This window comes from Anguilla rostrata, chromosome 3 (assembly GCF_018555375.3).
Source record: "Anguilla rostrata isolate EN2019 chromosome 3, ASM1855537v3, whole genome shotgun sequence".
Lineage (NCBI taxonomy): Eukaryota > Metazoa > Chordata > Actinopteri > Anguilliformes > Anguillidae > Anguilla > Anguilla rostrata.
This window is the reverse complement of record NC_057935.1, coordinates 16,171,208-16,315,386: the sequence shown is the minus strand read 5'-3', so window position 1 is coordinate 16,315,386 and position 144,179 is coordinate 16,171,208. Positions and strand designations below refer to the sequence as shown.

Sequence of the window (144,179 nt, the reverse complement as noted above, 5' to 3'; positions counted from 1 at the left end):
CACATATAAATTCTATATATTGTTAAAAGCGAAAATAAGAACCATGGACCGCAGCTCAATTAATTCTGGGGATGGATTGTTTTCTAAATTTGAAAACTGGGGAGACAAACATGGACAGTTATTTATCCAGAATCTCATTTGTATACAAGGCATCACAGAAAGATTGTTTTTATTCATTATCAATAGGCACCTTATGTGGACTGTCATCTTACAAGCTAATAACTTGATCTTTGCAAAGTATGCCTAACTCAAAATCAATGATAATATGTCTAATTCATATTACAGGCCATTGGGCATGGTGTGTAACATGCAGTAATAAATGCAGTCATTTGTTGCTATGGACAATTAGACTAATGCTTTAAATATTTTAATTCAATATCCAATGCAACATAATGGATCATAGGTCTTGATGTATCAATTAGATGAGAAAAAAAGGAAAGAAAGGGTCTCTGTATTAATGTTGTTCTCATTATTGTGCAGCTGAATATGGATGCAAAGCTGTATTACCCATCTGAAGTGATTTCTAATGCAGAACAATGGTTTTAATGCCCTGTCTTTGGACGGGCAGTGCCTGAATATGATCAATACAATCAAGTGTTTCACTGAGAAGGCTCCGTACCTGCTGCTGGGTCACAGCCTTAAAGCAGTCTTTGCCTGCAAAGAATATGCAGCAAAGTACTAAACATGACTACTTTCATTTACATAATGTTCATATGTCCCAAACATTATAATGCCCTGATATTGGAGGGGGGGGGGGGGGCGTGTATAAAAAGTGCTGTCATTTTTACATGGTGAAAGCAATGTGTACTTTAACAATGTGTGATCTGATCACAAATCTAAAATTTGAGTACAAAGTCAAAACAAAGTCAAAACATTATAAAATCTGTTTTTGTCACAAACATTATGGAGCTCGCTGTATCTGATTTCATGGATACCTCTGGCCATGTATCAACATCAATAGTTCTGCTTAAAGGGAAAGTCCATGGGTTAAGCACTTTTGTTTAACAGACAGGCTATTATGGGCTGCATATGGCCCTTGAAATGAGCCCAGATTTCCTGACGGCTCATTCTCACATTTATTACACCTTTCGGTAATGCCCATTTCGGTTACATTATGACCATGGAACTCGTGACTATAAATACTTCTGAATGTAAAACAGATTTTGCCTCTGAAATGAATACAATTATGTAATTCTGCAATATTTCCTTTTGATCCTATGAAAGCCTATCTTGGCTATCTTCCACGTTCCTCCCCAGTCTATTTGAAGAAGAGAGTTAAGCAGAAGTTCCATCTTTCAGCACTGTGGAATGGTTCCTGCGTGAGTCAACCGTTTAGCTTATATTCCCATGGAGCACGTAAAGCCCAAGAAACAGCTGCCAAAAGATGGGGTTAATCCCTTGTGTTCAGCACTGGATGTATCTATATAAGCTACAGGGAAAAAGTGGATACTTGATATCTTCCACACAAGGGGATGTACAGTATGTGTGTCAATGCATGTGCAATACACACACAGCATACGTGCCTGGAAACACTCTCCACATTTAAAAATAAATTGATTTATAAATTGCACTTCTACTCATTATTAAAGTGAAAGCAATGCAATGGAGAGGCTGGGCATAGAGAAATTGGATCATGCAGAGAGAGAGGGCCTTGCACTAGAGTGGTGTGTTTGATCTTAGTTCATGGAATCCTTCTTTACGAAGCCGGAGGGAATGCAATTTGCCACGCTGTGGAAAAATCACTTTCAGGGATAATCCCCTTTGAAACTACACAAAGGCTGTGCACATGTGGGTGTAGATATTTGTGTCTCTTCTCCACCCTGTTGATGCAAATCTGTCATTGTGATCTTTCTTAGTTTGAGTGAGCAGGAATGGGCAGGTTGGAACTGGAAGTGGGTTGAGAGACCATGTCTATATGGTTAAAGTGGCTGGGGCATGCTAAAGATGCTAACGGGGTATGCTAAAGCCCCATTACCAAACATATCACGCAACATACAAGGTGTCCCGCATCTTTGGAAGAGAATAACTGTAAAAAGAAACTGCACTGTCAGCTTTTACTCTGGAACTTCACATGCAGAACAACTCCACATCCAGTAAAAATTGCTCTACCTCGCAGAGCTCTTCAGTGTGGTCTTTATGTAAATCCACTGTACCACCTCCTTACTGTAAAACACTGGGAAACTTGTGCACAGGGTTGTGGGTGATTATTTCTCTGTCTGAGGTATGGCTGAGCGGCTAGTACGATGGGTGCCCTACAGACAGAGTTTTACAGTTACAGCTGCCCTATGTTCCTCAGCATGAAGGGAAATGCTTCATGAATAATGGTATGTGTGAACGAGCATGCTGTGCCCTGTATGAACTGTTATTTTCGTTAATGGACTGTTATTGCATCATAATGCATTGTCATTTATTTGGAACTGCATCCAAAAAATTGAGATTAAAGTTAAAATGAAGATGACTTCACGGATGGGGTGGCTGTATTAAATGTTGTTCAGGCACTAAACTGTAAATAAAAAAATTTTAAAAACACCCAACCGGCCAATTTGAAAAGTATAGCTTTAGATTTACAAACTTCCAGCTCTGCTTTCACATCTAGAGAGATTAAGTACAAGCAGTGTTGATTGTGGCAGAGACAAAGGCATACATTAATGCGTTAAAATAAATTAAGAAAAACACTTCTGCACATGGCAAACTCACCTCTGCCAGTGTCAGAAATTAATGACGTTTTACTTTCTGGAAAGTACAGTTATATTTCTCAGGATGAATTAAGATGTGCTGTGAGCACGAAATGACCCGTGACTCTCAGCACTTGCGATTTTCAATGAGGCGTGTGAGGCCAAACCAGGCAAGGAAGGTGGTTGGAATTCAAGCTCACGCTTTTCTCACCTCTGAATCTCCGGGGTCTAATCGAGAGGTGGGTGCAGCGCTGTGGAAAATATGTCTGCCTATTCCTGACCCTAAAAATGAATGAGAAAGAAACAACCGGATTTCAAGCCTCAGTGTGTCCTCTGTGTGCACTCACGGCGTGCAGGTATTTTAGAGTCGGCCTAAAGTTAAGTGGCTTCACATGTATTGTCACGTCTGAGAATGGCGTTTTTCATAATGTGTTAAGTCATTCTTCATAAAGCATTGCATTTGCTTATGAATGATTCATAAAAATAAAGAACTGACACTTATGGCAAATGGTAGAGTCTCTTAAATAAAGTAAATTTTCCTCACTTAAATAAAGTACATGTACCTTCTCTTAGTACATTTCCCCAGCCTCTTAGTCTAACCAAAACCAAACTGCGTAAGGGACTCAGAAGCCTGTGAGTATAAGCCTTCTAATCTCAGATAGGGCTCTATCATTGTACTCTTGAACAATAAGGCTAAACATTGAGCTTTTCAGGAGTAGTATAACATAGACCAATCTAATTTATCCAATTTAAATGCGCACAGCTTCATTAAGCTGGCCCAATCTTGAAACATTTAAAAAATCTTTTTTTTACAGACTTCATCTCCGTTATGCCTACCCCCTTCTTCCTGCAGATATAGGCTGTGTCCAAGCTGCAAAGTTAAAAGTTAATGCCCTCAGCTGTAACAGTAAACATTGATCTGTGATGTCATTCTGTCTTCAAAGTGTGCCTTTTGAGGTTCCTTTACTGTAACGACGCTACCTTCAGAGGAAGGTGCTGTCTAAGGATGCAGGCAGCGAGGCAGCTGCCTTCGTATTGAGACAGAGCCATAGTGTGTATTTTTCAATGTTACCAATGTGGCCAATCTCCTGTATCGACTCAATCTCATTGATCAATCAAAGCCAGCTGGGTTCGACTGCATTGACTTTTCTCTTGCTCACAGTGCCTTTGATTGGCTCCCCTATGGCCCAACTGTTTGACCTCTCCTTTGAAAGCACCCTGCAGTTCCCACACCTTTGAAGCCTGCCTGCACCCTTCCTCTGTCTGTGAGAGGTCAAGGAGTGACCTCTGTAACCTCTCACCAGGCCCAGCCTGTATTTCTGCTGCAAAGCATCCCAGCAACAGCAACAGAGAGGGTTGCTGGTGTTGGGGAGGGGGGTTGAGTGATTTCCGGAGTCTAATCACAGTCTGTCTGATGATCGATAGTGGCTCTGCAGAGACATACAGTAGCTTCCACACGGGCATCACGTAGGGTTGTCACATGTCCACTTTTAAATAACAGCCTGGTTTTCAGCCTCCTTGTCAATGTGGCAAGCCATATTTGCAGTGGCATTTCAATATAAATGAAGGGCCAGATTTACTAAAGAAATTTTTTAAGAAAACATTTGCTGCGTTGTGGCAATGATACCAACACATTAACGGCAGATTTACAGAGACTTGTTCTATTTAGGCAATTTAAAAAAATTCAGTGCCCTCATTTGCAATTTTTGGGGAAACCCATAACGAGTGTCAGAAACAATATGGGATGCTTACACATCCAGATAACAAGTTGCTGAGAAACCAGTGCAAAGCAACCAGGCACAAAAAGCAAGGCACTGGAGACACAAGAGAAGGCGTATGTAATCAGAATCAGAATCAGAATCAGAATCAGAATCGAATTTATTGCCAAGTACATTTACACATACGAGGAATTTGCTTTGGTCAACACACCGAGGCAGCCATCTGCGGCGCCAACTTATTAGATGAGAAATGAGAGGACAGGAGGAAGGAGGAGGAAGAAAAACAGTCCTTTCAAATGAAACTTGAAGGGCACTCTTTCTTGAAACGAAGAAAACCTCCACATAGGCACATCATGTAATACATACAAACCCAAACATTACAACAAAACTGAAGCTGCAATGTGGTAGGGGGTAGGGTGTCGGGAGGGAAGTGTCGCAGCACAGACACTGGGTGTAGGTGCACAGCCCTTTACAGCCGCAGCGCATCAACCTCAGCAGTGCACTGTAACGGGGCAGAGAAGGGGCGGGTGGAGCCAAAAACTTGTGAGTAGGATTTGGTGCTCTTTGTGTTTGACCATGTGCGCTGGTGCTTAACAGTCCATGACATCCACTCCAACCACATCCAACATAGTAGACATAATCTTGCCTGAATATCTTAAATCTACATCAAGAAGACAGGTGCATGCAGCCCGTTTTTGGTATTATCAATGATAAAGGATTGTTAAAGTCAATATAGTGTCAGTATGGGTTGATGTTCTGCCAGGACAAAAATATGTTTCCATATGAAAAAGAGGCCTAACATTTCATATCAGACAGGTAATGTGAATAATTGCTTGTTTAAGTCCTTCTACCTGAGGAGTTAGAGCAGCAGCATCAAGCCAAACATCTCCAAGCAGCTGCATCACTGCCCCTGATTAGGACCCACCCTGCTGTTTCATACATGACAGGGGAGCAGATGTAAATGCATCCTTTATATTGCTTAAGTGACAGCTGCTTTTCCCTTTTGCGTTGTGCACATCAGAAACTGCTGAATCTATCGTGTGTAGACAGCAGCGCACAGCTGGTATTAATATGAGAAATAGCCCTTAACTGAGTCCAGCAGGCCACCACTTCAATGCATCTTCCACTTCAAAGCAAAACTCATTAAGGCTTTTTTTGATTTGAATCACATCAAAGTCTACATTTCAACACAGTACTCATGGGGTCTCTTCATCACTCTAATGCAGCAGCACACGACTCATGGTATTCCTCTCTCAATCTACTACACCAATGTACTGCTCACATTGTTTCTCCATGAATCTAATGCACCAGCTCACTACTCATGGTGCTCCAAATGTCTGTGTGTTTTAGGTGTGGTGTTACAAATGCGTTCCTTACTGGCTCGTTTTTTACTGTCTGCTATAGTTAATGTGTGAGAAACGGTTGCAACATAAAATGGTGTATAGCCCACTGCAGTGTTTAGAAAGAAAACTCAGAACTGCTGCTGGCGTTGAACCCGGTCCTAAGTGTGGGTCTTACCTGAATCTTCCTGGCCACAGTGAAGTCTAATCCGGTTCGAGTAACTTTTATTTTGCATTGTGTTTCATAACACTGTTTCTCTCAACCATGTCAAATTTATTTCCTTAGTATCCATCCATAATTTTCACAATATTTCAGAATTTTTTTCATGTCATGCTCTTCATCTGCCACTCTGTTAATCTGAAGCACTGCTCACCTGAAAACCCTTCTTTGATGCCAAAAGCACTTAATACTGTATGAGGGGTCATCTGTCCTATAAACTGACCATAATCTCATATAGCAATTCCTATAGTACCATAGGAAGTGCTATATAGGCCACACATTTAAGAGAGTAAAACAAAAAAACAAAAGCAAAAAACAGCCAAGCTTTCAATGTATTGATGTGGGAATTGAATTTAAATGGCTGTTGAAGTACATATATTTTTTTAAATGTTATTTTAAAACATGTTTTTCTAGATGCAGGTATCCTCACAGGAGGTAGGAGCAGCACTTTGTCTTAATGAAAAGCTTATTTCGTCTGTCGATTATGTCTTTGTGGTAATTGGACGCTGGCTTTTGCAGTGTTCCGAGACTGGAATAACCGATCGGCTGCCAATAGGGATTTGAGACTAGAACAGAGGAGCAAATGAGAAAAGGAAACCAAAGATCGGTTTAATCTCCCCGCTGCTTGGCGTGAGGTGAGGAATTCATTATTTGGGTTGAATCGTATGTCGGAGAAGAATGGAACATCTCCACTCTGGCGTGGCCAATGAGGAACCACATCCCAGGGCCAGCACCCTAACACTGGAGCAGGAGTCTGTAACTCTACAGAGCAGCGTTCTATGGTTTTTTTTTTTTTCACCTTAAAATCGGCCACCATTTTGTAACTGGAACGTTTGTCATTTGCCGCTTAACTGAAATGAGTTATTTTAAGTCGCTTGACAGATGATGCGAGGTCTCTCTTTGTTACAGCTTTAAATTGAGTGAAAGCTGGTGAGCTGTAGAGGATGGATGATGGATAGATGCATGAATATAGATAGCACTCTTCTTGCCTTTATGGAGTTATATTACCTTCCCTGACAGGTGAATATACACCACCCTTTATGTTCCTGAATGCCATCACAGATGGAGAGTTGACAAAGTGGATAGCCATTCCACATTCATTTACAAATGGGCATCAAGAATTAACATTGTTGTTCTGTGCTGTGGTACTGCAATCCTTGTGTGGTGGATGTGATCTGTAGGAGCCACAGGGTAGTGGGATATGATTGGCATACAGTATCATGGGGTGGAGGGCATATCAGAAAGAAAAAAGGCCACAGATCCCAAATTGTTACAGATCTGGTATGATAAATGAATGTGTCCAGAGTGGAGTCCCCTGAGCTGAAGCCCCTGACACTTTTAGAAAAATGTATCATGGGTAGAATAACAAAGGGAACATTACACATTCATCAAAGTCAAGAAACCAACAACTGCATTCCGGGAGTATAGTATATACTTATACTAAGTATTGCTGGAAAACAGATTTAAAAAATAAAATAAAATAAAAAAAGATATTTTCTGGGAAATCTATAGCATAACGTAATTAACGGCTCACTAACCAAAATCAATTAAATGTATGTTCATCAAAAGCCAAGTTTGGCTTGTGGCCCTCCAGGGCTGAAGTGTGATGTATTGTCATTGACTTTGCATCATTAGCAACAACGCGGTCACACCTACCGGTGTAGAGAGCACATGCACCTGGGTTGTGTTAGCTAATCAACCCGAGTGCTTAAAGATGTGTTCTTCTCCATGCTACAAGGAAGAGACTGGGCGTTCCCACTGAGAGAGCATTTCTTTATTTTGGAGCCTTTGAGTTTTGTTTGTCGGAGCACTAGACAGAGAAATGAATGCTGCTGAAAAGTGTTAAGGCTAGGAGCTGCGAGCTGAAAAGCTGTCACTCCGTTTTACTTTCTTTCGTCTTTGTTATTTTAGTTTGTTGTTTTAGTTCATTATTTTTGCACAGAACTCGTGAGGGGGAACGGTGAAGGTGTTTGTTTATTTCATTTCGTGTTGGTGTGGGTGCGCACTCTCTCTTTCCATGTGGCAACCAACGGTGAACACCCAGAACTGCCGCATGTCCCTCCCAGGGATGTCAGACTGGCGTGTGACAGTGGATTTGAAGTTAAGAAATGGAACTCTAACTTCTTTGTGACAGAACATTAGTTGGCACTAACCCCAAGCACACCAAACTACAGACAGAGAGAGAATTGCCCCATGGGAGATATAGAGAGAAAATAGCATTTATCAGAGAGCTGATTCCTGTGGAAAGTCCACTACATTATGGAGAGCCAAAGCCAGGGGGCAGGACTATGCAGAAGGGGGAGGTAGAGAGACCCTCATCGTTAAATCACAGAGCAGGACATTTCTTACCCAGCACCCATTAAACACATGCATATGGCATCCATCTCAGAGGCTCTGTCATTGCATGTGAGATTGCCTTTCATGAGAAGCCATTACACAATGGTATTACACAGAGCTTCCTGTGTGTCATCCATAAAACATGATGAGTGGATGGGAAATGTAGCATGGCTGCAATATTCTAAAGGTGTAATCCAGCTTAATTCATTTTTCCCCCTGTGGTAATAGGACACTGTTCCAGGCAGCAGTGTGTGTGAGGTCATGGAATAGTATATCCATATATCTCAGGGTGCAGCTTATGCAAATGAGCTATTTAAAGCACTGTGATCTCAAAATTTTCCACCTCACCATCGCAGGTTTTTTTATTTTACTCTAACAGAAGCAGAAAAGACAGAAGCAGAGCAGCAATATTCAGGGAACTGGGCCTACACTGAGACCAGCGGTACTCTTTGGCACCCTTGGTTCACTAAAATATGTTGCTGTTCTGTGCTTGGTTTGAATCTTGGCCGTCACCCTACAAGTCACACTAACAATAACAATCATTTTTAAAGTGATCTGCTACTGCAAAGTTCAATGTAGACATTTAGCCAAGTGTTGATTGGTTGCCTGTAATAAATGCCATTGCTAAAATTAAAACAGCTGCAATAATGCATAAAATGTCAAAAGTGAACTCGCATAATGAAAGGTATGGAATTATTTCTGGAAGGTTAGTCAGTGGCTATTTGTAGATAAGGGTTATGGCGTATAAGGAAAATGTGAAGATAAAGTAACTGCTGGCTAGCAAATTGTGGGATGAATGTACCATGCCCTCCCTGCTGGGCTAAATTAATGCTGAAAGCAAACTAATCTCAGCAAGAGCTCTGGCTCCAAACAGATTAGCATCAAACGGGTGTGCTCCAAAACATCAACGGCAGTCTGGGAATCTTGAATGAGAACAGATCGAATTCATTGAGTGATCAAATCAAATCTAATCAAATTTTATTTGTATAGCGTATTTCACAGGAATAGTCGCAATACGCTTCGCAGACAGCCCTGGCATCAGGATGTTGACTGGTGACCAACATGGCCAGTGATGAGAGCTTTCAGTATGCACATCGGCCCAGCACGAATGCCATGTGGGCATGTCACATCGCACGTGCTGGGGTTCAATAAGCACTCCTGTCTTGGGTTGCAGTGGTCACAGTGAACAAGAGTAGGCTGTGCGGTGTAGTGGTTAAAATGCTATGCTAATAACTCAGAGGTTCAGATCCCTGGTAAGGTACCGTTGTTGTGCCAGGTATTTAAGTAAACCATCTGCTATGCAAGTAATCATGTACAAATAGTGTTCTAGTAATTGCTCCCTTTATTTAATTCCTAGTAAACAGGTTGACCTGTCAGTCCATCTGTGAGATTCTCCTACAGGTCTTGTGCTGTGATTCTGAGACCCCCAAAGCCCAGAACCACACTTACGCATACCTATGACCCAGAACCACTCTTACAAAACTTTACTTTTAGGGACACCACAGCCCCACCCACCCCCACATCCCTCATCCCTAGAAAGCTGGTTCATCCTTCACCTGTCATTCCCTTTGTGAGATTCTCTGACAGATCACTGATTTAACTTGTAAACTAATAAGTAGCTACTAAGCCTGTAGTGTGAGCTTTACATTCCAATTTAAGTGTTAATTGCTGATGCAGCCCTACCCTGGTCTCTGGTTCAAGTAACACGTTTTATTGTGGACACTTCTTTTCTCCTGGAGCTCAGAAATTAGCATACAATCTGTCCTAGGTCTTTGTCCTTCATGCATAGTGTTTAGTGCAGCATACTACAGTTAATGCCCTTCTCATTACATGCAATACAGCATTTACATAATAGCTGTAATATTTTACATGCACTCTATTCAAAGCCATCAATTATGGCCAGTATTATTTATAGCATTTTATTAAGAGCTATAATTTTTTTATTACATTTAGCTTGAGAAAATACCTCCCCACCCTAGTGATATTTTCATTTCAAGTATAAATCTGATGAAATAACACTCTTTCATGTCAAGTGTGACTAGTGTATTGCATGTTGCACTTGAAGAGTGTAAATGTAGATCACTGTGAAATTGTTTTATGCGCATTGTTGCCTTTTGTTACCGGTAATATATAACCAATGGGTGCAGTAAACAATTCCAACGTTTTTCCGGTATATAAACACAACGATAAGTATGCCCAGGAGGACCTGCTCTAGAAGAAGACCAGCACAAGACTGTGTGCTCTAGATGGATGACAGCAGGAAGAGGCATAGACTATGTTATCTGCAAACGGGCTCTCTTTGGATACAGTTAAAGCCATCAAGTAACAACACCGATCCCTCACAATGCACACTTAGCCTGGTTTTCTAGCCATAGCTGCCATCACACTGTCTGTCGATCCTCCTGTTTTGCATGGGTTACAAATGAGAGCAGTCAGTCCTTTATGTCTGCAGCAGCTGCAGGTCCTGTTCTGCTGGGGCTCTCCCAAGCATGATAAAATCATTTCCGCCCCACAGTTCTTGTGCTTGGGTAACTATATCAAAGCAGCTGCTGTGATCACTCTAAACTCAATACTGATGATGCTGTCAATGACTTATCAGTTCTGATGGGAAAGTGCCCTTGGCACACGACATTTCAAAGGCCCCATCTTATGATTGGCATAAAATTCAACAGAGCATTCAGTACCATTCTGCTACGCTGCATGTGTGACAGGTGGTACAGGAAAACACACACACACAATACCAGCACATTAACAAATCAGGCGAATCAGCAAGAAATCTGGTTGTCTGGGCAGTGTGGTGAGGGGTGTGGTCATGAAGATTGAATGGTAGTCAAAAGTTGCAGGGTCAGTTTCCAGGGCGGCACTACCACTGTAAGTCGAAGCAAGGCATTTAACCTAAAATCCTAATAATTCAGGTAAAATAACCAGTGACTGAATTTAAACATGTACTGTAATAAATATGCTTACAGCGAAGGTACTGTAGCACCAGAGGGTTTCGGCACTGCGCTTTTCCAAAAAAAAGGACACTATTTTGAGCTATTCCCATGTGGATTAGTATTCTGACCCCAGCCTCATTAATCTGGATGTACGGTAAACGATGCAGCCCATTCTAATCATTGATAAATTAACTGTAGACATCCAGTACACTCATTCATTACAGTTTCTCACATATAAAAAGATTACTTCCTAAATTGTAGATGTGGCAAACACGCCTGCCACAGGCCACCGAAGTGGCTTTCTTTGGGGCCCTCCAGCACAGAGACACAGGGAGATGATGTTAAAACAGTCCACATTTATTCCACGAGGGTTTGGCAAGATGGTATAGCCAAATGAGCAGATGTTAAACCCTGTCATGACAGAGAGCTGCCTGGTGTGGGTGGGGATGGCAGATTTAACCTGTGCGCAGTGATTACCTCACTACGCACAGGTGCAGCCACTCCTGTTCCTGGGTCCAATTAGCCTGGCCAATTATCTAATTCTTCACCAATTATCCAATTGGCCAGGTCTAATTAGCTTGACCCAGGGCAGGTGTGGCTGCTTAAACCAGCCATCCCCACACCACATCAGGCAGCTCTCTGTCATGACAGGGTTTAACATCTGCTCATTTGGCTATACCATCTTGCCAAACCCTCGTGGAATAAATGTGGACTGTTTTAACATCTTCTCCCTGTGTCTCTGTGCTGGAGGGCCCCAAAGAAAGCCACTTCGGTGGCCTGTGGCAGGCGTGTTTGCCACAGTGGCGCCCAACGTGGGGCTCCTCCAGCACAGCAAAGAGGCACAGGAGGGCCAGCCAGGAAGCACACTGGAGGAGGGGCGGCTGAGGTGTTCCCGACAGGGCTTCGGGCGGATCCTCCGGGCCAAAAATGGGGAGCGGAAGATGACCAGGGAGGGGAAGGAGGCAATCCTCAGCTGGGACGCTGAGGAGCTGCACCTGGCCGAGGAGGCAGGTCAGCGACGGGCGGTGCACGAGAGGTGGTCGCGCCGTGAGCTGGACTTGGCCGGGAAGGCGGGTCAGCCACGGGCGGCGCACGAGCGGTGGCCGCGCCGTTTTGCTTCCTTTCTCGTCCGTTTGGTTGTTTTTAGCTCTTTGTTTTGGCCTGGTTGGTTTGCCCGGAGCCCATGAGGGGATAAGCCTGCAGCCGCCCGCCAGCAGAGCCGACTGGCGGCCACCACAGCCACGAGGGTTCCTGGTCCCCAGCACCACAAGGCCAGTCCACCAGCCCACCAGCCCAGCCACCCCACCACAGCCCTGGAACAGCCCAAGCCGGTGACGCCCCCACCAGCCAGCAGAGCAGCCCAGGACTTCCCGTGCTCCAGGAGGGAGGAGGAAGAAGGGCTGCCTTGTCGTCCGAAGGAGGGTCACCGCATGTACTGGACTGTTCCGGGGCCACCCACCCTGACTTTTTTTTTAAATTTTTTAGCGTGTTTGGACTTTTGTTTTTGTTTGTCTTTGGCTTTGTTGGGAGTGCGGGGGTGGGGGGTGGGGTGGGGGGTAGGCTTCGGCCAGTGATTCTCCCTGGCCTCAGTTTGGCGTTGGGGGTATGTGGTGTGGGGATGGCTGGTTTAAGCAGCCACACCTGCCCTGGGTCAAGCTAATTAGACCTGGCCAATTGGATAATTGGTTAATAATTAGATAATTGGCCAGGCTAATTGGACCCAGGAACAGGAGTGGCTGCACCTGTGCGTAGTGAGGTAATCACTGCGCACAGGTTAAATCTGCCATCCCCACCCACATCAGGAGCTTCTCTGTCATGACAGTGTTTGAGATCTGCTCATTTGGCTATACCATCTTGCCAAACCCTCATGGAATAAATGTGGACTGTTTGAACATCTTCTCCCTGTGTCTCTGTGCTGGAGGGCCCCAAGGAAAGCCACTTCGGTGGCCTGTGGCAGGCGTGTTTGCCACAGTAGACCTCCCACATCTGTTTGGTATCACTTTTAAAATCTTTCAAATAAATCAGTGCTATTTATTAGGCTTATTATGTGCCTATAAGACTTCCTTCCTCATTATTAGATTTTGTCTCTCATACACAAAGGCACAGACGTAGCAGCAGCCTGTGAGTTTGTTTGTCCTAGATTTTAAACCAATCAAAATGTATATTACATGTGCACTTAGAAATGGCTTAGATGATTAAATGTTTTAAAAAGAACACAACAATGGACTCCATTTTATTAAGTATGTCACATAGTCCTTGAGAGTATCTGTGAGTTAATTACACTGGTGTTCATTTTTTGTGCCACTTTAAATGGAACCTTGCCAATGTTTGTATCAGGACTTCAATGAACGGGACATTGGAAGCAGTAAACCTCTTATTGAAGCATCAACAGACACAAGAGGGGTTCCTCTGGCATTTTGGACACACACATGCTTTAAAAAGAGCTCTGACTTTAAATAGCAGAATTTTATAGTCTGAACCTTCTCTCTCTATTTGGGCCAAATTCTAATTGTGGGTCGGTTCATTGAGGAACCAGACAAAGGGTTGCCCTGTCATCACAAATCCTCCAATCTTGGGTGATTCACATTCACCACTTTCCAATATTCAAACCAGAACCAGGAGCCCAGCTAGATATGTCTCTTTCTCTCTGTCATATCATGATTTTCTTTCTGAATTTCATCAAATACTTACTTGGTGGTGTGTTTTTGGTGTGTGTTTTCATAATGAGACTGTGGGGAGACATACATAGGTTTACCACACAAAAAGCAGTATACCAAGCTCACATAAACCAAGAATATCAATTATTCAAAAAGGGTAAAATGGGTGGCAACAGCAATAGACACACTCTAGCAGTTCAGCTACAAACAGGCTGTAAATTGTTAAACGGCAGGACCAGTTCTCGGAAACAAAAGGCATAAGCTAGAAATGTACTCAACACAAGCGCATTTCTTTGGCAATAAATCATACAGAATGCAGGCAATACTCACCCAAGAAAGCATACATTCATGAACAGAAACCACAAAGAAATCCTAAGACAACAAAACGCAAGTTCTCCCTTTGAGAGAAAACCACTGGACCACAGCAAAGGTGAGCCCTGTAATGAGTGATTGTGATCAGCTGCTCCTCAATTGGTTCTTCATTGATAATTGTTAATCAGCCCTCTTCACAGTGTGATCCGCTTGCTATTTTATTGAGGGAAACTGAAACTGCATTGTGGCTAACTTAAAACTCCCAACACGGAAGTTGAACCATAGTAGCATGCACAGTGCTGCTAGCATACCTATGCATAATGCAGAGTAATTACATTCAGTGTTAACAATATTCACAGTGAGGTGCATACAGGCTGCACTGTCGTGTGTTTTTCTACAGTGTACAAGAGGAAAGACTATTTGATGAAACAAGGAAGACTATGGGTGAGCCCTACATTTAATTCAGATTGACATATATCCCACTCAAGCCAGATGGACTCACAGATTTTAAATCAGTGAAAGAAAAAGGCCCGGGATGTAATGAGATCTTAACATGTGAGAAATGTAAAAAATGATACAGACACATCCGTCAGATATAATGTAGAAAGAGTGAGAGAAAGTCTTGTGGAGTCATACAGTATTTCTATTTCCCAGTTGGGGGGGCTGTGACAGCAATCTGGTCTTGATATACCACTTTAAATGGAACCACAGGAAGTGGATTATAATGAAGATGTGCCTGTATATATCTCCAGGTATTTTCAAAGGGGAAAGGGTTCCTACTGAGGGCATATAATAGGAGTCCTCGATAGCCCCTTGATCAATGATTTATATTCCGAATATATTTTTATTATTATTTAATCCTCGTTTTACTCAGTTAAAGCTAAAAACCCAGATATAACAATCAAGCTGCAGTAAAACACTAGTGAAACATAAATTATTATGTTTCACTAGTGTTTCGGTGGAGACTGCGCACTATTTTCCAACTTCCTAATTCCAATAATTGTTCAGTACAAAGAGTAGTTTAACTCTGAAGTCAGGCTAGATTGTGCAGCAGATGAACATTAGAGTGTGTCATGCCTGTAATGCGCTCTCACTGGGCGTTATTCCCTTCATCACATGACAGTTTCATCAGTCAGTGATGCCCAGACTCCCTGAGATATGTGCCTGGAAATTATCTGTAGATCTTCAAGAGATGCCATTTAAGAAAATGTTACTTTATCCATTGCTTATTCAGTATTATGAGTTAGACGGCAGCAGGGACTAAATATAAATGTTGTTTTAAAGACTCAAAATAAGAATTTCAAGTCAGGAAGTCAAGTCAGAGTTATGAATAAACCTTGATGTGGGAGGACAGATTCTGGTTTTAATGTCTTCTCTGTGGACCTGCTTGTATTTTTATATGTCAGCATTAATCCAGTAGTGGTCTTCACTTGAGAAAAGCACTGCTTTCCAGTCTTCCGGATGCTTTGAAAAACAATGATGTATTTTGATTAGAAGTAAACACTAAGCCCATGTCATATACAAACATGTTAACATCCACCATAAAACATACATGTTTGTAAGTGTACACTAAAGTGCTTGATGCATGTCTGTCACTAATGTTACCTAATGGCTCTGTGAGTTTCAGACAAAGCCACTGTCAAAGAAAAACATATAACCGTGCATGTCTAAATAAAAAATAGCAAAATGTATCTAATAAATAATAACATATAATTATCCATAATGAGAAACATCTGTTGTGTTGATCCAAATACCAGGGCAGGCAGAAAGGAACCATGTTTAAAATACTAGTAGATTCTTCTCTGTGATCAAATATGTCCTCCCTGCATTCCACATCAATCTATGAGATTATGCATTGGCCTACATACTGTATATCTTAACGATTCTGACAATTCAGTACGTAAACAAAATGTAAAATACACCTGTTCATTAAAAATTTACTTTTTGGCGCAAGAAGCTTTTTGACTGAACCATTTGTCATCCACTATGCCATCCATATACCCTTTTTTCCACTTAAAACACAACATCATTACTTGACATTACTGGCATTATCTATTAGTGAAAATGGCTGACTTGTCCTTGAAACTACTTCTTCTAGCTGACGAGTGTTTTGGTTCCTTCATTCATTCATTCTTTCACTCATTTATTCTTTTTTTTTTAAACCACAACCCTCTATTTGTGAGCAATTCAATATGTCTGCATTTACTGAAGATTATGCATGTCCTTAGCAGACATGTTTGTGTATTGGAGATCTGAAAAACTCATATATCACCATAAATTTCCATTAATATAGCTTGGATATAATCTGTAAACAACCAGGTTTGGGCCTGTACTGAACATTCTTGCCCTACTTATGAAGTATAGCAACAAAGAATAGCATCGCCTCGGATGGGCAGAGAGCTGCATCACAGTAATGATGAAGATTGAGGGGAAAATGACATGATGCTGTTGTCGTGGTGAATAGTTTGCAGTCAATGAGCAAGACAATCAGATTCTTTGAGAGGCTGATAAAAATGAGAAAAATGTTTGGTAAATTTGAGCTATATCAAAATATTGTGTGAAAACACCTTGCTTAGATTAGGAGGATGTGCATATCTACAAACTGCTAGCTGCTCAACATTCAGATCAAGTAACATGAATGAGTTAGCACTGGAAATATTCTTGCCTATCTTTATGATATTCTTTAATGGGCATGATTTTTTTAAAAAATTTTATTTTCTCTCTTTCTTTGATTATTGGTTTTCTTTCCTCTTTAAATGGATAAATGGACTGCATTTATATAGCGCTTTTATCCAAAGCGCTTCACAATTGATGCCTCTCATTCACCAGAGCAGTTAGGGGTTCGGGGTTAGGTGTCTTGCTCAAGGACACTTCGACATGCCCAGGGCGGGGTTTGAACCGGCAACCCTCCGACTGCCAGACAATCGGTCTTACCGCTTGAGCTATGTCGTCTTTTTCTGTTTTGTTCTGGTTTGATTAGGTCATTTTAGTTTATAACTTTGTTACCTCCTCTGCCATTTTGGGCAGAAAAAATAAATAAAAAAATGTGTGTAAATGAGAGATATTTGTAATGAAATAGGCATGCCTGTTTAATCACCTTGTCAGACATCACACAGATTCTTATGAGAAAAACAAACATCCAGTCCAGATTGCATGTATCTACAGACGCAGACCAGAGACAATCACAATAATCACGTCCCGTGAGCTGGAAAATAAAGCCACCAGCCAGTTTCACAATTATACACATCGGGAAATTAACAGTCTGACGATGTTATTCTTCTTAAATGAACAAAAAACCAATCAATAATTCCTGGCATCACATACGAGATAAGAGAAGCATCAGAGTTTATTTTGATCTGTAAAGCAGTGGTGATGATGGACCAAAACGCATGGCCTTAGTGAAAATGCTTTGGGTCTGCCACGGGCCTAAAGGAGCATTAAAGGTGTTCATTTCTTCTCTGAAAAAAATGTCACTGGGTAAAGATGAGGGACCATTATCTTTATTCACTGATATCGTGCATTGCTATAAACTCTACAGTTTTCCATTTGCATTTTTATATATTTTGCAGAGGATGCACAGCTGTCAGTAGGAACCACTGGCAGTCCAACGAATGGTCTATTGTGCAGAAATGACAGTACAGTATATTGCATTGGTGAAAAATCAAGTACTAAACAGTGCTGTTGTGGCAGCTTTTGCTGACAGCAATGGTTTCTGGGTACAGAATAACTGAGGGGGACGGAAACCAAGTAGCAGTGACAATGTCATTTTAGGTTTGTTTGTTGGTAATGCACATATCTTTGTGAATAGCTCCATGAAATGATTGTATCGTGTTCAGTTTGTTGCATTTTTAAAAGATCACAGACATCCTACAGATATAAGATGCAGCTATCAAAGGTTGTGTTGTTCTCTGAAAGAATGCTGGTTATTTTCAGAATTTTCAACATGTTCTTTACTGTTGAATACATATATCACATTCTAACAATCATACAAATGTGTATGTGTGTACACACAAAATACATTACACACATACATTACAATACAGCATCATGTTAATGTGTATATTAATGTGTTGATGTTCTCTGTCAGGATAGAAATTATTTTGCACATCATCATGTGGTGTAAGCTAAAGTCAGACCGTACTCATTATTAAAATTTCCATAACTCATAACAACTGGAGACAATGCTCTTATTATATTAATTCATATTCATTTAGGAATAGGAGGACCGAGATATTTTAATGAGCTGCAGCTGCAGCATGACGCAGTTATTCAGCTGAGGTAGGAGAGCTAGAGAAATCTGTCGTACTTGCAGTGAGGAAGATTGGCTCTGCTGTGAACCTGCAGATCATTTCACATTGTGTGGCTCAGTCAGTAAAGGCTCTCACCACGAGAACAGGCTGATTATTATAGAGCGGTTCAGTCAATAAAAGGTCTCACCATGAAAACAGGCTGATTCTTATAGAGCAGCTCAGTCAGTAAAGGCTCTCACTGTGAGTGCAGGCTGGGTCCTATAGAGCCGTTCAGTAAAAGCTCTCACCTTCAGAATATGGTGGGTCTGGCAGAATGGTTCAGTCAGTAAAGGCTCTCACCACAAGTGCAGGCTATGGTTTATTAGAGAGCGGCTCAGTCAGTACAGACTCTTACCACAAGCGCAGGCTATGTTTTATAGAGCGGCTCAGTCAGTACAGACTCTTAGCACAAGCGCAGACTATGTTTTATAGAGCGGCTCAGTCAGTACAGACTCTTACCACGAGTGCAGTCCGGGTCCTAAATTGCAGCTCAGTCAGTAAAAGCTCTCACCCTGAGTACAGGTTGGGCCCTAAAAAGTGGCTCAGTCAGTAAAAGCTCTCACCACAAGTGCAGGGTGGGTCCTGTAGAGCATTTCACAATGTGTCAACCGTTAATCTGTGCATCACTTTTATAACCCTATTGGCTGGGCTGTGATGTGTGGAAGGGTGGAAAGGTGGAATAATTACCATAAGTGTGTTTTCAAGATTAGATGTATTTATAGTGATTGCCCTGGTGATCACAGCATAAGCTGGCTCCACAGAGAATTCTTGTTCCATCTCCAGCCTTTCTAAAATCACTGCAGGCAAATTTGCAAAGGAAATCAATGTATTACACTGAGTGCTGAAGCTGAGTCAAGGTTTGAATCTTAAGAAATCTGCCTAGTGGTGAGTACATGTTGTTTGAAGTACAGTAGACAAATACCAGGCTGTAGCAGTTGTCAAAGATCTGGGCTGATACACCTTGATGGAGAGCAGGTTGCTGTTACCATTAAGGCCGATCAATTTCATTTCCTTTTGAGGCTTTCTGCAAATTCGACACTTACAACTAAGTTTTCGGTGATTAATAAAAAAAATTAAAAACAAGACAACTGGGATAGGTTTCCAGCACCCCCTGCAACCAGGAATAAGCATGTAGATAATGGATGGATGGATGGTATCATGGCTATTATGTCCATCTGGGTCCTTTAACTGCACTTTCCAATTAGCAGCAATTTAGGCCTTGGAAACAAGCCTCTTTAGTGTAAAGGCGGTTACTAGTCCCTTGCTGAAGCGATATGAATGCGGTTCATCCCTCTGTGTTGTAAAAAGCAGCCCACATCGTAAGCGAGCAGAGCCTTGTACGGGAAATGGGCTCTGGGGTAAATAAGCACCCCTGAGGGAAGGCTGGGAAACAGAGAAGGAACATAAACAGGAAGAGATCAGTAAACCCCTCAGTGGCTTAGAACAAGGAACAAGAAAGATCATCTGCATCTAAATCACTGTCTCATCCTTAACGTCTGGCAGTCACCATCCACGGCTGTACCTATCTCCATATATATGGGGGCGACATAGCTCAGGAGGTAAGTGCGGGTGTCTGGCAGTCGAAGGGTTGCCGGTTCGATCCCTGCCCTGGGCGTGTCGAAGTGTCCCTGACCAAGACCCCTAACTGCTCTGGTGATTGAGAGGCATCAATTGTAACGCGCTTTGGATAAAAGCGCTATATAAATGCAGTCCATTTACTATTTACCATATCCCTCAGAGAAAACATCAAACCAGCACATTTCCGCTATCGTGAATATAAAAAAGAGCATTGAATCTGGACACCTCTGCAGCATGTTTTCTTTAGCTAGCTCTTATTTCCTCCTCATTCACAATGAAGAAGCAGGCAACTCAAATACTTCAAAAAGGACAAATTGGAGCTCTGACGTTGCCAAACTACACAAGTGAATGGGCTCCGATGCTATCCCTGGCACATTAAAGAAGTCATGAGATTACCCCTTGCGCTGTCTGACATTCACTCATTCAATGAAAAGGAAAGCAATTTTTCATCCTCTATTTTAAGTCACTCAATTTCCTGTCATTTCATGTCCGTCCGCTTTATTCATTTTATCAATCTTGTCAGAAATAATCCCTCCATCATGTCCTGTGGCCAAGAAGCTTGTCTTCAGATGTTTTTTGCTGTATTTGCTGTCCCTGATGTGAATAAAGGCTCTATTTTTTCTGGCCGGTGCATTGCGTGTTGCAAGCTGTCACACTGGTGAAACTGTATTTTTGTCATGGATTTTTACACACCTGAGCCATTTGGTAATTTCATGACTCACCATGTGCCAAAGTGGCTTGACTTTGAAATAAATCCCACAAGCAGGAACATTGCATACTTTGCATTTATTGTTCATTGTATTTTTTTAATTCCTGCATTTATTTATATTTTCATTTGTTTATGGCTGTTCTTATACTCCATTGTGGTCCTGGGGTATTGTATTTCTTTTTTTTTTTCTTACACTCATCGGTAATGAGAAGAATGACAATAAACTTGAGTGAACAATCTTTTCATTTTAACTGACTGCAGTTAAAATTGATATCTGCAGTACTGGCACAAATTATGGATAGACTGCATTTATAAACAAGGTTTGATGATTAATTTATTTCAATTAGCAGCAATGTCATTTCTTGAGCCAATCAATTAAGCACTTAAGAACTGAAATTCATTCAAAATCCACTGACACTGCAGCAGTCTTTCAAATTCCTGCTATAGAGCGTAAAATGGTCACTGGCTTACGAGTGAGTGCATCGGAGAATGTGTTACTTTTGTAATGCACCATTCTAAAACAGTACCCCCAAGGATAATGTTTTGAGGTAAGTAAACCCCCAGAAAATAAAAATTGGCAATATTTAAAAAAAAAAAGTTTTTCATGAAATCGATTATGTCATCCTGTGTTTCCCCTGATACAGTAATCCCACTACGACAAATTCCATCCAAGTTTAAAGTTGTTCATTCGCTGCGGGAACGGAGAAGGACAGTTAGCAGAAAGCTTATGCTCCATTGTTAAAATAAAAGCTCCGTTTCAGCAGTCCTTAGCCACCTTTAATCCGAGAGAATCTATGGCATCGCTGAAAGAAAAAGAAAAGACATTTATTCAAAATAAAAAAATTAAAAGAGCACCCCGGTGGTGACAGATGGCCTGTCTGATGTGCTTACAGTGAGAGACTCCAGGGGGCCAGAGGTACTGCTGGTTAGAGGCAGGCATCAGCGCCACGGCGAGAGCCATGTTATCCCCCCGCAGAGACAAGAGCAGGGATTTGCAGAGAGAGACGAGTTATCCCAGCGAGACGCGGCAGAGGGGATTTTTTGCGAGACGGAGGCTCACAGACAGACACACGCCCTTCCTTCTCTCACAAGTCAGTCTGTGTACGCTAAGCGAAGAGAACAGCCGGCTGAGAATCTGCACCGCATACCTACCATTCCATCCACATGCCCGTCCCTGCCTGCAGCCGACCGCTACCTGTATTTTTCAGTGCATTTCTGACTTCTCCAATGGATTATATGCCAAAAAGGCAGCACAGGAGGAGGATGCCTGCAAGCCAGATAAATGATATGTTCCAGTCCCATCAGACAGACTGTATGAAAATTGTGACCTTGATATCCACCAGTGTCATGTGGCAGGCCTGGTGGGTAGGCTGCCTGGAGACTTGGCGCTCAGTGGCCATCTTGTACACTTCCTGCTTAACCACCTTGCACCCTTCCTGTTTTGGCACTTTTTAAATGTATTATTTATTTGTTTGTTTGTTTGTTCATTTATTATTGGTGCCCAACTTGGGGCTAAGAATGTCCTATTCTCACTCTAATTTGAAATGCCCAACTGTCTCCAGTCACTTCTCTAGCATGTATTGCAAACTGAAATTGCAGCGCTCAAAATGAACTTTTCTACCCAGACACAAACAATACAGAAGTTGTTTTTGAAGCTGGACAATTATCTCTGGTGAACAGCGTGAACAAAAAAAGACACTTAATAAGCGTACCTCTGCACTTGAAATACTCTCACACCAGGCTGTTGATCTCTAAGACGGGAGAGGAGGTCAAAATGTGCATCATCTTGGTGTGGAAGAGGGAGCTGAGCGAGACAATTCGACAAGCCCGTTCAAACATCCCCCCGGTCTGTTTCCCTACACTAGCCAGTTGGGAAATTGAGATTGAGAGAGAACACCGTGTTTATCCCAGAAACTATGATTCCAAGCACAGAAAGAAACTGTGAGTGTTCATCTTCAGACCGGTTTAGTATTGGGTTTTCAGTCTAGCCAACCCGTGAGGCAACAAATCTGACACTCACTGAGCATTTGTGATGTTTTTTTGTTTTTTTGAATACCTGCCAATGTCATCAGGTTATCTAACTTGATTAGGGGAACCACACAGCCTTTAGGCGCTAGTATACTCAAAGCGAAACAGAACTCTTTGTACAGAACAACACCTTTTGAACTAGAGATGAACAAAAAGACCCAGTGTTTTGAGTTCATATGGCATGGTGGAAAAGGATGGCATCTCTAGGTTGAATGATAGGCACTATTTTGTGGCCGCCTCATCTGTCAGTGGAAGCAAAACGAAAGCCATGGCAGTTTTAGTTAGGAGAAATCTACGAATAACCATACTGGGCTCCCGTAATGACAATATGGGGAGAATGGCTTTCCTGAAAACTACCATACGTGGTAGGAAAATACCCTTGTTTCAGCATAATTATGCACTTACCATACTGGAAACTAAGTTATTTTCTTCCCTTTCTAAATCCCTTCTTGAACTGACCGAATCTGAAATAATTCTTCGATCAGATAAGAAGGCAGTTATGAACCATGTCTTTGATAGATCCCTAAATGGTGAAAATCATTCCCAGTCCTTAGCTTCAACGGCCCTTTAAGCAATGTGTATTTACTGTGTCTTGTTTCAATGTTGTTTCTTAAAGTTTACGTTTATTTATATTTTAAATATTTTTTCAGTACTTGCACTTGTGTGCACTTTCAATACCTGAGTGAACTGCAGTTTACAAGGTCATATCAGTTCTCAAGAGGAAAAAAGTTTTTTCTACCAATTTGGTTTTGGTTTGATGTTCCTTGGTCATTTGCTCCTGTTTTCAGCACAGAACTCTTCACCATTCTTCAGGGCCTCCTGGCTTGACTGAAGTACATGTTGGATCATATGAGCACAGATCACACATTGAATCCAGCTCCCAAGTATTATCTCAAATGATAACAGCCATCTGAGAATTTTCAACCTGGCTGCCATAGAAACAGAATGATTGCAAAATATCTTTGTAAATTCACGATGAAAACTATGATCAAGTTGGCAAGAGTCGGAAGAAGAAGCCGCTTGTCAGTCACAGTAATGTGTTTATATAAAATTATTTGAAAATGTCTGTATGTCGCAGGGCATGAAAGACTAATGTGTCATGTGATCAAGATAGCCAGCCACCCCTGGATAACACTAGTGCTGGATCTTTGCAGGGAAAGGCTGTCAAGATAAAATGAATAAGAGTCTGACTACAGGCCATGCAAAACAAATTAACAAGTCAGTCTTTGGTCCTATTGATAAGCACATAGATTATGTGCACTGAGTGACAATGAAATCCCGCCAGGCCCCAATAATTTTCCCCGCCCTGCAGCACAAAGAAACCTTTGTCTAGACAGCATCTATTACAATTCCAAGCTCACAGCTTCCTCAGACTGTCAGACATTCGCTGGAGTCAGCTGCTTTTCAGCCAAAATGCACTGATGGGAATCAGACGTAAAGGCAGCGTTATCTCCAGAGATAAGAAAAAAATAGCTTGGCAGTTTTTTCCCTTAGTATATAAATCGGTTTGCCTTAATTGAAACTAATAGCATTGTCAACATTGCATTCACATCTGCAGCATTCTTTGCACCGACAATATAATCTTGCTATTGTGAAGCCTTCCATAACATGATGTAAGTAAATAAATAATGGGTGGGTATTTACATATAAATAAAAAACTGAATGGGTATATAAAATAGTTTCACTTCATTTGAAAATTGAGTTTAGTTAAAACATACAGTTCCCCATTCTGTTGGGAGGGATTTGTGGTTTCCTTGGTAGCAGTGATTGACTCATAATGGATGTATGTTATTCATGAAATGGAACCAATCTCTCAGAAACCCAAAGAGATCCTTCACTTTTATTGTTTTTTTCTGACATGAAGCCAATCAGCTGGATATTAAATGCTGATGTGACATAACCAAGCAGCCACACCGGCATCGAATTGTAAATACAGAAAATTAAATGCAAGATATTTATTTCTGGAAGTAAATTCATGCAAAAGAATTCACTCTCAATGTTCTCCTTTGCATGATCATATCACAAAAATACATGTAAATATATTATATTTTAATAACCAGAAACATTTATGAAAAAATACCCTTTTGGAGAGATTTTTTAAAAATGCCAAAAACAAGTAATCCAAAATTGGCTTCTTCTTCCAAATGCAAAGACAGGTAAACGATCATCATATAGTAAGAAGGCTCTGTCGAGATCTCCCATCTCCATCCACAAAAGTCTTTTTTCTGTAGAAAATGTACACATTGGTTATAATGTGGCCAGATAAAGCAAACAGCGATGCAGAATGTCCTCTGTCTGATTAGATTTTGTTGAGTTCACAAATTTATTTCCGCCAGGTTGTTGTTGGTCACCGCGGGCGACGGCTTGCTCTTCAGCCCCTCCGTCCCGCACTTGGACGTGTCCAGGAAGAGCAGGCGGGGGGCACACAGGCTCAGGACGATCCGCTTGTACTCCTTGCGAAAGTTTTGGTTGAGCAGCCCGTAGACAACGGCGTTGAGGCAACTGTTGAAGTAGGCCATGAAGTAGCTGGTGACGAAGAGCCACTCGGGGATGAGGGGAGCCACCCTCAGCGGGTCGATGGCCACCGCCAGGCCGATAAAGTTGAGCGGCGCCCAGCAAACTGCGAACAAGACAAACACCACAAACATGGTCAGGAAGTTGCGCAGGTCGCCGGGCTTGACCTTCTGCTTGCCGTCCGGCTTGACCCGATGCTTTACCTGGATCACCAAAACCCAGATGCGCAGGTAGCAGAAGGACACCACCAGCAGCGGGATGAGGAAGTGGACGAGCACCACGGCGATGGTGTAGTACGAGCTGACCGTCTGCGCGAAGGTGCAGGAGAAGACCCGCGGGTCGTATTGCAGGGAGCCCACGAAGAAGTTGGGCACGGTGGCGATGGCGGTCAGGGCCCAGGTGAGGCACAGGTAGCAGCAGGTGTTGCGGATGCTGTAGAGCCGGTCGTACTGCAGGCTGTGGCAGATGTAGCAGTAGCGGTTGATGGCGATGGCGGTGATGTTGAAGATGGAGCCGATGACGCTTAGCCCCATGATGAAGCCGCTGATCTGGCAGTGGGTGTCTCCCATGGTCCAGTCGTTGTGGAATATGGCGGTGAGCACCAGGGGGTAGGGGTACACCGCCACCACCAGGTCCGCCACCGACAGGCTGATCACAAAGATGTTCCCTGTGGAGAGGGGAGGGTACATATGAGCGTGAGTGAGCAGGCCACTCAGGAGGCTAATAAGCCATGTATTTAAAATAACAGAATAAAGGCTTTTTTTCATCTGCAACCAATTTATGCCCAACCGAAAATCCAATTCTAAATGCAAAGCCACTGAACGTGGAATATTTGTCAAAAATGTATTAATCTGACCTACTGTGTTATATTAAGAATTGTTATGAACAATTCTCTCTATATGGGCTGTAGTGGCAAGAAGAATAAAAAACTGAAGTTTTATAACACCATGGAAGAATTCATTGCAGGCACTTAATGCATTGGATTTTTGGGCGTTGAAACCAAAACCCCCCTACGCTTGGCTACGACCCCCCCCCCCATAGTCTGTTCTGGCACAGTTTGATTTGAGTATCGAGTATTGACATACTACAAGTATCTTGGATAACAGACACATGTTGCAATGAAAATTTGTTTTATTTTTATTGAATGCCCCTTGTAGTGTACCCAGGATATAATAGCACATATGATTCTTGAGGTCAAGACCAGAATCATGTCCTTTACAGGGGACAAAAATGAATTGCTGGATTTTAGGAGGGTATTTTGATGTGCATCCATGTCCTGCCAGGAGTTTTACTAACGTCTAAAGCACAAAGTGATACAGGGCTGAGCTTTCTAGCCAGCAGGACTGGGAGGTATAAAGCTCTCAATGCACTCAGGGATTATGGGTATCAAATCAGATCCGATTACCAGCTGAGTCCCTAAATGTATTAATGTGATTCTGGAATATATTTTGATGCAATGGATTAAATCCATTTATCACTACAGTTCAAGCTGTCAGTGAGCTCAGTTCCATTTGCAAAGACTTTGAGGGCAGGGATGGTTTAGTTCATATACATAGGGAGTGACACAGATATCATTCCCATTATAAACCACTGGGCTGTATTTCTAAAAGCAAGCGGTGTGTAATTTATTTTTCTTGGGATAATATTTCGTTTTCTTTCCTGGTAGGGATTTAGTGTAAAACTTGCGAAGCCTTTCAGTGACCAAGTTGTTCATTTTTTCTTTTTTCCTTTTTCTGAACAAGACTTTCTCCGAAAGGGTCAATCATAAGACAACACCTACCAACATCACAAGATAAGAAGCTCTAACAGAGCTGTTATTACTTTGGCACTGATACTGCAGCCTTATGGCTGATGGAGAGGATGCATTGTTTGTAAAATAAATATGTTTTTTAAGCAGTGTGTCTGTTTGTGTGTGTGTGTGTGTGTGTGTTTGTGCTGAACAGACTCTGCATTTGGATAAAAATCAACCACTAACAGGGGGTTACTTGGTGGGGGTGTCCAGAGATGTTACATGGAGTCATGGCAGGAATCTGGGCAGCGTAGCACCATGAAAGAGAAAACTTTGAGCACTCATGCAGACATGTGGAGGACCACCCCCTGTGGTAGCATCGCTGCAAAGACTCCTTCCTGTCAGATTCTGTTAAAATGCCTCCAACTGCACAGACATAGCAGCCTAAGACGATGAGATCAGGTCACTCAGGCCCTCAAGGCTTGTCATACACGCTGGACATTGAATGCGTGCTTTGTGCTTAAAAAGCAAAAACAACTTTCCCAAGCCGGATTTTCCGAATCGTTGTGGTGAGGTCCGCAACAGCGCCAACGTGGGTGCGTAATCAGAGTGCTGCAGGCTTGGGGCGTAGGTGAGGGTAATTCAGTTCAGATTAACCAAAACTCTAAATATAGCATGCAAAACAAAGAACAAGCGTGTTTGAGGCAAACTCAATTAATGACGTATATTTTCCATTGGAAAACATTTTGTTTGCATTCATTTTTTTCATCAGTTCTCACACACGTGGGCAGGTTCATTTGGATTCAAAGGAACTGGGTCACCAAGAGATGATGGAGGGGGAAAGGTCTTATGAAGTGTTCTGCTCATATGAAGTGTTCCGTGTGCATCACACATCAATGGCTCTATGAGACTCTTTGATAATAAATAAAATATAAATATCAGAAATATTAACAACAACACATTAAATATGAATATTATTTACAGAGATTTCTTTCTTCTGTTGATTATTAGCATTACATGGTGAGGTCACAAAACCAGCAATGTGGTTCTGATCTGCATTTTGAAATCAGTTCCAAGAGGCACAAGGATGGAGTCTCAAAGTAGTCAACACAGGTTGTTTTCCATTTTTTTTAAATGATCAGTTTCCTTAGTTAGGAACACCCAAACGTACTTCTAGGCCTGTTCCTCCACTGCAACATTCTCATTCAGTTCAAGAGTCCACAGACTAGAATGCGTCTCTGACTAGAACACTTCTCTGCACTGTTCCAATCCAGAACTTCGCTGCTTAAGCCATCAGGTAATAGGCTGACAGCGGTTGCCCAACAAACAAGAAGAGAAATCCCTTGCACAGTAAGATGGACAGCCGACCAAAAACCTCCACCCCTGGGTGGCACTGTGACTGCCTACCGCCACCTCAGTGCACCTGCAGGGCTGCGTCACTCAGCACTGCTCGATGCCACAGGAGTGAAATTCTCTTTGTGCAAGAGAACTCCTACAGTGGAAACTGCACAACAGAAGTAAGGAGGTAATTAAGAAGATGGTTTGCGCGCTTGGATTTCCGCCATAATCTTTATGACAACGATTTATCATTGCGATGATTTTTATGGCTGGGAGCAGAAAGCATTTACAGTAGCTGTGAGTGAGCTTGGCATGAAACGCATGCTGTGGAAAAAGACGGTCAGTAGTAGGGTTGCCAGGTGCTCAGCTTTGAACCGAAATAGCTGGTTTTTAAAATAGTTGTACAGGTCCAGTGTATGATATTGACTGGACAATATAAATGATCGCTCTGGATGTCTGATTGAAATTTGACCCAAAAGAATTTTCCCGATCCATGATCCCAAAATGTGGTCATATTACTGATATACCTTCACCACCAATAGGGCTAGCAGTCTGTCTCTGATATTAATAAACAAACATTTTTTTCTTTTTATAGCTCAATTCCATACCTCATAAATGATACATTTTTGATTCTATTTTATTTTGGTCTCCATAAAATATATTAGGCTTTGCCAAGGACTCTTTGCGGTCCCTGAACCCCATTCTGCAAACCCTGCTTTAGGCTGTTTGGCTCTGGAGGAGTGTGTAGGATGTATGTTCAATGCAGGGCTCTCTCTCTCTCTCTCTCTCTCTCTCTCTCTCTCTCTCACACACACGATTCCCATGCTTTGTGAAGATGGCAACATTCCGACATGCACATGTGCAAATCCTTCCATTTTTGTAGTGAGCACTCCTTCTCTCTTTCGCTTTCTCCTGCTGGAGCAGCAATGGTTGTTGTGTCGCTTGAGGTTCCACAACATGACAACCCAGTTATTATTACAGTCCACTGTACTGACGAGCCTGAGGGAGACAGCTGTGAACGATACTGAAGATAAGCCAGGCAAACCACAGCAAAGCCCTGTTTTCCTATCATCTGATCTGGAAACTGGGCATCCCACTAGGCCCACATTGTCACTCAGGAATGAAATTCTTTTCAGATGGTCTGACGAAACAACAAAGGGCCACAGGGCCAGTTACATGATATATATTTTTGGAAACATTAGCAAGCATTGCTTTCAAATATAGCCTGTTCACTTTGTGAGAGCTAAGACAGCCGATACTGTTTGTTGTACCTTGGCCTCATTTTGATATCAATACTTGTAACAGCAGGCCTAGGTTTTTCCAGTTTTCTTTCATGACTTATACCTAGTGCTTTGTATTTTGATATTTGCATTCGAACGTACCGTTTATGTGAGATGTTGCAGAATTAGGCTTTTGAACCAGTACAACCTCTCAAAAAGAATTAGAAAGCTATGTAATAATGAACTAGATATGTTCAGAGGCCCAGAACAACTTTTAGAACTACCACTGACTATGTATACCAGTAAATACACGTTTATAGCACAATGCTACCCAACATGACAGTGCTGTTGGGCAGTCTTTTCTTGATGCACACAGAGTTGTGAAAGTTCGATGCTTCGGGCAGGGCAAGCTGATTTGTGCAAGGCGACCGGACCGCTCATCTCGTGGAACTGAAGGCCCTGAGTGTGCGAACCTCCAGCGTTTCTCAGGACGCTGACGCAAGCGTGGATCCCTCAGAGCCGCGGCGTGTCCAGGATGTGGCTTCAGTCCAGAGTCTGAGAATCCTCTCCACCGCATCGTTTACTTCCTCCCCTCAGCTCCTCATGCATTTGTGACCTCAGCGCTAAGGACGGCTGGGAAAACTGGGGAGAGTCCTGGATGTTTCGCCCACATGTTTCTTCATTTTCATCACGTTCTTCTCATCTCATTCTATGTACTTTTTGTTCTACGTCTTCCTTCTCCTTCCTCTGTTTTACTAGTAGTGACAGGGGTGTAGTAGGATTGGACACCTGCTGGCTTATATACCTGGTTGCGTTTCATTCTAAGCCCAAACTTTTATTTAGGAAAATGAAAGTTGGTGATGGCCCTCAAATCGACATCAACAAATCGACAGCGTTCTTGCAAGGTCAACAAAAAATGTAAATAAATGGCTGTGGTCATACTGTGCTCTCCCATCTTAATCATCAGTGTTCATTCGTCATAGTTACTGCTGACACAGCATGCTCGCGCGGCCTTGAGACTCATCCAGCCTGTAGAGTCTTTCGGATTTATTTCAGACCACCCCCCCCCACACACACACCCACACACACACACATCGCCATGCATTTCATCATTATTCCCAGTGAAAGTGCATATTCCTGTTTTCCAACAATATAAAATGGAAAATTAACATCCAAAGACTCACCATACAAGCAATAGTGGGGTGAATAATTGCAGTTCAGTTTGGTTTACAGTTCCTGGAGTTTACAACCATGGCTCCAGGCCTGAGCCTTCTCTATGTGGTTGCTCTATGACTTGGACAAATAAAACTTTCAAATTTTTATAAACCGCTATAAAATATTGATGTACAAATTAGACTGGGCATTATATTAGCTCCCCTCAGCCACAAAGACCACTTAACTCTGGTGTCAAGCTGTGGTAGCACATAGCTACACACACGTGCATGCGCACGCACTAAACATTTATGAGGAAAGCAGCATGATGCAGTTCCATACACGGGAACAAAGGTTATGGGCCTCGGAGCCCACAGCTTTACTGTGCGATTTGTCAGCAGGATCTCACTCTGTACTTCAGCACACCAGAAGGTCTGCCTCTGAGGCTGTGTGTGCGTGTGTGTGTGTGTGTGTGTGTGTGTGTGTGTTGGTGTGTTGCGTGCGAGTGGGTGTGCGTGTTGTGGTGGTGTGTTGTGGTGTGTGTGTGTTTTGCGTAGTGGGTGTGCGTGTGTGTGTGTGTGTGTGGTGGTGTGTGTGGTGTGCGTGGTGGTGGTGTGCGTGTGTGTATGTGTGTGTGTGTGTGTGTGTGTGCGTGTGTGTGTGTTTGCGTGCGTACGGTGGGTGTGCGTGTGTGTGTGTGTGTGTACGTGAGAAAGCATAAACTGGATGGTGAAACACGCACCACTTTCCGCTGGGACACTAAAGCATGCTTCTGTCCAGAATGTTCTGGCATGGCTTCCCCCCGCCCCGGGTGCTGTCCTCAGCAGACCTGTAAGGACACTCAGCCAGGTCACTGCTTCAATGCAGATATTTTCATGCCATGCTTCCACGAGCACTTTAAATATCCGGTATACGCGTCTAACATTTCATTTACAGCCATATGTCAACCTTTCCATTGTAATTTTATTTTTTAATTATGAATTTACAGTAGAACCACATTTCAGGAGTACTGAAGCAGAAATGTTCTTGCTTAACCACACAATTAAAGCACTGATGGGAACCTGAGGAGGAATTCGCCGCGGAGGATGTATCTGTGAGACGGGCGGACCGACGGGACTGTGTGAAGGCATGGGGTCTGCTGGGACTCATGAGTGCAGTGAAGCATGAATGAAGGTTTTTATTCATGTCACAGTCGCTCCTGTGTTTCCCCACATAAACGCTTCCCCTTCGCTCGGTCTTACGCAAGCGGCCCATCGAAGCCATGTCACGGTCCTGCCAGCTACCGTCAGCTGACGCATGGCAGGGATAAACAGAGTCCCCCAGCAGAGCCAAGCGTAGCCAAGCGGGGGGGCGGGGGGGTGGAGCTGGAGTTCCTGCACTCTCTGGACAACCAGGGGCCATGTGGGAGGAGTTTCAGTATTCACCAGAGAATCCCTACAGAGGTCATGTGGCTGTTCCCAATTGCGCCCACAGTTGATGGTAAAGTCTGTCTACAATGTCTATGAAATGTGGATCAAACACATGATGGGAAATGTATTACAAATTGCAGAGAACAGTTCAGTATAGCATAACTGTATTCAATTGAATTCATGTATTTATTTTAAAAATAAATATCAGTACATTTGATAATTTATGTATGTAATGTATTTAAGTCTTTCTCTGTGATTATGTCTATTTTAAAGAGGTATAATGAAAATGAACATTCTCCCAAAAATTTTATTCCCATTTCAATGTGTTCCAATTAGGGATGCACATTTTAAATAATTCCTTTGATAAATGATCTTTAATGTTAAAGTGTGAATAATGAATAATTGTTAAGGAAAATTCCATATCGCTCACCAATAAAAATGCAAGTGATGCCACAGGCAATGTACATTTCCTGACTCCAGGCATCATGAATTGGTTTCTTTTCACCCACATTCAAGACACATTTGACAAATAAACCTCAAAAATCACACTATGAAAGCACAGAACGATGTGTACATGTTTAGGTGGCTGTTACATTTAGATAAAAAGGCACCGTAATCCACGCAGTGCTGAGAATTTAGCGTTTCTTCCGTCTGCCTGATACACTGAAGTTGTCTATTGAAACAGTACAGATGTAGCCCAAGGATAGAGTGAGTCTTCATGTGTGTAGCCTAAAAATAAATGAAAGACACAGTTACAAAACTTTATTGTAACTTAATCCTACTGGTAGGTCATTGTTTCAATGGGGCATCGACAAGGCAAAAGGAACATAGAGATAAAGATCTGCACTTGAAATAGATTGAGTCAGCAGGAGAGGGAATGGCCACAAAGATGTAATACACTCTCCAGGTCCAACCCCCAAAGGAAGAAAATTGAAGCAGTCAGTTATAGGTCTGTAAATAACAACAACATTTAGTGATATCTTTAAAACATTGCCATTTTCGAAATTCCAAAAAAGTGACTGTGTGGCATTATGCACTTGGCTAGCAATGGCTAAGGGCACTCACCCACAAAATGACATTGTTAACATTGCTTCTGCAATCAAGCATACAAACTGAAACTGTTTGATTATGGTCAGATAGCTAAAACTTTTCATGGTCATGGACCATAACACAGTTGATGTGGTGCCTTACAAGGGGATTCAGTTTGATATAAGATATCAGGGAATGAGGATTGATATCTCAGGCCACTGAGTTAGATCACACCAGTCTGTGACTGCATAAGGACAGCACTTGAGTCCTATTTGATTTATTTTGCCAATATCTTTGCTGATCTACAGGGAACAACAAATCAGTGTAATTTGCTAACATTATACTAAAGTAGCAATGATAGCTGGCTTTATCTATGATGCGTCCCTATTCAGAACAGTGACAAAGGCGTGATCGTTTCCCACCTTGCTGGTTCCGTCTATGTGCCGATGACGTGTTATTGACCGCACCTGCATCAGTCCCCAGATGTAGCCTATATGTCCAAGCCTCTTTCAGTAGATTAAAATATACAGCTCTGTCTGGTGGATAATTAAAATCATTACTTTTCTCTGAAAGAGGGGCGGAATGTTAGGCGATCCCAAATAAAATTAATCTTTTTAATCAGTAAGCTTGATCAACGTGAATGTGTAATGAAGAATAATCAATCATTGGCTATTCATTGACATTCCTAATTCAAACACACATTCATCCAAAACATAGACAAAGTAATATCAAAGTTTATATTGAACAAACAAAACATGCAGAATAATAAAGGAATTATTACAGAGGCCTTGGTCATCAGGAGAAACTGCTGCACTTTTACCTTTATTTATCTCCTAGTGGCTGCAAGAATGGTAAATGGACTGCATTTATATAGCGCTTTTATCCAAAGTGCTTTACAATTGATGCCTCTCATTCAACAGAGCATTTAGGGGTTAGGTGTCTTGCTCAGGGACACTTCGACACGCCCAGGGCGGGGATCAAACCGACAACCCTCCGACTGCCAGACAACCACTCTTACCTCCTGAGCTATGTCACCCCATAGAACACGGCTAAATTTTGAAAGGGCTTGTCGCACTACCTTTTCTCTACTAGCATTTATGTTCTTCACTCAGGATCTGGTCTCAGGTTTAAAATCATTTTGGCAGGCTTGTCCTCTCCTAGCAAATACTGCAAATCACTCTTTTGACCCTATACTTGATGACTGATATATGAAAGGAGTTAATAACTTTAAGGATCTGTTTATGGACAAGGTGCTTCCATCTTTCCAGCAGTTACAAAGTATCAAAGATCAACGATTTTAAACCAACCTGATGAATTAAACCCTTTGACAACATTTTTAGGTATTATAGATCATAATCTAGTGAAACTCAGTTTAGAATGAAACAAAGTCATCTGTCATTCTTGGGCATGAAGGCTATCAAGGATAAAGTGCATCAAGGTACCCCCATATACCAATAAATATATATTTATAACACAAAGCTCTCCAAAACTACTGACAGCGTAAAAAAAATAGCACAGTCCAGGTCTCTTAAATTCAGAGGAAACATAAAATCACCTCAGAAGCAGCAGGCTAATGTATTTGTTTCAGTTCAGTTGATGCTTCCATTTTGCTGGACAAAATAGATTTAAAAAATAAAGCAAAACTTTAAAACAAGCTGAGCATTCGTTCTGACCTTGGTTTTCATAAAAAGCACTGAATGGCTAAGGCAAAATAAATCACAATCCAGTTTGCTTAAATTAAGCAGGATTTTACCAATCTTCCAGAAATGTCAGTCAATATTTTGTTTCATTACCAGGAAAACTAGCAAGCAAGTTTCTCACATGTTTCAGAGGAAATGCAGAGTGAGCCCATCTGAAAATGGCTTGTTATTCCAAATTGGTGGGAAATGGGTGAGTGGGGGGGGGGGGGGTGGCACTGAAGCATTCTCAGTCCAGAGATTCTTATCAAGAATACTTTTACTAACATTTTCAAATGTTTGACAAAACACCAGCAATGTATTTTTATTAATTATAATGCAGTTATTACTGCTTTATTAAACATAAGTAAACAATACATACATACATACATACATACTTACATACTATTCATAGTTCTGTGCGAATTTTCCAGGACTGAATCTGTAAATTCCAAGTTCCTTCTCTTTGACATTTAGTAACATATATACATAAGTGTTCTTTACATTTTATTCTAAAAGGATAGTTCACTCAATATCTGTCTTAATATATTTTCTTCAATTGGGAATTTGAACACCTATAAAACTGAACAATTTACTATATCACAATCTTCTTAGGATCACAACCATCTTAAGCAGGACATTCATTTCATTCACATGAAATGAAGACAAAGCTTTTCTACACTGTATAGGTCACTTCCACTAAAATTGCTCATTACAAAAATGCAAGGATTTGCACATATGCCTGTCGGAATGTTGCCATCTTCACAAAGCATGGGAATCATGTGAGAGAGAGAAAGAGAGAGAGAGAGAGAGAGAGAGAGAGAGAGAGAACCCGGAATAGGACATATATCCTTCACACTCCTCCACAGCCGAACAGTCTAAAGCAGGATTCGCAAAATGGGGTTCAGGGACCCCAAAGGGTCCTTGGCAAAGCCTGATACATATTATGGAGATCCATATATGGAATAGGAAATGTACCATTGACACACTGCTTACTATATATCAAGGTTGACTGCATACAAAGCATATCATCATATTTATGAAACTCTGGTTGCTCTTGTCAGAGTCTTAAAACTTGTCATTTCACCTTTAAAAAATGAGGACATTTGTTTTCTTTAACCATTTACCCATGGAACAGCAGAGGAACTGTATTCTATAGTTACGCAAGACATGCAAGTTTAATGGCTCCAGTGAAGCAAACTCCTGCCCCTGCTCCCTGAACAACGTCCTCTCCATGAGATGAGGTCGTTAAAATGCGGTTAAATATTTACTTTTCCACAATGGCTGCCGACAGAGAAACATACTTTTCTTTATTTGGTCCACAATTATTTAGTCATAAAAGTACTGGTAAATCTCATAACCCTGGCACACCCATGGAGACATTAACCACTGCAGAACATTTAGACTGACATTCGTTCTGTATGTCAGAGGACAGAAACCTTAGATTTACCTCTTTTCTCATGGCTCATGTCTAAGTGAAAGGAACTTGGGCATTTCCATGAGAAAACATGGGGGGGGGGGATCATAAGCAGTACAAAGATGAAGTGGTAAAAAGTGATCAGATTCACAGCACTGTAAGCTTTACAAATGCAGCATGCAGGTAAAATTTCAGACTGAAATAAATTAATGTATAAATATCATCTGTATTGTGTCTAAAAAATACAATTCTCAGAAACAGCCAAAAACTGTTTTTCATATACTAAAGACTATTATGATTATATCATTTGGGCTTTTGAACCTGCTATTTGGGTTAATGAGTATAAAACTTTGACAGCCAGATTAGAACTTTCAAATGTGAAAATGACAACAACAAAAAAGAACATAGGTATGAGGATTTTGTCCTGATGCCTATTGTAAGAACATCTTACTGAGCAGAACAGTCCAGTCCATATTGGTTTGTCACTTGTGACAATAAATACAGTATTTTAAAAAAGTAAATGCAAATAAAGAACCTGGTTACCTGTCTGTATATGTAGCCTAATCATGTGTCATGCAGCCAGATCAAAACAGCTGAATTCATGACAGTCTTCCCCGGTTTATGATAGTGAGAAATGTACAGTGAGGTGACTGTGAGAGAATGCAGGCCACGTGTTTGATTACCTAATGTGCCAACAGGGCTTTTAAACGGAAGAGGTGTTGTCAACCCCACCCAAACAAATGGAGTCTAAATTTATGTTTCCAGGCAGCCAGACAAAATTGATTCAGTGAGGTCTGAGAAAAAAAGACTGGTGGAACTTTATTTGAATTTATAATATATGAAGGTAAAACAGACAGAAACCTGTGTGTGTCTAACCGTGGCACCACACTGATGTGTGTATGTTGTGCGTCCTGTAGATTGCTGAAAGCAAACATGCTGCTGTCCATCAGGGCATATCTGGAGGACTCCGGATTAATTTGAAACTTTATCAGCTTCGGAAGCAAACACATTCGACTTCATCAGTGTCAGTCTGCCAAGACCTGCCTGCTATCCTTTTACATAAATTACATTTCCATATTTGGTGGAAGAGTTTAACTCACACAAAAACTGGTTGGAACAAGTGCAGAAGTGAAGGCATGTGGGGGGGCTGAGGGATTAACTGAACCCCAAAGCCAATCGCCCACAAATTCAGAGCCAACTGCCCCCGAACCTAGTCACCGGCCAGCCAATTTCACCCATACCTTGAAACTAGCTATCGTCACCTTAAAAATGTCAGATTCCTCAAGCTGTGAGAAAGGAGAATAGTAATTATAACAAAGAGCCAGGTTGTGAAAACGCCTCCTTGTCAGAAAGCAAAACTGGAGGTAAGACACAAATCAAGTCGCTCCACAAACACTCCCCACCCCAACTCCCACCCCCTCCACACCATGAGCTGCAGAGGAAAAGGTGATCCAACTTGGAAACCATCCCATTGTTAGCAAGGGTCTCAGCTTTTCACAGCAGACCAATTGGTCTTAAATTGCATGCAGCACTCACTTTTCCAAGTTCTCAACTTTGCATATTTATAGATGGATTACAGAGACTCCTGTTGGACATCCAAGGAGCTAAAGACAAATTATAGACAGCTGAAGAGAACTATGCATGTAGTTGCTTCTCTGTCTAAGCTCTCAATCTCCCTCTGCATCATGAGGTAGGAAGTCTATACCACAGCAGCATAGTGGAGACTTGAAAAACTTTCTGGAACTTTCTGGAACTCCCATAAGTACCCATGCACTATACAGTGACCTCCAGATAGCTCCTGACACTTATTTGCAATAAAATATAAAAGTATACACATTACATCCTAAAGACTCAGACTACCTACTGCAAGCATTTTTACATTAACAGCAAAACAACATGGTGGGTGGCCAAAACTCTGTTTTTGTGTTACATTTTATACCATAAAGTCCCTCCTAACCCTGTGGAAGATATTACCCACCAGGCCATTTGTTCACATAATGTGTGCAGATCACATTGTAATTTCTGTGTGTTTACTGAAGTTACGTGAACCTGGGTCGGTCAGGTCACCTGTACCTGCTGTGGAAACAATATCCTGGCAGGAGGACAATAAAGTGTCCATCTACTTATCCATCTATTATAAATATCCATCTGCTGGACCATTCCAACCAGTGGTGGTTTGCGATTTTAACTTGTGAGGTGGTAGAGTCAGTAAGTTTTAGGCATCATATATCTCAGCCTGATCTCATATTTTATTTGCTTGGCTCAGTTAACAGAACTTTTCATTGGCAGACAACTCGCATTTGCTTAAACACAACTGATGTAGTTTCGGTTATTTATCTCCTTCACGTAATGCAAAACAGCTTGAAAAAAAACTGACATTGATTTATCATTATAGAGACTCTGGGTGGGTCTCCCTGTAATTTCATACAGCTTTGGATGAAGTCCTAGTATGACTTGCTAACACCATTAAGAAAAGCCCAGCACTTCCCAAAGTCTGCACAGGTTAAATGATCTGTACTTCATAAGGATTCCCTGGATATGGGCACACAGAATGAAGAATAACTATCCATGTGTGCACACTATCAGTGGCCACATGACATGCTACATAAAGAAAAATAAAGCTACTGGAATGTAAAGTTAGGAGAATGGTAATTACTGTTGACTGATGCAGTTAATTCAGCTAATGAATTGCTTAAGGGCAAAGCATTTTTTATTTATTTTGAGAGTACAAAGACAGCACAGAATGATTATGAATGAAATATCCGATGTAGCAGTTAATTATGTCCCACGCATTGGAGATCAATCATTCAATAGTTTCACTGTACTCCGGTGGTCATTATATAGGTCAAGTGCACAAGAATGAAAATGGCGACTTCCAAAGTTCTCAAAATGCCAGGTTTTTGAAATCATTTGTCTTTGCATCTCTTTGCTAAATGAAAGCGGCGCCTGTTATGCCCTGCTAAACTGCCAGATCATCACATTCAATTATGTCATCCAAGCTGAAGCTGATTTAATGTGGTATGCGGTCCGCCTACAGGAGATCGTTTGAGTATCAGCTGAGTGCACGATTGATCCACACCACCATTGAACTAGTGGTGTACACACTGCCAGTGGCCACAAACAAACTGTTAATACAGTTTTTATTTGTTAATTTTGATTTACTTGAGTGTACTTGAGAAGTAAATATGCATAGTAGGGAAGCAACTTGACATGAAAGCTTGATATGAACTAATGAACACGTTGGGAAAAGATGCTGTTCATAACTCAGAATACCCTCTTTTGGGACATCATGGTTGGCTCCCTCCCTCCCCAGTACATTTTGTACAAGACATGATTGTGTGAATAAAATCAGGACAAAACTTTCAGCCAGCCATCAAACAGACATTTGTACCATGTGATACAATACTTTCCTGAGACAACAACAACCTCTTTTTAGCACATAGTAGAACCCTTTAAAAACAAACTCTGTTCAGCACATAAAGAACCCTTTAGCTAAGAGCAGCTAATGTGCCTTCACAATCAGTTAAGTAATGACAGACTGCTGTTGCGTGGATCTTGAGCCATGGCTGTTGCCATTGGTAACACTGTAACTTTGGGTACCAGACATATAATATTAAATTATCTGTTCATCTGGCCTTTACTGAGGGCAATCTACATTGTTTACAGTAACATCATCCATGTATGCAGTTTCCTGTACCTAGTCAAGCATACAGTAGCAGTGCTCAGTGTGAGATATAAACCCACAACCCTCTAGTTACAAACGATGGATACCAACATTTCTCAGCCACAAGAATTCACTGACTGCACTCATCTGGTGCAGTCATGGGGGATTGAGGAAAGGGCATCCATTATAACTACCACCTCACTTCCACCCTGTCCAGCATTCTAAAGCTATTTGCATGCACAGCCTTGCAATTTCTGCAAGATTATGGAACTACCCCACCACTCACACAGACCTGCCATTTTTCCACCAGAGGAGTGAATCATGACATTCAGATCTCCAGAAAATGAATGCTGAGACTAAATAACACATTTGGCTTCTGGCAGACCAAACTCATGATTTTACCCGCTCATGCGCAAAATGCATGCCACTAGTGCAGAATATTACAGTTTAGTCGTCTATAAAATAAGGAGTAGCTATTAATCATCAGAAGCAGGGACAATCTGTCTGGTCACATGCAAATATGTGTCAAAGTCATGTCTACAGTTTGTCCCTGGAACAGGTGTTCATTATGATATCCATGCGCATAGTATAGTTGTCTTTTCACCTGCATCACAGACACACTGTTGTAATAGTAGAGAAACGGCTCAATTTGTCAGGAAGGCACACGAAATTATGGGTTTTAAGATAACGCTCACGCAGTTTAAAGCAGGGCGGATCATTCAATCGGCGCAATGGTGGGTGTGACGGAATGAAAGTCAACAATCCACTCTGTTTAGGAAACTGAAATTCCCCGCAGAGACAGGATGACATCTCTCAAATCAACAGGCATTCTGCCTCAGTCAACCTGTGATTACAAAGCCAACAGGCAAATTGAATGCATTATTCATGAGAGCCCCGTGAATGTTCCCATTCACATCAAACGGGATAAATCACCGCTACTGAACCCCCTACCAAACCCCAGACTTTTGTCTTAGTTCGAACTAAAGGCATTAATGGACTTCCTCCAACTATGATATGAGAACACTCATGATGTTATGAGCATACAGTAATATTATTATAGAATCTGTGATTGTTAATGTCAGCCAATATATGGGCAGTCACAATGTATCATTACTCATAATCTTTAATCATAAAGCACACTGTAGTCATAATGTATGTGAGTTCTTACACATCACTTCAAGAGTTATCGCTTCCAAAATAATTTGTATAAACAAAGAACAAAATAAGTCCCGATGCTCACGCGAAGAACAGCCCAAGTCAACTACTATTTGGAGCATGATCTAATTTATACTCATTATTTCTGCTGGACATATGCACAGACAGGAGAAATGATGCATAGCAAGTAAAGTTAAGCTTCAATTTGATTCAAACTTCGATGATTCTGAACTGCCTCCAGTGATCGTTTTAATTTACCATTATGCCTAAACCCATTTTATTTAAATTGATTTTCAATGGCGCAGTCGTAGGCTATTCAACTTTCTGGAAATGAGTTACAAAGCCTCTTCACATTTTTATAATTGTAGAGAGCAATGCGAATATGTTTTATAAAGTGTCATCACCATACCTGCATTTCTCAGCTTCTTGTTTCTAAACACTGACAAAATAACCAGCAGATTCCCCAGTATGTCAACGATGATGGTAAATATCAGCACGCTGGCCAGCGCTGTTGTCACACCAGCGGACGAGGTCTGCGCCGTGAAGCTGCTCTCATTCGGACCGTGGGGTAGACAATCAACGCAGCTGACGTTATCCTCAAACTCCATATTCACAAATGCGACGCCCCGCGAAAACCAACTTTTTAGATAATATAAATATATTCATTGAGCTGACTGAATTAGTCCGAATACCGAAAACTTTTCGCCATGGACACATATTAATGAAGACTGCGGGTGGAAGCAGCAGTCTGCTGCCGTGTAGTAGCTTAGACACCAGGCTAGCCAATGTTTAATTGCTCGTAAGTAGGGTTAAATAATTATTGCCGACTTATTTTATTTGTTTAAGTCTGGGTGCACGTCCGCCCGCTGTGTCTTCGTCCGCTTTTCTTGAACGTGCCCACAGACATAGATAATTAGCCAATTTAACAGGAACGGTGGCCGTCATTGAAGTAAAATCCTTTGCTGACGGATGAATTAAAATCAATGTGAGGTGGTTGTGATTATTAGATTGGTTAAAACAAGGTATTTAAAAATGCTTGTATTGTCTCCTCTATCTTGAAAACGTGCGGGGTGTTTTTTTTTTTTTTTTCTTGAGAAGTTGATGGATAAACCGACAGACGAAAGTCCAATCGCTGGTAACGCAAACCGGAGGTCCCAAGACGGTGAGTAGGCTATCACGCCCACCAACGGCTTAAAAAGCAGCGATATATCAACCACTTGGGTGTTTTGTGGTGCTCTGGAAATTCGAACCGCCTGTTCTTGTCGGCATTTTAGACACCTATCAAAAGGCTTCAAGACTATGTTTTCGGGTCGTTGTTTTGTAAAACTAACCACAGTATCTCAACGCCCTCCGTGCAAGACTGTGACTTGTGCAGCTCACGCCTTGATTGGAAAGGGGGAAATAGCCCATTGCGCCACTCAGCCAATCGCCGCTGTTACTTGAACTGGGATAATTCTGCACTTTCCATTTTACGGTGCAATTAACTCGCCCATAGCCTACATTTTGGGAATTACATTTTTTATGAACCAACTCCGTGTGAAAACAACAAAAGAAAGCACAGTCGGCATTCCACCGGTCAAATACCTCCTTTAAACAGCAAATAATATAGTCCTCTAATTTACTGTAACTGTACTATAGGCCTTTATTTATATTTTTATGTGAAAAAAGCCAATCACATGTGAAAATGTCCAGTTCATGTGTCACATTTTCTTTTCACATTATTTTAATTCACATGTGAAAATGTTAAATCCACATATGAAATTGTGATTTTCACATATGAAAAGGCAAATTTCACGTGATTATTTCGTAGGGGTAGTTCCCTACTGCGTGTGAATAAGGTCGGCAAATAAATTGCCATAATAAAAGTTATGTAGCGTGCAGTTAAAATGTCATATCAGTCACCCTGAAAATGTATCGACACCTAGAAAGCTCAGCGCTGAGCTCCATCTCAATTAGACCGTTTGTCTCTCTCTCTGTCACCTCCTCTGTCTCATAATTAACTGAAATAACTGCCTGTGCTAATCAATTCATTTGTGTCAATTTGTGTCAGGCTCCAGAAAACTCGTTGCTGTCTAAATGTCCCCCCTTGTGGCAAGTTCGCGCCTTCCACTCGACTGTGGAAGGCAGTGCCATATTTATTCTGTTACAAAATGCAATGGGGTGGTAGGGAGCTCCCATATATTTTGTCCCGAGCCAGAGCCAGAGCCCGAGCCCGAGACCGAGCCAGAGCCAGAGCCCGCCGTTCATCCGTGACGTACCGGTCTGAGGGCCGCCTGACCTTGCCCTCGCATCGCGTTCTCTTAAGACACAAAACATCCCCCCCCCCCTTGAGTAGTGAATGTGAAGAACCATATTCAGGACTGTCAGGATTATCCATTAAGTATATGTCTAATGGAAAAATAATGTGCTAGACACCAGGAGACCTTTAAAACAAGTGGGAAGAGTTCCTTTCTGTAGCCTGTTCAGTGTGTCAAGGATTCATGAGGCAGGCACAGGGAGTGGTAACAGCAAGCTTAATTTAGCCACAGTCAATAAGTCTAATAAGTACCATTGCGTTATCAATTTTACTCAAACACATTCTAATGATTCATTTGTCCATTTAGAAATACCCCACCCCACCCCCCCTCACGGTAACTACATTACAAAAATAATTTCACAGCACAGGGAGTTTAAAAATGAGCACTTCTGCCTTGTTTGAACTACTGTTCTTAAATTTAGCAAACACTGGAACATATAATCAAAGCCTCTTACTCAGCTACACCATACAATTCAGCAAATATTTTCCTGTAAAAAAAATAATAAAAGCTTCCCCACTTTATATTTATGGGTCTCTGCTGACATCTAGTGTTTATGAACAGAATTACACTTTTCAGGATTCATTTCCTCAATTTGTAACCCCTTCTTTCGTTTACAAGATAAAGATACATCCCAATTGAAAAAAACTTTACTGCAACAACAAATTCACCATTGTACAAACTCCCCAGGTGCTTCAAAGACATAAAAATAAATGAACACTCTGGAGATGGCATTTTTCAAATTTATTAGAGGAGGACAATTATGAGGAAAGAGGCTTACATGAATTCTTTAACTTTTTCTTTAAAAATGCACAAAAAGTATCAAACTATCACTGTACAATGTGGGTGGAGGGGGGGGTCACTACGGAAGCAGGTCTTAGCAGGGCCGAGTGTACAACGCATCCCATACAAAACAGCTGCGGCAGAGGCGTCTTCCAGGACACCGAAGTTTAAAAATTGTACAGGCAGAGTTCGTTAAAAAAAAAGAGACAAAGGAGAGGGGGGAAAAAAAAAAACCCACTACATGAAAGGTGAACGGCGGCCGGGTCCTAGCCCCCCCTTTCCTCAGTATCTGCGGCGCTTGTTGGGGCCAAAGTCAGCGGGCCCAGGGGGACCCCTGGGGAACCCCGGCTGGGCCCCAGGCAGGGCATTGTTGCCCACGCCTTCCAGGGGAAAGCGTTCATGCTGTGCCTAGGAGGGGGGTGGAGGGATTGAGTGATGGAAAGAGAGAAGAGATGTAAAAATGCAAGTTATGATGCAATACATTAGGAGGTATATACAGACTATAGACAGATGGCATTGCCCAGGCCAGCCTATGAAGGGAATTGCAGCCATTTTTGAAGCCAGCAATGACAAGTAGGCCGATCCTTTTCTTTGCAGCTGTTATCGCAATGTGCTCACCATTATTGGGTTGGCATCAGTTGGCATGGCGCCTGCTCCGCCGGCCAGATTTGCTGCACCCATAGGGGCTCTGTTCATACCCATGCCTTGCCCTGGAACACACACACAGTGAGTGTACACGGACACGCACACACACACGACTTATAAAAACAGTCAAACTTCCACACACTTACCTGCCATGTGCATTCTCACCTCTTGCTCCCTCTGAAGGACACAACGACAGACCAAGTTAGCCATCAGTTATTCATAAAAGCGAACTGTTTATACAGCACAAAAAATAAACCAACGCTCAGTATTTACATTGTGTCTTATCTACATGTCTTTGCTTGTTTAAAAAAAATAATTGAACGGGGAGAGTTCAATGTGACATCACAAAGTTACCTGAGCAGCTCCAAAGTTTATTTGAAGATCAGTAGAAACGAAAGCATTTATATCCTCTCATACAATCTTTTGTGATAAAGGAGAAACACAGCCACTACAGAAAGTTCACTGCCTGCAGTGTTTCAGTGAACAACCCAGTCACATAATCAAATTAAATATGACCCATTTTTGGAGACCCATGGGCTCCTGAAACGCTGGTCTGAAGCGGGTTTTGAGGGGATGCTGGGAAGGAGAGTTCTATGGGGAGACTCACATTTTCGGGGAACCCAGGCTTGAAGCCCTCTTGCCGACGGGCCATCTCCTCCTCGCGCCTCCTGCGCTCCTCCTCCTGCCGCAGCTCCATCTGCTTCCTCTTCTGCATCTCCTGGTTGTGCATCTCCTCCATCCGGCGGAGCTCCTCCTGCCTCCTCAGCAAATCTGAGAGCGAGAGAGAGAGGCTCACACCAGGGCACGGACGCGTTTGAGCAACACACACCTCCTCTTCTCAGGTTGGAGACAGTGCATCACACACCAGTGTGTGTTCACACATGAAAACAGCTCCGCTTCCTTTCCTTAGGTTCAAGAGACCACGTATCATACACCAGTGTTCACGCACATCTTCACTCACAACCAACAGCCTCCCTTCAAACCGATTCAGCTCATTTCTATGACGAATAATTATAGTTTCACCCAACTGTTACTAAAATTTACTTCACACTGCATTTCATTTATAATACTAAAACCCAGCCACAGGGACAGGTCAGTTTAGGAAAGGGGAGAATAACCAGTGGCTCAGGAGAGTTTAGGGGAGAGTTTCAGGCTTCCCTGGTGGGTTCCTGGGGGCTCACCTTGTCTCATGAGCATGACCTGGTGCTCGTGCTGGGCAGCCTCCAGCTCCGCCTCCAGCTTCTCCCGCGCCTCCTTGATGTTGCGGTCCACCTGGTCGTACTGCTGCTTCTCCATGTCCATCAGGGCCTTCCAGCGCATGGCGTACTCGTACTCGAACGAGCCGGGCTGCGCGAAGCGCGGGGGCTGCTCCCGCTCCCTGTTTAACATCGCGCTGTTTAAAACCACTCCCACACTGCCCAACAGCCACTCCCACACTGCCCAATAAAATATCCCCACTTCCTGTGACTCATTCCAGCGCTGCACTCACTTGTGAAACTGCTGGTTCTTGTTGATGAGCCTCTCCGGCAGCCCTTCTTCCTCATCATACTGCTCCAGAGGCTCCACAGTCACAGGCCTCGGAAAGCTAGGAGACACGGATTACACACGCAACACGGAATAAGCACACGACAAACCTAATGCGCAACACAAGAGGAACATCCGTTTTATTTAAAGTGTCTTACTGCATCAAACGCTTCATTTACCTTTGATGTCTTATGACGCAGACACATAAACCAATATGATATAAAGTCATTTCTAAAAGCTAAGCACTAAGGCAGTTTATAGGGTAAGTTTATAGAGCTGCGCCCCTTATCAGACCCCCAAAGGAAAACAAACTGTTCACGGTGCTGACAGGGAGACGACAGGGTTTCATAAAAAGACAGCGTCATTCTTCCATTACTGCCCTGTTCTGCTGTCTCTACAGAATTTTCCCACAACTACAGAGTTGAAATAGCATCATGTAAACCTTAGGGTTTTCATATACCGTGTAATCATGCTTAGTGTTGTTGGCAATCCGATGTCATGGGGAACAAGTTGCTGTCATTGACGGTGTGGTACACTTGGCACTGAATAAAGATCTTGGAACACTGTGATCATTAAAATGGTCGTGCAAACGCCTTTATCTAATTATCTTCACTGGCATCGTTCCCTGCTTTCTGTTGTCAGGATTGCAAAGCTGAATGCCGTTGTCATTTTATGACATAAGGCCAAAATAATGAGTAAGGAGAATAGCAAAATAGCAAATCCATTCTGGCTCAAATCTGGAGAGAAGGACCGGAAGCAGTCAGTACAGTTTCCATTGAGAAAATGGCGATTATGGACACATTCATCTAAATACCACCATAAATCGATTACTCCTGAGATACAGGTGTGCATGTGAACGCAGTTCGGACAGCCGTGGCAGTCGGGGGCGTAGAAGCCGCACACTCACGCGGTGAGCAGGAAGGCCCCGCCGGAGCAGCGGTCCAGCGCCTTCCGGGCCGGGGGCTTGGCGGTGAACTCCACGATGCCCTTGCCCGTGGGGCGGCCGCGGTCGTCCACGATGACGATGGCGCGCTCCACCTGGCCGAACACGGAGAAGGCCTCCTCCAGCAGCTCGTTGGAGATGTTCTGCGGCAGGTTGCGCACCGACAGGGCCGAGCCCTGGGTGGCGAAGCGCACGCGCAGCTGCCGCCCGTTGAAGGGCGCGTCGTCCAGCTCCACCCGCGCGATCTCCGCCAGGGTCCGCGTCTCCTGGGGACCGGGACAAAGATCGCACGGTGAGGACTGAGGCTTCATTTTCATACATGGAGACCTGCATGTTTTCCCCCCATCTGTTAATTACTTATGATGACTGGATTCTCTGAAAATGGGTGGCAACATAGCATAGCCATTAGGGAACTGATGGTGTACCCTTACACAAGGTAGGCAGCTGGGCATCTCAATGAAGCAAGTCAGGTTGTTTAGATTGACTGCATGCTATAGACCAAGGTGTGCAAGTGGCTCTGGTTAAGAGCTCCCACTAAATGCAATAGAAGGTAATTAAGCTTATAAAGGAAGTTCAGGAGTGCCCGTGCACGTTGTCGAGATTCACACTGCGAAATCGGCTTCGATCGCCCTGTGCAACTCACCAGCCTCACGAATCCGAAGCCTCTGTCCTTATTGATGAATATCTCGGACGGTTTGCCGTACTTGGAGAAGAGAGCGTCCACCTCCTCCTCCGTGGTCCCGGCCGGCAGGTTGCCCACAAACAGCCGGCTGCGTTGCGTGTAAGTCTTCTCGCCCGGTTTCCTGAAGGCCTGGAGATCTATCGTGATGGCAGAGTCTGCGGAGATGAAGAGGCATCATTAGGGCACTCTAAAATAGACTGCCCCAGTCTAGACAAGTCGGACATTCAAATATTATTTATTAAGGGGTGAAAAAAAACGAATGTTCTGTAAAACGAGAAAATAATTTTACATTCTGACTTGTGGGTATCACTCTGAGCTAAGGGGAGTGAAAACCTCTACCATCTAGCAAATGCTACTGGATGACTAGAACTAGCCAATATCACTAGTGTGTGCATCACTTTGAAAAAATGTGTCAGAAAATAAACTGGAACATAATATGAATGTTAAACTAATGAAGCCAAAGCTGCTCCCATTTAGCTTGCCTCGTTAATGACACTGTTTGCAAGCTCTATCCCTCGCTAGATTTATACTCACAGCCTTCTACCCAACAGTCTTATTGGTCAAAGGCTTCGTTTCTCTGAAACGGACACGCTTAGGCCACATTATTTCTTTGACTTTTCAAGTCGGCACTAACATTTTCTCTTTTTGAAAATTAAAGATGGACAGGATTTTCATAAATGCAAAAGTAATCTATGAAAAACAGTCACTGCAGTGAGTGTCATCACCAAAACTTTACAATAGAAAATACTCCGTTCTTTTGATCGCATGTTCTTGCCCAGTAAAACAAACTCCACATGCTCTGTACCAAATGGAAATTTAGGAAACCTAAGGCACGTCAGTAATGGACCTCTGCTTCAAAGCCAATCACTCAAGAGATTCAAATCTGAAGTATTGAAAATGCCTAGGAATCGGTCAAGTAACTTAAAAGCAAAGCACCAAAATGAATATTCAACCAACACCGCCTTGCAGATGTTTTTCAGTGACTGTTAGGACTCAGTTCTAGTTACATGTTGGATTTTTTTTACTGATAGGTAGATAGATAGATAGAAACTTTATTGATCCCGTAGGGAAGTTCCCTTAGGCCATCTGATCGCCATCTGATCGCTTTAAGCCATCTGATCGCCAGATGGCTTAAAGGGTTTGCAAATCACCCAGGTACAGGACGAAAATTTTACAACATATTGGAAATTAATGACACCCTGTACGGGGATCTGTATCTGGAATTCTCGTAACTATTGATAGAAACTTCACTTTCCTGTGCATTCTACTACTTATTTCGTTTTTTTTTTTTCGAACACAACACTAATCCCCTCTCGTTGACGTTGAATCCTTCCATCTCGAGCCTAGGTCAAGTGTCAATGGTCACTATCTTTTTTCATTTAAGCCTATGTATTTATAATAATCTTTAAGCGAGTTATGTTTTATTTTTTGACTGCGCACGGTTGATTGTATTTTTTACTGCCAATGGTAACTGCGGCGTGTAGGTAATAAACGTATGTTGGCTACTTATGTCACCAACATTTTTCAACATTAGAGCATCCCAGTTCAGTGTCTTACTTCCGTCTGGCTGTTTGCTGGTTTCTGCGTGTTGCCCGTTGCTGTCGGGGCCTCGTCTTTGATGGGGTGGTGGGCCATGGTGTCTCGGGGGGCCATGGTTGTGCTGTTCAGGACGGGGGCCTCTGTTGCCTTGCATCCTGCGGCGCTTAGATCAGAGAAATAAATTAAACATAACAGTAACATTAGCGAAGTAGTGCCACTTATCTAGAAGCATCTCCGTGGCGACTGGGCTTATTGTTAAGCACATCTAAGATACCGGGCCATTGTGAAGAATCTTCCCCTATTCTTAAACAAAGAGTCCGTGCACGGTTGGTAGCGAACACCAGCTAGCCAGCTGGATTCGAGCTTATCGCAGTAGTTAGCAGTCTCACTTCGGCCTTATCTCGCGCGGTTTGGGCTATTGCTTGTTGCTTTCCATTTATAGCTATATAGGGAAACATACAACTTTCTGCGAAACATTGCAGCTAGGTTACCATCACACATAACAAAGCATTGCATATTCAAAAGCATCCACAACTAAGCTAATGTAATGTTAAAGAGCTAGCTAAGCAGCCATTTGGCTGATTCACTAATTTACATTTGCAAGTAAGATAGCAACCTCGCTAGTTTTCTACGAATCACCCATTAGTATTTTCTAGAATTATAGGGTTAGGTAAACAAACGCATTTAAAATTTCTAGCATACATGCGCAGCTAGATTCACGAGCTTCCCAGCATTGATTTCCCTCCGGTTAGCTGGCTAACTAGCATTAGCTAGCCAATTGTACTTCCTGAAGTGTAAGAATAACTAAAATTAGCTAGCTGATAAGCTAGCCAAAATTAAAGCATTGGGGAACGTACCTTAGGAGTAGAATTGGCAACAAAAATGCACTATTCTTCCCTTTCAAAAATAATTAAACAATCAATGGGCGACTCAGAAAATGTACCGTAGCCTGCTTTGACCGAAAGAAAGAGGGCTTGACTGAAACATCAACCTACCTTGATAGAAACCAGCTTCACCAATCAGAGTGGCTGGTGGGTAGAATACGTAGTGCGGTAAGTCTTTACGCGAGGGCAGCACATCAATCAAATGCAACTTGCATTTTAATTGGGAGAGGATTCACTTTGCACAACCCCCGAATTTCTCTGGTACCTAAAAGGAGTGTCATTGGTTAGTTTGTTGTTTGAAACAGCTTCAAACTTTTGCTTTAAATTTGGTTTGTGAAAACTGATCCGTGGCTTAGAAATTGAAACTGGTGGTTTTAAAATGGTGGTTAGTCAAATATGATACTTATAATTTACATTGTACACTATATCCTACAATTAAATCCACTCAATTTTAATCCCTTTCCAATGCTATTTAATATCTAAAGTAAGTAGAAAATAATGGTTTTGTTATAATTGGCAATATACGTTATGATAAGGATTTTATTTTTATTTTATTTTTTATTGTTTTATTCTTTTTCCTCAGATAGACCCCCTTGTCTCAGACTGACTGAGTCTGATTCCACAGATAGACTCCCTTGTCTTAGGCAAGTCTTCTCCCACAAGTAATTCCATTGTCTTTATTTGACCATTTCATTTGTCCAACAAGCTCTCTAATTCAAATGTCCCTTGTACATAGAATTATCAATAGTTAATTAACAACAAAGTACTATACTTGTTTCTGAAATATATTTAACAAAAGTAAAATGTGAAGAATGATAATGTGGATCAATACTATCTTTGTTTTATTTTAATCCCAGATTTCCCCCCTATGTTTTTCTGGGTGCTCTAAACCTGATTGAGGCAAAATAAAAGCATTGTTACCTTCTGACCACTAGATGGAGAACAGGTACTGCTGTTGACAACTTGATCATGTATGTTATTTCAGGGATTATTCTTTTTTCTTTTTTTGATATTATTTTCGTTTTAGTGTGTGCCACCTTTTTGTGCAATGAATGATATTTTAGATATATATATATTCCATAAGTATACTTGTTACTTGAAATGTATTTTTTGGTTTTAGGCCACAAACCTCTAAATGCCTCCACATCAGCAATTGTTCAGCTGACTGGACAGCAGCGAGTTCGGTAAGTGTATAAATCATCTGCACAAAAAAACTGTCTGGGCCAATAAAAAGTATACACTAAAACTAAAATAATAACTATATATTCAGAAAAAATGCCTGCAGTTCCAAGTTGTAATAAAAATGAATACATAAAATATTAATTTGAAATGAGTGGGTTGACTCCTAAGCTCCATACCTTCTTAAAAGCCACTAAGAGGAACTGTTCAGTTGGCGAGCCGTGATTTAATTAAAGCTATGCGAAAGGATCATTGTGAAGCCCACAGCAGATGGCAGTATGAACTCTGAAATTAAACACCCACAACTGTTTTACAAGCTTTTTAAATGCGATTCATTTTCTCCCTGCTGTGCTCATCTGTGAAATAACATGTTTGACTAGATTTGTCCAGGATCTACAATGCATTTATTGATGATAAATTTCCCACTGAGCACCAGACAATGTTCATATCAAGGTCAGTTCTCCAAATCTTACCAGTCTAGTTTACCAGTGATGAGACAATAAATATTCAAGCATCTGCTGTTAAGCACTTGTTTGTATGAACCAATAAACACGTTGCTGCCCAAAAAACCTCTGTGATTGGTTCATGTAATGGAGTCAGCGATGGTAGCACCCACTTTAAATGTAGTGGTCCCCTTTCACCATATTCAATTTTAATTCTAATTCGGTATATTCCTTTACTGATGGTAAGTGAATTTGGTATTTTCTATTTAAAAAATCCTCTAAGTCAGGCAAATCCCTTTACTCAAGCTAGCAATCAAAAAAGCATATGTCCATACTCCAGGGTTAGTGAAGTGGACAATGTATGCAATGGAATGGAGTCACAGAAAGTGGCAACAGTGCCCAGGCTTAAAATTTCTCATCCAAAAATCTCGCTGAAATCAATCATCTTGTCCATGTTCACTTGCCTTGTTACCAAGGAGACCACTTTGCACACACAGTACACTGAAAATCATTATTTTACTTGAGGGGGACTGGAGCAAAAATGGCTGTTCTCAAATTACAGTTTCGGGAATATGGTTTAGTATCGTACAATCTTAGCAATGCCTCAGCCAGTCACAAAGAGCAGGCTACATTTATGTAGGATGCTGTTGTTAGAGAGAAGCACTTGGAAGCCAGTGTGGTGGACAGAATGGGGAGTCGATGTCTTGAATACTTTGGAGGTAGCCTCCTCAATAGTCTCATGCTGTGTGGGACCACAGTCCCAGGTAGTATCAATTTGTAACCTTTCCTTGTGTGTCTCACAGCATCTTGACCATTTGGTCGAGCAAATTTAAATATTGGCAGGGAATGTTGAACGGTCCTGCACCTCATGCATTCCTTCTCAATCGTTTCTCTTGAGTGACTCCTTTTCTTCCTGTGCACTCTCCTTGGATTCAGTGACTATAGGTATTTTACACCACAGAAGACCAGGAAGTGTTGTGTGAGAGCCAGTGACTATTTTAAGCCTAAACAGGCCAAACAGTACTATGTGACATGCAGTGACCATTTTACTCCTTACAGGTCACACAGAAGTAATGTAAAGAAATAACACCAATAACACTGACAGACAGAGGAGGGGCATGTCTTTCCCCAGTGGAAATCCTGGAAAGAGCCTTTACTGACAGAACCACTCTGTAGGATGCAGTCCTGGTAAGAGTCTTTACTATATATATATATATATGATATAGATGATTTGGCTCGCTCTGTACTACACTCTACTCCTGATTACAACTAAATTTGTAATCAACAATTCACATGTGGTTAAAGTACACATTCCCAACTTTTATTGAAGGGTATTTTAATACATTTTGGTTTCACCAAGTAGAAATTGCAGCACTGTTTTCATTTGTGAAACATGGTTTGAGGATGTCTGACTGTCAAGGTACTGGCTCACTTGTTTTCATTGATGGTGTAACAGCAACAGAATTAGGTGCTGAAGTGTACAGAAACATATTTTCTGCTCAAGTTCAGGCAAATGCCTCTAAACACATTGGACAGTGTTTCATCCTACTGCAAGACAAAGATCCCAAGCATACCTCTAAAGCAGCAAAGCTAAAAGCTAAAAACAGAGAAATTCTTGACTGGCCAAATCATTCAACTGATCTGAATCCAACTGAGCATGCGTTTTCATAGGCTGAAGAGAAATCATAAGGCAACTAGCAACAAGCAGGAGCTGAAGATGGCTGCTGTACGGGCCTGGCAGAGCATCACCATAGAAGAGACCCAGCACCTGGTGATATCTATGGGTCACAGATTTCAAGCAGTCATCGCATGCAAAGGATTCACGACAAAGTACTAAACATGACTACTTCAATTGACGTTACATTAATATATTAAAATACCCTTGAGTTGAGAATGTGCACTTTAACCACATGTTTTGAATTATTTAATTACAAATAAAAAAAGGTGAGGTACTGACCCAAATCAATCAAATATATAATTGCTGTCTCTGCCTCTCCCCCAAAAATTAATAAATAAGCCCAGTCAAAAAGCTGATGGCTTAACAACTGTTCTCTGGGCCTCATTTCCAGATTAATTAGATCTCTTCCTCCTCCTCTGGGTTCAGCCACCGGTGTAAACACCTCATCAAAGATCACAGCATCGGTTCAGACCCTGTCTCATGTCTTTTTATCTCTTTAGTTTCTGTTCTCCGGGCTGGAAAGAGAGCCACTCTTAAATGAGTGCAGCTCGCCCTCACAGCCCATTTTCTCTGAAAACTTAGGCAATTTGATATTCCTTGCTGTTCCTTCCTTTTGAGTCATGACAATGCAGGAAGGAAATTTTTTTTTTTACCAGGGCAGGTTCAGCTTCTCTCCTTGAGTGCTTTTTAATGACTTCACCATAGAAAATGGCCCTGAGCTGAGGAGAGTCGTATTAAGAGCACATTCAAGACATTCAGGAGCATTCTCGTTAAAACTGAAACACCTGTTTGGTTAAATATGGGAATAAATTTTTCAGTAGCCTGTGACATATTTTCTCTTGCACATTTCTGATTTGCTTTCTTTAAATATAGAAATTAGTTATAGAAAAAAAATGACAGTTTAGCCTGAGGGTGATGCCTGAGAGAGGGACTTGCATGTAAAGAAACTTCTAGAAATTTCCATCCTTGCCCTCTTCTGTTACCTCTGCTCCGTGAGTCGTGTAAGAGGTGGTGAAGTCACAGACAGGAGGAATGCTGCTTTGCTTCTGTAAGTGTCTCCACCCTCAGCCCTGGAGCCATATTGGGGAGCGGGGACAAGGCTCTGCATCCCCCTGAAAACCATGTAGCCTATGCGTAGAATTAGCCTGAGCAGGCCTGGACATAAAATAATGATCAAGCCGATCATTAAACCTGTGACACATGATTCATTCACACTTTATTCATAACACAGTCATTCATTTTTAAACTTATTTTCGAGTCAGTTTTTCCAATCTAAGTTTAATGAACGATTTCTTATTCAAGGAACATAGACAAAGAAACATGGTACTTTGTATTCAGACCAACAGGACCCAGGGCAGAGATGTGAGTTTACAGAACACCGCAAAGAAAATAGGACCTATTACTTTCTGATGGCTCCCTGTTCAAGCTTCCAGATTGAGCTGTTGATTTTAGCTTTAGCCAGTTCCCAAGAGATGGCAAAGACTGTACTTTATAGTACAGCTTCATCTGCCTTTTTAGTTTCCCATGCAGTGTTTTTTTTTATTGTGTAGATGGTTGCATGTCGCAGATGCAGTGGTGTGCGCAATCTAATTTCCAATCAAGAGAGTAATTTACTCAATACCTCCTGCCTGTTTCCATAGTGATTTGGAAGCCATGGGAACGTGGAGCACAGCAGAATTAGGAAGTTCGCTCCCTTCACACACTGTTACTGGCAGATTAAATACACTTCTCTCTCAATGCCTCCACTGTCAGTGACTGATTAAGTACAGCTCTCCTTTCAGTGCTGGCTGTCTTTTTCCATGGTTTTCACCATTGCTGCTAGCTAATGCTAAAAATGGTGGTGGATTACACCACACCTTGAATCCGCCATATTATACAGGCATATTATACAATAATAAACAGGCATGTTCTTTCAAACATGATTTTTCTCTAAGAATAAAAATTGAATGAAGGGTAAAAAAATGCATTCCAGATGTTTGAAATGGTCGGCTGGCACATCAGAATGCAGCCCAAAGAGTCAGTGTCTTCTCTGTGGCAAATTGTGTTTCACACAGTATAATGCTATGCCATGGATGTAACATTTACCTGGAGGGGACATGTTACCGATCTTCAGAGAGGGGGAGGCAGAACTGGGTGTGATGAAAGAGGTAGAGCTGGATGTGATGAAAGGTAGAACTGGATGTGGTGACTGGGGTGAACACTAGAGAGCCAGAGCCCACAGGAGAAATGGAAACTGTTGGCTGCAGAACTGGCTCCCTCATGATTATGTACATTTTGATTGCATGTCTGATATCAAATCAATTTGAAGTGGATAATGACTACTGTTGCTTACATAGTCTGGTAAACTCAAAAAGTATTGCAGTGAAACGGCAAGTTTTAGCTTGCCTGCTTGCCTCACATCATTGACACATCCCTTGTTTTGTACTGTAGTTCTCAGAGAACCAGAAAAGGAGGCAGTGAAACAATTTTCCACCTCCTCCCGACTTGTCCAGACAGGAGGTTTCTCTGAGATGTCATGAATGCATGTGTAGCAATTCTGGACCTCCTAGTAAGAGGAGTTTCGCTCTTGAGAGAAGCAAGCCTGAAAAACCCTCTCATAATTTGATGCTTGCTCTTCATCTGACCTGACAAAACCATTTTACTTAAATGTGCTTGTATTGAAAGAAGAAAAAGGTTGACCTTTTATCAGCCATAAAGTAGTTTGCTCTTGTTAGACCAACGTCTTTCAAAATTGTACCATTGGTGCAGTACCAGCCTTGGTCAAAAAATTACAAGAGGTGAGTCAGACGCAAAATGGTGCCCTCAGAATGAAAATAGAGGCCATTATAACATTATGACCAGAAACAGTAACAGGCGTCAATTAAAAAACCTGGAAAGTGTTAGTGATTAAAATGTTCTCATATTACTGGGGATTATCTGAAATACATGTTCCGCCATTAGTTAGGTGACCTCGTTGCAGTTGGATGGAAGCTATGTGAAATCTGAGCTTGAATTAAATTTGCATCACATTCACAGCTTAAGATCACACTCTGCCCTGTACTCAAGAAATAACTCCCAGCAGTTAATTTTGGGAAAGCGCAGAGATCCATTTCGCTAATTAAATAATGGGACAGGAGAGAAATGATGCTGATGCTAACCGCTGTGTTCATTATGATCTGTAATGAGGAGTGTCTTAGACATGAATGCCAATTTTTCACAGATGGCTGAAACAGAGCCAATCACCGATGGCATGATGAAGATTTTAATTTTGTTGTATATTGTTTTTATTTCATTAAACAATAAAAGTTTGTTATCTCCTCAAGGACATGTCCTGATTCGGTGTCTTTGTTCCACAGGGTCCATGGTTCAGCGTTGTCTTCATGGTATATTCATTTACATTCGCAATATACTGTATGAACATTGTCTTTAGTTTCCAGCTTAGGTTAAATTCGTTATGATCAAATACACTGACTTTTCACAGACTAATCTGGGAAGCTTTCACAACAATATTTTTTTCCCCCCAGGTCTCTTCTGATTTATAATTGTTATGCCTACGACCTACTGTTTTCCCCAATAAAAAAACTGTAAGACAAGAGAACATATTTCTAGATTTAACCGGTACATATGTACGGCTTTGGTAATAGAGCACATGGTGAATCACCTGTGTGCTGGAATAGGTTGGTGTTTCAGAGGAGAAAAAGACATCATTTTCAGCCACAGGAGCCAGTCCTGGATAATGGCTGTAATGTGATTTAGCTCCGCGTGTTAGCATTAGCGCTGGAATTGAAAAAGCCATCACCATCAGCAGAGCTTTGGGGGAGCTTTAGCACCAAGCTAAAAACAGACACGATGGAGGAGGGGGAATTATTCCCCGAAAGAATGGGATGCTCTGAGTGGAAAAAAGAGTGTTTTAACTAAAATGAAGAAAGAGAGAAAAAAATGAAAGAGACTGATGAAAGAGAGTGCGAGGCTGTGAGGTTTTTCTGACACAATCAAGAAAGAGGACACCTGCTCTCATCGCTCTGAGAAAAAGAAAAAAAAGTGAGTTTTTAGGAAGTGCTCAGATGGTGGCTGGGGGTTGCATTAGGAGGAGAGATTTAGTAATGGAAGATGTCATTTACAGTGCCACTGTTGCTGCTGGGATCTGGAGCATAGGTGGGGGCAGGAACAGGGAGATTGTCTCATATGGTGTTTGTGATTGGGCGCTTTCATTTCCCCTAAATCTCTTCTATTATCAGAATATGTTGTCTCAGCTAATTAGTTTAATTCACTTGAGAAAAATGGATCAACACAAGATGGAAGATACTTACAACATTCTTGTTTTACTTAAGTTTGAGGAATCAGATGTGACTTAGAGATATGAACTCTAAATATATCAAACATACACTAGGTCAGGGGGTTTCAGCTGTTTGGGATCCAGGGACCCCAAAATAGGCTGGTTTGAAAAATATTAGGGAAATAATGTGATAAAAATGAAAGGGAGGGGCTGTTGATGGGGGGTAAGGGGTGAGGGAGGGATCTGGGAAATGATGTTCTTGCTGGTCTTTTTTGTCAAAAATAAAATAATGATTGCATCTGTATGTAATTGCACTGTGACTGTTGTTCATATTTGAAGGTGTTGCATTGTGGGTTGTTTCCTCATTACTATTGACAATGTTAGAAAGGTGCAAGCATAGGCTTACAGAGGTAGAGGCTTGAGGCAACAGAGCTTTGAGCTCCATGGTTGCTCCTTCTAACCCTTTAAAAGTACAGCTTTGAGCTTTGTGGTGAGTTATTCCAGACCTTCAACTGTAGAGCATAAAGCTCTGCCCCATGGTTAAATATTCCAGACCATCACTTGTAGAGCTCTGAACTCCATGATTAGTTCTTTCAGACCTTCAACAATATCCATCTGCTCTTATGAAAGAATGAGAGAGTATGCTCAGCTAAGAGGCCATACCTGTTTTTTTTTTTCTCCTGACAGTTGGGCCTAATCTTTTTGCTTGATGTGAGAAAAGCAGAACAGCTACTCTGTAGAGATGAGCAAGTGAATTATTCTCAGAAAAAAAGAATCTTATGAATCAGGCTGAAAATAGCCATCATGAAAAGGTTTCACCTATACTAGCTGATGCCTTTGGCCTATGGGGCTAGTAAGCCTGAATAATACCCAGATTCACTAGGAAATATAACAATTCCTTTCTGTGGAATGGAGTTCTATTATCAGACTTATTTCCTGGTGCACTAGGGCTATTTACTTGTTATTACTTATCAATTTCAGCAAGTACAGTCAATCTTCAGTCCTGAAAGAGTAAAATATTAGATGTGAAAAGGTGATAAAAAGTTTATTTAGCTAAGTTGTTAACATTGATTTAATTGGAACACAATGATGTATCGTGATTTTAAAAAAAACTGTAAAATCAAACGAAAAGTCTAAACAAGCACAATCAACAAATTAAAATTTAAAAGACAAGTTAAAGTCACAGAACAACTCGATTAGAAAAGCAATTGTAGTGTATTGAATTACACTCAAAAAGAATTTTGATGGTAAAAGATAAATCTAATATTCCTTCCAGTTATAATGAATCTGCGGTAACTTAAACAAAGAGCCAGTAAAAAACCAGTGAAAATTATTTAGCTTGGAGTACTGTCTCAAATAAAATGTGGCTGGTGTAAGGACAGTAGTAGATTCATTAAATGTTTTTAAGGAGTTAAGTAAATATCATTTATGTACTGTTCCTGTACAAATATTGGAAAATATAATACACAGCATGTATAATTGTTAAAGATAGGAGGCTGTCTGATCACAAAAGGAAGGAAGGGGGGGGGGGGGGGGGGGTTGGGGCAAACTGCAAACAATGGAAACCAATTATTCATTATAGACTGTGCCAGTTAAAATCATCAAAAGAGCCTTGTTCTCATTAGTCATTCACAACAGCAGTGATTATATTTATCTGGGCTTGATAAATATTTGCAGTAATAACGAGAACACACAGGCAATTAAATGACCTCAAATATTAAAATCATAGTAGTGCAACAATGAGAGTGGTGAATTAATGGGCTAGCTGGTTGCTAAGGTTTCAGTGCTGGTCGTTACCTAAGCTCACTTCCTCACCAGCACACACCTTGGCCAGTGTCACAGAATTTACTCGAACCAAATCCTGTGGCGATTATTTTAGAGAACTAAATTATTTTAATCCACTGCAAGGAGAAAAAAATGGACCTTCCCTTGGAGGATCTTCAACATATCCAAAAAGAGGACAGCCACTTGCGATGTCTTTTATGCCTTGAACAAACAGTGAAAATTTAGCCCAACTGGCTGTAAATAGCCAAATCTGTCAACACAGTGTGTAGGCTCATCAGAGCTCCAGAGATTAATTTGCAATGTAGTGATAAAAGTAAAAAAAAAAAATATGGGTGTTCATCATGTCTTATCAGTGATACAATATGAGCCGGAGCAATATGGCTGTCCTGCGGAGAACACTTTTGGATATTTTAATATTTCAAATTTGTGATATTAGCACATGGCGGCTTCACCTATTGTAAGGTTCACCATCATTTCTGTAAAATACTTTCATCTGGATTGCATAAACCCTGTGATATGTCACTTACCTGTAATATGGCCATTGAAGTATTATTTATGGAAGGGTTAAAAGCATGTCATTTTCCACTCACAGAAGCACTTTTTGAAAATTTTAGTTTTCAAAATCTGTGGAGATGTCCTCTTTGACCTTGCTGCTTCACCATTATAATAAAGGAAAAGTTCAATCAGCTGTGAGATACTGCAGGACAATCCTGTTACTGTAGTATGTTCAGTTATTGTCTCTACCTGTTTTGTGCATTAGGATGACAGAAATAGTGCAAGGTAGAGGGGTGTGTGTGTGTGTGTGTGCACGCGTGTATGTGTATTTATAAAAATATGGTTTGCTTGGGGTTAATGCTCAATCCTCATTAACATACAAAAGATCACAAACTGACAAGGACTTTTACATTGCTGGGCTTTTGAGAGCAACATTGTGTGACACATAAACAACTTGTACCAGTTACAGAGGAACACAGCATGCTGTGAATGTGTAAAATCAATAACCGGCAAAGGCCATTGTGCCAGGGCATAACCAACATTTACCAGACTGCAATCTAATTACTTCAGTGGTAAAAGACCAGGAACAATGTGTTATTTCCATAGTGTCGGCTATGCATTGTGTAGCATTATGAAGAGACAGCTGCTTACCACAGAGCTGGAACTGGGCCACGCTTTTGCCTTTTTTTTATTTCAGAGGCACAGTAGCAGCAAATGAACAGAGGCTTTCTTAAAACACAAACTGAATTACCCAGCGTGGGTGCCAGCTTCACGGCGACAGCGCTGTGCATGATTTATGACCAGACTTTGAACACCAGACATGAATTAGAAAATACTCTCGAATTACTGGTCCACAGATAGCTGCTGGGGCAGGGTTTGAGAATGCTGACAGGAAGATTCAGTTTAACCACAGTGTGCTGTGTCCTTAACCTTGAGTGTCCAATTTAAGCCAATGCTACGATGGACCTGAGTAATCTGCAACTGAATAAAATTTCAAAACGTTCAATAAAAAATGTTTAAGAGCATAAATCTTGCTTCAGTGCATCACACTTAAGAACATAAAGATGAACCGCATTGTCACACCTGTTACAACACAAGCACAAGACAATAAGTTTCCTTCTCCCTGAAAAAATATCCTTTTTCATCATGTAACACAATTCAACTTTTCAAATAGCAGAACACAAAACACTTACGAATAATGCACACACGTAATTTTCATCCAACAAGGCAGGTTAAACCAGGGACTAAATTCACATTGCACATAATACGTACATCATGTCCATCTCTGCTTACAACAAAACACCGTATTATATAGCCATTAATGTGGAACTGCCTGTATGTTTACATTTATTCAAACATCAAATTTATAAAGAGCTTACAATAAATATAAGTTTAAAAATACTGTCATACTTGGAGATGAAACGAGAATAATGTCTTGTATTTTAAGTTAGGGGATGGAAACTAAATAGTCTGTGTGATTCCTAAATATATAATAAATATAATAAATAAATCATAAATTTCCATACCATTTAGAAGATGTGTTGAAAGGTCTGGCCATAATCACAATCATACCACTTAATATAAATTTACATTTGTACACTACACCAATAAGGAGTGAAGATTTAAAATTGCACAACATTTTCAGTAGGCTTATTTATACTGTCTCTTTGTATACCACCTGGAGCAGGCGGCTTTCTAAGAAGATCAGGATTGAGATGGAGATTGAATCCAGGGCTCTACAGTTTCTTTAACATGACCAGAAACAGGCCACTTTTTGCAAGAAATATTTTGGCAAAGAGCAATAGAAAATGTAAGTGTTATAAGACAATAACACTTCACAATGCACTTTGGCCTACACATTATACGTAGAAGTGTCTGTAATTACAGATTCAGAACTTCACACATTTAAGCAAGCATGTGCAATTTCTAGTTATACAATGTTTCAAGTTATGCATTTAAAACCACAGTACACACATATGAAAGCAAGATTACATTGTACATGTTTTATCAGGCCCTCACTGTTGAAGTGTAGCTGTTTGCTACACAACCCCTCATGCAATGTTGTTAAAAATGTGTCTTTTTTTTGTCACCCTCACATGACTAAACTTAATTTTTTTCTTTCTCTTTGCCTGTTGTGCTTTTGTTGAGGTCCTGTGTTCTGCTGAAAGAATGGCTGAGATCAGAAGACTGGTACTGTATGTTCATAGTCAGCTGCAGCTTGGTCAGGTTCAGTCTGGGATGTTCCCTCCTTTATGACATCACCTCTCCCCTTTATGACATCCTGGCCTCCTGGCCTCCTGACTTCTCAACCCCCCTGACGTCTCTCCCTGTCCTTCAGTGCATGCCCTACCCTCCTCTAGCAGGCACTGGTGGAGTTGTTGAGTCTCAGCGAGCCTTTGGAGATGTCAGTCTGCATGACAGGCATGCCCACGTTGTTGTACGCCTCCGGACTGGAGCAGAACCCACAGAGGCGCATCTGCAGATCCTTCTGGAAGTTCTTGTTGAGGAAGCCGTAGAAGACGGGGTTGATGCAGGTGGAGACCATGGCCACCATGTGGCAGAGGGTGAAGAGCAGGTTGTGGTGGCAGCTGAGCAGCGTCTCATGGTGCCAGTCGAACAGCAGGTTGAAGATGTTGAGCGGCAGCCAGCAGGCCGCGAAGGCGGCCACGATGGAGACCAGCAGGCTGTTGATGCGCTTGGTCTCGCTCACTCTGGCCTCGCTCTCGCGCTGGCGCTCCCCGCGCTCCCCGCGCCTCCGCAGGCAGGCCAGCACCCGCCCGTAGCACACCAGGATGAAGCACAGAGGTGCCACGTACTGCACCAGCAGCAGGCAGGTGTTGAAGCCCAGCCTGCTGCGCTCCGACGGCCAGCCGTCCATGCAGGCGTACTTGTCGCGGTAGAAGCTGTGGGAGATGTTGAGGAAGGGCTCGTCGCTGAGGTGGTAGAAGACCAGGTAGGGCAGGGACAGCGCGGCAGAACCCAGCCAGATGCCCGCGATGCTCCAGTGCGCGTGCGTCACGTTGGGCTTCCAGCCCCGCGGGTTGACGATCAGCTGGTAGCGCTCCACGGCGATGAGCACCAGCGAGAAGCTGGAAACGGAGACGGACAGGCACTGCACAAAGCTGGTGACCTTGCACATGGCCTCTCCGAATGGCCAGTGGTCCATGAGCGTGTAGACCACGGTGAACGGGATGCAGATCACGCACACCAGCGTGTCCGACGCCGCCAGGTTACCGATCAAAAGGTTGGTAACATTCTGAGTCTCCTTCTGGCGCCAGATCACGCCAATCAGGCACAGGTTTCCAAGCAACCCCACCAGGCCGACCGCACTGTAGCCGCCCACCACTGCCAACAGGACTGGGGCCGAAGAGTGGCAGTCGTAATCTGCAAAGTCCGGCCTGGATGTGCTGCCATTGCTGAGGGTGGCGGACCCGGTCGAGGTCGTGTTGGGGATACCCCCACCAGGGTGAGCGGTGGAGTTAGTCATACCCCCTCTGAGACACTTCCTCCTTAAGGAGCAGGAGAGCCAATGGTCAATCAGTCTCTCTCCATTCTGTGCTTCACAGATCTCCTAATGAGTTCTCTGCATACTTCCCATCAGCTGCACTCACTGACAAGGACCAGGCAACAGTGTGGAAGCCACTGGGAACAAAATAATTCATCACAATAAATGTCTACACCCGGGGGTGTACTGGGAACAGCAGCTAGATTTGCATAGAGAAGGGGAGAGAAGCCAAGCTGGGTTTGAAGCAATAAAACAACACGGAACATTAATGTGCATTACGAAGTTATTATGAGTATGGTAGCTGCCCACATGTCAGTTGAACACTATGGAGTAATACTGACAGAATGGGATTTCTGCAGATTTCTTAGTTTAAATTGAAGCATGCAATTCAAATTCTTTCATCTGGATTACATGAGTAATTTATATAACTAAGTCATGTGATTGATATAAGTTTTCAAAAGAGGGAAGAATTTACTTATGATGTAATTTACCTTAATTAATTGATTAAGGGTAAAATCGTCAGAAAGGGTAATAGACTATAATTAATGGATTTCCATTAAACTGTAATTACTGTTGAGCTGTAATTATTCTATTAGCAGGCACAACATAATTAGATGATCGTACATGCAAATAATTACATGTTAACACAAATATGCAAAATGCAGAAAAGGTTCAGTATTTACATGATGAGTTCCAGATTCACACTTGGCTCAGGTTTTTTTCATTTCGCCAACATCTCCAAAGCGAAGAACGACAGGAACTTAAAAAAAAACTCAAGTACTCACCATGAACATGAATCTCACAGGTCCTTATAATGACTGGATGAAATCAACATTAAAAAAGAGATGTATTGACAAATTATTTATGAACCATCAGAATAAACTCATTATTTATTAATGAGTGATGCGTTTGTCTCTGAAGTGGATTGCCCACACCGAGGTTACTGCAGGACGCCGTGGAAACAGACGGTCTGAAATCCAGCAGCAGGTGTCTGAGTGTGAGCCAGCCTCTGCCAGCTCTACATCCAGACACAAGGAGGGAAGCCAGAAGCTGGAAGGGGAGGGGAGGAGGGCGGAGCTACTGAGCGCTTTGACAAATCAGGTGGGGAGGGAAGAGGAGCCTGAGGGACAAATTAATTGCCAAGCATCCAATTGAAGAATCAAAAGCACCATTGCTTTCTTTGAAATGGCATTTGGGGGAAAAAGTAAACAGACATGTGAAACTAATAGTAATTTGATAACTGTCGAAAAAAAATGTTTATATTTAAATATTAAATATTACATTTTACCATCACTTTAGAACCCTATCTATATATCCCAAACGGATATCCCACAATGAAGACCATGAATTTGTTTAAAGTGCACATTCTCACCTTTAATTTAAGGCTATTTTAATACACTTTAACCATGTAAATTACAGCACATTTTATACATAATCCACCCTATTTCAGGGCACCATTTCTGTGCACTTCAGAATTATTTCTGCTGCTGCAATCAACAATTACATTATCAGTGAAGACAAGTGGTACAGTACCTGTGGCATCCATACATGGTCAAACCATAACACCCCCACCAGTATGTTTCACAGATGGGGGGGGGGGGGGGGTACTGTCAGTCTTGTGCAGTTCCTTGTGGCTTTCACACTTTGCTCTTCACTCTGATACAAGTGAATCTTGGTCTCATCTGTCCACAACTCTGGAGGCTCTTTTAGGTGCTTCTTAGCAAACTGGAACCTGTCCATTCTGTTTTGCAGTCATCTAGTGGTTTGCATCTTGTAGAGTAACCTCCGTAGTTCTGTTTGTGAAGTCTTCTGCAGACAGCAGTCACTGACACATCTTCACCTGCCTCCCGAAGAGTGTTTCTGCTCTGTCGGACAGGTGTTTGGGAGCTTACATATAATTATATCATCATTATTATTATTTTCTTATTAAAATTATTATTTAAAGTGCAAAGTAGAATAGTTCAATGTGAAAACTGTTTACAGTATCAGGATGCAATTTACTCTCACTTTGTAATCATGTACTAGCACAGGCATTAACATAGCTCTGCTATGCATGCATGGCCAATAAGGCAAATAACATGGAGCTGCACAAAATGTTTTTATCGTAAATAAAGTTGAAATGGGAGTTCAGTGTTAGATGCTCGCCTTTAACTAACTTCTCTGAACTGTGAACATGCTGTTAAATAATTCTGGGTGTACTGTCTTTTCATGCTAGAAATATACTATCAATGTCAAAGCACTTGTCTTGTTTGTACATAGTGTTTCAGTAACAGACTTACTCCTTGAATTGAACACATTTAAAATGCTGTCTTAGTTTAGCGTTTTAAAATCTACATGGCATAACATTACAAATATTGTTTTCTTTTCTTTTACAGTGCTAACAAATCCAGTATTTGATCACAGAGTAAATTATGTTTAAAAAATAAATAAATAAATAAATAAATAAATAAATAAATAAATAAATACTAGCAATCAATGTCAAAGTTCTTCAACAACATTTATCTGCAGATATTTTTTTAATGGTCATGTCACCTTAGTTGTCTTCATGACATCTGTGTGAGTGATCCTTAATTTCAGTTTTCTGACTATATGCTAATTTAAACCATCTTTTGTCGCTATTCATTTCTTGGTTTTATTGCACTAAAGGGGAAAAAAAAACTTCTTAACAAAACATCTTTGTTATTGGAGGTTCTCTGTGGTAAGTTTGTTTGACAATATTTTTGACAATATTAACTGATAAAAATTTCCTACCCTACCCACATCTTCTTAGATCATTGCATTAGGACATTCACTGGCATTTGAATTCCACGTGGAACCATGCAGTTCAACAACAATATTAATTATGCACCAGGTCAGTAAATACAATTTATTCAATGTCCAAAACCTCAATACTTCTTGTAGCATGAGTAATGTGTTTCATTGAACGAGAGTCACTGGCTTTTACAAGTAATAACTCAAGTGATATAAAGGGTATGTAAACATGAGGTGCAATTCATTACTAAAGAATGACAATACAGCCTGAATACCTAAAGAAAATGAAGTATAGGGCTACAGCCTGGACTCAACAATGCTGTGTTAAACAGGACTTTATGTAAAAAATGAAGGTCTCAAAGGCTATCAGTCTCTGCCAAACACAAAATATAGTTACACAATCATGTCTACTAATACATAAATAGGTTCACCATACAGTAGGCTGCATGACGTTGGTTTCCTAGAATCAAATGCACACTAAAACTTTCTTTGTGCCATATTCAGCAAGATCAGGGTCTTTAGCTTGTTTCATTTACACTGGTGGGCATCGCCCCCTAGTGGAGAGGAGGTTGTATGCTGAAAAACTGCTATTTTTGGCTGGACCGCAACAGTGAGACCAGCCCTACAAACGCGGATGTCTGTGACTGAGTGACTGAGTGAATGATGAAGTTACACCATTGGTTGGCCGAGTTATGAAGTTACACCATTGGTCGGCTGGAGAGGTCCAGCCATATACTAGGTTTTGACCTGGTCTTGTTTGCCTTCTAGTCAGTGCCTGACACCAAAATAAAATATAGTAGGCTCAATAATAATATTACTGATGATGATGCTGATAATAATAAGAATAATAATAATAATAATTCTTATTATTATTTTATTTATTTATTTATTCTCACCCAATGGTAGTGCTAATTTAAGTGATGTATAGCAACCATCTTGTGCCAGAACATTGACCACACATGCTGAGGGAGAGAGTGAACTACAGAACCCCACCCCTCATGTTAATTCCAAAGTTCACCTTTCGCTAGTTTAACTGACATTCATTATTTCCAGTTTTAAAAAAAAGGCAACAATGACAACCACTCAAAATACCCATAACATCACGCCACCCAATCCTGACAAACATACAAGTTTCCTCAGATTCCATGATTTTTGTGTGGTGAATTTAGATACTGCCTTTACATTTTGAGGTCCTGCTGTAGCTGAACCTCAGACATCCTATTTACACAATCCCCTTACACAGAGAGTGTTTACATTTGTATGTAAGAACGGTCGCTGACCCCTACAGCTCTGCCCAGAACGGCGTTGTGTAAGAGGTAGCAGGTCCCGCAAACACAACAGCAACTATTTGGAAACCGGGCTAAGCTGACTCATTCGGCCGCAGGCTGTCAGGTGTTGGGGAACTGTATTTCTATAACTCTGAAGCTTTTTTGGATTTCACACAGCCCTTCACAATGACTCATAGGCTTCCAAAAAAAAAAACTGAAAACATAATTGACAGTTTTACACAGTGCAGTTTAATGGTTGTATACCATGGTTGAATGGGAATTGTAAACACATCAGTAAATAAAACCAGCAAAATATTTTCTTATATATTGAAGAGGACACCTGTCCTCTTCAGAATCTTCTGCCACTCTTTACCCCTTATGAACTGTTCTACTTCAAAAATCATGCTCATGTCTCAAGGATGACACTGTTCGATTAGAGGTTCAAGCAAAAGATATCGAAGAGGATTTTCAGGTTTTCAGACCATCCTTGTATTACAACCTAAAGCCATTTTTTCAGACTTATCTAAAGCCGGTTTGACCATTTTTTCCCCTTTTCTGCGGCACACAAGTACCTGCCACAGCCTCTTCATCTGCCTGTTGCTCCTTGCATCTCTCCTCCCCTGGTGATGTCCATGGGGTCGCTGATGCCTTCATCCATTTCATGTCAGATCACACTGACATTCTCCTCTCGCTCTGAATTCGATAAAGTGCCACATCAGAGACTCATTTTCAAAAAGACGAATTTCAGGAGTTATTTCAGGGATGGCTTTGGAACTGGCTGTGGGGAAGAACACAAATCGGAACAGTACAGGGGATCTTATCTGAGCAAATCACAGCAGGCAAGGTTGTACAGGTGGATGTTAGCCAAAGGAAATTTTTGTACTAATATTAGGAAGCTTTTCTTTATACACGGAAAAGTCAATTGTGGAACGGCTTGCTAGGTCATGTAGTAAAGGCAGATCAATGAGGTGGTAAAAACTAGGCTTGATGTTGTACCGGATACGCTCAAGTTTTCAGGAAGCCTAAATGACAAGAATAGATAGGCAGAGTGGCCTCTTTTTTTCATCATGATATGTTCTTAGTATCTTATGCCTGCACGGCTGGGTGAAGCTCCTTAATACACAAAACTGATTCAATGTGCAAGCAATCATATTCCATTGATAACAACTTTCAGTAAATTGGTGGAATGTGATCTTAATATAGACAGGGACCAAACTATCACAATCTCAAACTTGAATGCTACAAAGCTCCTATAGAACGATTCTAAAAACACCATTAGGAAAGCAGAGGAAGTAGGTATTAGATAGTCATTACTGTACCGTTCTTGTAAGGAACTGAAATATAACCAGATTAATAACATTAAAGGAGACATTTATCTTGTAATTAAATAAAAAAAATACAAAATATATGTATATCTGACTTCCTTTCTGCTCAGTTTTCCATTACCCCAGTCCTATATAGTCCCTTTTAAATTTAATATTTAATCTCTCAAATTAAATGTTTTTAATCTCAAAAGATTAAAAGATTTTTTTTTTTACAGTTTTTGTTTCCTTGGTAATATTTTACAAAAAGAAAAAGACTAAAGACACATAAATTTTTACTGATCTTTACTGAAATTATATTACATTACATTTATTTGACGGATTTATCCAAAGCGACGTAGAAAAGTGCATTTCATGGTCATGGACAACTACAAAATACAGGTTCAATAAGATACGATACTTATTTCGTACAGCTATTTCTGGCCAAGAACACAGTTTAGTTCACACAGTGAACACTATTCTGACCTAACCTTTGCCAAGCCAACTAGGCAGAAAAACAAGCTACAATATTAGGATAAATACAAATTACAAAACGTGCTGGACTGGCGGTAGCCTACATGTAACGAGTGCAATGAAAGCGGGGGATTTACAGTTAAATGATATACAGAGTGGTGGTAGTTAGTCCAGGTATAGTCTGAAATTATCAATACACCACAGTTTGCGTCTTCATAATAGTCACTAAAATTCAATAAAAATAAATAAAATAAAATAATACAAAACGTGGTGGAGTTTGCTTACCATGTGGAAATCTTCTTGGTAAAAGCATCTGCTATATGACAAACTGTAATTTTATTGCATTCAGTCGTAAATTATATTGAGGTTGGGAGGTGGTGGTCCTCTGTTTTAGGGCGGCCATTTAAGGGGAGTTTGGTGATGAAAATGTTTGTGCTCCCCTGAGCTATACTGAATAAATCCTATTCCCATTTATTTTACTTACACAAGACATAAGCAATGAGCATGCTTTCCCACAGATCGCAAATCTATGGCCTACAGCAAAACAGATAATAAGAGATGTTAATCACAGCACAGTATTCCGCCAATAAAACATGTATTTGTTCAAAAACCTGGGACAACACTAGCATAAGAGTGCCCAAACGAAACGCACGGTTGAGACACAGTACAGCATATAACCATACGTATTTATTTTTCAATTTACTACCAGTCAGAAGCGTCTGCTTTGCAAGCACTGAACTTGCAAGACAGACAGTCGAACAATTAGACCTACGCTGCTAAAAACTAAGTCCACTAGGGTTGCCAGACTTTCAAATACCCAGGATTCCCGACCCTGTTCCTGGAGATCTACCGGCCTGAAGTTTTTCCATTTCAACCCTAATTAGGCACACCCATCCGATTCTACTAATTAGCAGCCCAAAGAGATCACTAGCTGTTCAGTGAGGTTTGTTGGGGCTGGAGTGAAAACCTACAGGGCAGTAGATTTCCAACAACAGGATTGGGCAGCCCTTTTATAAATTGACGTAATTGGTCTGCCAAAAAATCCGGAGCAATGACGTTGCGTGAATAAAATAGGCTATTTGCCAAAGCCTGCAACTGCATTGAACAATAGATTAAGACACAACACTTATATTATTTTACAGCAACGAATAGATAAGGAAACCGAAATATGTCAGCTTCGACTCAGGAATGACTCCGTCTTGATATTACAACTCGACTTCTGTATTTTTGTGAAGCTACTTTAGAAAAAATGTGTGTGGGCTTTTCAATCACACACGTCAAAATTGAGTGACAAATCATCCCAAGAAGAAGCTTGTGTTGCCCAACTGGCAACACAGGCTTCTCCCTCCTACAAAGGTGTGATGACGCATCTCGTGGTAGCCTGCAGGGGTGGACATAGGTGGAGTGAGAAACGCCGCCAGGCCTATAAAATGCTCATCCTGTAGCGTTTACTCTAAAAGTTGCTTGGAATGCTATACAAAGTGTCGAAAATGCAAACAGGAACGCGCCTCGTGCTGCTTTTCTGTCTCGCTGGTGAGTTTTGGAAGTTTTTTTTTCCAGTAATGGGAAATTGAATGTAAGCGTGGGATTCTTAGGAATGAGCGCTACAAAAAATATGAATCAGTAATGGGCGTAAAGCTTGTGTTTAAAATCGCTTGCTCCCGGTTTATGATTTTTTTGTGTATGTTTGATAGCGTTGGTGACAGTTTCCGCTGTTCCCAGCAGACCACAATCGGTAAGACAACGTTTATATTGATAAACTATACTTGCAAGCTTTATTCTTGGATATTAACATTTACCGGCACTGTTCCACAGGCAAACTGCGCTGTGTACATGCTTCCATTTTGCACTCGAGAATATATTCCTGTTTGTGGGGATGACGGCCAGGAGTACAGCAACGAATGCATGCTGTGCCTTTGGAATATGTGAGTAGGCGTGTGTTTCGTACGTGTCTGAGAAATCAGAACTAATAAATTAGCCTACTCAGTCGTTAATATTCCTGTCCCGATACAAAGCCGGTGAGAAACTCCGCGGAGGCCCACTTCCCATATTTAGGCTACTGATAATAACGAACCTTGATTGATTATATTCTCTTCTGTTGCTTGGAAATTCCGTTTATTTACACTTGAGCATTATGCACAATAATATTAAGTCACCTTCCAGACAAAAGCAACTGCCCTGTAAGTTAATGTTTCTTTTTTCAGGGAAAATGAAGCCGATGTAGCTGTGGCCAAGAAGGGGGCGTGCTAATTGCCTATATGAAGAAAATAGCGACGTGTGTGTTTCCTTTATTTCGGACATTTTAAACGCATCCGGATATTGATTAAATTCTGAAATATTTGTCTACTTTAATGTTTAACTTTTAATGTGAACAAATTCAACACTGATGTAAAATCCATGGTATGTGCATGTTAGTTGTCTCTTTCACACTGCGTACATTGCATTCTTGGGCATTTATGATTTGTTTAATTTTTTTTAAACAACATGGTAAAGTTACATGAAATGGTCAATGTTAGCAATGTTAAGATGTGTGTATAGTATATCTACCCCTGGACTGAATAAAGGGACCTGTTCAAGCAAATGAGTGTCTAATCTGCTCAAACCAGAGCAAGTCCCTGGATGATCTTCTGTTTGTCTGTTCTGTGATTGTGTTCCTGCTGTTAATCTGAAATCACCATCTGTGAATCAGCCTGCCTTCCTGACCTATCATCATGATGGGGGTTTTTTTTTTTGTTTGTATTGGTTGCACATGTATTTGCCTGCTTTTGTCCTTGAACTAGAATATGTTCTGGCAACGTGATAACTGAACTGTGATACTGCTCAAACATTTAAAGAGAAAACAAGACCAGGTCAAAACCTAGTATATGGCTGGACCTAACACACTTCATCTGGCCGACCAATGGTGTAACTTCATCACTCACTCAGTCACAGACATTCGCATTTATAGGGCTGGCCCTGCTGTTGCGGTCTAGCCAAAAACAAACCCCCCCCCCCCCCCCTTGATACAGGCAGGGAGTTGTAGTACAACTCTCTGCCTGTATCAAAGGCGTTCTTTTAGTTCACTGTCATATAAATCAAATGTCACATGTTCAGGAGTCCATTTCTTCATGGGAAATTAGAGGTTCCTTAATCACACAGTGATCAAGGACCAGACTTGCAGTTGTGCCACATACATTGATTACAGCAGATGTGAACTAGTATTTCAAGTTGTTTTAATGGAAGAGGTCTGTTACTTTCAAAATAGTAGACTGATATCTACGAAGCCGCACAGTGACAGGAAAAACATCACTGCTATGTTTTGGGAAGCCAAATCTACCAAAAAATAAGTTTACACCAAGTTTTAAGCACAAAATGGTCATATCAAATTCTCACACCACAAAAGAATACAAATAAATCAGTTCAATCATCTATGAGGGGGAGGACTTGGACATTTTTTAACAGCATAGAAAATCCACCCAATAAATTAATGTATTGGATTATAGAACACAATACCTACGTACTCAACACTTCCCACTCCAAATAACAATAAAAGGGCAGATACTAATTTTGGATACAGGAACTTAAAGTTTATTATTTTTAACTTTTTTCTTTCACTGAATTACCTTTTTGCAAAAAACAAATACACACATTTTTTTCTATCTAAAATTTAAAATATTTCTGACCTCAAGAAGTTATGAACATGTCTTCAAACATGGGTACTGGGTGGGGCATCTGACCTAAGTCAGTTGATCAACACGCACAAGTGCACTTTCAAATCCACGCGCACACACATACACATTCATAAACATGCAGGTATGCACACGTACGCAGAATCACACACGCACAAGCACTCTAACGCAAGCACACACACTACACCTTACTTTTTGGATCTTTGTGATTTAATTCTGAATTAACACAAGTACATACATCTCTGAATTATCAGAACTGTTTTGTAGAACGGCAATAAATTTAATGAGCTTTAGAATGTGATTTACATTTAATAAACATCACAGGCAAAATTACACATTTGAAAGCAATATTAATTTTTTTTCTTTTTTTCTCCATTGGGTGAAATAAGTAGCACCTACATATAGCAAATGTACAGGGGACATCAATGAAACATTACAGCTCTAAATCTCTACTGCCCTCTACCGTTCCACTGAACGCACTCTTCAGATAATTCTGAAAGAGTGAAGAAACAGTAATTTAACTTGGGGCTTGTACAAACACAGCATTTAGAATAACATTTACATTCACAAATTTTTTTTCTTTTGTTTCCTGTATTTAAACACTTTTTTGTATTTTTAGTTTTGCTTGCAAACCCTTTCCTGAGAACATAGTTTCTCATCATTGACAAAGCAGCTTTGGTTGGTTGTTTTTTTTTTTTTGTTTTACATTTTTTAAAAATTATTAGATAAGTGAAGGTTACAGGTAGAGGCCAGGTCTTTATTAGAGATTATGTGAATGAGTGAAAAAGATTACACAGCAATGGTAACAGATAGGTTATTCCGGGAGTAGTCAATTCAGCCCTTTGACCAAATCCATGATTCCACATCTGTGCTAGTAAGCACTCTGGAATATTTTAGGTGCGTGAGGTGATGTGGGGGGTGGGTGGCGGGGGGGGGGGTCTCCTCTCCTGTCGAAAACAGCTCTAAGCAATGTGTACATATCTACATATTATTTCTGAAATACAAAATAGAGGAGCGAAGATGAAAGAAATATGTACTATCCGTAGGAAATTAGTGCAAAAGCTTCCCCTGATAAGGCACGGTGGCAGTAGAAAGGACAGTTTAGGCACAGACAGATAGGTCCTGGAATGCCAGCATCCTGTGTGGCGCTAACCCAGGTGGGTGACCTCTCTGAGTCCCTGCTGACGCTTGATTGGACGTGCGTGGCGTGAGATAGCCGCTGTGGGTGTTCCTGACTGACAGAAGCTCCTGCGAAGCCATTATCGGTGGCTCCCGACTCTCTGTGCACATAAATCTGAGCAAACGAGACTTCAAGGCGTCCAGGGTTACCTGCTGTAGAAACATGAGAAATGGAACATACCTGACCTACGAGATCTAGAATGAATATCAAGCTGGCACTCTTTTGATTAGGAAAGGTGCTACTGATGCCAGGTTATTCATTCTAAAAAAAAGGTTAAAAAAAAAAAAAGTATAACTTATTGCAAGCTAGCAAAAAGTAGCAGCTGAATATGAAACTAGATACTATGAGCGTCAACCAATGTTAGAATTAACTTTCAACCCATGAATGTGTTAGCTAATATGTTCTAAAGCTTACTAGCTGCACGGTGCAAGCTTTGCAATATTGAAAGTGCAGCAGATCTACATTAACCCTGGATGCAGAAACATCATCTGTTTAGATATATGTGCAATTAACCAGAAGCTGTTTAAATAGGCTAGTCCACTAAAAGCAACAGAACCATCAGTGCTCAGGCCTTAACCTCACCTGAGCATGTCTACGATGTTTTGTCTTTTTACTCTTCAGTAATATGCTAACAACCTCTTTAAAACGGAGAACTGTGTTTCAAACAATGCTAGTGATTTTAAAAGAATGACAGTCGTAGCGGGAATAAGACCGTCACGCGTCGCTGCATCACGCATGCGGTACGCTCCAAATTCCGTTTCGTTAGTTCAAAGTGCACAGCGTACAGGAAACCTGCTCGCGCCCACCATTTTTCTGCCTTTTTGTAAACTGCCACTCTCGAAGGGGGACTGAGTGTTTGCGGCACGGTCTGTCCGCTTTAATTGCTTTTGGAGCGGTGGGCTGTGGCGTGCTGTATTCTTCCCTTATCAGCAACACCCGCACGAATGTGAACAATTCGCGGGACATGCGCGGTAGGCAGACTTCACGGCGTTAGCAACAGGTCACGATGCGCCAGGGACAGCACGACGCTCCACGTAACTTGTAGCGGTGCCAGTGTAACTTAACAAAATGTATTTCTATTCAATATTCACAGCCTTCCAAAAAACAAACAAACAAACAAAAAAACAACATCCGTATAAACTGTACACAAGACGCATAAGACAAACTTTGGACCATCCACATCTAAATTAATTTTTTTTTGTTTTTTTCTTGGGGGGGGGCATTGAAATGAATTTAAATACCGTGTAGCACACTTTAAATGGATCTAAATTACATCTGTTTAAAGCTGAATTTAAAATGAATTTTCAAAGCAATAAGAAACAGACTTTCAACGCTCAAATGTGCATGTCAGCATGGCTATTATGAAAACAGTTGGTTATTTTATCTTCTCAAATACTATTTGCTTGTTTTGTTAACGGCTGATTTGTTTCTCACACAAGAGATGCTATGTTAGCACTGAATTTTAATTTTTTTGACTGTAAAGCCATCAATTACACATTTTGATAATGGTTATTAAAGTCAATGAAAGCCAGACCATTAATATATACTTCCTTCTTCATTACAATTGAAATCTGTCCTTCTGAAATGTGTGTCTTAGAGTCCTTACAGTTCTCTTTCTACACATTGCACATACAAAGCATACACATGGCATTAAAACAGGTAGTCTTACACTGCCTGCCTTGTCTTTAGTTGAACTTCTCAACAGGAAATTCAAGGAAGCCGATTTCTGTGAGTCAGCCAGGCTTTGAAACGCATAATAGTATGGCGCAATTATTTTCTCATATAAACATGCTGCCCACACACTAAGCCCTTCTGCACTTCCTTAAACACTGCTCCTTCCATACATCTGGGATCACACCACGTCTTCCTCGAACACAGGCCCCCTCAGATCCAGATCAAAGCTTTCTGTAGTCTTGCACGGTGCGGGGGGGGGGGGGACACAGACCACTCTGTGTTTTCAGTTCAGTCCACACCAGTCATGATTGTCATAACGTTATCTCCTGGGTCAAAGCAGACAGTTCGTCTTGTAGTCAAAGGCACTGGCAGGTCTTCCACACTGACAGCCACGAGAATCCTGATAGAAGCCTTCCCTCCCCTGACTCCTCCTCCTAGTCTTTTATGGTGCCGTTTGTGACCTCTGACCCCCACAGGGCGGTTGGGCCGGGGAATCTATTGACTACAGTCGCCAACGAATACGAGGGAGGGAGGAGGAGAGACTGACATGTCAGCCACTCTGCTAATAAGTTCTCTGCCATGTGTAATGAAATGGGGAAGAAAGCGAGAGAGCGAGAGAGAGAGAGAGAGAGAGAGAGAAAGAGAGACAGACAGAGTGATGGTGCAAATGAGGAAGGCAGGGAGGGCAGACTCATGGCGGTTTTCACAGGGGGGCGGGCCCGTAGCCCTCAGGGCCTGTAAGTCTTAATCACGTCCTTGATTGGCCGGCGGCAGATTGGGCAGCAGGCGTTGATCTGCCTCTTCAGCTTCTGGCCGCAGTCGCTGCAGAGGCACATGTGACCGCAGGTGTAGATGACCGTGTCCACCTCCTGGTCGAAGCACACGGTGCACTCGCCGTTCTTGCTGCCCGGGGGCACCTCGGGGGGCGGGAAGGCTGGCGAGAGGGGCGGGCTCAGCGGGGAGCTGGGAGCCGTCACTAAAAAAGCAGGAAAAAAGGGAAAAAAAATACATGAACGTCATAAACTTTACGCCTGACCCTGTATGCCTGACTGCAGCTGAAAATGCCCCACCGAACGTACTCCCTCTGTGACAGTGTACAGACTTAACTGAGCGTCCACACGGTATGTATTGACCCGACTCTCTCCTGCTAGTGCATGAAATGCTGAAGTGCTGTATTATATATTTCCTGAAACCTCACTTGGTAGTTAGTGAATTAGTGAAGAAATGCATACATTTCTTGTACAAACAGATTTGAGCAGCACAAAGTAATTTTTCTAAAGATTTGGGCAATTTTCCATCAATGGAAAAAGTGATGTTCATGAATGACATTCCAGGATGCACTGGGCTGCTGTATATTACAGGATCACAGCAGTATAAGGTGCGCTACACTGTACAGCAACATTCCATCTGTTGTACTGTTCACCGCAAGACTGGTCATAGCACTCAATGTTGACTCCCGGGTTGTTTTACTCAACGCTATACCCAGCGATAACTCCTAGGAAGAAGACGAGCTGTTAGGGTTGTTTTATTCACCGCACTCACCCAGCGATGACTCTGAGGCAGAAGAGGAGCGGTTAACGCTGAAGGCCATGTCAGAGTCACTGTCATCTGGTGTTCCTCTTGGTGATCCTGAGGGCGAGGCTGGAGGGGGGCTAGACTGCGCTGTCCCTACATCGCAGAGAGAGGAACATCACACACATTGCCCTCTAGTGGTGGAATGAACACCCTGAAACTGCAAAATCACTGTTCCATCAGAGACTGAAAGTAAGCGTTTTCAGGCAAATACCATTCATTACTCTACAATTATAGTAATATGACGCAAATTAATATTACTGTGGTGCCTCCATGTTGAGTCAATTCAGTATATTCAGTATGCTGTTCACAAGGATCACTGTTAAAGAAAAAATTAACTTTGATTAATAGAAAGTACTGTGCATTTACTGTAATATGTTTGTATTTATCACTTTTTATCAGCTCATTACTGTCGATGGATGTTCTGTCATGTTGCAGTTGTGAGATAAAACAAAATGTATCATGACATATTAACACTGTAAATCACTGGATGAGACCATCTAGCAAATAAATAAATGTGAGAAATCTCCCTTCCCACACCCCCTTCATCAAACAATGACTCAGGAACTTGGTCTTTAATCCTACACTGTGAAAAATTAATCTGAAAGGAATTTTCGAGGGGGTTCCAAAGGGTAGTATTTGGTAGTGTCTGTCACAAAACCGTTACATAATCCAGCTGGTCAGCCTTGAAATCAGCCAGAGCCATTCTCTTGCTCAACGTTCCTCTTTTCCTCTCCACCTCACTCCCACCGCTCCCATGTGTCTCTCTCTCTCTCGCCCACATCTCTCTGTCTCTCCCTCTTTCCACAAGCTTTGTTTTGGCTATTTTTAAATCCCTTACAAGGCCAGTCGCTTTGCAACTGGTCACACGATTAAACCCAAAATGACAGGAGGCTTATGTGGGAGTCATGGGACAGGGCAGACGCACTGTATCTGAAAATAAATATGGCCTCCGAGGAGCACAGCCCCACACACAGACAGCCTCTCATATACGCAACCACACACAACCACACACACACGCGTGCACACACACACACACACAGCCTCTCATATATGCGAACACACACAGCCCCACACACACAGCCTCTCATATACGCAAAGCCACACAGCCCCGCACATATAAATGCACACTTACACACACACACACACACACACACACATTCTCTCACACAAACACACACATACAATCAGACAGACAGATGCACACACTCTCTCACTCACTCACACACACTCACACATTCACAAACACACACACTGGTATGTTTGTCGGGACGTGGGAAGTGAAGTTTATTAGGGGTGACAGGGTGACATACCCAGAATCCTGAGGCGGTTGACGGCGCCGTGGAGGCTGAAGAAGACCCAGAGCACCTGGGAGGAGTCCACGCAGAGCAGACGGCCCCGCCCGACGCCGTTGACGGCGTGGTGCACCTCCCCGCTGGCCAGCAGGGTGAAGCTGAGCACGTCGCCCGCGCTGGGGGCGGGGCAGCCCCGGTACACCACCCAGTACTCCTTCCGGTCCAGCAGCGCCTCGGGGTCGGCCGGCAGGTCCCCCGCCCGCAGGGTGCCCGGGTCGCAGGACGTCACCCCGAACAGGAGCGCCCCGAAGTACGGCAGGCCCAGGTGCCCCGCCTCCACGAACAGGCTCTCCCCGGGCTGCAGCGGCCGGTCGCCGAACACCAGCGTCCGGCTGCCCTCCAGGAAGTGGATGCAGGCCACCGAGCGGTCGGCCGAGAGGACCACGTCCGAGCCGCGCACCGGGTGGAAGTGCAGGTCCGCCTCCAGCGGGGGGGGCACGCAGCGGGCCGGGCGGGCCGGGGGGGCCGAGCCGGACGGGGAGGCCGACGGGGAGGGGGACGCCGAGCAGGGGATCAGCTGCAGGGTGGCCATCTTGGCGGCGGCCGCCTGGTTGGTCTCCAGCTGGTTGTTGTTGTAGTTGGCCGAGTCGTGGTTGCTCTGTGGCAGGTAGGCGCTCAGACGGGCGGCGCTCAGGCGGGTTGAGCCCAGGCTCTCGGCGAAGGTGCTCTCTGGGAAAGCGAGGGGGAGGGGGGGGGGGTGGAATTAGGCTGGGAGACCTTTAAACAGATTACCGCTACGCTGCGGGTTTTAAACACTCCCTTACATGTAAGAACATGAGACCTTGTGTAAGAACAGGCCATTCAAACCAAATACTCTGACGCTGTGTGTGTGTGCAAGCATTATGTGGGTGTGCATGCGTGTCAGCGGGAGGGTGTGAGTGTATGTGTGTGCGTGCATGCATGTGTATTTGTGTTTTGATAACACCATACTCTTAAAGTTCAGAAGTTCATAATTAAATTTGAGATGCAGATTTTAAAAATGTCTGTGCAAGGTGGTCTCTAAACTTAATTGCATCTCCCCCTCATTAGGACACAGTGCTGGGCTCAGTCTACTAGCACATCACAGCGACAGAAACAACAGCAATGAAATATTTCCCAACCCTCAGCTCTGTACTGAAGCTCCCCAGAACAGACCCCCTCCTGTCGAAGATAATGAAGATCCTTGCCCCCCCCCCCCCCTCAGCGATATGAGCCGGAACAGGCAGCCCAACCAGCCCCTTTCTGACGAGGAGAGGCAGCGGTCCTGTTTCACGTACTGGGCGTGCGCCAGGCGGTGGGTGGTACAGGAACACCAGCGCGGGTCTGGTTCTCGGGCGCATTTTTGAGGCCCGCAGGAATCCTCCGGTCACGCGTGAGCGGCCGTTACCAAATATGGGCGCGCTTCCCCTCAGACACAGCAGGAGCGCCCGCGCACAGAGCGGACCTGGGGGTCTGCTCGCTGATACGGTGTACGGCTCGGAGAGATAGTGCCCACGCACACCTCTTATCCCCCCCCCCACTTATCGCCCGTCTCACTGCTGGCTGCTATTCCTGACTGTTTCCAGCGGTGGGGGCATGAGAAAGGGGCCTCCGGACGCTCCCCTATGTACTCACATAGCAACAGTCACTCGGCTGCGTTCAAAAGCTACCCAAGGCTCCCCGGCATCCACATTCAACAGTCACACAGCATGTACGCTCAAGAATTACTCAGCATCTATTTTCAAGCATCTATTCTCATCTATACAGTTATTCGCTCAAGCACTAGCCCCTGCAGTCAACAATCACACAGGGTCGCCATGCATACAGTACCCAGGAGTCATTCGACATCTGACGCCTGTCCCATTTGGTGTGGGCGGGGCTGTCAGGGGCGGAGGGGCGGAGCTCACCCAGCATGGTGACCTCCTGCGTGATGCCGTAGATGTCGATGATGGCCCACAGGGGGCAGCCCACGCTCAGGCCGCAGTGGAAGAGGACGGGCTCGCCCTCGTTGACGGCGTAGAAGACGCGGCCGTGGCGGTCGGCCCAGAAGGCCAGCACGCTGTCGCGCAGCGCCAGCCTCTCGGGCAGGGCCTTGGCCCAGTAGCCCGGGCGCGTCACCAGGTCGGGGCAGGCGTACTTGGGGATTTCGGCGGCGCCCAGCTCGCCGGGGTCCAGGCTGGTGAAGCCGAAGCGCAGCGCCCCGCTCCAGCCGCTGTGCACCGCCGACAGGCGCAGGCGCACCTTCTGGTACAGCTGCACGGGCCGCTGGCTGAAGGTGACGCCGTTGCAGAAGCTGTTCCGCCGCGTGGCCCTCCGCAGCTGCGAGTCCAGCCGGATGTTCTTGCCCTTGGCGTGGGGGTGGAAGCGCGGCGACTCCAGGCTCAGGCTGAGGGGCGGGGCCGACGTGCGCCGCTCCACGCCGCTGCCCGGCAGCGTGTAGTACTGCCTGTTGGCCACTGGGCGGTGCTGGAGGTTAGCATCTGGAGGGAGAAGCGCAATTTTATAAGGACTAATCGGAGCGTCGATTCGCTATCAAATCCTGTTTTAGGCTTTATCCGTACTAAACGAAACACACACGCACACACACACACGGACGTGCACAGTACAAAAGCACCAGTGAACATTCAAATTTTCTGAAATAGTTCAGTGTTACACTAAACAATATTACACTGAACAATTCCTTTACACAAGTTCCACTCATAATTAACAGCGTGCAGTCACACGTGCAGCTTTTAGAGTTATTTCTCCTCTGCGTCGCACATTAAATCCTGTCGTTGTCACAGATTCACACCACTGTGCCTCAACACGCCTTCAAATGCTTTCCATCAGGGACACATCAGCATCCCCACATTTTCTGACACGGTACGAGATATTTTTTTGGGCATCTTTTGTAACTCTTGCTCTGTGGTAAAAGGCTGTCCGAGACAACGAGAGCCAAGAAAATTATAAAGCAGAATGACATTTAATCAAAGTTATAATTATAAATTCACTTAGAAAGTCGACCATAATTGTGAATTCACTAAAAAGTGATTAGAAAGTAAATGTTTGAGACGTGAGATTTTGGTGTGCGAAAGGACAGCTGTAATAAAGGCAGGCTTTTTAACGAGACAAATGGATCACTGCCTAGACAGACTGTGGCCTCCATCAACAATGTTCCCATTTTAGATCACAGTCGAGAATGAGTCACCGGACCGAAGCCGACAGCCTTTCTTACTGTATGTATTCTCTCGCAGGAGACACGATGACATATTTGTGTCCACGTTATCGACAGAATAAACAGAATGAATACACTGGTCTGCTGTACTCTTGAGACTGTGCGTATCTTTATGGAAGCACGCACATGTTCAACACGTCTGACATTTGTCTTATGTTCGTGCCATTTTGATTTTCAACTGACCGATTCACACGAAACACTTCATAATGATGTGCAATGCACCCTTAAGCACCAAATTCAGAACCATGTATAAAAACGGTCACCATTTCTATGTGTTCGGCATCATTGTGGAGGGGGCCGGTCATGACTATAGCCTATTAAAGCAGCTCAACGTGGGGCCAGGGAAACTGAATGACATCGCTAGAGGACTGCACAGGCAGAGACATACACACGATTCGCAGCAGCAAAAAAAAACATGTTTGTGGCCAATGCATTCCATGTTATAGCTATGTAGCGGCTAGATTGCGGCAGCTCTAATTAGAGGTATGGTATCTCGTATGGTATTCGCATTTCCCCTTTCGGTCGCCTCGTCCGTGCCCTGAAGCACCAGGTGCGACGTGACAGAGCTGTCTAGCAGTGGGCTAAACTAAGCACCGCGGGAAATTCTGGAACCCTTCCAGCGGCTGTGCAGCCCCTTTGACACAGCCCAGGAGATGATGCACAGGGAGGTAAGGAGCGCGTTCGCACGTTTAAAGGAAACTGCGGGCGCAACACAGCCCAAATGTGAGAAGCTGTGGACGACCAAAGGGCTTCTTTCCGGCCAAGCCAAACTCAAGTTTGAGGTGATGCCGCGTGGTGGGAGGTATGCCTTCTCTGTACAACATGTTCTTTTTTCACAGTTAACCCCTTTATCCACTTAGGCCCGGCTACAGCAGGGGCTCTCGATTACCGACCGCCTGGCACCTTTCCATGTACAAGCGCGATTCTCCGCCCAAAAAAAACACACATAAGGAAATATGGCTTTACAATATGCTTGAAAAACAAGCGATTAGATTTAAAGAGCTTAAACGGGATTGAGATTTAAAACAGCTAATCCTAGCAGCTGGAGGATAACCACTTGATCGACCTGACGTTTTTTTTTTTTTTTTTCATTTTTTCCCCCGTTGCCAATAGTAACAGGGGAGTGAAACTCTCCCACTCTCTCCATCTTCTCAGCGAAACCCCAGACCAGTAGGATTTTTAGGAAAAGGAACAACTACAGAGGTCCACAGACACGCTCATCTTCACCTGGGAGCCGTTTAAATTTGTCCCTTCATTTACGCGCGTTACCGAGAATGGGGGGGGGGGGGGGTCAGAGTCAAACTGACTGACGTTCCTGCGTACGTTCTTTGGCACAGGCCGTCTGGAAAGTTGTGGGGTTAGGAACTGTTGATAGTAAATAGTTCTCCCAGGAGGCACTCGGTATAAACAGGCAGTGAATAATCGTGGTGCCGGGCCTCACCTCACACACCAGCCTCGATCTCACTATTCCTCATCGCTCTGGAGCGTTTACGGAGTGTTTAAAAAGCCTTTACAAAGCATTTACGAAGCGCTTACGAAGCTTTCTGCGAGCACGGAACATTGGGAGCCTGCTCACGCTCTCGCGCTCAAACGCTTTCTCCAAAACTTGCTTCTCCAAACACCCAGGGGCATTCCCAGACTAAACACACAAAAGAAGCAACTGTCAATTTCCCCTTCTGCTAGAAAGCCCGCAGCTGTCAGAGCACGCATTTCTGCCTTTGATTTGCGCAATTTAGGACAGCCTGACAGAGACGGGGGGGGAAGAAACACGTACTAAATACAAGGCACGAAACCGTCGTGTGTACGCGAGCCTGCCAGCCTAAAAAAAGATGGATGCTGGATTGCCTTTGGGGAAGAGCTGGATTATGCAAACATGCGGGCCAACTATATAGGACCTCCCGGGAAATGTGACTTTATATGGCTTCCCTGGCCAGGCCAGTCTGGTGAACGCAAACAACCCGAGCCTACGTTTGGAAAGTGCCGCGGTGGAGGAATGTGTACCCCTGTGTATATAAGCTAGGGTCCAGTCATACTTCGATATACTGATATTTGGCGACATGAAGCGAACAATTTTGCTAATATTGAATATGTTGAATACAGCGTAAATATTCTTTCACAACAGTCCTTCAAATAAAAACAATTGTGAATGAACAACGTTCCCAGTCCCAGCCTAATACAATTTAAGTTGGCACGTCAAACACATTTTTTCACACAGCTAGCTAGCTAGCAAGCTAACTAACTAGCCAACAATTTAAGTCAATGCTCAAAACTGAATCCATGCTGACTCATCCCAATATGAACAGCTTTTTTTCTCTCCCTTATTTTACAACCTCAAAAGTATTACCATACACTTGCAAACAAAAGAACAATTAGGGACATTCACCTAAGAGACTGGATCTTGCTTTAGCTACATCAACATACAATTGGCTCAGTGACAATGATTGATAGGTATTCATTAATATTCTTGACATGGTCAGTATAAAACAATCACACGCACCATAATATACGACAAAGCACAGCTTAAACAGAGCCAAAGTATTATACAGGCCACCAAGTCGGTGTGATTTACCTCTGACGATATTAAGAGGGTATGTCCCATCAATATTCAATATTCAGATATCCAGTCAATATTTAGAGGGTGTGTCAGACTTAAGTTGTGCGGAATCAGGATATGATTTAGAGTCAACTGCATGAAATTTATTTGAGCCTGTACTTAATTCTCTAACTCAGTATTCCCCCCTGTATTATGAAATGTTATGCCACAGTACTGTTTTTATAACATTTCCAATAACTGAAAAAGTGGGAGGGGGAACAAAATAGTTACAGAATATAGAGTAAATTGTTACCGAATCACGGAGTGTTTAATTTCCAGCACAGGTCTACATATGATCACATGCCATGGTTTGTCTTAACATATTGAATATATTCAATTATTTAGATATTTTACATCAATATATTGATATTGAAAAAAATTGTGATGTTGTTAGAGCCTGATATACACCACTCTTTACTTCAACCCTCAGAGCGCCCCACTGCTTCACAGAGACAGCCCAGAATCTATCTCAGATAGCCCAGAATTCTTCTAACTATAGCACAGGAAGCCTCACCATCTCTGACACCTGCCAGGTCACAGCTGCAATAAAACAGCCCTTGATTTGGACAGCCGGTTAACAACAACTTCTGAGAGAAATGGCAGGGAAGGACCTTTCCTTTACACGGACAATGCGCTTTAGTTTGTTCTGTTCATTTCAATTCGATTCATATGTTCCTAAAAGGTCATTGTCGTTGCAAAATGACACCTTACAGAATATTTATAAACCGGGCACAAAATTCACATTACACAGCAATAACTGCACACATATATATGTCCAGCTAGTGTACCTAAATGTGCAAATGTCAATAACAACAACAGCAACAATAACAAACGGGGATGGGCTGGAGCTGACTCTGGAGTACTTCTAGGGTGCTGGAGGTAGTTCTGCATCTTTATTGATCTATGACATAGTTCAGTATAGTCTGCCTGCCATACATGCACCGTACATACAGACAGGCTTGTGTGGTGGTCTCTCTCTCCCTCCCTCCCCCCCTCCCTCGGTCCCGGCGCCAGTTAGGCCCGGGGTGAACGCAAGGGGGAGGCCATCATGGCACCAGGGTTCTATGGTTCTCCGCAGCAGCCCTCCATTAGGAACAGAACAGCCCCTGTGCAATGTTCAGCAAGGCTCCTCCCACTTCACCACCCCAGAGACTGTGTACCGCAGTCCAACGAGGGGGCGGGGCTACAGTGGACCAAAACTGACCCTTGCAGTTCCCTCACACAACCTTTTACCTGCCTTCCAGGTATTGTGGGAAACCATTGATCGATCAATAAATCAGCTTTCATTTATTATTACGTTCTTTCTAAGCATACATCAACCCAGCCTGAGGCTAAATGTAAATAAAATTTTAAAAACTGAATTCCCGAACTTCAAACTTCAAACGAAACTTCTAAAAAAATCTCCCTGTAAGAAAATCTGTGGGAAAATGTGTATGTGTATTACCATGTCAGTCCCAATTGAAACAAAATGTTATTTATATCACTGTTATCAACAGCTAATATCAGAACACAATCAAAGCAGCTGGCTCAGAATCCCAGGTGGCCAATGGCGACTGGCTCAGAATCCTAGATGGGCAATGACGATAGGCTCAGATATCCCGGGTGGCCAATGGAGTGGCTCGGAGGAGTTCAGTGGGAAAAGTCACACAGAGGAAATGCGGGGAAGTGATTTGAGGTGAATATGAAGCAGATGGGACTCGCGTCACAAACTTTACAGCCTTCCACTGCCCTGAAACACAGCAGACCAATCACGGGTCTGAGCGTGGAGGTAAAACAGCGCTAACCAGCAGGAGAAAAGCTGCACATCCAGACTGCCTTTCAGGGTCAAGACTGGGGCTGCCACATTCTATCTCGGGGATAGAGTTATGAAATATTTATTGCAATTTTCAAGCTGCAAGAGCAATTCCTGAGACTGTAGAGAGTGAGTGAAAGTGCATAAGCACAGTGACAGCGACAAGGAAAATAAACCAGTTTGAAAAGAAAAAAAAAAAAAACCCACGCAAATATAGTTTCCCAGAGACTGAACCTGGCAGCAGTGAAGGAGGGGTGCCGGTTGAGCTGCCTCTAATACGAGCTGGAGGTCAGGGCAGAGCCCCTGGTTGAGGACCCCCCGAATACCCAGCGGAGAAGGCTGTTTGTCAGCGGGACCGGGCTGCTATGCGCCGACTTCCTTTCCCACAGTGACCGCACGGGATGGTCCAGCGCCGAGCCCCTCCCCTCACCCCGTAACCCTGCTTTCCCAGAACAAGCTCTTTTCCCACACTCACTCCCCCCCCCCCCCCCAACCCCCCAAACCCAAAACCCACACCCCCGCCTCACACAGACAAGCTGAAGATCCTGGGAGAACATTCCCCGCTCTCTAAACGCTGGTCTGGGATCTGGTCTCCTCCACTTCCTGTCCCGACCGCCAAACTTATCCGTGTTTGATACCAAACTACCTAAAGGTCACTGGTTCGATTCCCGTGTAGGACACTGCCATTGTGCCACTGAGAAGGTACTTAACCTGCATTGCTTGAGTATATATCCAGCTGTATAACTGGATACAATGTAAATGGTATGTAAAATGTAATGTAATGCTACCGGTGTTCACTAGTGCCTGGTTGTTCAGACACATTTTCCAGCTTGCCGGAGGTAGGGCACAATTCAAACGAGCGGCTCGACAGGCAACGGTGCCGGGAGGATGTGGCAGACGAGGATATGCCTTTGATTTTCTGCCCTTACGGATGCAAAGGCTTCCCCTGTAGTTGCCGCTGCTGTCACAATGCTCGCAGTAACAGGAAGCACACTTAAGGGGTGCTCAGGTTCAGTATCTGCGGGTTGAGTGAGCCCTGATTGAACTATGCGCTATATATAGTGCACTACATCCCCTGGCACCCACTTGTCTTTATGTCGTAGGTTTATGTCAGTGTGACACGGACAGCTTGGCACCTTCTCAGCTCTTTAGTCCAGCCCTTTGTGAATTCTCTTTTGTTGGTCACTTTAACTGCATCTGCTAAATGACTGGAAACGAATGGGGACGTCATTTCCATCAGATTATTCAGGGTTCAGGGAGACGGCAAGCTCATCCCCCTCAAAAACCCTTAATCCCGTCAACAGGGGAAGATGATTGTATCTGGACCACTTAAGCGCTGATCACCTGGGAGCCGTGGGGACAGGAGCGCGTCTGACACTCACCGCCATGTCTCTGTTTCATGCTTCATCACCCGGCAGACGGAAATCACCCGCTCAAAACACCAAACAAAACGGATAAAAGGGAAATGGTTTTGCAGCGTCAGACCCGACTGTTGTGCAAACCCGCAGTCACGAGCGCCTAGAGCCGTGATGAAAAGAGGAATGTGCTGGAGAGGACGCTGCTCACCGAAAAATAAAAAAAAATAAAAATAAAAAAAATGAAATTCCCAGCCAACATTATAGAGCTCCGACGGCAGCGAAGCTCTAATTTATCCCTGTCAGGCCTGTCAGCTGAATGAGTCTTTCACACACTCCATTTTCCCACTGCACTGACTTCAGCAGGCCAGACAGCTCAGAGCGGCTATAATCAAGTGTGACGAAAAAAAGCAAAACAAACGACTTTTCTGTCAGTTTCAGCCGCGCGAGAGTGGCTCCAAACTGAGAGGCCGCTTGGGGGGGAGGGGGGGGGGGGCTGAGGGAAAATAAGGAAGCTAACGAACGGATATAAAAGCCGAGCGGTTAGAACCCCTCGTGTCACAGGCCGCCGGGACGTGCGGCGCTCCTCCGCCACCACCGAGCGCCGTCTCCATGCGGGGCAGCGGGGCGACGGGGTCCGGAGCGCACCGGACGGGCGCAGCCGGGGCTCTCCTGGAAAGGGCCAAATCCCATTTTATAACTGGTGAAGAATTTTATTGGAAAGCCGAGCCCGTAACCACTGCAGGCTGTGGTGAGAGGCTTTCTCCCGTCTGATAGAGACCAGATGTCCATAACAGTAACCCACTCCGTCAAAAAGAGGACTGCCATAAAAACCATTAGCGTTGTTTTATTTCAATCAGATGTGCGCATTCATTTTTGAATTTTTGAGTTTTTTTTTTTTTTTTCAGTGGCAGTTAGGAAACCCAAGGGACAGGATTTCAGCCTATGACACAACAGGCTTCAGTATCAGCCCCCACACACACACATACACACACAAACACAAACACATGAGCACAAACAGCTTCGACACCATCTGGCTGAGCTACCACAGTCTTGCCCACTGCCAATGCCCATACCTGGCTAATGCAGCTATAGGCTCACATCAGAAAAAAGCAGGGGAGCTCCTTACTCAATCACCCCCCTTGCATAATGAGGAGTGATTGGGCGGGCGGACCAACCGCTGTTATTAATTGGCTGCTCACTGCGCATACATTATCTCAGTTTCGGGCACCGTTTTCATGACACTGTCAGGCCTGCCAATTGGAGGACTCATGGGTAATGGAGTGGGATTTACGGAGTGGAGGTTCTCCAGTGAGGAGAAGGGGGTGCGTGTGAGTGTGTGTTACAGGGGTCTGGTTGGGTAAACGCTGCGTTCTGCATGAACGGAACGCCCCATCGGTGGTTTGAGGGCGCGGCCCTCTTCGCTCGACTGCGCTTCTGATTCGCTGTGACAGCGCTGGCGAACCCAGGGCCACTCAGCGTAACGCACCGCAGCGCATTTCCTAAATTAGCCATTAGCGCTAATTAAACCCCGAAACCAAAGAAATTCAGTGCGCCCCTCCCAACGAGCCGCACATCTGCAACATCTCTCCCAGCCATGTTCTGACCCCTCTCCCCTCCCACCTCCCACCTCCCCCAACCAGCTGCCACACGTCTGAGACCCGACGGAGACAAACGATTTGGCGGGTCCGCGTTTCCGTGGAACATGGCGGAACCCCGCCGCCCCCTCCACATCCTCGCCCGAAGGCGGCAAAACAGCGGCTCTCGGTCGAGGAGCGCGAGGCCTGCGGGACTACACCCGTCATCCGTTACCAGCTCTGACAGCAGCGCCGAGGGAGACGCCGTGAAAAAGACAGAGACGGAGACGCCGCCTTCCGCCACGGCCCGCATCGCGGACAGAAGTCTCTTCCGCAAACACAGCGGCAGCGAGGTACCGGCCGTCTGCGCAGTGACAGAATGGTGGCAGATAAACACACACACACTCTGCAGAAAGGAGAAGGGGTTTCCTCTGACCTGATTTCAGTTCCACACTAACCCAACTGGGCAAAAGGAACGTATGGAACCAGAGATAAGGGACGGAGTCCTTATTTTCCCAGAGTTTTTAAACAAATAAATCAGCAAATAAAACCAAAACCAAACTCATTTCCCATTCTGAGAAACAATATATTCAGCCTGTAGTCTGACACAGAAAACAGCCGGATTCTAAGGGGGCGTGGCCCCTCTGCTGAATCAGGGTTAAGAGGTCAGGGCACTATAAAAGGGGTCGGGGAAACTCTAAGGGCACAGTGGTTGGTTGGTTGGTGGCTGTCGGTGTCCGCGGTGTAACACGATAGCGCTTGTTTACCGCGAACAGGGGTGCCCCGCTTCCAAAATACACATAGATCAACCTGATCTCACACGGCTTTGCATAGCATCACCTCAGAACACCAAAGCGCCATCAGACTGCCATCTCCAAAACCGGGGGGAGGGTGGGGGCGTGCCGCTCCGCGCCCGCAGTGCCGCATGGCTGGCGCCATCGTCTCCGTCATGCTCGCACCCCTCGTCTCCACAGCAACTTAAATAAAATCACCGAGGTGCCATGCAAATGAATTATATTTTTATATTCTCCAACCCCATACGCTGAAAGGTCAAACTCTATGTCTACTGCTCTTTCTGTCTCACTGCAAAGATATGACAACGTTAGAAACATAAATACCATCTATACATCGATTTGTTTTACACAGAAACCCCATACCTTCTTTCATAAGCTTTAACCTCGATAACTTTAGAACCCTACATTTTTTCTCTTATCGAGCGGCTATCAGAGTAATCTCTTGGTGGGCCGGAAGAAAATGAGGAAAGGCCCTGTGTCCATCATGCAGTCCATTCTACCTCCCTCTGACCCCCTTTGTCATTGCTCAGTAGCCTGACCCTGAACAACCAACAGCACCCAGGGCCAAAACCCTGCAATGCATTGTGGGCTTGTTTTCCAGTCCATTGGACCTGCCTGTGGGTTTAAAGAGCATGTGATGACATCACATGCTGGAGGGGAGAGAGAGGAGAGAATGAGACGGAGATAGACAACAGTGCCTGGGGGATGTGGCAAATGAGGGTGTGGCTTTGAATTCTCTTCCCTAATGGATGCAATGTTCTTGTCACTGGCAAGAGATGAAGTATACAGCCAGTCCCTTAATCCGCACACAGCATCAGCATTGGAAGCTCCAGTGCTTTTAACCAATAAGCGTGTCTGAGGCTGCGTGGGTTACACAATGTATATTTCACAACACACCATCAATTGTTTATTACACTTCTGAGAACTTTTTAGTTCTTTATGAATATATGGCTTCTGCAACCATCACTTTTAAAGCATGTTTACTCCACCATATGTCACCAAACTCCTAACAGATTTATGAGCAGTGATCACTGCTTTTATTAGCTGTGTGCTCATAAGTAGGAAAGCAGGAAAACTAAGCTTTCTAAGGAACTGCAGGGACATGCTGAATTTCTCATAAATTTTAAAGAAATCCTCCATCGCAGGATAACTGGCCATGAACAGACAGAAAAAAGTCACAGGAAAGCTTCATATGTCAACTGTTTCTGCCCCATAAAATCCATGGCATTCCAGAAAACTCACAGTTTTCAGATGCCATGAATTTGGTTATTCAATCAGCATTCACCCAAAAGCGAAAACCATTTTCACAGCTGGTGAACTACGACTCGGCATTGACCTACTGATGAGATTATAAAAGACTGTTTATAATGGCCTTATCTTCGGGCGTTCTGAGCTTGGCAATGCACAGGCAGGGGTCTGTGTTCGGTTCAAAAGTAGGTTGCATCTAACAGGCGAGAACTTTAACCCTCAGAGGATGAGTCCGTTGGTTAAATAAGTAAAAGAGTAAACAAAAATAGAACTCAGAGGAGATTTGCTGGACGAGATGAGAGCTTTTGGGTCACATTTAACGCTGCCAAAGCTGGACCTCCCGTCCCGCTCCAGGGGAGAGAGGCCACATGGCCTTCACAGACTGTTCATGTGCAGGGCTTGCTGTGCTTAAGATCTGTGAGTGACACCAGGCTTTGCTTTTGATTTTTGGCCTTTTGTGAGTGTGTCACCTCAGTTTAGGTCAAGGGCGGGCAATTCTGTTCCTGGAGGGCCGGTGCGTATGCATGTTTTTGTTTCCACCAATTACCCTGGCTACATGAGCCAATTGGCTGTATACAACAACACTGGTTCACTCGTAGATTAGATCACAGTAACGCGTTTCATATAGGGACACGAAAACAGTCTTCATTTGTCGTTCCTGCGCTTATCTAGACTGTCAGATGACACAGAAATTAAGGGCTAATTGAGTAATTAAGGCCGGAAGTTGGCATGAAAACCAGAAACGGATACGGCTCTCGTTGTCCACCTCTGGTTTAGACCATGGGTGCTGTGTGTGCTGTGATAGGTCAGGAGGCAGGACATGAGAAAAGAGACACACAATGTTGCCCTAATGTTGATATTCCATCAATAAAACAGCTATGACACTGGCCATTGTAAACACTGTTATTTAAAAAAAAAAAATAGTTTAAGTAAACATATTTTTGTTATCAAATACACTTCATCTATACATCATTTTTTTAAATAAATAAAACAAAAATGTTTTTTTAGAAGTTCACGGCAAACATATGGGATTCCCTCCTCCCACACTGAGGTTAAAGGCTTATGTGTTTGAGCAGGAGGCAGGGAGGGGCTGGCCAGGGGGTGTGCAAGGCAGCATCTCCAACCAGTTTTCCACCTCTCGGATTCCTTTCAGAGAAAGAGCTTTGCTCTGCTGCAGCAGGAACAGGAAATGTGCTTTCACCGTCAAGGAAGAGAATGCCACAATCCTCACAGAATCACCCCGGACAACGGGACAGCTAACTACCACAGTTTCACTGCATTGCTACAGACATCCTACTCTACTACACAACCGCTCTACCACACAACAATTCTACAAAATGACCGCTCTACCACACAACAATTCTACCAAATGACCGCTCTACCACACAACAATTTTACCAAATGACCGCTCTACCACACAACAATTCTACCAAATGATCGCTCTGCCACACTACTGCTCTACCACACTACCACTCTGCCACACTACTGCTCTGCCACACTACCACTCTACCACACTACAGCCCTACTACACAACCGCTCTACCACACTACCGATCTGCCATACTACTGCTCTACCACACTACCACTCTACTACACTATTGCTCTACCACACTACCACTCCACTATACTATTGCTCCACCACACTACCACTCTACTATACTATTTCTCCACCACACTACCATTCTACCACACTACCACTCTACTGCTCTGCTACACTACCACACAAGTCAAAACATGTAAGGAATTTAAATGATAGCGATTGTTTTGAAAATGTATTTAAGTTTATGTTTCAGAAAAACATGACAAACTGGTTTGATGAGATCAAGAAGAGCCAACATTTGTCGTTAAATTGATCAATGTTTACATCCTTCTTCAAAAAGAGGTTTATGTTGTGAAACAGTTGAATGTCAAATGCACAAATCCAAACCCAGAAAGCCAAATGCATGCACAATATGCATACTACTGCATTACTTCTCTGTTACTGTGGTCATACTTAAAGTTGCTGTGGTCACATGCTGAGTGCCTGTGGCCAACCATTCAGGCAATGTAGACAAACATATGGGACAGGGTAGTATAATGGTTAAATAACTGGGCTTGTAACTCAAAGACTGCAGATTCGATTCCCAGTCAAGGCACTGTCATACTTTTGAGGAAGGTACTTTATCAGAATTACTTCAGTAAAACGTCCAGTTGTATAAATACACTGTATTAAAAAATGTACTGTGCACAGGTCGCTGTGGATAAGAACATCTGCTAAGTGCCGTAAAGCAACATAATGTCTGTGTCCCCCCATGTTGCTATGCCAGATGATGAATGCACGGAGGCTTTTGTGATTGAACTGGTTCTGCTACATGTTACATGCCTAGCTGGGACAACAGTGGTTTCCACAGATCCAGAATGAAGATAACTAGATGTTCCAGGCTGTTCACATCAGACAGGCAGCTGCTGCAAAACAGCCCTCCTGCCTCGGATGAGGAATTAAAAGAAGCTTTTTGTCGACATCCTCAACCATGCTTCGCATTTTAATATAAGCGCAAGCAGCTTTCACAGAAGACACTGATTGCAATCTTCCGCAGGTGCAAGCCTTGCTTCAATTACGCCTCACCGCGAGACCCAAAACTTAACCCCATGCTGTCAAAGTTAATGTTACAAAAAAAGAAAAAACCGAGCCAAAAGGCATGGGCCTGGGACACACCATACGGATCTGAATACATGCCTGAGCCAAGCACACACAAAGCACCACAGCTGCTCATGTTTATATTCAAATGCAAAGAGTGGTTGATTCCAGCTGTATAACTGTGTAAGGTACACTTCCATTCAAGTACAGTATATATATAACATAAATATTGCATAAATTAACAACACACTGTCAACGCCTCATCAGTGTATCATATTTATAGTTTGAAAAAAAAAATGGGTGGAAGATCCATAAAACATGCCAAGATATTTCATAAATGGTGTGGTCTACAATTCCATTGGGTTCAAACTAGTTCATTGAACCAGAAGATGCTGATGCTTTTTGGACACCAAGTCCTTTGGCAGAGGTTAAATAAACCATTTTGATCCCATGGGACCTGCAGACCAAAATAATTTGTTCAGTGTTCTCAAACCATTTGAACATAATGGTTATAAAGATGGCTTCTAAAATCTACAGCTTTATGACAAACATCCCGGGTTCCATTTTGCAGTCATGTATACTGTATATTTGAATAAACAACACCTTCAATCAGAGACAAAGGTGCTGCGTCAATTTTAATTAGAAAACAACCCTGGTAATCACCTTGCCCATGGGTGCAATGGCCGCGCCCCCTCCACCCTAATAAACGCTGCAAGCCTTGGCCACACTCAGGCGCAGCACAATTCCATCGCCACGGGAACACCCGTTTTATTAGACCCCACTCAGTATTATCAAGCCAAATGAAACCCGAGCAGGAAGAGACAGTGTTGCGTCCCTGCTAACACACATCTGCTTATCATTTCTTAATTTGACCCGTTCCAAGCAAAGAGAGACTAAGTGATTTTTACGAGCGCGCTCTGCTGTGAAATGTGATGAAATTCTTATGATTCCCACTATCAGAGGGCTAGCCAGGGCCTAAGCAACTGCTTCACGCGCGACTGATTACAAGAGGGCGGGAACGGGAGAAACAATGGATAGTAATTGATACCAGTTATAGTTCTGCTTTTCAATTCCAGGAAATGTAAAACAAAGATTTCATTCAGAGTACGTTCATCCGCTCCATAATGCTACAGAACAAGGGGGAAATGCGGTATGACGCCTAAACAACTTTTACGCGGGGCGAGAGAGCTGTTTTTTCCTCCACTGAAAGGGAGACCTAAACACAGAATGTATCCTTCAAATTTAATTTGACATGTGAAATAGACTTCAGAGCACCTTCATGCAAAAAAAATCCACATTGATCTTTTGTGTGTGCATGTGGCTCAGCTTCAAGCTGTGATTCCAGCAAGAAATGTAGACCAAGTCCAAGATTCAATCAATGTTCCCTAATTTAATTCCTCTCGTTGCACTCACGGTTAAATGAGGGGGTGCTTTTTGCAACCCACCCAACACAATTGGAGGCAAGGGAAATTAAACTAATGGCTTGCCAGTATCTTTGATCAGGGTGTGGAGAAATCTCTGATTGGGGGCGGGGGGGATTTTGCACTTCTTGCGTATATGTGGCGGAATAAAGAGGCACGTTGGGCCACACAGAGATGAAAGAACTGCCCGTTCCTCACCCTTGCCCCGCCAGGCGACAAATCAGGATGCACTGGATTCCTGCGCGAGCACATTCACTGCGTGTACACCTACGTGCAGTTCTAGTGCAGGGGAAGAGCCGTTACACCGCTCAAAGCTGGATTGGCACGGTGTCAATCAGCAGTTTAAAAACGGCAGCCCTAAAAATACAATCAAAACATAACGTTTGGTTAACACCTGTCAGAGGGATGACAGCAACCGTACGGCTGGACACTGCACAATCACAGCAGCTGGCACCATAGGGGTCCCGCACAGCAGTCAGCTGAGGCCCCAGTGCCCCCCCAGGAACAAAGAGACTGACCGGATTATTATCACCCAGCATCACTCGAAAACAACACAATCAACTGTGCTGTTATCTTTAAATGACTTAACAGAACCTCTGTAGAGTTCCAAAGGACAGTCCACATAAATATCTGGAGGTCACAGTATAAGTCAAAACTACAGTATTTACAGTATGAGCAGATATAAATGTGGGGAAAGGGCATTGCTTGATTGCATTTAAATTCCTTATCACGTAGTTTACTTAGAACAAAGCTAAATGGCTGAACAAGCCCTACTGTGGATTTCTGTGCTTACTAATTATGGAAAAGGTGACTCCCTAAAAGCCATGACAACCAGAATATAGAAACACACACATAGACACACACATTATATAATTGGTTTGTCCTTTTGCAGTAAATAATTTCTGGGATTATCACAACCGGCAACAAATTTGAAATGTAGAGGAAAGCAATGGGGCATCCTTCAATCATACAAAATAAATATTAGTTTCTAAAAGGTAGTTTCTAGAACGAGAATTTACACGCGTGACATGAAGTCAATATGAAACCTCACTTGTTTCAAACACGAAGTCCTATTTTTACACGGACCGACTGAGTGGTCTAATGATAGCTTGCGATATGGTAGCGTGCGAATGACAAGCACCGGTGAAAATATTGAGAATATGATTTATATTGCAAACTACCGGTGCGATAACCTAATTAAAAGTATCCTCAATGCTTTATTTTATTCATGAGAATAAGCTCTCTCAGAAACTCGGGAGCCGAGGTTCGTTCCTCCCACGCATCATACAGCGAACGGAGCGCTTGTTCTTCAGCAACCTAAGACTGTCCTCGAGGGAGATAACGCAAAGACCGTAATGCTAAGCAAGTCGGGAAAATAGGACAACCCATCTTTAATATTCACTGTTAAAACAGAAATTAAGTGAAACGACACACATTTCTGGAGCAAACAAACTAGCCATTTGTTCACATCACAACACAACGTATAATTCAAAAGCTTACCTATAAACGGTTTGGGTGTAGTATTTCCCATTATTTCCAGTATTGCGTCTCCCCCGATGACAAGTGAATTCCAAATGCGCAACCCTGTCTTCCTTCCATTTATTCGTTTCAAACGTTATTTATCTGAGCATTGTCGCGACACGTCCAAAAATCCTTGCGAATTGGAGCGGAGTAAAATATCTTCAAAGTGGAGAAATTCACACGCGCTCATCGTATCTCTGCCCAGATAGAACCCGCTCTACAAGCGATTCGCCCTCGCTGATACTGAGCCACCCCCTTCCTCCTTTAGTATCTTCTTGCTCCCAGACGTCGTTAAAGCAACAGCCTGCCCCCAGCCCCATGGATAGCTTCATATATGAAGATGACGTTACCCCTGGATCAAACGACTGTCGTTTCACTTCGCAAGTGGACGATTTCCCTCAGCATTACCATTAAGATGTCCTCTATTTTAATATGCACGCAACTGTCTTAATGTAAAATACACGCGCGCTGTGTTGCTGCTGTAAAATTGTAATGTAGAGAAAATCTGCACGTGTTTCGTTACCCCTGCTCAGATTTACACTGGTTTCAGTTCCCTTTAACTGAATGCATTTACCCGTTGTGTTGCAAAACTAGCTTGACAGCATTTCAATCCCGAACGACACAAGTGTTTATATTGGTAGCACAACTGTGGACACAACCCAATCTGTTCAGGCATCAATATTTGAAAAAATATAGCAACTTAATTTCTGGTAAATATGGTCATGGACCTCAACATATTGTAGTACGCACAGGAGTTCACATCCCCGAGCCGCGCACGCATGCCGGTGTTTCTTATGTTATTCTGTGCAGCACCAATTGACTAAGGTGCTGTAAATCACAGTTCAGGAATCAACAGCAGATAGGCATCTGGCTAGTTTGCACTATTGGAGGCAGTCTGGTCTAACTGGTTAAAGCAAAACCCTGGAGATTTTCCTCGGCTGGCATAAAAATTCCCAATTTAATGAGCGTCTTGATGACATTATCCTGAAATTGCACTGGTGATTAATGCAGTTCCTTCCATGTGCTTATGAGGGTCCCAACCAGCTTACAGTGCAGTACAGTGTGGGGGCAGACCCTTATCCAAGCACAACAAATATTCGATGTAGTACCTTCTGAGCCCAGAGATGGAGAAGGAGAGATTCACGTGTCCAGTTAAACACAAAGGACTGGCAGGTGTCCATATTGAGTAAGGTACAAGGGGAATTTCAGCTGGACCAGGAGGGAACCTCCCCTTCCTCACATTCTAAGAGCCACCACAGTGAGTCAGGATCTCAGCCAGGTAGTGGCCTATATACACGCATTCAGTCTGACCGTAAGCAAACATCTTTGCACTCTTGGTTTAAGCCTTTATTGAAGGGTACGGCCAGTCAAGGTCAAAGAGGTAAATCCTTGGTAGCCTACTCAATACAGGAATGAGTCACACACAGCCCTAAATCAGTCGTAGACACAATTCGGGTTGTGGTCCCTGAATTCTGACCGGGAATTCCATGAAACGTGAGCAGTCTGACCATCTTTCAGATTGGATGTCATACCAAGGTCCTGCCTCATTGGTAATAACATTCCTTATCAGTACGAATAGAGATATTCCCAGTGTGCTGGCCAAAGTCCCAGATGAAATAAAAACATGATGAAAAAGTGTATAATTTTATGTTGAAAATGTATTAAAAAGTGAAAGGGTTTTTGGGACCCCACACCAGCTATTTCTGCAGGCCAGCTGTTATCTCTCAACATCTTATCTTCACTCGACAATAAGGGGAATAAAATAGGAAGCAAGCTTTATACTTGCTATGTTTTGCCAAGAATGGTTCCAGAAGAAAATATTTAACTTTAGGGACTAATTTATTGAACATCAAAGTGAGATTCCAGAGAAAACACTGACATTCTCAGACATGTTACTGAAAGGACTGGCCACACACACACACACACACACACACACACACACACAAAGAAGTGTGTAGGCTAAGTGTACTTGTATATTATTTCTCTGAACCACCAGCACAGAAGGGAGGCATATTTGCAGTCAGGGAGGGAGTTTGACATGAAGCGGTCTTCCAAGCGTAAACCTTGAGCTGAACACTAGTACACTGTAGGCTCAGTGACCAAGCCCAAGCTACATAGCAATGACCAAACATGGAGACAGAAGTCCTCCTTTTAAAATTTGTTGTTGGGATGCCTTTTTTGGGATGAAATTGCTCAACCTTCCAATGTCAGGACTAATAATCAAGCTCAAAGCCACTGAAGCAAATTGTTCAGATTTTAAGGATGGAACAGAAACTCCTTTGATGTTTCCATTGGATATAGGCAGCATGCAGAGCAAATCTGCCCTCTCCAAGGCTGGGCATAAGCCACTGAGTACAAAGTACTGAGACCATGAGGACAGTCACCAACTCCAGGAACTTGAAGGACTGCTGTTCGCATGTGTATATGTATGTATGGCATGCGTAAGTATGTGTGTGTTTGTGGTAGTTGTGTGTGTTGGTTTGTGGGTACTGTCTTTATGTGTGTGTCAGTATGTGCGTATGGGTGCTTGTGTGTATGCATATGTGTGTATGTGAGTGCGCGCATGTGTGTGTTTGTATGCGTGTGTGTGTGTGTGTGTGTGTGTGTGTGTGTGTGTGTGTGTGTGTGTATGTGTGTGCGCAGAGAGAGGAAGTCCTCCTTTCAGCTCAACCTTGACCGCTGTGATCCTCTCCAGCTGTTTCCTGCCTCCTGACCCCGGAGTGTCTCACACAGCTACACCCAGCCTGATGGTTTCTCAGAAAGAATATGTCTGCTGTTTGGCTGTCCTATCTGTCCTGGATGCTCGACCTGTGGGGCGGGAGTTGGTGGGGGGGTTGTTTTTGTGAAATTTCCGACGCACGTCGAGCAGAGGCCGGCGGACACCCCTCAGGTGGTCAGGTGATGTCATCGCGCCAAGAAAATTTATGGAGGGCGGGTTGATGGGGCCATTGCGCACACACCCGAACGGGTCACACAATGAGCCGACGGTCACCGTTCCCGCCCACCAAGCGTCCAGCAGTCACACGCAGACCACGATTCGCAAAAAACCTCCAAAATCAGCAACAAGCACGCACGAGACAAACCGCAGCAGGAAGTTGCAGTCCGACGCGTGGGTCACAACTCCAATCAGCAAAAAAGCACAGGAGAGATCATCTGCCATGAAATTCCCATCTTACCCACCCCATAACCATATTTATGGAAGGTCCAGGAGACTGGGATGGGGACATAAAAAGAGACTGTAAAAAATCATCACTGAACAAAGATTAACTTGTGGTCAGACATCAACACATCTTTCCTCTTTGGCTTCTGAATTGTTTTGAGTGTACCTACACGCATCTATGCGTCTCTGTGTATGTTTTTGTGTGTGTGTGTGTGTGTACGTTTACCAGAATAACAATAAGGAAAACCTCTTCCAAGAATCTGAGATGCAGTCACCGCTTCACCCTTAAGGCTGAGGATAAGAGCACACTGTGTGAGGAAGGGGTCAGGAGTGGTAGGGTGTGTAATGGACTGGGTGTGTAATGATGTAAGGGAGTGTAAGGGACCGAATGCCAAATGCGTATTGCAGTGTACGCACACGTAAGGCCAGGGGCCAGAGATGCTTTCTTTTAAGCAAACACAACAACAGTTTCTTTTAAACCCCCCTCCCCCCACCCCCCAAAAGAGACAGTCTCATGATCATCAATGGGAGTTAGTTTGATTAAGGATAGTGCTTCTCCGGTGATTAACCAGTATTCAGATGAAACAGCAGCAGTGTAGAGCAATTTGGGTTTCAGTGACATCAGCAGTGGGGCATGCCCCCGCAGACACACACAGGGGACCGTAACGTCCCTCACATTATCATGGCGATTAAACATCTTACACAGCCTGCTTTCATATTTCATTACACGGCAGGACTTGTTTCCCCCCCCCCCCCCCCCACAAAAAATCCAGCACTAACGGCAAATTTATTTTTCTATGCTTACGTCAACATTAGTCAACATTTATTTACATGATGTCAAACCAGCAGGCACTACTGAATAGTAGTTCTGTACAGAAGCAGAAAGAAAATGTTCTGCAGATTCAGATCTGTAGATTAGGGAAAAGAAACTGGTATCAAAGTCTTTTTTTTATTCCTTTTTAAATATACTTTAGTTTTAAACAGCTTTAAACTGCAGAATATATCATTAAAATATGAAAAAATTCAACATAGACACATTTTCAATGTCAGTTTTAGTGTCTGTTCAATGTAAAAAAAAAAAAGTCTTCACATCAATAAATTCCTCATCATATACGACTGTGTTATGGTGGATTTTCAATGCACCTGAGGGAATTAACAGCTGTACCAATATTACAACATTTGAACACAGAATCAGAGAGCAAAATACAGAAATATCTGTAACGTTTAAAGAGAAAAGCGAGGAGATGAAAGGAACAAGAGCTCTTCATGTTTCGCCTCGTTCACACGTGATTTGAGCAGCGAATGGCAGCAAGCATCGAAACACAAAAGCAATCTGCATGCAGCTCGTTCATTTCTTAGAGCTCCTTTCAAAACGGCCAAGTGAATCAATCAGTCAATCAAACAATTCTCGGTTTGTATTGAGCCACTTGCATTCAAGTTATCACAGAGTGCTTCGCGGCTGGCCTAGAGACTACAATCAGCCTGGTAGGTTTCAGACAGCAATTCAAAAACAAATCAAGTAAGGTATCGGTTAGGACTTTAGGGAACAGATGTTGAATGGAAGACTTAAAAGGTAACTTTTGAGTCTCGATTTAAAGAAGAAAACAATTTTTTCTGTGTCCTGTGGAATCTGGGGAAGGTCATTCCAATGCGTGGGAGTCCTAAAACTATAAGGTCACTGTCGGTTTTAGACTTTGAAATTTGGGGTACGGTTATTGTGTAGGGCTAGACCCCCTAGAAGCATCAGTCGCAGGAATGCAGGGAGGACAAGTGGTCGCTCTGGATGCCATAGCCATACAGTCCTGATAACACTATCGCTGTCTGGGAGGAGGGAGACCTGGTCTCTTGAAGTCCAGAAGCTTCCAGGAACTCCACTGAAGAGGCACGCCGTCGCTCTGAGCACCAGCCCTCATTCTGCCGCTGATAGCGCACCGCCAGGGAAGGAAACGCAGCGATGTCACGGCCTGCCGCCTATTCTGGCGGCCATTTTAATGCATCTGATGCTGAGCGGTGTCGCTCAACTGCCGGCTCCTTCCACTGTAATGGAATTTCGCCGGGCGACATTGTCAGCATTTTCATCTTCAGCATGCACGTCCATGCCAAAGAAAAGGTACGGTTTTTATTCCCGGTCGTAGCCACCCTTCATCAATCATCATCATCATCATCATCATCATCATCATCAACTTCAGCATTCGCATCCATGCCAAAGAAAAGGTATATATTTTATTCTCGGTTATAGTCATGCTTTGTAGTGTACAGCCATACAGCTGTAACTTTGATGGGTGTAATATTACGTAAATTCCCATAAACCCTCCTAAAGTTTCACAGCGTAAGATAAGGCAGTTCTGTGTGGGCACAAATAAGGAACAAATTGCAAACAAGCAGTCACAAACTAGTAAGGGGGTTCATGAATACACTACACAACCAGCGGATTGCCCTCCCCTGACAGGCCAGTCCTGAGACAGATCTCCCTTTATGTAAAACCATGTCAAAGAGATCTTTATGGCAAGAGACAGAACGAAAAAGTGCACAACCGAATAATACTTCCACGCCAGGAGACCAAGTCCGCGGTCCTAAAATTCTTGGGGGAGATTCCTGACAGCGGCCTCGCTCGTGAAATCCCTGATCTGTCTCCAAGAAGGAGGACTGAAGGAGGGCCCTGTTCTCCTCTGGAACGCTCGCCGGTGATATCTAAACCGCCCAACCAGCACCGTCCCATCAGCCCCTGCAGCCTTCCCACGCAACCTCAGACTCTGCGGTATGTCCGGCGGTAAACAGACTCCAGCCAGACGGTAACCCCTCCTTGCGAATGTGCCAGGGCGCATGATGAAGCAGAAAACATCTGCTGAAGCAGTCCAGGTTAGGGAGCATGTTCGAGGCAACGACGGCAGTGACCCACCTGGAAACCAAAACTCCGCCCTTTGAGTCACAAGTTCTGTAACTATGACGGCAAACTGCCTCCTCGCAACAAAGACGCTGTGGAGCAGGCAGCCGGGCAGAATGCTCCTGAGGCTCCAACGGTCATAACGGCCACAAACTGGAACATTAGACACACCGCCGTGGTCACGTTTCCCCCAGGGCGCGGTGCCAGAGGCGCGTCCAGGAGACAGCCACCATTATTCTCCCTGGAAGCCAGAAGTGGGTGAACAAACAGGAAACGCACGCTGGCGGGCTTTAAATAAATTCCGAAGTTCCACCTGCGCTGCTCGGCTCTGAGTTTAATGCTTATACAAGGTGGAAAGCAAAAGGTTTGATATCCACAGCCAGCAATCAACGTGGAACTTTCCCCTGATTCCCCCCCGTCGGGCTGAGCGTCCTACCTGGATGTGTGTGTGCGTGTTTCTCTGTGTGTGTGGGTGCGTGCGAGTGTGTGTGTGCTCCAGCCGTGTGGTACGTGCGCCCTTATTGTTACCGCCCACATTAGGGGACCGAGCGACAGCACCGGGTGAAGTAGCAGCGGGACCTCCTCCTTCAGACTGGACTCACACTCACACCAGCGACAAACTTTCCCAGGTCTGAAGAAAAAGAGAGACTTTCCTTCCGCGGGGGGCAGGCAGGACTTTAGCTTCCCGAGCGGGACCCGTCGCGCAGGAGAGCCGCTGGGCGGCCGGCGCATCTCAGCGGGCGCGCGTTATGCCCGCGTGGCGTCCTCGCTGGGCGCCGCCGGTCCTCGTGACGGATGGCGCGTCCGGGGTTTGGCTCCAGGTAGCGCCATCCCTCAGGACGCCGACAGGCTTCTTTAAACAGGCTGCCGTCGCTACGCTTCGGCTTTAAATCTTTTCTTTTTCCCTTTTGGCCGCGAATGTACGATTTTCCTAAACACGACAGTGAGGGGGGATGACATCGTATTCGGGCTGCTTTGTGTTTCCTTGACGCCATCTGGTCTTGCGACGAACCCCTCACCGAGCCCCCACCACACCTCCCCCAAAAATTTGGACATAAAAAGGGACTTTTCAAGGCTTTCTGATAATCCTTATATCCCAATATATCTAAAGTCCCAACATTCCCGTAAACGCAATATCCCTAAATTCCAATGACCTTTATTAATCCCCCTTATATCTTTATATGAAATCCCATTACTACTTCAATAAGTTCCCTATGATTTAGGAAGCACACTCATGGGATCAGACAGCGTTTCTCCATAAAATGACTGATTTGCCATGAGGTTAATGTCACCGGTTTTAAACCTCCCCACAGAGAGATTTCCTGCACTCAGCTCTACATGGGCCGCCTCTGGAATTGCCATGAGATCATCCCCCCTCAATAACAACATCATCCCGAAGACTCAGCGTGCCTGGATAGCGTCCCACGGCTTCATGTGAGCGGCACTTTGGCATTATCAACGTCTTTAAGGCTTTTCTATTTTTCCGAAAAAAAAGAAAAACGCTGCAAAAGAATTTTCCGGACTTAAACCAAATTCGGGAAAAGCTAATGTCAATGCCCTGTCTGTTTGGGAGGAGGAAATGATTGATGCTTTAATTTTTTTTTTTTTTTACTACATTGCAGTTCTTAGAAGAAGGTATGCTGCACAGCCAAGAAGCCAAGTACAACTTCAATGGATAAAACAGTACAGAATGATTGAAGTAGGCCCAACTATGCAAACAATCGTACTACCGTAACTCTGCATCGCATTTATTAAAATGACCTTAGGTTCAGGTTTTAATCGGGGTGCATACACTTCTCCACTTGGAGGACTTTTAAGAGTTTCTACAGCACTCTGGAGTGCTCCAATTGGTGACGTTGTCTGGGGTGGTACAGACTGATGATCGCCATCACACGGGTCTAATTCTTAGTGTTCCACTGCACAAATAAACATTAATAATGATATAATAATAATTTATATAACGCTTTTCCAAGCGCTCAAAATGTTGGCTGAGTACATGGCTCAGGCTACTGATGCAAGAAAGTCGTCTCTGCCAAAGAAAAAGACTCTCTCTCTCACACACCCTCTCCCTCTCCCTCTCTCTCTCTCTCTCACACACACACATCTGTTTTTCACTGTGGAGCTGACCGCATGCCAGGTCTTCTCCACGGCCTCTTGGGCACGATGGTGTTTCCATGGCATTTTACACGGCAGGGCCAATGGCGGTCACAGGGACGTTCCGTGCAGAGGACAGACAGACAGATGGACAGGCTACCAAGTACAACCAGCAATGGCAGAGAAGCAGAGTTTGTGTTTTCCCCTTTTCGTGTGGATTCCCACTCTGTTGGCCACTGCCGCCATTGTCGCTGCTGTTTTACACGTGAATGCAGTTGCCTCCTCCTCTTCTGCTTTCACATGGGGCTCAGAGTCACTGCACAGGGGCCACAGGTTTCAGAGTTACTGCAAAGGGGCCCCAGGGATCAGAGAGAGGTAGCAACGATGTCTGAAAGGGATGTGTGAAACGTTGCAGACACAGAAAAAACGTCCTTAAAGAATGGAGCCTGTCTGCCCAGGCTCCGGATTTATCATTCACGGCACACGGAGGCTCAGATCTCGCTACGCATGACAGGCGCGGGGCGGAGAGGAAAATCAGCCGTGGAGCGGCGACGATGAAGAGGGGAGGAGAAAGCGAAGGTGTGCGTTTAGCAGCCCCCTTGTATGGAGTGGAAGAACGGTCCAAACTGCCTGCTTTAAATCAGCCACTAAAAAGAGGATGGCTCTTCTGTGCGCGCACCCTGCGATTCACGCCACTCTGACTCACGCAACACAGTTCAAGGCACTGTGTCATGAGGCTCAACGTCTTGGTTCGACTGCGTGAAGAAGAACCGGGCCCTTTGGTGGTTTTTGAATAACATCGACAGGTAAAATTCACCCAAGCTCCAAAGAACATTGTTCTTCAAAGGACAATACAGGGTCATGGAGACAGAGATACAGTCAGAATCATTTCTGTTAAAAACTATTTATTAACGAGAAGAAACTGCAGTCTAAATACTTGAACACAGATGAACTCTCATAATCCCTCACCTTGGGGAGAAAGGCTTTTGTGAAATGATGCAACAAAAAATTTCTTCATTTACAAGTCCTTGCAGCCTCCAAGCTCTGGAGACCAAGATTCAAGGGTAGAAACAGGCAGAGATGTGAAATATATTTCCATTCTGGGCTCAAATGGTACTTTGTTTGCATTATCTATAAAATGAATTACTTTAGATTGGCACCAAATTGTGAATAACTTCTCTTTGTGGGATCATCACCTTGGTACTCCTACACCAGCCCCACAGTGGCTGTGTGCTTTGTGAACAATAATCACCGCTCAAGTTTTATCTGAGCCAGAAATCAGTTCACTTTTCATGGTCCAAGATTGCCTTCAGACGAGAGAACAGAAAGCAGCACATTCAGGGGCATGGGCAGAGGGGAGGGCAGGCCCAGCGGAAACAAGGTCATTTCTCATGTCCCAGAATGCAATGCAGTCAGTCTTTACGATTGGTCAGGCTGGGGGTGAGGACGGGGCGCGACTGAGGGTCTCGGGCTAATTTTAGCCCGGTGACAAAATGGTTTTGTTTCAATGTTGTTTGTGTTTGCAGGAACTCCAGGCAGTGAAGAAAGCCTGAGAGAGAAAAGGAACAGAAGAGAGAAAGGGCACGGAGCCCGCGGCGGTATTTCCGCGCGGTCCCGAGGCGCTCCGAAGCTCAGACGGCGGGAGCAGCACAGGAAGTGCCGTGGGCGAGGCAAAGATGGACGCCGCAACCAGACTTGGAGTGAAAAACACACCAAACAACACACAACCGAACGTGCACACACACAAACGCCACTGTCATGAACAAACACACACACCCACACACACAGTATCTGTGAATACTGTGCACTACTTCTGAGATCATTTGCATAGGTTTGTGTAAGCTCATCATCCCACAGATGAAGAATCCTCACTTCACTCCTACTTTGACCAGCTTTAGTGGAAAAAAGTCCTGTACATGCCCCATATACGATCTGGTTTGTCGGTCTACTTGAGGAGAGCAAATCAGGCCTCGGGAGCATTGAAGATGGAGTGTTAACTTAAGGAAGTGACAGACAAGTATAAGATTAATAACCCCGCCCAAACCCACAGGGCCCGCTCAACAGGCCAGATATAATTAGCCGGTTCTTTGATTAAAGAATTCCCCGTTCCTTCACATCTCTGCCTGGAACGCGCATGTGTCTGCTCTCAGAGGCCCACAGTCATGTTTATTTATCCAACGCTAGGCCTGCGCTGTCCGGGGGGGCCTGGGGTGGGTTTTCAGATTGGGGACTGGAGCTGGGTTTTTTGGGCAGAGTGTGGGGGCTGGGGGCGAGCCGGTGCTAAGGAGAGTCAGAGGACCCAGCAGCGCTCTCTCTAAAGCTCAGGGCTCCAGGTCCGCGGTGATCGACTCCTCGCTTTCTCAACATCTCCACAAAAAATAATTCAACCAATTTCTTCACACAGTTCTGCGTTTCTCAAGTGTTTCTGCCTCTATGATTTCGCCTGCACGTACCTTTTTTATCTTTCCTTTGAAAGTCATTTGATACCGCTCGCGTTACTGCTTCTCGAAAGCTCGAATAAAAACAAATCAAATCAAATCCAGACCCAAACCCAGGCCCCAGATCCTCACAGCCGTGGGTAAACTACGAATGACGTTACGCATGGAGCTTCGGTCGTGGCGAGGAAGGTAGCGACTACGCGCGGTAGCCCTCACACATGGCCTCCGAACTCCCCGAGCGGCACGCCGCTGTCACACAACAGCAGGAGAGCTTCACATCGACGTTTTCGGCGATCGACATAAACAAACGTGCGGCTGGAGTGCGTCAACCTAAAGCTGAGCAGACTCGAAAAACTGGCTCAGAGTTACCGCGAATGCAGAACGAAGGGCTTTCTAATGTATCGTGCCACACGGAGTCCTGACCCTATGTCGGGTCGAGAGATTCGCTGCGCGCGGAGAGAGAGAGAGACGTACAGAAACGCATCACAGCATGACCCTCGGCAACACTGCAATTACACCCACCCACCCCTCTAGAGAAACGCATCAGCCACAGCTGTGTCTCTCAGCCACCCACCGCCACCTGGCTGAATTAGAACTGGACTTTTTGTTGTTGTTGTTGTTGTTGGTCGTCATGACGAGCTAAAGCAGAGGGCGTTTGCGGAGGTTCGAGGCGCCGCTCTGAACAGGAACGCTGAGATGGTGATAATGACCAACTCCTTCGAACGGGATTGCTCAAACCTGGCCTTGGACAGAGGAGCTTTTTTCTAAAAACCCGACGCTTAACGGAACACGCAATATTACAGACCGGGCAGCGATTCCACTCGCTGCTTTCCCAGGCCTAAACGAGTCCCTCCTCAAAGGGGAAGAATGAAAACCAGCAGTGCAAATGGCCTCAAAGGTCACATTTGCCTGTCCCTGTCTTATAGTGAACCATACCAGCTCCGTGATGGACTCTGATAGAAGCTGTAGGGCTTGTTTTTGTTGTTGATCCCTTCTCATTGAATAACATGTCAATGTTGTAACATTAAAACAAAAAAATGAACATTAGCAAATTGTCAAACATTCAAAACGACATCATGGTCACAAGATATAATAACTTGTTAGTACTTATTAACTAGCAAACTAGCAGGCTTAATAAAAATTCAGCACATATATTGGATGGGTGTTCTGCAAAAATAACATCCTTTTATTCCAGATATTCTATTGTAAGTGCAGAGAAAATGGCTGCAATTTTCCCTTCTCCTGAATGTGACATTATGTGTGTTGTGCCTTTCCTTATCCAGCTGGTCACAGTTCAGACATTTAACTGTGCACAGCACAAACGGCTCTTACCTCTGGACACTGTTAGCTCAGATCTGTCATTCTGCATCCTGTAGGCTGAGTGACAGCTCACCAAAAATGAAATCACAACAGCAATGAAGGTCAGTGACGTGCTGGGGGCAACATGTTTGGGAATATACAGCAGATCCTGCTAACAAAATCCCAGTGTTTACACGCACACACACACACACGCCTGCATACGTATACACGCAGACAAACACGGTCTCACACACGTGCTCACACACACACATACATACACACACATGCATACACACAAAAAGCAGACACGCACGCATACGCACACACACACACAAATCATATATACAGAAATGTGTTTTTTGTGATGTGAGACCCATGGAGACTGAGGTTCATGGTGATCAGATTGTGAATGATCATTGGACTAAGAGGTGTTATATTTACTGTGTTCAGTTCCTTCTCAGAGTGTGGGGCGCTGCAGAAACGTTAAGCAGAAGACCCTTTGGGTGTGTGTGTGTGTGTGTGTGTGTGTGTGTGTCTGTGCTCGCAGATCCGATGAAGTGAGTCATGCTCAACATCTCCACATCACCACGAAAAATGCAAATCCCATGACTACAAAGTCTGGGGCAAAAAAAGGAGCCTGCTGAGTTTGGTTTTTTATTTATTTATCTGTCTATCTATTTTCGCAGAAGATCTTGAGGGAGAGGTAACACACCGCTGCGGCCACCCCAGCACACGCACGCCCGGCCAATGTACATCACATCCATCCTCCTTTGATGTGCGCGGAGCCGTCGCTGCAATAGCTTGGCCCCGTCCGACAGAATCCGAACTTCGATAGATCTCCAGCCCCGCTGGCAGACGCAAGACGCGCAATGTGTTTTCCGTTTAGCTCGCGGCGCTACCTTCGGATAAATATACGGCGCGGAGTCAGAACCAGAAGAGAGGAGCCGCGTAAAGGCGGTCGAATCCTCCGTGTCCTATACGAAATACGTGCATAATCCATATTCCCGCTTAAATCCAAAGCCTGCGGTGCAACTCGTAACATATCAGCGCTCGGTATTTTACCGTCTTTAATAAGGACATTTTTATTCCGCCCATAGAGACCGTGACCGGCAGAAAAAAACACGCTCGTTTTATCTGATTAGCGTAGGAGCATTCAGAAACCTCTTTTAATGGCAGTTAAAACAGCATGAAGAAGATGTTGGCGGGAGCCATTTTTGGAGGGAAATTCCTGCCATCTGCAGGGTTTACATGTACATTATAACGACACGGAAAGCAGACTACTGCAATGTGCAGCATGACAACCTAATTATTCTAAAAAACTGGACAACTGTTACGCTCAGCACCTGCAGAAGTTCCGGGTGCTGTGCTGGAGGTAAATCAGGAACAGACGCATCGCTCGCTGAAAGGAATGTGACACACGTGATTTTAACGACGGAATTGTACGCCTACGCAGGGATGCGAAACACTATGGGAAAGCCATTCGCTGAGAATCGGCCATTTCTCCAGCAGCAGTAAAATTACACCCACTGTTAATCTTCTTGAGCGAAAGCAAGATGCAACTCTGATGCCCGTTCACAAAAATCTGTGGATTATTTGTTCACTTGTCTAAAGAAACTTAACTTGACACCCTGTTTGTCTTGTTTCTCGGTCCAGCTACGCTAAGCATCTTTGGCTCAGTGTCTGTGTAGTCTTTCTCATTCCTCTTTTCTCAAAGCCAGTTGCTGTGAAACATCTCTGGCAGAACAACTCTGGATTATGCAATGGAAATCCCAACCTGGACCCCTATGCAATTTTTATTTTGAAAGCATTGTTCCTCCTGCAAAATTACCATTTCTAATTCCTTTTGGAACATCATTAAGAAGAAAGTGAGCACTGGTGAGCTCAGTCATCACAAAGGGCCTGGAGGGCCAAAGAAGACCTCTGCGGTTGATGACTGAAGAATTCTCACCATAATGAAGAAAAGCCCCCAAACACCTGTCTGACACATCAGAAAAATACTCTTCAGGAGGTGGCCGTGAAAGTATGAGTGACTACTGTCCACAGAAGCCTTCATGAACAGAACTACAGAGGCTACACTGCAAGATGCAAACTCCTAGTTAGAATTCTGGAAAAAGTTCTTGTGGACAAATGAGACCAAGATTCACTTGTATCAGAGTTATGGCAAGAAGTGTGGAGGCACAAAATCCATTAAACCACCCCCCCCCCCTCATGGAATTATAGTGGCTCTTCAGGGTCCCTAGTCTTCACTGATGACAGCAGCTGCAGAATTAAATTTGAAGTATACAGAACCAAATGCATCCTACAGCAAAACAATGATCCCAAATATACTGTGAAAGTGACAAAGGAGTTTTTCAAAGATAAAAACTGGAAAGTTTTTGACTGGCTAAGTCAAAGTCATTCACCCAATCTGATTCCAATTGAACATTCATTTCATATGCTAAAGGGAAAAACATAAGACAACCAACCCCTGAAACAAGCAGGAGCTGAAGACAGCTGCAGTACAGACCTGGCAGAGCATCACCAGAGAAAATACTCAACACCTGGTGATGTGTATGGGTCACAGACTTCAAGCAGTCATTGCATGCACAGGATATGCAACAAAGCGCTAAACATGACTACTTTTTCCTTTACATAACACTAAAGCCGCGTTTCCACCAAAATTACCCGGAACTTTCAGTCCCAGGAACTACTTTACCAGGAACTAAAAGGTTCCTTCAGCCAATGGTTGTCTGCGTTTCCACCGGGGTCTAAAGTACCGCGAAGATTAGGCAAATTAGCCCACTGACGTTGTCGTCGGTCCATCTGTCATATGATTTCTTCTGTAACTCCATACTACCACCGAAGTAGCCTACATTATTTTCTAATAACCGGACAGCCCGGAGGGGTTTATTCCACTTATACAACGGGTTACCAACAATGACTATATATGGTTACTTTTGTATTTATTGATTTTCATATATCCTCTCAAACACATTCATTAACAGCAGAAAACATGCACACGTTGTAAACAATTTGCTGTTTTATTACTTTCTCGTTGTCAATTCCATATAGGCTAATCGCAAAATGACAAGAATAGAACGAAAACTCGGACTTGCGTGAAAATGTAAATTAGTAGTGGTACAGCCACCGTTTGCTTTCCTTCGAAGTTACTGCTAGCCGAGCAGCGAAGTGTGCCCTCCAGATGCGAACCATGCACCATAAATGAGTCCATAGTCTTCCTGGTCTTTTCGTGGAATTGAAAAATGGCAGTAAAATTAAGTAAAATTACGGCAGTCTGAAAAAGCTAAAGCGAAGATGACTAGAATTAACCTGTTATTTTACCCGGATAAAAAGTGCGGAAGGTGATTTACAGTTTTCTTGTACTGTATCACCAATGTTAATTATGCAGAACTACCGCATACCTCACATAACTGTATCAAACGTTTTGAGTCAATTACAACGGGCTAACAAAGAAAATCCGGAAGAAAATATTCAGCAACCGAATTAATCCGTTTCAATGTTTTGGTAGCCTACGTAATATGCTGTCCCAGCATGAATGCTTAGCATTTTATAAAACGAATACTAAAGCAAGAAAAGAACAGAAGAGCACACGTTATAATTCCAAGACGTTGACAGGTTATAACCAAAAGTAGGCTACTGCGCCGCATAACATACAAGTTTGATTTGAAGTTATTATGAAAATAAATTGGTTTGCCGCTGCATATTTTCAAACATGGCGGGTAATGGCGGAAAATAAATACAACACAAATGCTACGAGTACTCGACCAATCAGAAATGTTCAGCGCTGCAAGCTCCACCCAAAAGGTTCCTGTACTTTCGGAAAGTACTACCCCCCGAGCAGGAACGTTTTGGGGGGTAAAACAAAGCCCCCAGAACTAAATTTAGACCCTAGTTCCTGCGGTGGAAACGCACTGAGTTCCTCAAAAGGTTCCTAGTTCCGGGGTATAGTTCCTGCGGTGGAAACGCGGCTTAATATGTTCCAAACATTATGGTACCCTGAAATGAGGGGAGCTTTGTATAAAAAGTGCTGTAATTTCTACATGGTGAAACCAAAGCGTATAAGAATACCCTTAAATACGATCTGGGAATGTGTACTTTAACCACATGTGAATTGTTTGATTACACATCTAAAATTGTGGAGTACAGAGCCAAATCAAGAAAAAACTATGTATGTCACAACCATTGTGGAGCTGACTGTATATACAGACTGTTGGATTTTGTAAATTTGGTTTTTTTCTGTGTCACACAAAAGCGGTTCATTATTTTTCCATAAAAAGCACAATGCCAGATCACGATGGAACAGGATTTTGCAGCTGTCGGGCACACAATTTTATCAGGAGAGCTGACCCTGCCGCAGCTCTCTCCTGGCCATGCCCCTGCCATCGCCCCGGTAACCAGACACTACGGCATTTCCGAGTTCATATAAACAAACAGGAGTGGAGAAAAGCTGACGGGATGTCACGCTAAACCAGGGGCTCACCCACCTACTCATGGACCCGTACGTGCGTTTAAACAGAACAATGTGAGAGTGTTTATGTGTGTTTGTTAGGGTTGCCCAGCCCTGTTCCTGGAGATCTATCATCCTGTAGGCTTTCACTCCAACCCTAACAAAGCACACCCCATTAAGCAGCTAAAGATCTCATTGAGCCGCTAATTAGTAGAATCAAGCGTGCCAAGTTAGGGTTGAAATGAAAACCTAAAGGACGGTACATCTCCAGGAACAGCGTGTATGTGTTTGTGTATGAACACAAACGGGGAAAGTACAAGGAAGAGGGCTGGACTGGACAAGGAATTACATACATCCTGAGTTCACTGCCAATGAATTCTGAAGTTAGGCTTTATTGGAAGGAGTCATATTTGTGTGCATTAACTGACCTCACACCTGTGCGGCTCATTTAGGTTAGGTGTAAACACTTAGTGTGCGGGTGCATATGTGATTTTCTAAGGACACCCCATGGCTACAATCATCTCTCCAGTGATTGGCAGCTCACGAGAAGTGGGCGGAGCCTGCATCCGGTAAGGTACATGCCTTTCCATCTCCCCTGCCCCTCCTCCCCCTCATCCTATAAAATCTCTACTTTGAGCATACGGTCATATGCAATGTTGCACACCTCTGAATCTTCTAACATATTTTCCACTGGTGGAATCCAATTGGATTATTACATAATATGTCGGCTCGTGATGCCAGCTGCCCACTATTATTGAAATAAGATTTTGGAGCCAAAATGGACAGGAACCATTTTGGATGCGTGGCGTATAAAGCCAGCAATTAGACAAGCGTAATCCTTCATGGGTGCCACGAGTGTAAATCACAGGCACAGTAAACTCTGAATTCACTTTTCCAGCTTTATTTCCTTTTACTCCACAGCTCAAAATCCGGGGATACATCATCCCTTCCCTCTTTTTAGCAAGGCCAAGAAACAAGACCAGAGACTGAAAGCGGCAATCATTTTTTGAGCCATGAAATGATCCCTCCCCCCAACCCCCACCCGTCTATCATGGAGGGGGCTTTCCAGAGCTTTCCGCGCCTCTCGGCCGCTCTGCTTAGCAAGAGAGCCCCCCCAAAAATAGACCTTTTGTGCTTTTTAACAGATGTGAGACATCAACCTCACTTCCTCTCATAGTTCCAGCATGCCGGTGCTCTCTGGCATGGCCGAAGGAAGCCAAGAGGGACAGTCACATGGAGACAGACAGAGGGAAATGCAGGCACAGAGAAACAAAGACAGAGAAGCAGAAAGAAACAGAGAGAAGGGGAGAAATAGAGTCGCAGAGATACAGAGAAACAGGAAGTAGGTCATACAACCTTCAGGAAATATGACCACTACCAGGAAAAAACAAAACGCAGCTTTGTGAGATCTTTGTAGTTTTCTTCCTCAAATGAGGCCTCTTGTCTAAAAATTTCCACTGATGTTCTATCTGTCATCATATCCACAGCATTGTATTGTATCAAGGACAGACAGACGGAAATCTGCGTCCAGACACTGGACATTCATGGTCACTATACATGGATGAAATACCACAGCATGACAGCGCTCTCCTGAATGTGGATAGACCCGACTGATCCGAGGAAGGCCACAGCCATTTTCTGTAGCAATTCATTTCCAATTCATATCTAACCCAGGATGACCATATTTTTGGTTCTCGAGGGCTATGAACAAAATATCAGGATATTAGTTTTATTTATATACGGTCAATAGAACGAACAAATTTATGTCCTGGAAATTTTTAGGGATTTCGAAATCCCGCCCAGAGGGATATTTTCGGTCCCAAAAAAGGACACGTGCTGGAAAAACAGGACATCTGGTCAGCCTAATCTAATCGTGAGGTCATAATACAGCCCATTATCTTCACAAACTACAACTATGGCAGTAATACAACCCATTTTCTTTACAATTGAAAAAAGCCTTCACAATGAATATAAATGTGAAAAAAGACGGATTCTTTTTAAAAAATCGATATGTGCGTTTGTTAACAGTAACTGAATGAAGGTCTCTAAAATTCACATAAATTTAATTTACAACAGAAACATTCTAAAAACATAAAGAAGCCAGTTTGGTCTCCTTCCTGCTCCTACGGTAAATCCAGACGCGCCATGTTTCTGCTTTTCTGGGAATATCTTTTTGAAGGACTCCCAATTCTAACACCTGATTGTAGAACAGAAGTGATTACCCACATGTGTTCCGGAACGGCACAGAGCAACAGACTGATCTGATTCACATCCTGCCCCTTCACCTTTATTGTGTGCGTGTGTGCGTGCGCGTGTGCGCATATGTTATGTATGTGAGTGTGTGTGTGCGCGTGTGTGCTTGTGTGTGTTTGTGAGTGTGTGTGTGTCTGTATATGTGCACAATAAACTGAGAAAGAGAAAAAAACACACTTGAAAGAGCTTCCAACACAAACAGATCATTAATACATCAACTACTCCGGAGCACCGCTGTGGTCATGGGGACTTTCCGTAAGAGGCAAAACTGAGGAGTAATAATGACAAAAATAAAAATGGGAGGGGCAGACAGCAGAGGGGCGGGGCTAGAGGAAACTCTCTGCTAGAGGGAATGAAGATAACACAGAACTCAGTCTGTGTTTGATTATGAAATATATACAATGAATTACTACAATGAATAAAATAATAACCTAATCAATGAAGGAATTATTATAACGCATTTAATAATTATAATATGATCTTAATGATAATGCAGGGGCATGAAACCTTTTTGTGGAAATTTAAAAAATGAATGAATCCTTATATATATATATATATAGGATACAATCAAGGGAACACCCTTCCATACATAAAGCAGGGAACTTAGAACACTCAACAACAAACCACTAATTCAAAGATTTGGAACGTGAGTCATGTGAAAATAAAAACAGTGAATGTGCCAGAGTCTCTGTTTTACTTCAAGTTAAAGAGCACTCAGTAATTAAAGACAGAGGTGAATAACAGAGCACAAATACCAATTAAACAGTACTCACATTGAGGGCATTTCAGGAATACTCAAACTTCCATTACAATAAAATCTTTTTAAGCGTTTTACAAGGACGTATTTTAAAAAGAGGCATACAATCATTCCTCAGTTCTTTTAATGCTAGCAAACATTTCTGCATGCTTCAGCGGCTGAGGTTTGTGCATCACGCATTTACCAGTAATCAGGTCCACTTAGCATTGTGTGCTGACATTGGATGCCCCCCCTACTTCACCCCCCCCCCCCCAATGCCAGAATATACACAGAACCTGGAGGTGCTTAAAAATATTATCCTCCACTCCCTTCATTAGGACAGCCAAATAGTGAATGCTTGTGGTTAATATTAAACAAGAATCCGCCTTGAAGAAACCCCAACATCAGCCTCCCCACATCATTAAAATTTATGACACAATTTTGGAAATTGCTCCCTGAGCAGAACCTGCCTTGTGTATCCTGAGTCCTGAACTCTAAATTGCTTGCTTGATATCTGGAATAAATAGAATCCAAATTCTCGTTAGGGTAATGTGCGTGGTCTGGCAATGCCTGCTCAATCACTGCTCTCTGTGGCCCCACCATTTCCATAGGCCACCTTTTCTGTGTGTGTATGTGTACGTGAGTATTGTGTGTTTGTGTAAGTGTGTGTGTGTGTGTGTATGTGGCTCCAGCAGATCTGCTGATACTGCTCCCATCGTTAGTCCACGGTACCGTTCAAGCGTTAAGATCTCACCTGGGGTAAATGAGAGGTTGCAGGTTTGAATCCCAAGGCAGTCATAGCGCTCCCTTTGGCACCGGACTGGGATCTTTTCCATGAATAATCAGACGTGCAAATGGGAATGTATAATGCGCCCACCTAGTGCACAACATGAGCATTCCTGCTTTAAAGACTCTTAAGACAACAGAAGAAGAATTCCGGGGTCGTCGCTAGGAGAACAGCACGACCACGTTTAGTAAGAGGCATGGTTTCCATCTCTCTCACTGCAGAGGAACAGCGATAGCTCATCGCTGCTGCCGGCCTCACCGAACAGCCCTCTGCGAGCCTCACTCTGGATTTAATAGCGCTGCATTAACACCGAGCAATACCTACGGTTTCCTGTCTTTTACCGCCTCCTGGCACCGTTACTGGAAGCAGCTCGGCACACACAGGAAGTTTGCGATCAAGCAGCGAGCACTGCGTGGCTTGCCTTTGTTTAGATACGGGATTTCCTCCCGACAAACAACATACATATTTTCTGCTCATGGACAAGGAAAGTGAGGTATTCAAAAGGAAACGGCAGGTATTAATATTAATTTTAACAACAGACAAACCCACTGTACGAAAAGACGAAAGAACAGAAACGTACAACTGTAACAACGATACTACAAGGCAAAATATATCAATTCGAAAAGAAAGGTCATAATTAATATTAAATTGTACCGTTTTCTCTTCTTTGGCTTTCTTCTTCTCAAATAGCCCGTGTCATTGGGGTTGAAGAGCCTGTCGGGTGAGGGGTGAGGGGTGAGGGGTCAGGGGTGAGTTAGTGTGCTGATGACAGAGGTGTTTCAGACTGCGCTGCAAATTCAGCCGCGTTGCAAAAACAATGGCATGGTGACAGCAAGTACCCCGTCCAAAACAGACCACCCCCATTACAGGCCAAGCAGCAGGCAGGTGGAGGGTTCGAGGGCCTGACCCTATGAATATAGGTCTCCAGTCGTCCCTGGGCTCCCCCGAATGCCCCGTCCTGCCATTTTCCCCCGCTCTCTCTGCTCAGGCTGGATTAACCAGAAGCCTCAGCCCTCACAATGCCCATGATGCACTAGCATTAAATTAGCATATAAGGCTAACTGCATTAGCAGCCATTCATAAATCTATAAATCTCATCCACAGTATTAGGCACATTTGTCATTAATGAATTAAGTGTGCCTATGTGTCATTCGTGCAGCACATTCAAATGCAAATTTTCCGAATCAGGCATACGCACAATTCGGGAACTGGCTGTACACTGAAATCCAGTACAAAATGCATGTGTATTCTATGACTGAGACCCCAGGGCCCGCAGGTCCGGGGCGCGCAGTTAGAGGCTGCGACAGGGACAGGAGCAGAGCGCCCCACGAGGTGCTTTGCGGGGACCGTGCGGTTGCGCCACTCGCCCCGGTGTGGGGTTATGGAAACTCTTACGTAAGGCCCGCACTTCCTTCCTCCCGGGGTTTCATTTTTCCCCTCTATTGATAGAAGCCGGGTGGCACAAAGCCACCTGGGCCCCCCCTACAGAGGCTGAATTTAGCCCCCTCTCATGCCCCCCTTGGAATGTCCGTTTCACCCCCCCCCCTCCTTCGAGGGTGCGGACAGAGACTGTCGAGGCACAACCAGCCAGATTGATGAGAGGGAGGCAGAGAGGGGCGGGGTCGCGGGGCATTAAGGGGCCGGAGGCCTACCCTCCCCCGCAGGCCTGGGGGGCGGGGGGAGGGGGGTACAAGTGTGCACCTGCGCTCGCCCCTCCCACCCGAGCCCGTCCATGTCAGGAAAGCAGCGCTGTAAAGGACTGCCCGCTCTTCCCTCTGGAGAGCCGTAGAGCAGCTGGTCCAATTCACATCTCAGAGACCAGGTGAGGCGAGTTAACTGTGCCACCAACTGCTTTAATGGGTAAATTAAGCGCTGAGTAACAGTAAAAAGCACACCCTGCAGCTGTCCGAGGGAAATGGCGAACACCGCGGGTCTAGGAAGGATCAGTGTGTCAAGTCTGGACTTCAAGGAAACCAGCAGCCAGTTGGATAAGCCTACCTACCACTTAAGTGCAGTGCGCTCAGAGCACACATCATGACAGAAAATTGGAACATTTTGAATCCTAAGGTTGTAAAAGTTTAATAATAAAATTGATTAATTCCAGGAAGTTCGAGTTAAAAAAAGAACTGGAAGAGGCCGTGTGTATGTAAGTGTGTCTTAATCAAAGCCATGTAGCTTCAGGAGAAAGAATTCCCTCACAACCAGGACCGGCAAACACAATTTAACAGAACAGGACCGTGATATATACACGTTTTTTAATTTGAGAAGAAGACCGTGATATATAGACATTTGAATAAAACAGGACCATGATATACTTCATACACACTTAAAATGGACAAACAGGGCAATGATATATCCATGCTTTAAGAGAGCAGGACCATGATATATACACACTTTTACGGAACAGGACCATGATAAATACACACTTTAACGGAACAGGACCGTGATATATAGACACATTAACAGGACAGCACCGTGATATATACACACTCTAACGGAACTGGACCGTAATATATACATACTTTAACAGAAAAAGACTGTGATATGTACACAATTTAACGTAACAGAACTGTGATGCAAACATGGTTCAACAGAACAGGACCATGATTCATACATGGTTTAACAGAACAGGACCATGATTCATACATGGTTTAACAGAGCAGGACCATGATTCATACATGGTTTAACAGAAAAGGACCGTGAAACATACACACTTTAACAGGACGCCAGGAGAGACTGACATAAATGTCCCTGTTGAAAACCAGCGGAGCTGTAACCAGCCTTAAGATCAGAAACAGGCCACCATGTTACGGGCTATAATGACAGGCAGCTGTGTGTTCTAGCATGGCTGAATCAAGCACCAGAGCCTCCTCTTCAGACTGCAGTGCAGTTGGACACAATCGCTTTCCACCCCATTTCCCTTACGTAAATAAATCAATTACGCACCCAATGACTCAAGGCGTTTATGTTCTTACGTTTCACATATACGGAACATGCCTGGTTCCGTGTCATAGCACAGGACACATGGGACATGATTAGTGCACTGTGGACAATGATACAGATGTATGGGCCTGAAACAATATTCATTTTCCTGCTGAACATTCCAAGCAATCATAAAAAAGACTGTGGGGGTGAACAGTCACATGATCTAAATCTCTAGCTCCTCCCCTACAGGGAAGTTCTGCCCTATTGGCCAGGGCCTCTGAGGACTGGGAGGAGCCAAGTGGGTGTGTTCATGTTCTACTTCTGATGGCTTCTGGGGTCTGCCCCAGTTACGCTGCCCGGATCAATCCAACACTCCACAACCTCTAAGGCTCTCAGTGTCCCCCCTGTCCTGCCTAACCATGACGGTACACTGCCTGTCCACTGCATGCCATGAGAACAGCTCTGCCTGTAGCTCTGCCAGGTGAGAGGCGACTGTTTCTTACTCTGTAGGCGTTTTTTCACCTAAATGTCACTCTGGAGTTGCGGTGAAGGAAAATGTTCTGCAACATTAGCACACTGTATATGCCCCCGCTGGTTAAACCAGGTTTCTTAATCCATGTGAATCTCTGGTATCTGGGGTCCTGATGCCTTCACATTTTCCTCCTACTTCTCTCCACGGGCACCACCCCCCTGTCATTTACAATATTTTTATATCCCTCTGACGAGCCGCCACTGCTATTACTGAAAGCTTCATGCATATTAATGCGCTCGCATAAACGGCTAATTGCCATTTCTGTTTCAGCATTTGAGGCATGAAACACGACATAAATGGATGGACTCAAAATAGAACCCGGGCCTGTTCTCAGAATGGAGGACCGGAGAGTGAAGGGGTGCATTAGCATGGAGTGCAGTTTCTCTGAGGCCGACACGCTGGCTAACCCATCCCTACCACCCCCCCGACTGCGGAGGAGGGTTTATTCCGAGGGAACGCAGGTTGCTGAACAGGTTACTCTACAGGGTTGGTCCTGATCTATGTGGTCACTTCTGGCACTACGATCTTTACTTCACTCTAGTGTGTTTCTTTTGCACCTCTGCACCTTGAACTAATGCACTTGTTGTACGTCGCTCTGGATAAGAGCGTCTGCTAAATGCCTGTAATGTAATGTAATGTAATGGAACGCGTGCGTGTTCTGCAAAGTGCGTCTCTTCCCCACTTTCAGAACACGCGGAATGGCAAATGACAAGGAAATGAATAAAATGAAACAGAAGTCACTTCTCTTTACGCTGTTCATTGACAACCCATCAGCACCCCCTCCCCCCATCGTAAGAGAGCGGGAGGGTCTTGCTCCTGGCTCTTCCTCTCCCTCTTACCTGCACGTAGGTACAGCCCGAGCTGCCGGGTGCCGTCTCTGCTCGCTGTTCCGGGCGTGGCTGGGGGGCACTGCCCGGTCCTCCACGGTATCTCTGTGCTTTCCTTTCTCTGAGCCATCCTTCCTTTCCTACCTGCTCTGCACTCCTCTGTCTTTCCCCCTCTTCTTCCTCTGTGCCAGAGGGGGCGGTAGCTGAGGGGGAGGGGCTCAGGTGAGCGGGGGGCGGGCCGGAGGTTCCCCAGGGGGAGCTCGGAGGCTCTGTTGCCATGGCGAAGCACCTGTGCATCGCAGGGCTCCCCTCTAGGTTGAATGACTTCCTGGTGGGCGGAGACCCATTGTGGTTTTCTCCAGCCTCCCCAGATTACACATAAGAAAGGCCCAGAATCCTCGGTAAAGGCTAGTCTAGCACCTATCATTCCAGGTGCAGGTCAGCTTCATCCTCAACTTCCTTCTCACTGTCCACACTGGCTCTAAGCAACCCTTCAGATACTGACTGTAGACCTGCTCCACCTCCACCTGCAGCACCCCATCATGTTAAACCCCCCTCAAATGTACCCCTGCTCCATCTCAGCTGACCACACACACACACACACACACACGCGCAACATTATTCTAAAATAAATACATTTTCTTCCAAGCGTGTCTTCCATCAAAGCTTTTTTTTTTTTTTTTAATATTAGCTTATTTCCTATTTTTAAACTATTTTTAAAGGCACGGGAGGTTAAACTGCCTCGGAGCGCCTCTTTAAAGCGAAATGCCAGGGTGACGTCTGTCCTGGTGAGCAGACACGGTGTCAAACTGCAGCTTTTCACTGGGCCTTAGCAGGAGAGTCCCACAAAAACAGATTTACTGTGCCTCCAGGACAGTCACATTGCAAACAGCCAGAGCCGCTCGGTAAATTGGCTTGATGTTTACTGAGGTTAAATTATACTGCAGCAGGTGCTGGATGCCAAAGTCAAACGCCATTTCCCCTTGAACAAACCGTGGAACGTACTCAGCCCACAGCAAGCATATATCAAAGCACTAAACCCAGAAATAAGAAACAGAAACTAGCTTTTTAGTACAGAGGACAGCTGTGGGGATTCTCGAGTTTTATTTGTTGTTTTTGAGCGCGATTAAGAAGATTGATAGATCTGGAGGCGACAAAATAAAATTCGGCAGAATCTCGCTGTGAGTTTTAGGGGTTCTGGCTTGGGAAAGACCACATCTCCATAGAGACGTTTCCTGAATCTTAAAAAACATTTTGCGGATATAATTCAAACGCATTGCTCACCTCGAAACGTCCCCCTGTTCTTACTGACAGCTTAATGACCGGTTATAAAAACCTGAGTGAGATATGCGCTGTAAATGAAAGCACTTTGAAAGAGAAACGGTACTGTAATTTTCCAGCATGATACACAATACATCGGGAAATGTAGCATTTCTAAATTTGCCTGATTCATTCCCAATGAACCTAGAGACGTGTTTTTTTTTTTTTCACGAGCACATGCTCACACCATTATGTAGGGCTTAGTAGCTTTCCTTTAGAGGATGGGGGCAATGGAGCGAGGCTGCTGAAACAACAGCAGGCTCTCGCTGTAAGAGGTCGAAACGGCTGGTGCGTTCCGTGACCGAATCAACGCCAAATTCTGAGCCGCCGCCCTGGCCTGGTCTGGCCGTGGCGTGACGTTTCCTCGTTCGGCGGTAATTACAGACACGGCTATTGCCGCAATGTGCCCGGCGTGGGCCATGGCGGAAACAGCACGATTCTGGTCAAGTGCACGAACACGGAAAGAGCACGCTGCCACACGCGAGCGTCTCCACACGCTAAAGCGCTGAGGCGTGAGCGCGAGCGCGCACGTACGACACCGCCGCCGTCGGACGAGCACGCACGCGCAGCACGGGCGCTTTCATGCAAACACGCACGTAGAACGCAGACCCGTTTACGCGAACACGCGTACACGCGACACGTGTTAACATAAACACACGCGCAAGACGCGCAAGACACGGGCTCTTTCTCAACACGTCACTAAACCAGGAGGCCGTTCCGTCCGCCCACTTACCAGGCCTCCTGAGGGTCGAGCAGTTTAAATGATGTCACCTCCCACCATCCTACTGACACACAAAGGTGCCTCAGGCTCAAATTTAAATAATAAAGGTTTAATGCAAAACATCACGACAGACTTTTTATTTTAGCACATTGGCTTCCATCTAATTATGGCTCAACCCTGAGCTTTTATTTGGAAATATTTCACCGCTCTGATGAGGTTTCGCTTTTAATGTCCCTTAATTTTCCCCCGGTTTTACGAGCCTTAGCTCTCTGGCGCGGGCACCATGGTTTCTGTCCGGTGACGGTCCCCGAAAGTCATTTTAATTGGCGGCTCAGCCCGACGGCAGCCCGTAATCAGGGCCGTTTGGAGCATGGTGTGCTTATCCAGGCACGGGCCCTTAGTGTGCGCTTCCCTCCCCAATTTATTTTGTGTTTATAGAAGTCACTGGCCCCAGATACACTTCCCTAATGTGCCTGAACAGTTTTATTGGCATGACTCAGAGAATGGGTGGTGGGAGAGGGGGAGGGGGTTGTTGGTAAAGTTCACTGATTCGCTGTTGCCCATAAGGGGACCTCTGAGGTCAGTGTCAGGGCCTGTCAGGCGGTCAGGCAGAAGAAGGTCAACGCGACCGCCTGTCCGGTAGTTGCCTGAGGTATCTTCACATGGTCAGACAGTTTCTGCAGTACCCTCCCCTCAATGAGCAGCCTGGTCAAGGGAGGGGGGGCTGAAGGACACGGGGGTCCCGCAGGGGCTCTCACTCTGGGCCCACGCTCCCGTGGACCGGGGCGAAGGGGAGTGAGTCTGGACCCCAGCGGCTCCGGCACATGAGTTGTGGTAAAAACAGGAGAAGAAGAAATGACAGACAGGCTGTTCCACTCCAGGAACAGGAAATACCGTTTCCCAGGATTGACACAGCACTGGGTACTCCCTAGTCTGGAGGTAATAGCCTGTTCTTTCTCATCCTTATATATTCTTATGTGCTGCGGTTGAGTTTGGGACAAACCATAGCAAAATTTCTGAGAAGCAGTGGGGGGGGGCTCTGAGAAATGACTGGAAATGACTCACAGGTGATCTCAAAGCGTGATTTGCACCCACACAGACGAGGGGCGCAGGTAATTATCGCCGAACACGCCCCCCTGTGCAGACCGCGCTGCGGGTGACGTGTCGAACGCTTCGGCCGTGAAAAACAAACCAATTAACTGCGTCCGCCGAGCGGCGGAAAAAGGGCTGACCGCACAGCGCTGGAGGCTAGCCGCCAAAGACCCGCCATCAATCATCAAAACTGCATTAGCTGCATTAGCGTGTCGCTGGGCAAGACTCAGCCAATGAGACGCACTGTATGGGTGTGTTAAACACTGTCTGGATTAAGATTCTGTCCATTAGAAATATATGGCTCACTTATCTGGAGGGTTTTATATTATCTTAGTTTTCGCGCATGCTTTTGGCCGGTCCAAACAGTTTTTAAGTGCAGTGACAGATTTCTTAGACACTTAAAGCTGATTTCTCATGACCAGCCAGCTTTACAGTAGGGGTATTCAGGGATTCCTGGTCTAAAGCAATGAAATACATTTCCAGGAACTCCAAACTCCAGCTTGTACATGCACACCAAGTTTCAAGAGGCTGTGCCTGAACTGGTTCGCATTATATAAAGTTTATTCACAATTATAAACACAAATATCTGTTTTTATATGGTGCCAGTAGCGGTCTCAAGTTGCATACGCACCACAGGAAGCAGTTCCAACAGAAAATAAGATTAGAGGTCATTTTTTGAAGAATGATTGGGTAATACACACACATAAACACAGGACTCCGTCCATCTTAAAAAACTGTCACGGATGAAAGTGGAGAGGCATCGATTTCCATGGCCAGCCACACAAACGACGTCAGCGCTCAGAAGTCATCACTTTTTTGGGACGAGATTAACTGCAGCTGCGGTGGGGTTTGCGTAACTGAAAAAACGGGAGTGCTCCCACAATGCGAGCGCGCGCAGCGGGCCAAACGCTGTTGAGGAACAGTGCGGTCGGTGGAAGTTCATCGAGACGCCAAATCGGGTGAATCGCCGTGAAAAGGCGAGCGCACGGATACTCCGGCCCAGCTCTGCGCGTTTCCACCCAGCCCCGCGCTCGAGCACCAAATCCTTCTGCGTCAACAACCCTCTCCTTAAGCAGATCTGCGTTCCCTCACTCTGCCGCAGGAGAATGAACAGGACGACATGAACGAATGAATGGATGAGCAAATGAATGAATGAAACTGTGACATGAGGCCCGGCTCTTAGAATGCTGGCGAGAGAGAACGAATGCAGGATTTTTAAATTTGTCATCTCCGAAAATGCTCTCGGCCAATCACAGTGCTAGTGACCAGTGATGCGTTCGGTCTCAGTCGCACTGTAACCCCTGTCAGGGCTGTCGCGGATGGACCCGAGTTGGGCGCCGAGGCCTTGAATAAATCTGGACCAGCTGAACGAGGGAGACAGCCCCCCCCGCCCTCCCAACACCCCCCACCCACCCCCGCTGACAGCCTGCAGGAAGCGCACATCGCCGCGGCGAAGCGGTGGCCGTGTTTTCCTATGATTCAATCCGCTTGTTTTGGCTCGCTGCGCGGGCGACCTGCTCCAACAAAAACAGCCCCGCAGAGAGGGGCGACTCCAGAACACAGCGCAGGGGAGAGGGGAGGGGGGGGAAAGGGCCGGAGGAAAGGGACTCCAGAGCACAGCGCAGGGGAGAGGGGGGGAAAGGGCCGGAGGAAAGGGACTCCAGAGCACAGCGCAGGGGAGAAGGGCGACTCCAGAACACAGCGCAGGGGAGAGGGGAGGGGGGGAAGGGCCGGAGGAAAAAGGTTTTTACAGATACGCGCGTTGTTTTTTTTCTCTTCGCCGCTGAACGATCGTGGCCCCTGCGAGCACGCGAGGTTCCCCTCGGTTGAACTGGCAGGAAGTGGGGGCCCCGGAGACGGAGGCGGAGGGGCGGGAACGCCGTTTCCAGGTGAGGCGCACGCGGAAGGGGCGTGCGAGCGGGACAGGAAGAAGGGAGACGGTCAGCCAGACCACTGACAGCAGGGTTCTGTCGGTTGAGGGGTCGGTGGTTCCAGCAGCACAGACAGGTGAAGGCAAAGCAGCCCAGGGGGAAAGACATCGCAGACAGGAAAGGAAACTGCGGCAGAGATTTCCCTTTATTGTGCCCCCCAACATTGCGGCTGCTAACTTTGGGTGGGAGTGGTGCTGCATGCATGTGTTGCGTGTGTGTGTGTGTGAGAGAGAGAGAGAGAGAGAGAGAGAGAGAGAGAGAGAGAGAGAGAGAGAGTGTGTGTGTGTGTATGTGTGTGCATGTGTGTGTCTGTGTATGTGAGTAAGTACATGTGTGCGCACGGGCCTGTGTGTGTGTGTGTGTGTCAGAACATGTGGGTGTGTGTGTCCGTGAGTGTGCACGCTTTATATGTGTGTGTGTGTGTGTGTGTGTGTGGCAAGCATTAGTCCTAGACGAGATGTTACTTGAGACTGACACCCAGGGTAACAGAGCAAGATGATGGATCTCCTGCTTGACACAGGCTGCTGCCTTCAGCACGTGTTTTTGTAGAGGTTTTCCAGTACATTTGCCGAGACAGAACAACATTATGTGCATGACACACACAGAGCAAACTTTCACACATACAAATATGAGCATATGATACACATAGACGCACATACGCACACATATCAGTTATAGCAAGCCTGAACCCCACAACCTGTGTGAGATGCAGTGCACCAACATTAGGCCCACATTAGCCCAGTGTGAGCAGATCCATGGCACCTCTTGACTGATGGGTTTTCAGCAAAGCTCTGTTACAGGCCACGGATCTCCTGATGCCCTGGGAAAAACCCCTGCAGACAGACATTTATCAGCACAGACAGACAAACGGCTTCACCCCACAGGACCCAGCCGGGGCCCCCATCTCAGCGCAAAGCAGCCTTCTCGCATCAGACGAAACTCCTTCTCCCAGCATTCCCCTGCCACCTGACCCTCCTCCCTCCTCCCCCCTCCCCACCATCACTCACACTCCAACCTCTACCACCAAACCAAACAGTGCTCTGAAGCTCCTAGCAGAGAGTGCCATGGAAACAGCGCCTCCCCCCCCACCCCTCCCCCCCGTGCACATGCTGTCAGGCCCAGATTGCCGGAGGCGGGTTCGGTACCCTCCATTAGGAGCTAATTACGCGCTGCGGAGTCGGCCATTATCTCCCGGCGAGCAGGAGCTGTTCCGCTCGGAGTCTCCCGCGCGCGGGGAGAAGGGTGACATCTTTTGTTTGGTGGGAACGAGCGTGGGCGCGTCGCGGAGCCCCACAGATGCCCGAGCGGCCGATTTCACCTTCGCCCGCTTCTGCCTTCCCCCCCCCCCCCCCCCCCCACCCCGAGACTCTCCCCGGGGGTCTGTCTCTGACACGTGCAGGACATTTCCTAGAGGGGGGGGTGAGGTGAGTGGGAGTGCAGATTTGCTGGACCGGGGTGAGAGAGCCAGGGGGGGGTATTTTTGGAGGCTGAAAATAAGGGAACTTCCTTCCTGCGCGTGTATCCAGTTTCCCCCGCGGCTCCCTGACACCCCGTGCTGCAGGCACAGGGTGTACTTTACGAGCACGGGCTCGTCTGCTCGTCACCTGTGACCCACGCTAGCCACGCGACGAGCGCCACACTCACAGGTGCGTGTGTGTTCATACGTATCGTTCACGTCGCTTCACGTCCCAATTTTTGGATATCTCTTCTACACGTAAACAAATTCTCAAAAACTAAAAAAAAAAAACTCAAACGATAAAACCATAATGCTAAATATAAAAGCAGTTTTTTTTCGCTATTCCTGAGAATTCTAATTTTGGCAGATAGCCTATAAGTTGCAAGTATGCAAGATACGTCGCTTCACATCCCAATTTTTGGATATCTCTTCTACACGTAAACAAATTCTCAAAAAAAACTAAAAAAAAAAAACTCAAACGATAAAACCATAATGCTAAATATAGAAGCAGTTTTTTTTTCGTTATTCCTGAGAATTCCAATTTTGGCAGACACAAGTTGCAAGTATGCAAGATACTGATAATATAAACACACATATCCCTCGTGGACGATGATTTTCAGTTATTTCACAGATCGAGGGATCGCATAATGCGCTCAAATCCAAATCCATTCCTAGTATGGGGAAGAATCTGTTTTTAGAACACGTCTTGGCCGGGTCCCAGACAGCAAGCGAGGGCCGGATCTGGGCCGGACTCACTGCCGGGCCGGACTTGGCGCAGATCTGGCTCGGAATCGCTTGCTGTCTGGGGTGGCACCACTACAGAAAATAAACACCTCACTGAGGTGGCCAGGTGACCTCAGTACCCAAGATTTTCAATTATAATGTCTTAATACTTGTGTCAATAAACACAGTCAGTGTGAAATATGAATATGATACAAATAATTTTATTTTCTACTTGCTAATGTTGCACACCCACAGAACCAATACACAACAGCTTGGTTGAATACTCAATTCTGATTGGCTTGGACGTGTTATTTTTCCATATGCGCCCAACTACGGAGTAGCACCTGCAAAAGTTCAATCACCATTCTAAATGCGCATCGGTCTGACTCGATAAATAAAATGAAAATGTGTTCGGGAAAATAATGTCACTTCGGACACTATCCCACTTCTAAGCAGCTTACCAACAAAAAGCATAATTGCAATTAGAACATGCATTTCAACATTTATATTTTCTTTATTCTGGTCATATAAGATGAAGAAATATTCTCTATTTTAAGGCGTTCCTTCTTTATTACATCAGCTATTATATGATAAATTAATAAATGAAGCTAAGTTCCAACACATAGCCTAGTTGTACATGCACAGCCTTCATGAGGAAATTTAAATGATTGTCTAGGCACGTATCTGACAAGTAATTGATCAATACATTACTCGTTCCCATCCCTAACATATACCTATCATATATAGTGCCCTGTGCATTTTGTGTATGTACACATGTACGAGCTGATATACATATATAGACCTATGAGAGAGGTGGTCCCTTATCTCAGACACTTAAAATTGGCCAGACCAGAGGTGATGCATACGGGAAAAGCAGGCTGCCCTCCTCTCTTCTCCCCTCTTCTCCTCTCCTTTCTTATCCACAGGAAGAGGCCCAGGGGAGTGGAGGGCACGGTGGAAAAAGGTTGGAGCGTCTAAATATCAGAAACATAGCCGACAGACAGATACGCTCCCCTCCAATCTGAATCCCTCAACATGCTGTTTGCTTATAATTCCCTGTCTTATCTCCCCCAGACCCCCACACCCAGCCCTGTTTACATCCCAGTCACTCAGAGTAAATGCGACGGAAGTGAAGTCAAACGAATACTGACGTTCCCCATTCCCAAACAAACGCAAGACAGGGAGAAACACAGAGAGAGCTATGAAAACCTCCACAGGCCTCTACTGATCGCCTGTGCTCCCCGAAAGCTGAACCTCTCCCTGAACCCCGCTATCAGTGCCCCGATCGGAGCGTGCGGCCGCGGACGATACCCTGCAAGCCGGCCAGCGGCCGCAGAAACTCCCCCCGCCGGAGGAGGGGCGCAGATGGCTTTCGCAGATGTTCTGATGCGAGGATAATTTGGCCGCCGGGTTTTATCTGGCACGCGCGCTAGGCGCTCGAAGGCGCGGCCAAAAACAAAAACAGGAACATGACAGCGTGTTTCTGCTGCAGCGCCTCGGCCCCGCCTCCTTGACGACAGCGCAGCCGATTCTCGGCCAATCAGATTGCATCATAAATACACAATTTGTGACCAATCGCCAGCGCCACTCCCTCTGGTTACCACTCAGCCTTATGAATACTCAAACTTGGACGCGAGGGCTTTGCACATATCACAGCTACTTACAGTTCATTTGAATAACATGGCTTGAAATCTACTCAGGGGGGTAATACCATTAGGAGCTGCGTAGCTGCGCATACTTGCATAGCTACATAGTGTTATGGCTTACAAAAGCTATTGGTTTGCAATTAAAGTAACTCAAGTTCATGACTATTCCCTGTTTGATGATTGAATATGAAGAAGAAGAAGAAGAGGCACACAAACAGTATCCTTTTCTCAAAGCCCCTGTGATTGTTTCCCGTCTGTTTCCCGTGGGACGGCCCCAGTCAGGTGCTTCCCTGTTTTGGCACGGTTTAATCTGGGGTCTTCCTGGCCCTCTTTCCTCACGCTGGGACAGAGCGCTCTGACATCAGCCCAGCTCCGCCTGGGGGGGGCGGGGTTCTACTGAAGATGGAGGGGGGCGAAGGTCAAAGCATGCTGCTGGCTAAGGACCAGCCAGGAGCCTCTGTGCAACAGGACGCTTCCTTAGCTTAGGAGAACGGCATCATGGGAAGGGGCTTTGTGGGGACGAAGGGCACCTTTCCAACATGCTACACAATCTATCTCTTTCTCACTGTTTTCTTTCACTGTCACATTTGGGGGGGTCTAACAAACGCTCAAACACTCAATCACCTGAATTCCTGAACACTGAGGTGAACTAACATCAACCTCGACTTTTCTTTCTCCCCCTCCCCTCACCTCCCCCAGGGGCAAATATAAACAGTTTAGAAATCCAGACTGCAGCAGAGCTGCACTAAGGGAACTCTGTACACATCAGTGCTTCACCGCGTACAGGGAATAAACATACGTTCATACCCCTACCAAAATATTTGTGTCATTTACTGTAGGCCAGGAACACTTTCAGTTGGCCCATTTTGATTGGACGCAGCCTGTGTATTTGTTCTGATTTAGCCTCATAGACCTTCAGTAAGGGACAATAGATTGTGATACTGAACAGAGGTATTTCACAACGGCCCTCCTCTGCAGGGGGAAGGGGTGCTAATGGAGGGCTCCTACATTTTGGCTCAGAATTCTTCTTTGTCTGCAGGGGGGCAGCAGTGCAGTATAATGGTTAGGGAACTGGGCTTGCAAAACTAAAACTTTCCAAGGTTCTTAACCTAAATTGTTTCAGTAAAATATTTCCAGGGATGTAAATGGATTGCATGCAAAAATGTGTCACTCTAGAGAACAGAGCTTGCTAAATGTCGTAATGCAGCATGTAAATGTGTATTTCTGAGTTTAGCCAGACTATGATATGCAACAGCTTGCTTGTGAAAAATAGGTGGCACTTAGGCCAGTTTTCTCAAACTTTATCACTAGCATGTTGTGCATGCTTTAAGATATGATTTATCATAATTGTGGTTGACAAAAAAAAGTGAAAATGAGTGCTTGCGCTGATCTTAATTTGGTCTTTGGACGCATACGTTATGCTGAGAAAAACCCGTATCAGAACTGCTAGGTGTGTGTCTGGAGGACGTGAATGAGCTCGTGCACGAGCCCTCTCCAAAGACGCGCACAGGAGTTGACAGATTTAGAAGCTGACGGATATAAATAATGGATTTGGCTTCAAAAGTTAATCAAACCGGTCATCCTTCCCACACTGAGCAGACGCTCGGCGTGTCAGAACAATGGCTGACGACAAAACGGCTAAGCTTGGAGCACAGCTGGAACGTCAGCCGATAAGGTCTTATGATAGTATAAGCGATCAGATAGATAGCCACCATGCATTCCGATTTTTTGGCAGACGCTCTTATACAGAGTATCTTATACAGATTACATTCTTATGTGCAAGCCATTCATATATCCGGATATTTTCTGAAGCATTTCAGGCTAAGTGCCTTGCTTAAGGAGGCAATGGTAGCACCTCGTTGAGGCCGCCTGGGGTGTGAGAGAGAGTGAGAGCGAGAGAGAGAGAGAGAGAGAGAGAGAGAGGGAGGGAGGGAGGGAGGGAGAGAGAGTCTGTTATAGTTGCATTGTGCAAGAGATTATTATTTACCCATTTTATGTGCAGAATCTGAAAACACAGAAAACCTGGCAATGACTCAGAGTGTCAAGCCTGTATTTCCACATGTTGCTAATCCTCCAGGGACCTACACCCTTTCCCACGGTTGGCGAGGGAACCGTCCGGTGTAACCTCCACACTCGGTATCACTGTTACCACCGCACACTCATTTCCCTGGCAGGCAAATGAGTCACAGCACAACCAGCCCCACTGATTCCACCGAGGGTTCCACCTGCCATTTTAACTCCTACCACAAAAACAAAAACAAAAAGCAACACCTTGGAGGGAACTCCCCTCGACCAGCGAAAACGCAGCAGAGCTATTGCACCAATTTCCCCGACTGGCTCAAGAGTCACGGCTCGCCATTATGATGTCACACCCCAGACAGACACGCACACACACTGCCCATCTCCATGGATACCACCATCAGTCCCAGTTCCAACCTAGGAAGCTATCAAGGCTCTCAGCCACATGCTTAGCTTGGGTGTCTTATTTACACACCCTGTTTGGCCTCATGCAGTGCATTCATACAACAGAATATTAGAGGAAACACTAATCCCAAGTAGTCCCATATGGCAAACTTCTCAAACCGTAGGTAATATAAAAGGTATGAGAATTGTAGAAATGTAGATGTATTTTAATATTAAAAACACCTCAACTAATCTCAACTAATCTCATGAAGGCCAGGATGGCCGAAAGGTGATGTTTTAAATAATATAATATTTTCTCATAAGCGAGTACCACACCATTAAATTTACCTTAAATATTATTTGTTATAGTAGCACCTCAGCTTGGTTGCTTTGAGGGAAGTCTATGGCACATGTAGACATTCTCTTGCTGGCTGGTGAGGTGGGGGGTCACAGTTCTGGCTGTGAGTGTGCAGAGGGTAAATCTTTTACACGCCTGCCACACCCCCACTTGCTCCAGAAAGGACCCTCGCTATCTCCGTTCACGCGTCCAAACGAACGCAGACGAACGAGGACAGACAAAACAAGAGCCTATACGGCACCCACGGGTCTGAGGTTGGCTCTGTTTGTTTTAGTGAAGCACCTCAGTCTCCCAAAAAACAGGGAGGGGGAAGGGGGCGGGATGAAATTCAAGAAGGTGGTGGATCAAGTCAAACAAGCCGATGACAAGATCATCCAACGGATCTCCATTCTAACGCACGGCCTCTATACAGGAGCATACACTGTTTTAACATCTACTTTAGTGACGGTAAGCAAAACGTTATTCATTTGATAAGATTCCCATTAATGTTATGTCATTACCAGGGATTGATTTCCTTTGCTGTGGTCCTGACTGCTCCTGTACATGCGGTCCGTGTCTAAGGTCAGTTGAGCAGGAAAATGGCTGCTGTACAGGACAAACATTTTAATTATTCATGTGGGTTTCAATGTCAGTTTTCTATTTGAAATGGGTCTGGCTGAGCCGGTGCTGCTTCGCTGGCATCCGTGGACCAATTTCACCGGACCCAGTTAGCGCCCATGACAGAGCCAAACTGCCATTATGGTTATTACAATGGCACATACTGGCATAACCATATTCCAGCTGATTCCCCCCCTACTCATATCCACTTATCCTACAACCCTCCTCCCTCACCTCCACCCATTCTGTTCAGAATCTACGCTGTATGCTTATTCCAGTACCAACAGAGCTGTTGGACACCTATCAAATGGACACCTATGGCGAGCATCGCCGTTACATAACCAAATGGAAATATTTGACCGTTTGTTGTAAACATGGCTGTTACGCAACCGTTCCAAACAGGGGGCCATGCCACGAGGCTTTAAAGTGCATCTGCGCCCGCGGAGCGAACGCCGAGTTCCGAGCGTAGCGCGCGGCGCTAGCTCCACGCACACCTGCTTCTCGCGTCAGCCGGGAATTCTCCTCTTTCAAAAGCGCGCTGCCATTCCGCCGGGCGGCTCCTTCACCTTCGACCTCTGACCTCAGACTGGGCTGGGCTGGGCACCCGCCCCCCCTCCCCCCCAAACACCCAAAATAGAATACTTTGAAAAGCTTCTTTTGAAATGCCGCTGAACAAATGCGTGGCTGAATAAGCACGTGTCTGAACACAGACGAGAAGAGGCCAGCATGGATGATGTTCCTCAGAATCGACAAGGGCCATGCAATGCCTTTTCCTCGCCAGACTGCCCTCTACTGGCTGCACTTGGCACTGACAGGCAATGACATTAATTTCTCATGACTGGCACCGCTTAAAATGTCTACTTTACTGCATTCATTTTTTTTTCCCATTATCAAATAAAGCATCAAGGGCAATGCCCTTCGGTTGTCCTTTGAATTGAAGTGGGAGTTCAGCAGGAAATTCAATTTAACCTCTATGGCAATTTAAACAAGCAGCACATTACAGGCCCTGTTGACTTCACTCTTTCATTGTACCACCTTAGCTGCGATAACTGAGTGTAAAGACAAAACAATTTGCAATAAAAGACAGAATATGCCAGTAAACATCGAACAACAAGTTCAAAGGCTCCATGTACTCTGCACTGAGCTCGGCCATTTTCCCTGAACAGTCAGCCAGAGAGTAAGAGGGCAGTGTTGTCCGTGTGTCCACGACCGGGGCACGCTTGCGTTTCCAGTGGTCACGTACCGAGCCGACGGTCCAGTGGCCTGACAGCTGTCGACATTGAATCCTGCTCGCTGTGATTTCAGCTCTTTCATCAAAAAATCCCCATATGGTGTTTTATTTTTTTAGTTCATGCTGGATGCCATGTCCAAAGAAATGCGTTTCCATGGTTTCAGTTACCAGCACTTGCAAAGCAATGAAATCCGCCAGACGGCTTGTAAAAACCTCTTAATGGCGAAGCATATTGTTTATCCTCTTACAAGACTATTTTAAGAGCACCGGTCAAACAATGTCAACCCTTCATTTCCTGGAATATTCAATTTGAGCATGTAGCTCAGGCTGACTTTTTTGTTGATGGTTTAGACCAGGGCTGCCTAGCTGTTCCTGGAGTTCCCACCGACCTTAAACCAAGCGAACCTCATTCAACAGCAAGGAATTTCGTTGAGTTGCTAATCAGAGAATCAGGTGTGCCAAATTAGGGTCGAAATGAAAACCTTCAGGTGGTAGATCTCCAGGAATGGGATTGGGCAGCCCTGTTTTAGAGGGTGGCTTGCTGCCTTGCCCAATCAGAAACACGGAGTAAGGTACCATCTGTTCCCTGTTGTCTGAATGAAAACACCTCAAATGAAAAATTCTCTAGAATTATTTTTCCCCATGGAACCTTCTTTCTCAGTGAGTGTTAATTATGTACCAGCATAAGAGGGCTGCCTGCCCTGGTGTTTGTGAGGTGGTACGGTCACATTCAGTGGTATGGTGAGTCATAACCTTGAGCAAGGCACTTAACCTGGATTGCTTCAATACACATCCAACTGTATTATTGCTACTATGTAAAAAATGTAGGAGTTTTGTTATGTTGCTCTGGATAAGAGCATCTGCTGAATGCCCATAATGAAATGTAATCTAATGCAATGTGCCATGTAGTAGAGGCAGAAACTCTGGGGATTTTCAAGACTAGGCTTGATACGGTGTTCGATACTATCTAGTCTATAGGTAATCAGAGCACTAATTTAGTCAGGAAAAAGGTGAGCATTGTTGAGCTGAATGGCCGGTTCTCGTCATTATGCTTTGTTATGTAATGTAATGTAATGTGTGTTGTGGTATGGCGGGGCAGTTTGGTAAGGTGTGGCTATGGTATGGGGACATCCGTACAGTGAGGTGAAGCGCTCTTCGTGGTGTGCGCAGAGCGGAGGTCGCGGGGTCACAGGCACCCTGCTATTTGCCGGTCGCGGCATTTGAGCAGAACCAGACTGCATTCCTTCCCCCCCGCGCCCCCCGCGCTCCCCCTGTCACCCACAAGGCCCTGGGAAAAACAAGCCCCCCCCCCCCCCCCCCGGCGAGGCTTCCTGGAAGAGACGCAGCGGGGTTGCGGGGGGTCGCCCGTCTTTGGCAGCGCAGGGCCCCCTCTTCCTGCCTGGCAGGAGCCCCGTCCTGCGCCCCGCCACCCGATCTGCCACATCTCCACACCCCCGGCTTTGCCCCCATCCATAAGCAGACCCCCATTGGGCTAAAGGAAACAGGGGGGGTGTTAAAATCCAAAACTGAATGCGCAGAGATACAGGGTGAAACCGGGTAAGAATTATAGCACAGCACATACATCAAATCAAATCAAAATTTATTTATATAGCGCATTACACAAACAATTGTCACAATATGCTTCATGGACAACCCTGGCCGAAACCCCCACAGGAAATTCATACTTCCCGAAAAGCAAGACGGTTCAGCGGGACGCTGGGCTCCTCGCCCACGGGGACCAACCTGGAGACGCCGTTCTGTTTTTGGGGGAGGCCGAGAACCTCAGGACTGACCTCCCACTCCGTGTGACGTAACACATCACATGCGAGGAAACCGTGCGGACACCAAAACAGGGCACCGGCAGGCCATGAAAATAACGACCCGCTGAGCATGTCTCCAGAAGTCAGAATGAAGGCGCTCTTATCTTCTACACAACGGTCAGGCGTGCATTTCATTCTGAAGACAGTGAGAAATCGTATTGGGCGTTCATCCCTTTTTAATAAAAAAGTCCCGCCTCCGCTGACTCGCGGCCCGGGGGAGGAGAAGATGGCGCCGGAGAGATAGGCCTTATCGAGAGGTTTACACGCGACAGCCGGAGCGCCTCACTGGGATGACGCCGCCGTCCCGTCCGTCGCCTCCCGCCATCCCGACCCGAACACTCGGCCACCAGACCGCGCTCTCGCGACACTCCCGTGACGTTGCGGCATCCGCACGCACGGCGGGGAGAGCGCGGGAATGCGCTGGACTCGTGCGGCACTGCGGCCGGGCGTCGCCCCGCCCGCCTGTTCGCCGCGGCAGAATAAGCTCACTCAGAGCGCGCGTGCGTGTCAACCCGCCATGAGCGCTGCCTGGGGAAGCTCTCCCTCTCCCCCACTTCTTCCCTCCAGGCAGTCTGCCCTCCTTCTAAAACATGATTACTTGCCCATGCCCAGGGTTGCACTTACCCAAATATTGTGCAATTATGCAGCAGCATGTTTGCAAAGACACATTTTTATCTGGAACAGTAGAAACCATTATATGTGCCAAATTTTAAGTCAGCCAGAAAAGCAAGACAGTCACAGCTCCTCACTGCACTTCACTGCTCCCCACTGCACCTCACTGTTCCCCACTGCACCTCACTGCTCTCCACTGCACCTCACATCTCCCCACTGTCTCTTACTGCTCCCCACTGCACCTCACTGTTCCCCACTGCACCTCACATCTCCCCACTGTCTCTTACTGCTCCCCACTGCACCTCACTGTTCCCCACTGCACCTCACTGCTCTCCACTGCACCTCACATCTCCCCACTGTCTCTTACTGCTCCCCACTGCACCTCACTGCTCCCCACTGCACCTAAACTGTTCCCCTTGACATTACTTGAGTAAACTGAATACTCAGATACACTGTCTCTGGGCCTGTGAGCACAGCATACCCAGGGGCCAGAGTATGAATACACTACAGAGCACTCAATGGGCACTGTAAGACCCATTACTGCAACAGTTTAATTCCAACTTCTTTGATTTTTTATTTTTTTAATAAAATAAAATAGCAACCTGCCTTTGATAATAGTGCGTACATTTCAAATAAAACGTTCGACAGGTTGCGGTTTCAGAATGACTCACAGTTTTAAGTTGTCAAAGAATAGGTCTATGTATTGTATATATCTAAAATGTATTGAAAATATTATATAACCAATAGCTACCTGTACAGATACACCTCGGATCTGTGCCATCAGTAACCGAAGCACTGTGACGCACGATGAATATAAAATGCATTTGCAACCTCGCCCATTGGCAGAACATAAATAATGAATTACATCGCACAACTCCGCAGCACAGGGAAACTCACATAGAACTCATAACGCAAACCATAAAAGTCCAAAGACAAAATACTGACTAAAGCACATAGCGAGAATACCCTATGACTAACGAGTCGCACTTAAACTGCTCTTTCGACGCACAGAATTTGGGCTGTCTGTTATACTGTATGTATGTATGTTATGCATCCATGTATTCATGTAATTAACTGCAACCTGTTTAGGGACTGCAGATTAACATTATCTTAAGCTAAGTCTGATACATAAAATTACAACATTCATGTTTATTATTGTACATGGTCTGTTACAAATAAAACTAAATAAATTAAAACAAAACAAACAAAAACACGTGTAGATACATAAAACGGACACAACCCACTCGTTGTAACTGAACAACTGGTATAATAGTAATAGTGCAACCGTGCAATAATAATAATAATAATAATGATTAAAAAATGACTCACCAGTTCTGCAGCTGGAATGCTGCCATCGATTTCTTTTGACCTGAAATGCCACTTCGCAAAAGGACGGTCGGTTCAGCAGGCTGGAAGATTCACTGTTTCCCATTTTAAATGATCTTCTTTTCAAATAAAACTATTAACTTAATTTATAATGTACGCGAGTTACTTTATGGGTGGAATATGGCGATCCTTAACACACGTACGTCTCAGCGCTTCCTACAACGCATATACTGGAACGGATCTTCGACGCGTCGCTTTCGTCCGTTATCATAATTTCAATACATCAAAATTCAGGAAGATTTCAATTTTCAACAGAAACTCCCGCCTGAACTTTGTTTAAATGATAAAAATAACAACACGTGGATGCCGCTACATTCTCAAAACTGTCCAATAGCTGCCATAGACTCGCCCCGCTCGTGCAGGGGGCCGGATTTGGCACGGCTTGTGTGCGGATCTCCGATTCCGCAGCTGCTCACACAGCGAATGTATTACCGCTCAAAAAGGGTCCCGCAAATAGCCTATCGTTGACATGCCTGCACATGGGCAACGCACAATTTTTGAAAAATTCCCGCTTTCCCACTATCAGTTGTCACTTATTAGCTAACTTAAGTTTAAAAGTAAACAGCGGAACCTGCAACGGTCATAGGGGTATCGGTATTTGGGTCATGACAGTGCAGCCTACCTGATACGCATGAAAGCATGGTATAGCCTATTCTTAGTGTAACAATTACCTTCGTTAACAAAAATGATTTATTAAAACTTTAATTTTCACTTAAAAGCAGGAAACAGTCGCGCTGGTTCCTTCCTAGACCAGACGCGCACTGTAATCTTAATAAAGCAGTATGGTAACCGTGGCACTTGAGTAGCACGGCACTGATCCGAGGTCTGCGACCGATCAATGTATGTAGGTGAATGTACAGCTAGGTTACTTGTTTATTTTGAGACTGGTATCGTGTGGCTTTATGTGTTACACTGACATATTTGTATTTATTGTGCATTATATGATGCGCACGTACGTCTTAGATCATACCGATGCACCTGGGGGATTAGCCTATTTATGAGTTTTAGATAGCGACATAGCTCAGGACGTAAGAACGGTTGTCTGACAGTCGGAGGGTTGCCGGTTCGATCCCCGCCCTGGGCGTGTCGAAGTGTCCCTGAGCAAGACACCTAACCCCTAACTGCTCTGGTGAGTGAGAGGCATCAATTGTAAAGCGCTTTGGATAAAAGCGCTATATAAATGCAGTCCATTTACCATCCCTTTACCATAACAATTAGGATTTTCAATGAGGTTGTTGATAAATTTGGGATAATGTTCACTGTAATAATCACCTGTACACACACACACACACGCATATCAGGGTGATTAAATTATGGATTAATAATCTATTAATGCGGACGCGAAGAGCAATAAACCTGTGAAGTACATTGACACAGACACTGGGGGGTGCCAGCGCGCTTTTAGACGGAAAACCAATATTTGAATGTATAGATTTTTTCTGCTTCAGCAGAGGGCGCGCGCGAGCCATGGAAGTGAAGCCGGCAAAGTGAAGGGGAATATGCTTCCTCTTACCGATAGTTGACGTTTTATGGTAACTAACAACAATACTGAACGCTGTAAATGAAGACAGGTGGCAGTTGTATGTGGATCTGCAGTAGGCACATTACTCATTGTTTTTATATCGTACTCATAAGTTTTTTTTGTTGCGTGTACTCATATAACCATGTAAGTATAAAGCTAAAAGGAGCCTTCCACTTTGAGTGTAATTGCACAAGCTGCTTTTGAGTTACTTGAAGTGTATTTTCTTGCTTTAGACCACAAATTCTGGAATGGCCAAATATACCACCAAGTGTAAAGCCAGCTGGTCTTCAGAACCTTCTGTAGCCTAAATATAATTCATTTCACATAAAAATTTGGCCAATCGAAAGCATACACTAGAAGTGATGTTGGGCTGGTGATATGCTTTAAATATGCTGAAAGCTATCGCCAAGAGTTTAACGAGGTTAGTTTGAGTAATTACTGAACTTGACAGTCCGTGTTTCTGCAGAAGATAAATGATTTATTTTTCTTGTTATTCAAAGCTGTGTTGGTTGAGCTGGCCTTCTATGGTGACCATAACCCCAGTATCTGTCTTAGATAAGCCAGTTTATGTTTACAGGGTAGGCATCATATATAAGCTTTGCTCTTTAAAACACAAAAATACAAGGATAAGTTCCTCTTTACCATAACTGACAGTGCAGGTGCAGATTTAAACCCACTAACACTGGATGAGACTTTGGATGGAGAGATCTGCAGTCTGGCATGTTACCGCTCAGGCTTTTTAATGGCACAGTGTAAAATTCTGTTGAGGTATTTATAGCAGCGCGGATCACATGTGCTAGGGTTAAATCTGGCAGCTATATCATGTTTCATGCTTGTCGATGAGCAACCTCAGCTTCTTCCATTTCATAGGTGTCTCAGGTGTCCATTTGCCCCAAGGCAACTGCGGGTTCACACAGTCTTCCTGGTACCGGGGGGCAGGGGGTGACCTTTAACGAAAACAAACACAGCTTCGATCGCCCTCCTTTTTTAATCTCCACGTTGTACAACTGATTGAAACAACATGCAGACTATGGTGGCAAACCACTCAAGCACACAGGGGAATTCGATGACAAGACCAGTCCACTGAGTCCATCTACGATCATCATCTACCTACAATTTAGAGAGTATCCGGTGCTTGTGTGAAGCCTGGAACTGAACACCCTGAGGGGTTTGACCTCTCCTGCTGTGTAATGTGGAAAGTTGTTTCTCATAATTCTGATAAATAATTACTGATATCAGTGTTAAATGTGTCACAAACTCGGTCCCACCCATTTCCTGTGGTTGTGATGGTAGGACCCACCCTGAGAGCTTTTGCATTGTTGTTATCCCTTTTATGAAATTTAAAGGCTCAGTAAAGTCCCCCTTAGTTTCATAATAGCCCTTTGTGATTCTTCAAGAGTTCAGTATAGTTCTTGGAGTGTATTGCCAAGTAAATATTTGTCTTTGTTCACTAAAACCTAGCAATAACTCAAAATTTAGTCTTTACATCTGTAACGAATTGCACATCCACATAATGTGTTTTAATGTGGGGGTATAGAGATTGGTCACTTTTTCTCTTTCAGTTAATGTCGGTCTGGGTCTGAAGAACTGGAATCAGAAGATGAGCGACTTAAGAACACTGCAAGCTTATAGGGCCTTCAGGACAGTTGTTCTGACATGATAATAGTAAATATGACTTACAGCTGGAAGAGGCTAATGCTTCTGGCAGCAATTTGGATCAAACTAATTTTTTATAAGACTACTTATACACCATTGGGTTTTTTCCATTGACTGACAGTGTACTGTGGGGGTTCCCAGGCTTTTTGATCTAAAGGCCCCTTAAACTAACGCTGCTCATGTACTCTTGAGAAAGACTTTAACCTGAACTAACAAATACATCTAGCCACATAAATGCCTTAGATTACATGAGAGTGTCCTAATGTAATATTTTTGACCATGTGCGTTAAGGAAACCCGAAGAAGGGGATCTGCTACGCAAACTGATTATGTAATGTGCTTCTTCTCATTATATGTAATGTGATACTTATCCCTGTTGAAGGCTATTGTGTTTTGTTCCCTCATGCACACAGGATTCCAACAAAAATGATGGTGATTAATCTTATCCTGTAACGCTGTTGAATGTGTCAACGTCAAACCCCAGTTCCTTGATTTCGGGAAATGGAGAATGCCGGTGTTCTTTTCTGCTCTTTGGCTCCGCCTCGTCCTGTCTCCTGCAATCAGGAGCAGCTCCTCTCCCGGCTCTGTCACAATTTTAGGCATACGTATGTATGACTGTTGCTAGTGAGAGGAAAGCACACTTTTAATAAATCAATAAGTCGATCAAAATTGATTTGTTATTGTGGATTTTTACAGTTGATTTGAAGCATGAGACGGAGGGAGAATCAGAAAACCTGAAAAGTTCCTGGTACCCTAGGGACAGGGCATTGTAGAGACATTTAAGACTCCAGGCAACATGATGAAACCTATCTTAGAACACAATGAGAAGGATGTAAGCCTATAATTACTGGAGCTTATGAATAACAGTGCAATTCATGTAAACAACCCCTTCAGGTAAAGAAACAGTCCATCGCACGGAACATGTTCGGACTGAATGCTGGTTGTGTTTTTTCCCCTTCAATCATGTGAGAGAAAGGGCTAGAATCCAAACCCAGCCACAGATTTTATACGTGACCAAATTCATACTGTTTCTGTTTGCCTGTTCTGTATGTCACTTTCTGCCCTCTGTTTCACACCAAACAGTGACCAGCATCAGCAGTGCACTGTAATGATTAGAGAACTGGGTTCGTATCCCATAAAAATTCTCTGTTTACATCCCCAGTAGGGCACTGCTGCTGTCTGAGTTTGTCTGTATAAGCATATCTGGTAAATGTCTACAAGGTAATGGCCATCATAGAAAAGTAATTTTCTTACAAAGGGGAGTACCGTCACATATGTATGCACCTGAAGGAGAGACAGAAAGATGAAAGGTTGTTTCGCTCTCTACTGCTTGAGTAAAAGAAGCAATTTTTGCCCCATTCTCAACCCTGCCTAACTCACTTTTCCATTTCCATTTCCTTTCCAGATAGGTCAGAGGCTATCTCAGGATCTCTTCTGAGGCAACGTCAAGCCACTTCTGTTTGGGAATTTAGACCTTCAGGTCAGTCAGAGAAGTCACCACCCTGCTACTCTCCCTAAACCTGAAAAACGTTTTTCATATTCTGTCTGTAGTCTATTCTGGGGGTCTAACTCTGCCTGCACTTTGTGTGGTGAGGGTAAAGTGGGGGAGGAGGGATGGAGTGCAGAGGTGGGACTGAAGCTGTTTGGGGTCAGGTAGGGGGTGTTGGGGTGGGTCCAATAATCTTTGGAATGTTTACTGCAACGTCATTTGCCCAGTTTAAGGTCTAGATGGAGGCTATTAACTATGCTAAGCTTTGCATTAGTGATATTGCATTTAATACTCGCTGATCTGGGTCTGTTGTTACCCAGGTCTGGTGTTATTAGTCATGTAAATCATGTAAATACAGTTATGTTTCCCTACATGGTAAGACTCTGTGGAAAAGATCATCTGCTAAATGAATGACATGTAATGTAATATGTGTTCTGTCCAGGCAGCTCCACAGAGTAGGCTTTCTCTGATCGGTCTACCTTTCCCGGTCCCCCCACCTTTGAGTGTCGGAAGTATTTTAGGAAACTACAGGGGTGCGATGTCAGTGCTGAGATTAGCTCTTTTATAGCCTGCTAAGGGTCTAGTGTTTTTCCACACGGAGTTTATGACCATAAATTTTATACTACAAATTCAATCCACTGCATTATTTTGCCAGAACAGTACAGTCCATGCCCCACAGTCCCTCAACATTATCACATGAAAACTGACTGTCTGTATCTCACAAATTAATAGCCTTAATATACTGGAACACCACAGCCTTGTCCTGA

At 44.2% G+C, this 144,179-nt stretch overlaps 4 protein-coding genes and 3 long non-coding RNA genes across 15 annotated transcripts in view; 2 read left to right on the top strand and 5 right to left on the bottom strand.

Moving 5' to 3' along the window:
• Window positions 1-14,340, bottom strand: part of LOC135252022 (uncharacterized) — a 24,028-nt gene extending 9,688 nt beyond the window's left edge. For 2 of the 3 annotated variants that reach the window (XR_010329260.1, XR_010329261.1), the window contains exons 1-2: window positions 14,214-14,288; window positions 2,887-2,957 (exon numbers count right to left, since the gene is read on the bottom strand). This is a non-coding gene — a long non-coding RNA (uncharacterized LOC135252022). Of the gene's footprint in view, window positions 1-2,886; window positions 2,958-14,213 lie in introns of all 3 variants that reach the window. The other variant, XR_010329262.1, reaches the window with a different exon arrangement.
• A 10,312-nt stretch (window positions 14,341-24,652) lies between these two features.
• On the bottom strand, window positions 24,653-42,440 carry LOC135250317 (melatonin receptor type 1C-like). Its single transcript, XM_064326494.1, has 2 exons — window positions 41,512-42,440; window positions 24,653-25,980 (listed from the first exon to the last, which is right to left on the bottom strand). The coding sequence occupies exons 1-2, from the start codon at window positions 41,708-41,710 to the stop codon at window positions 25,115-25,117; spliced, it is 1,065 nt and encodes a 354-aa protein (XP_064182564.1). The 5' UTR covers window positions 41,711-42,440; the 3' UTR covers window positions 24,653-25,114.
• A 1,685-nt stretch (window positions 42,441-44,125) lies between these two features.
• Window positions 44,126-50,654, bottom strand: LOC135250316 (non-POU domain-containing octamer-binding protein-like). 4 transcript variants are annotated; one of them, XM_064326491.1, is made up of 10 exons: window positions 50,508-50,654; window positions 49,531-49,675; window positions 47,935-48,128; window positions 47,256-47,557; window positions 46,314-46,409; window positions 46,006-46,202; window positions 45,432-45,595; window positions 44,971-45,001; window positions 44,798-44,889; window positions 44,126-44,587 (listed from the first exon to the last, which is right to left on the bottom strand). In XM_064326491.1, the coding sequence occupies exons 2-10, from the start codon at window positions 49,664-49,666 to the stop codon at window positions 44,462-44,464; spliced, it is 1,338 nt and encodes a 445-aa protein (XP_064182561.1). In that variant the 5' UTR covers window positions 49,667-49,675; window positions 50,508-50,654; the 3' UTR covers window positions 44,126-44,461. The 4 variants fall into 4 exon arrangements, with proteins under 4 accessions (XP_064182561.1, XP_064182560.1, XP_064182563.1 ...); XM_064326490.1 differs by having other exon boundaries at window positions 50,370-50,510; XM_064326493.1 differs by lacking the exon at window positions 50,508-50,654 and adding an exon at window positions 50,370-50,501 and having other exon boundaries at window positions 49,531-49,667.
• Window positions 50,655-51,057: 403 nt separating this feature from the next.
• Window positions 51,058-53,201, top strand: LOC135252021 (uncharacterized). 2 transcript variants are annotated; one of them, XR_010329258.1, is made up of 3 exons: window positions 51,058-51,342; window positions 51,517-51,580; window positions 53,078-53,201. It is a non-coding gene; the product is annotated as an uncharacterized LOC135252021 (long non-coding RNA). The 2 variants fall into 2 exon arrangements; XR_010329259.1 differs by having other exon boundaries at window positions 51,058-51,367.
• Window positions 53,202-60,890: 7,689 nt separating this feature from the next.
• On the bottom strand, window positions 60,891-70,500 carry LOC135250314 (neuropeptide Y receptor type 6-like). 2 transcript variants are annotated; one of them, XM_064326488.1, is made up of 3 exons: window positions 68,328-70,500; window positions 64,522-65,601; window positions 60,891-63,873 (listed from the first exon to the last, which is right to left on the bottom strand). In XM_064326488.1, the coding sequence occupies exon 3, from the start codon at window positions 63,716-63,718 to the stop codon at window positions 62,588-62,590; it is 1,131 nt and encodes a 376-aa protein (XP_064182558.1). In that variant the 5' UTR covers window positions 63,719-63,873; window positions 64,522-65,601; window positions 68,328-70,500; the 3' UTR covers window positions 60,891-62,587. The 2 variants fall into 2 exon arrangements, with proteins under 2 accessions (XP_064182558.1, XP_064182559.1); XM_064326489.1 differs by having other exon boundaries at window positions 60,891-65,596.
• A 422-nt stretch (window positions 70,501-70,922) lies between these two features.
• LOC135250315 (uncharacterized) lies at window positions 70,923-71,456 on the top strand. Its single transcript, XR_010328896.1, has 3 exons — window positions 70,923-71,063; window positions 71,225-71,265; window positions 71,346-71,456. It is a non-coding gene; the product is annotated as an uncharacterized LOC135250315 (long non-coding RNA).
• Window positions 71,457-73,390: 1,934 nt separating this feature from the next.
• On the bottom strand, window positions 73,391-139,080 carry neurl1b (neuralized E3 ubiquitin protein ligase 1B). Of its 2 annotated transcripts, none has more exons than XM_064326486.1 (5): window positions 138,690-139,080; window positions 80,845-81,417; window positions 78,938-79,648; window positions 77,595-77,720; window positions 73,391-77,028 (listed from the first exon to the last, which is right to left on the bottom strand). In XM_064326486.1, the coding sequence occupies exons 1-5, from the start codon at window positions 138,790-138,792 to the stop codon at window positions 76,781-76,783; spliced, it is 1,761 nt and encodes a 586-aa protein (XP_064182556.1). In that variant the 5' UTR covers window positions 138,793-139,080; the 3' UTR covers window positions 73,391-76,780. The 2 variants fall into 2 exon arrangements, with proteins under 2 accessions (XP_064182556.1, XP_064182557.1); XM_064326487.1 differs by lacking the exon at window positions 138,690-139,080 and adding an exon at window positions 97,048-98,047.
• Between the last annotated feature and the right edge of the window lie 5,099 nt (window positions 139,081-144,179).

Excerpts from the sequence above, each read along its gene's own strand:
- LOC135250317 (XM_064326494.1), bottom strand. The coding sequence starts at position 41,710 with ATGGAGTTTGAGGATAACGTCAGCTGCGTTGATTGTCTACCCCACGGT. Across the intron at positions 25,981-41,511 it reads CAAGAAGCTGAGAAATGCAG|GGAACATCTTTGTGATCAGC; the intron begins GTATGGTGATGA and ends CCCTCTCCACAG.
- LOC135250316 (XM_064326491.1), bottom strand. The coding sequence starts at position 49,666 with ATGCAAGGCAACAGAGGCCCCCGTCCTGAACAGCACAACCATGGCCCC. Across the intron at positions 45,002-45,431 it reads AGCCTGGGTTCCCCGAAAAT|AGGGAGCAAGAGGTGAGAAT; the intron begins GTGAGTCTCCCC and ends TGTGTCCTTCAG. Across the intron at positions 44,588-44,797 it reads CTGATGCCAACCCAATAATG|GCACAGCATGAACGCTTTCC; the intron begins GTGAGCACATTG and ends CCCCCCTCCTAG.
- LOC135250314 (XM_064326488.1), bottom strand. The coding sequence starts at position 63,718 with ATGACTAACTCCACCGCTCACCCTGGTGGGGGTATCCCCAACACGACC.
- neurl1b (XM_064326486.1), bottom strand. The coding sequence starts at position 138,792 with ATGGGAAACAGTGAATCTTCCAGCCTGCTGAACCGACCGTCCTTTTGC. Across the intron at positions 77,721-78,937 it reads CAACCGCCTCAGGATTCTGG|GGACAGCGCAGTCTAGCCCC; the intron begins GTATGTCACCCT and ends TCTGCGATGTAG. Across the intron at positions 77,029-77,594 it reads TGCCTCAGAGTCATCGCTGG|TGACGGCTCCCAGCTCCCCG; the intron begins GTGAGTGCGGTG and ends CTGCTTTTTTAG.